This window comes from Denticeps clupeoides, chromosome 5 (genome assembly GCF_900700375.1).
Source record: "Denticeps clupeoides chromosome 5, fDenClu1.1, whole genome shotgun sequence".
Taxonomy (NCBI): domain Eukaryota; kingdom Metazoa; phylum Chordata; class Actinopteri; order Clupeiformes; family Denticipitidae; genus Denticeps; species Denticeps clupeoides.
Window position 1 is genome coordinate 19,516,087 of NC_041711.1, and position 112,588 is coordinate 19,628,674.

Here is a 112,588-nt window from a genome sequence, read left to right on the forward strand (position 1 = left end):
GATGCAACTCAGCATTCTTCCCCCTTCAAACACAAGTTATATTTTGAACTCATCTGACCACATGACATACTTCTAATCCTCCTCTGGATCATCCAGATAGTCTCTGGCAAACTTTAGACGTGCCTGTGAAAGACCTTTTGATCGCTGCATGATTTTAATCCATGATGACGTATTGTGTTACTATTAGTAACCTTTGTTACTGTGGTCCCAGCTCTCTTCAAGCCATTGACCAGTTCTGGGCTACTACCCCCCATTTGTGGTAGATCATTTGTACCCCATGAGGTGAGATCTTGCATGGAGCCCCAGGTCGAGGGAGATTGTCAGTGATTCCGTTTTCTAATAATTGATCTCTTCTCACCAATCAGCTTGCCTTTTGTAGATTTGTTCGTCCCAGTCTTGTGCAGGTGTACAATCTTGTCCCCGGTGTCCTTAGACAGCTCTGGTGGAGGCCATGGCCAGACCATGGTGGAGGTTGGAGTCAGACTGTTTGAAGATGTGGACAGGTGCTTTTTACACAGATAACCAGTTCAAATATGTGTGTCTGTGCACTCTTATGAATGCTCAATAAACACCTTTGTTTTCACTTGCAGTTTCTCTGTTCCACTTTGTCCCCACATGTTTTCCATGTTCATTTTCATTTATGTTATCACTATTCTTTCAGTGTTCTGTACTGTTCTTTTGTTATGTGAACTGGGTCTGTAAACAAATACTAATTTCTCCGCATGAGTAAAAATTGCATGGAACTTAGAATCTTTGTGTTTGTCTAGAATTTCCATGCAATGTCTAATTAACAATGACATAATGATGACACATGAAATGGAAATTACAGGCCTGATGTGGAGAATTGTTTTTTCAGCTCCGGATGGAAAGAATGAGTGGCTGTGACAGGACAGACGTTGGCGAGAGAGAAAGCAAATGAGAGTGAACACTTCTGTCTTTGTTCAAAGTTTCTCTCATGTTTAACACTGCGCAGCACACTTTATACATGTGAGGCCTGAAATAATATTCCTCCCCCGCAGTCCACTTTGTATATTCTTTTCAGAGGGAGTCTGAAAAAACGGAGTGCTGTTTTAGGCCGAAACAACCAGCCCCTTAAAATCTGATAAATAGAGATGTCAAAAGTTTAGATCAAGATTTATATAAAAAGCACCATGTTTATAACCCTCGGGTGCTGCTAGTGATTTTTCAAATTGCTCTTGCCCAAAATAATCATTCATTCTGTACTTTCTGTATCCTTCTGATTTTTGTCCCTCTTAAAAACTGTGATAGTGATGACCTGAGCATAAAAGCTTACCAGCGCCTGTGCTGGTTTCAGTGTAAGCACATGATCTGGCTCAGCAGGAAACACTGTGATACAAAGCAGTGCTCTTGGTCACATATCTCTAAATAGACAAGTGCAAGGAAGAGGAACTTTTGTAGGCTCCTGCTGAAACACACACAGCATGTTTCCTGGGGCCCTTTGTGTGTTTAGCTTGGCTGGAGATGCATTAGCGGTGGCATTTTGGGGTGGATGGCGTGGCTGCCGCTCTGTCGATCTGAATAATACATAGAGAAACGATTGGGTGATAACCTTTCCCTGCTGATGCTGTTGACAGAGTTTTAGCCTACATTCACCCCCAGATTCTACACATTGTTTTGTGAATGATTATTGACCACTCTCACCAAAAAGGTTACACCCAGAATCAGACTGAAAGTCCCTTTTTGAGGGCAAATTTGACTCTAATTAATCACAAACTAAGAACTTCATGAGTTTGTTCCAAAAATGCGCTGTGTTTATTAGATGATGATTTTGTCGTATGGAAGGCATGGCTCCATAGTGGCTCTCTCTGATGATTTGATTCATCTGGTTTCACTCAAGGTCACAGTACCTTGAGCAAGAAGCAACTGGAGCATTCCTGAGAACAGAACAACAGCCACAGGCATGCAGCTTACACCGAGACCTGGAATTCTGCTTTCAGTGCATGTGTGTGTCTGTGTGCAAGTGCGAATATACGCATGTGCACATGCACCCACCTCTTCACCATATAAGGGAAGAATATATATATATATATATATATATATATATATACACACACACACAAAAATTTATTTATTTATTTATTTATTTTTATTTATTTATTTATTTTTATTTATTTATTTATTTTAAAAGCCTGCAGGTTAGATCTGTCCGCATTTCTCATGGGTCATGAATATTGGAAATGGCATTTTGAAAAGGCAACAGTTGAGGCACGCCGTCTCTTCACCTTTCGTTTGAGATATTCTCAGGGTCACCAGTGCTGCGAGCTAAACACAATCTCATATTCAGCACAGGGCTGTGTTGGTTTTACACAGCATGCTGTCAGTCCGCATTTATGTGTTGTAGAAGAAAGGGTCAGAATGGAATCCTTTTCTCCTGACCTCTGTCCTGTCCTTTTTGCTGGCTTTCTCTTGCTCTTTCTCTCTGGTACTGTGATTAAGAGGCGCTCGGTGTATTTGCTGTTTCCTCAGAGATAATATGGAAAGCCATTCTTTATCTTTTATGAATTGAATGAATGGTATCAACCTCTAATGTAAAAGGACCCCGCCTAGAGTTAAAATTGGCAGACAGGGCTGAAAATGTCTGCTGAGAACACTCCACAGATGAGGTGAGAAACAGAAACCAAACGAGACGTACTATAATGAAATTAGAGGAATTATCATGAATGATCTGACATCTCTGGACAAGAAACATACACAATCTTGGGCCTTTGCCACAAAAGCAAATTGGTGTCCAGCTTCCAATGTTTGAGTGTAAAATTCACCAGCCGCTTCTCAGAAAAACATAAACCAGAATAAGCATGTGGGGAGATTACATAAAAAGAGGGTGGGAGAACTGCTGACTCTTCTCCAAGCCACTTTCAAAAAACCTTGCAATCATCAATCTTTGACCATAGAGGAAGGAATCCTTCCTTTTGAACTATTGTTGGGTCAAACACCGGGGTCTGGAACCACATAAAGTATGTTGTGGTTCAAAAATCAGAAACAGGATACCCAGTTCGTGAGCCATTTAGATTTCTAAAAACATACTGTGTGGAATCAAAATGGCAGAGCAGGGCTGCAAAAAAAATCTCAGTAATTGTAGTTTTGGTTCAAGTCGGTCATATACAGAATATCTCCTTTCAGCTGCACTGATGTTAAAAAACTCTTAAATAATGATATCATATGACTGATATCATATGATACCATAGTGTTTACCTCAACTAGACCCATTGGCGTAACAAAAATTATTTGATCTAAATAAAAGACAGTACCTAAGTGGAGTGCTGGTCTTCTGATACTTTGCTGGTGGAAAGAAGCTGGTTGTGTTTGGGTCAGTCCCAAAACCCGTGGAAATAAGCCGCTTCTGGACCACTGGCATAAGAAACAAACTATGAGACTATTAATTGATGCTTGTCTGGTATTCTGATGAATCATAATGGAACATTTGTAGGTGTTTGTCTGTGTGTGTGTTAGGGTTGCAAAATTCCCGGAATTTTCAAAGATGGAAACTTTCCATGGGAATTAACGGGAATTAATGGGAATAAACGGGAATTAACAGGAATTTATGGGAATAAACTGGGAATTTTCAAAATTGAAGGTTGGCTCTTCTTAGGGAACTTAAATATAGTTGAGCAAAGTATATTTTAGCATAATATTGAAAAAAACAAACAAATGCAATTCAAATACACTTGAATATCCATGCCATTCCTTAATCACATGTACAGAGCACATGCTTGCTGCATGGCTATTGAGACCACCTACTGGCACTGTGCATGCCTCCATCACATGTACACATGGACCACACTTTTGAGCCTGAAGGACAAAGAGCATTGAAGGCACACATTTGAGCCTGTGGACTTAACAAGTGAGGTAAGTTGGTGGGAAAGAATATCTAGCAGTCAGAAAATCCTCAAACCTATTGCAGCAGCAATAGCGAAGATAGAGGGGGATGGTGCCATCTTGTCAGATGTCCAGTGCCTTTTTGCAGAACTCAAAGAAGAAATCCAGACAATTCTGCCCACTTCCCTACTACTGAAAGCAGAGGAAACGGCTGTGGTCAAGTCATTGGAACAGTGGAGGGAGTTCTGCATGAAGCCAGTGCATGCAGCAGCATACATGCTGGACCCCAAATATGACAAGGGCATACTTTCTGGGGAAGAGATCAATGGTGCCTATGCGGTCATTACAGCCATGTCTGACCACCTGGGTCTCAATAAAGGCAAAGTTCTAGGCAGTTTGGCAAAGTATCGAACAAAGCAAGGCCTTTGGAAAGGGGATGGAATATGGCAGTCATGCCAGCACATATCTGCAGTCACCTGGTGGAAGGGACTATGTGAATCTGAGGCCCTTGCACCTGTAGCCTCCATCCTCCTCCAAATCCATCATCAGCCGCCTCTGAGCGCAACTGGTCACTGTTTGGGAACACCCACACAAAGGTTCGCAACAAGCTCACAAATGTGAGAGTGGAAAAGCTGGTCGGCATTCCGGCAAACCTACGGCTCTTTGAGCCTGACACAGAGCCATCCTCAACAAGGCTGGAAAGTGACACTGAAGAGGAAGACTCAGAGTTGGATGCTGAGGAAGTGGACATGTTGTTGGATGATGATGAGGTCCAGGAAGAGTCTATTGACTGAGCAAAAATGAGAAAAGAGGATTGCTTGAAGGAAGATTTGCATGTTTAATGGGACGTTTTGGAGGATAAGTGGCATTTTTCATTTAACCTTTTGAATGGGACTTTGTGGAGATTTTTGAACAGGGGGCATTTTTGAATGAACGGGGTTAGGGGATGGTAATATTGAACTCAACATTTATGTTTTTATTCATCCATGAAACAAGTTATTGAAACGTGTTCTATTCTACTGTACTTACAAATAAATCTGTTGAAATATCTGTTGAAAACATTTTGCATGGAGGTTTTCTTATGATTTCTGTTTATATTTATGCTTGGAAATAATATATTCCCAGTTAGTTCTCCTTAATTCCCATTAATTTCCAAAATTCCCAAGCTTAACTTACCATGGAAATTTTCCGGAAACTTTTCGGAAATTTACTGGAAATTTTCCGCCCCTTTGCAACCCTAGTGTGTGTGTGTGTGTGTGTGTGCACATGTAGTATATAATGCAACAGCCATGGGATAGGACAGTCATACACACATATGAAAACAAGGGGAAAAAAACGACAAACTTTCCCTTCTACCAGTTGCTCAGATCTGCCCCTCAGCAGTCAGGCAAAATCTGGTAGCCACCTGTTAAAAACTGAAGCCCGTGAGCCACAGGTGCTGCTGGTTAACTGAGGGTGGTTCCATCCCCAAACTCACGTTATGAGACGTCTGCACGTCTCATACAGCAGTTACAGCTCAAAGTGCTAGAAATCTGCCCACAGTCAAACCACAAAAGAAACCATTGCATTCTATGTCAATGTTACTAAAAACACCTGTCAGGTAAAGTGTGAACACACATTTTCAAGGGCAAATGACTAAATTAGAGCAAGCCCAACAGGGAAAAAAGACTGGAAAGGCCCGTTACCCTGTTGAATAATTACATGCATTCTGAACAGTGTGACCACATTATGCATGTCAGGGCAGGGACACTTGGAGCTACTACAGTTTTTTCAAACTACTTAAAACTGGCAGAGAGAATGAGTCCTTCTTTGGCGGCATTCCATTCTGCAGTGTACATAAACAGTACTCCCTACTCACTGGTCAGGAAACGTACTGATTAGTCAGAAGAAATGCTTGAAATGAGAACTTTGGACAATATACGTTCATGTACGTTAGGTCCTATTGCAAGCTTTTTACTTGGAAAAAAATGTCTCCAATTTGGTAACCCAGGTAGGACATCTCAACCTGAAGTTTCTCTGACTCCGTGGTATAGCGGTATGTTACTCGCTAGAGATCACAGTACTACTGTACAGAAAACCTGCTTTCTCTGAATCCTTCAACAATCGGCATGTGTAGGTCACAAATGATGATGTCCATTAAACAGCAGGTTGTGTTGGTCATTGATTAAATTATGGCCAAGGTGTCGCAATAATGTCATGAATAATGGACACAAAAACGCTAAAAACAAAACAACATTTATCAGATACGTTCATAATATATTTATTCACATATGTGTTTGCAGATCAGTAGTAAATGCCTATAGAATGACCATGAGTCACCACCGACGGGTGACCGTTGATATGAGACGTAGTCAGAGTTTTTCGCTTGGTGTTTGGCTGTTACCAATCACAATATTCTGCAATATCCCCTTATCTGAAGACATGCTTTAATGCACATTGCTTCCAAATACAAAAGTGCAATATAATGTCAGTACAGTCTCAGATCTGTCTCAGTGATGGGTTTTCCAAAGTTTTGCCTGTTTTTTCAATGTTTATTTCAATTCATAGTTTGAAGAAGGGGTTCATGTTGACAGAGAGCCTCAATTTAAGTCTTGTTGAAAATCAGAACGGAAAATGATTTTTTTTTCATTGATCACAATAATGAAGTCTGCTCAGGAGAGCTGGGTTATTAAAGTATCTGGAAAGGTCCTGTGGGTTTTAACGATCAGTCATCATTTCAGGAGGCTTGACTGCTTGGCTCTGTAATACCAATTAATTATCGCGGTGACCCTCGAGTTTTTTTTGTTTTTTATCTTGCGACCTACAAGTTGGGTGGGGGTGAGGCGGAATCTTGCTCTTCTTATTTTGGCCCCGCTTATGAAGACGGCAAACCTCTCTTTTGATGTCCGTGTCCGCAGCCCAAAGGAGATTCCATGCCTGCAGGGGAATTTCAAGGCTGTTTATGCCTTGGGCAGACGTATCTACAAAGACCCCGTGCCAGCCTGCCCTCCAGTTACAGCACCTGTGGGGAGAGAGAGAGACGTAGGCATCATTAGAGCCCTGCTCATTACCGTGCTTTCATCGATACTGAACTTTATTAAGGATAAGGGGAGAGCTGAGGGAGGTAAGGATGAGGGGAGACAGAAAGCAACTACATTATTTAAAGAGAGAAGGTAATTAAACAGTCGTGCCATATCAGCAGGACAGGGCACCGCAAGATGGCCATTAACACCTTCCCAAGTCTATCGCTTTCATTAAGGTGCCTGTCATCTTACCTGTCATGTAGTGTAATTTGCATCCCCTGGGTGTATGTAAATGACAAACTTGTAGAACGGAGTATCTTGGTAACAGCTTGGTAACGGTGGAACAATAAGAAAGTCTGTGAAGCTGGAACGTTATGAGGGGGTGATAACAACAGATGTGTGTATCTGTAGGAAAATCAATTTCAATTTTTTTTTAATTTCCGCACATACAACACAGCAAATCCATGCAGAATCAGTTCAATGTGATGATCAAAAACAACTTCTGAATAGGAGTGTCCACTAAATCCAATCGAAAGGCCGGAGTTGATATCATGTGCTACATTCTTACAGAAGAAGGCATTTCCTTTAATGGTGTGTTTTGCACACACATGTTGTGTTTGAATGGCTCTCTTCAGTGGTACAACCATGTCTCCTCGAAACTTAAGAAACTGGAGGGTGTTCCATTAAGGAATTTCTGAAAAACAGTTATTGTGGCATTTTTCGGAGGGTGGCATAAATCACGCTGCGTCCAAACCAGCAAACAAGGGTTTCTTCCCATGAATGCATGTGAACAACGTGCCAAGACCTGTTACGGGATCAGACAAAAAGAAAAAATGGTCTGGATGAGGAAAAAATGGTGGAAAATGGTGAGACCATAATTACAGTTGTTTGGCAAAAAAAGAGGAAACACTATTTCTATATCTCAGTAGTTTCTATGTCACTGTAATTATGGTAAAATAGTGAGGGATCAACCCAAGGGTGGAAAAGTGAAAAACATTTTCATGACCTTCAGATGAAGAACATTATAGCTGAACAGCCTAAATAGCTAAGCTTGTTTTGTTTATAAAGCAACGTTCAATCTCTAATTTTCAAAGGGATCATAAAGCATAAAATATTTTACATATACATAACATTTGAAGAAAAAGGGACGTGGTTTGTAAAACGTATGGACCTATAATGTGTACATTTTAAGTCCATTTGGTTGAAGACTGAGAGGAGATGGCTGAGGCAGATGGAGGGCTCAGCTGCACTCCTCTGCCATCGACACACACACACATGGGCCCAGCGAAGGCCTGAGGACACTGAACTCACAGCTTCTCCTGTAGTTTATTTACATTTCGTGTCCAGCACCACTGCGATAAAAGGCGTGTTTGTTGATCAAGGTTCCACCTTGTAATAAATCAGCCAGTGGAGGCCTGCATTCTTTCCTCACCGTACACGCGGAGCGCGTGCGCTAATGAGACAGGTCCTGACCCAGCCGACTCGCACTTGCGTAGCCGCAGTATTGATGGAGGCAGACAGTGGGCTGTGCAGAGACACACTGAGGCAAATGACAGGTTATTTTGGTCTCCGGCACTGAGCTGTGGGCCTGATGGGAAGGAAGCTGTGAGACACCCTGTGCAAATGTCATTCATTATGAAGTTTACTGATGCCGTCGATGACCAGAGATCGTTAGAGGTGTGGTGACACATACACACACACACACACACACACACACACACACACACACACACAAAACACCTTCAGTGCCAAGAGAATTTAAAAGCCAGGATTTAACCAGCAGCCTGCTGCAGAGACTGGGATCAGAATGCGTGTGATGGGCTGGTTAGTGCAGAGATGGGCTTTGTTCAGTAATCGTGATGATATCAGTGCCCAGAGACGGAGAGACCGAGAACAAAAGGAGGACTTCCAGTAATTGTCATGGAGAAAATTTGATTTCATCCCACGACCAGATAACTGTTGACATAGGAGATACCCTGCTAATTAATAGAAACAGAAATAAGTAAATGTTTTTACCTTGGTCACTCTTTTACCATCATGATTGGCTTTCTCCTTCCCAGTGAATGGGCTGTTATGGTCATGGCCATGGTTTCTGGAATCAAGGAATGAGGGATGGATGGGCGAGAGGGAGATGGACGCTTTATCAGATCCGGATATGAGCTGCTGTGCCAGACGGACGTGGAGGGGGTCTGGGCATTGTCTCCTTCATTCGACTGATGGGCAGCTTACATCAGCCACAAGAGACAGACCTTCAGACAAACCTGAAACTATCAGACGCAGAGACACAGGCAGCCAAGCAGACAGACAGGGATGCCAGGAGATAATCATATCAGGTGTGACAGTATTATAGAGAAATAGACAGATCGACAGATAGACCAGCAGGCACTAAGGCAACAAGACTGTTAGCCATATTGAAATCCATGTGTGTCATACACACTCACAAACAAAGACAGACAGACAATTGCGTTCAGATACATAGACAAAGCAGCACACAATAAACCAGATAATAACAGATGAACATACGGATAATGGCTGTCAGGCAGGAAAAAAAACATGTTGCCGGACATACAACCCACTCCTCTTCAGAACTTGAGAACACTTATCCTTGCACATGGACAGGTTTCATGCAAAATTTCTTATTTTGCATGCACATTTGGACATACGGTGTGCAAGATGAGGCAAAAAATCAGGACCTCTTGCTCATCTGGGCATTCAGGCACATGAAAGAGAGTTAAAAAAAATAGAAAACCAAAATGCTCTCCACCTCACACTCTCCATGACCTTTGAAGTGTCAGTTAACAGTAGGCAGTGGCAACAGTAGTCAGAAGTACAGTTTTACAGTGTTATTGCTACAAGAAACTGATAAATTAGATACAAATGCTCAAACAATTGATGTTCTGCCGGTAGTGGTGGCCTAGCGGTTAAGGAATCGGACCCGGAATCTGAAGGTTGCCCGTTTGAATCCCGAACCACCAAAGTACCACTGAGATGCCACTGAGCAAAGCACCGTCCCCACACACACCTCCCCGGGCAGCTGTCATGGCTGCCCACTGCTCACCAAGGCTGATGGTTGTGCTGTGTTTCACAATGACAATCACTTCACTTTCACCACTGGACAACACAGTAAGGTATCTGACAAGGATCAGAAACCGCCTCTGAACCACATGGTGACCTGTCATGTTACACCATCCTCTTGATTTCCTGTTTCCTGTTCCTGCCAATGTGATGAGATTTTAATGTACAATTTACATAATCTATTTCATTTTTCTGTTTATGAATGTGTGTGTTGCCTACGTTTCAGTAGAGAGAGATTGCTGCCACCATGCATGTGAAGCCCCAGTGTGTGTGTGTTGCTTTTTTCCTGGCCTTTGTGACTCATGTAGGGGGTCATTCTCACTCTAAAAAGCGAGCAGTGTCATCCACGGCAGGTGGCCAGGATGCCCCAACTCCATGGCTGCGTTTGGGCTTTTGTTCCCTGAAGCTGATTGATGCCAACGGCATTTACTCGACTCAAACAGAGCAGTGGGGACATTGCTGGACCTCCATGGAGTGGAAGTCGGATTTGGCAGCGAGCAATAACAGAATGACAGAATCAAAAAGCGAGCGAGACAGAATGAGGGAAGACAGAACAGCAACAGAGGCCATGGACATTCTGTCAGGAGCTTTTATAGCCAACTGGGGTGCATGGAGCACAGAGTGAGGAGCAACAGAGGAGCAGATCTGTTTTTTATTACATCCGTGTGGTTTGATAAGGGAGGATTTAAATGTCTTTCTGATTTATGAACTGTGTGCTACAATTTATTATACCTTAAACCAGCCACATGCAGATAATTATGCACATAGTGGTGATCACCACTGACAGATGGTACATTACACTGCATTCATTTTGTACTTTCTCATTTATCTAAAGATTATGTGACGCTCTCTGGAGTAAGGGTGATGTATCTCGCTTTTGGACACAATTGCAGTTGGTGGGTATTGAACCTGTTCTAGACTAGTGCCTAGGCGAGTGTACTACCAACCTACTACAATGCTAGACCCACCAGATGTGCAGCACAACCCCCACATCTGGATGATTTTTATTCACGCTACATTCATGAAATGAGTTAAGTGTCTCATTTTCTTTGTTAATCTAATTTTAGCACAGCGTGACTCTGTGATCTGTTTAAATGCAAACCAGCGTACTATGTGACTGTGACTCATACTCTAGGCAATTAAAGGAAGGGGCGCGGTCGTCGGAGGAGGGAGGCCTGTCCTTGTCCTTGGCTCCTTCACACTATATGAGAACGACACAAGTCCCCACTGTCCTGCTGGGTCAGGTGACCCTGTATCGAAGCAAATCTAGCAGAAGAACGGAACAGTGTGCTCCTTGCCTTCCCCCTCTTCTGGCCCGGGTTCTCCAGGCCATGGTGTCAGCTGCTTTTGGGCTGAATGCACTGTCATGTGACCCAGGCTGACCAAAAATGAATATAGTGCAAAATGACCTACAGACAAGACAGCTGCAGATTTACGACTGGAGTTTCAGGAAAGCTCTGAGGTTGCTGTTGACTACTGAACATGATGGCTGTAGATGGGGGTTACCATGTTTGTCTAATCCAACTTGCCTGATCACTGGTTTCTGTGAGCCCAAATCATCTTAATTATCTTGGTTGTAAACAAGAACGAAAATGTGCTGCCTTCTTTGTGTTTTATGGTTAGGATGTTAGGATACCATGGCACTCTCATCTTCTGAGCAGCCAGAGTGAGTAATGGGTAAATGCCATAAAATCTTGAGTATATTTCTCAAACAAACTTTAATCTGGAGGTTCATCCATTTCATACATCAAACACGGCTTCAAGGCTATGTTGACCATACACATTATTCACACTGTCCAATGAAAGAAGGGCAAATATTTAGATTTTTAGCACCCTGATTCCACACATATGTCATACCTCAGACCTTCTGCTATGCACCGGCACAACTTCGGCCTTATGATGATAATAAGTTACTGAGTGTTTAAACCATGCATGCCTACACACACACTCTGTGGTATGGAGTCCATCTGCTGTGTCTTCTTCAGAACAGAGGTCTGCCCCATCAGTGGTCTGTGTTCAGAACTCCGCTCCGTGATCGGAACAGACGTTTAGCTTCAGCACAGGCTGCCATGTCAGCCCCTGGTGCAGCCAAACATGTTCCATATCATGAATACTTTATCGAATTGAATTCCTCTGCCCTCTGTGGTTTTGTTGGTTTATTCAATTTAACCCAAAGATACTACATGCTTGGGCCCAGGGTTTCTGTATTCTGTATAAATAGATTTTTTTTCCTCTCTCTTAAGAATCTGTTTCTCTCATATGTTACAGGTGCATGTAATTTATAATGCACTGTAAATTCGAACTATAAATGTTTCGCCATAGCTATAATAATCCAGTGCTGAAAACGAACAGTGTGTCCCTCGTGGTGAATTCCAAGAAAAGTCAAGCCCATCTGCTGCATTCTGTGGGCTGAGTATCTTCATCCTGTCTGGCACAGTTCACTGTCAGCTCAGATCAGAGCAGTGTGCAGGGAATCCCAAATGCAGCTGCTTGTGTGGTGTGCGTTTGCGTCCCTTTGCGTACTGTATACGTCTGTGACGCAGGTAGAATCGTTTTCTGTGACCTTAGAATGTGGTGAACCCCCCAATTCTATACTTTTAACACTTTAAAGCACCGGACATCCTTCATAAGGAATGAGTGAGAGGAAAAGTTTGTTTTTCTGTAATGCTGGCTTCAGCATACCGAATGCAACTCACACAAAGAGATCCACTTACGCTTATCTCAACCTGACAACATAAAAAACGTGTCACTTTGGTTCAGTGTCAACATACACTACAGATTCTATATAGAACTAAACATTAAAAGTACAGGCACCATTGATTCATGTATGTATGATTTCTTGATGTTATTATTTTGTGTGCCCAAGAATGGCACGGAATGACTGTGAGTACATTATGCATTCTCATAAATTAATTTAGAATGAAATGCACCATATTTCTGGGGTTGCATGTGCCTCTGCCACACATGTATGTGTGAGATTAGGGATATTTGAGGACGGTCACAGGGCTGCTGACAGCTGCAGGGCTACTTCCTGTGGCCAGCATGCAGATATTTTTATGGGAGTGGACGGAGGGTGATTGCACTGTCTACTTTCACATCTGCTTCACCAAAGACGAAGGTTTTTCAGTTTTAATTCTCAGACAACCCAAAGGAGTGATGTCATTGATTCAGTGTGTAGAGGGTCAGGCCAGAGGATTTCCATCTTTGTGTGCGTTGCTATGAAGACTAAGATGCATGTTGCATTTAATGTGTTTACCAATATTTACATGTCAGGGGTTGTTTTTAATTAATCAAAATGTTTTGATGTTTCCACTTGACATATGAAGATATGGCAGAAGTCTGGTTGGGGCTGCGTCATGTTCTTCTTTCCCGCACTAAAGAATAAACATGCTTATTTTATTCAGTGGCAAGGAAAGGTGACAGCGCAGTGAAGCAATGCAAATGTCACCTAACCCATATTTACATAAACAGGGCCAGCGTGAGGTGGCAGGGCATCTGGGCGCAGCGCTGGACGTTGAACAAACAAGATCTGCAGGAAAAGTGCCGATGGGTAACATACTTAACTCACCATCCGGCTGCTACCTCATTTCACGCCAACCCAAGCTGCTCCGAATGCGGCATAACCTTCTATCCGGTGGACGAGGTCAACAACGCTGTGCCACATTTTTCTAATTCTGTCCGGCCGTCCACGTCCATTAAAACCCAGCCCCGGGTCAGTATGTGACACAACGTGCATCAGTCAAAAACGTGAAATCTGACAGGCTTTATTACAGTGGAAGGGGTAGAAAATCAGACAGCAAATACAGATTCAGTACAAATACATCAAGCCCAGGGCTGCCTGGGAACTCATAAGCACTGTTTGCACATATCGATGTGAAGAAAGTTGAAGCAGGCGAGAAGAGAAAAAAAAAGAATGTTATTTCCTGTGCCAAAGATGTTGCTGTGGTGATGGCTCCTTCTATATCTTGAAAAAACTTTGGCAGTAACTGGTAACCACTGTAAAATCTGGTTACTCATACCGGTCACCTACAGAACCAACAACCCAGGGTTCTCCTCCCAGGCGGGGTTCTTCTTAATTCCCTTTTCAGATAAACTAATCCTGCTGATATCAGAATCTACACAGGGATTCTACAGTGACATCTGAACGTGCCGTGTTCTTACACCAGGCAAATGGTTAATGACTGTGTGTGTGTGTGTGTGTGTGTGTGTGTGTGTCCTACGGGTCCAGGCCTGGTTAAAAGAGAAGTGGTTAAACTGATATCTTTTTAAAAGAAGGTCGCCTCTGACACATGGGAAGAAGGGAAGTTTGAGGTGGGACTGCAGGTACGGACATGTGTTCTGAACGTTCCTCACGAGCTTCATTAACCGACAACGTTGCGCAAATAGGAAGTCCATACTGGCGAAGGCGTTAACAATGCAGAAGTGCTGCAGTTCGACTAGAACGGTGGCTGGACCTCGGACCGGTCCCTGCAGAACACGTACTCGGTGTAACTGGTCCATATCTTGTCCTCGTTGGGGTCGTTGCTCGTGTAGGCGCACGTGCCCGTGGAGCTGCACGCCACCATCCGGAAGCCCACTTCCGCCAGCCTGTCGAACGCCTGTTCCAAGAAGTTGTATTTCAGGTAATACCGGGACGTGTATCTCTCGGGCGGTCTGTCCGGGTCCCGGCTCTCGTTCAGGGTCTCCCCAAAAACTTCTTTGGCCAGGGACGTCTTCCCGCACACGGTAATCCTCGCCACCCTGCGGAACTTGTGGTCGGTCTGGATGTCTCGGCCGATGGTGTAGGAGCCCCGGTACCCGATGGTGATGAACCCGCGGGAGTTCCCGCCGCCGCCGCCGCCGCCCGGGGACGCGGCGATGCTGGCGCCCGCGAGGCCGCCGACGAGCGCCGCCTCCCCGGGCTCCGTGCCGCACGCGTCCTCGCTGACGGAGCTCTCCTTGCGGATCCGGGTCCTCAGGCGGGCGGACAGGTCGTGCAGCTGGAAGTAGTCCGCCTCTTTCTGCAGACTCGCCGTCTCCCTGAAGTAATCGGGCAGGACCATCTTGGAGTCGCGCAAGTAATCCAGGATGTACCGGAACAGGACGCCGTCCCGGTCTATGAAGTAGCGCCCTTGGCTGTCCGTGCTGAGCTCCGCAGGTGTCTTCTGGCCGAACATCGTCCACAGCAGAGAGCCGGGCACCGACACCAGCGTGGCGTGTCGCGTGAAGTAGACCTTGCCGCCGACGTTGAGCTCCACGATCTCGGGGAAGTGGGAGCCGGACCGGTCCCCCGCTTTCCTCCCTGGCTGCTCCATGTCAACTCGGAGAGTAGCTACTGCCGCGAGCATCCAGAGAATTAGGAGGTCGCTTTTAAGAATTTTTTTTTTTTGCAATGTGGGCTGAACTACATTACGTAGGAGGAAGCGCCAAGTTGCAAGTTAACTCTTTGCCTTCAGTGGCCGAAGATCAGCAGGCGAGAGTTATTACAGTAAAATAAAAAGAAAGCCATTTGTGCTGTATATTCTATATCCGAGTAGATATACATCTCTTTGAAGGACTTCTTCACTACAAAATATAAGTATGTACTACATAATCACAACGCAACACCTTTGATACGGTGAGCGGCACCATTTCGTTACTTTTGTTGCGAACAGCGATGAGATTCGCGCCACCGCTGTTGCCAGATCTGAGCAAATTTCACTTCAGGGGACGTAGATGCCAGTCGCCAGGTTTGTGTCAAACGACTTTTGCTCCAGTACAACTGTAACTGTTGCGCGCTTAAATAAAACACCTTTATATAAAAGAAGAAGCGAGCTGGATTTCGCTTATAACCTCGCAGACATGGCAACCCTCGCCGCCGAGATACCATGGTTATGAGTGTCTCTTGGTGGCTGGAAGTTAACCGAGATTAACTGGGTTAGTTTTTCGTCGACTGTACGTATCCAGCCCTCGGTGCCTCATTGAAATTCAAACTCGGTTTAACTCTCAGCCATCCGTGAAACTCCCCAGTCTTTGGACGTTACTTTGAGAATAAAGCATACATTTCTCCTGTAATTTCTCGACATTGTTTTCTGTAATAATGTACAGAAAACATAGCAGATGTTTTCTGATTATAGGAATTGTGTATGCGTTACATGTACATCATTCATCTTCCTTATCCAGAGCGACTTACAATCAGTAGTTACAGGGACAGTCCCCCCTGGAGCCACCCTGTGGTTAAGTGTCTTGCGTAATGGTAGTAAGTTTGGGATTTGAACCTGGGTCTTCTGGTTCATAGGCGAGTGTGTTACCCACTATGCTACTACCACGTATGCCGAACACGAAATCCGACCAATAGCTCTAAAGGTTTTGGTTTGACACACAAAAACAAGGGTGACCTTTTCCGCTCAGGGACAACTGGCCGCCACTGACCATTATTGGCGACGGGTCTGCATCAACAAGCCGGCTCGTTTCCCGTGGCCGCTTTCCTCTTTCGTTTCCTCTTTTCACCCCGCGTCCTGTCACAGAAGGAGCGAGCACCGATACTCCCCACTTTCAAACAAACTATTCGACGGGCGGACGAAGGAGCGCTTTCATCCCAGGTCCACTTTTTATTCTGTAGAACCGAACTGCGTGACGGAAAGGAGACTTTGAAAAGAGATCTCGAAAAGCGGCGAACGAGAGAGAAACTAGCGAGACAGCGACATCTAGCGACCAATCGGCGTTATAAACTGAGTTCTAAAACGGCTTTAAGTAAATTAAAATAAGATGTGTTGTGGATGTTTTTTGTGTAGTTCAAGCGTGCACCACATGTATTTATTTAGTGAATTATTGAGGTGGCAGTGAAATACTAGTAACTCAAACAGTCACAGGTTCAAAGCCCACTTACTACCATTGTGTCCCCGAGCAAGGCCCTTATCCCTGAGTGTCTCTAGGGTGACTGTCCCTGTAACTAAAGATTGTAAGTTGCTCTGGATGAGAGGGCAATAGATTTATATGTAATGTAAATGTAAAACAAAATATGCATCAACAGAGGAACAAATACAAACACTCCCTACTTCCTAAACATCATCTAGTTTGTTATCAACGAGCCACATAACACACACACACACACACACACACAATGGCATTTGGCAGTGGGTGGGATACATTAGGCAGCTTTAATTGTCAAGTGTAAGAATCTGATTTAAATTTCAGGGATATCAATAAATCCGGGGCATAAAAATGTACAGCATTTTTATGGATGGCCAAGACTCCCTGATCCAGGCTGGTCTCATCCAAGAGTAGAGCTAAAATGTAGGTGAAATAGCTGAAAAATGTTGTCATGCTAGATCCTATAGAAAGATGTCTGAAAACAGAGTGGACTGGGCTGGGTAGCTGTAGACAAGGATCAGATCAGGGTGGCCTTGCAGACACAAGACCTGCAGTAGGCATGTGAGCAACAGAAGTGGTCCACAGGGCAATCATATGTGGATATCTGGAAAAGTGTGTGTCACTTTGCTGGTGGAGACATGGCAACAGGAAGCTGTTACTTTGAAATGTACCGCTTACCTAAATGTTGGCCCCTTCATGGAAGCAGAATTCCCTAATTGGCTGAGGCACCCTGCCATACTGCAAAAATTGTTCCAGAATGGCAGAGCAACAGAATAATGAGACCGAGGTGATTGGCCAATCCAATTGACCTTCTGTGGGATATGCTGCAATAAAGTCAGATCCAAGATCCAATTTACAGAGTTTCAGAATCTGGCCACTAAATACCACAGCAATTACCACACCACACCTTCAAAGGTGAAAGTGACTTTTTTTCTGTTATTGTTACAATGCACTCAACAAATTGTGTCTTCTGCATTTAACCCATCACCATTTTGTGAGCAGTGGGCAGCCCTGAAAGGCACCCGGGGAGCAGTTCCTGTTAGGTCACCACTGTTTAGTGGTCGATGGTCCATGGTTAGATGTGTTGGGTCTAATCAATTAGTCCTATTGGCTGGTCTGTAAATATAGTTTTCAATATAGAACGTTAATCATGTTCGGATGCTCCATTTTGCTGCCTTTGTTCCACCACGGGCAATTTCTTTTTTCCACCAGGGGGCGGTATTGCGTTTCATCTGAAAATCTTGTTCAGGTCGCTTTTAACAACGGCGTTTGATAGAGCATGTTAATAAGCGGTGCCATAAAATGAAAGGTTGTTTTACGTGGTTATGGTAAGAAAAAAAAACAATAAAACAGTAGTTTGACGAATTCATTTTCAACAACACAACATATGAAGAAGCTCCATCAGCAACAAGTGTTGGATTAATTCAATGAGCGCAATTGTCCCCAAGGGGCTGCGCTGGAGAAAAAAGCCATTTCTCTTTCCCACAAACCAGCGGACTCGGATTCATGAACAGTCATTAGGCCTCCAGTAGAAATGAGTCAGTCTTCATAATTACATTTTGGTCAGGGCTTTTTGTTACTGAGACACATTACAGTGGTTGGCAGAAATGAAAAATCGGTGAAGAGTTAAAAATCACGTCCTCTGCCTGCTGACAAGGCCCATGACACAATCTCTCAAAACCTCCTGTAATAAACTGAAATGTATTATTTTTAAAGAAGGAATTCATTTATACATTTCTTTGTATAGTAAGTAACAACTAGAAAAAAAAATTAAAAAAGAGAAACTGAAACATAGAAATGACACTAAACAAAAAATACTCCATTCAAGGCCAGAAGGGAATATCCAGAGGATCATTGACTCCTCAAATACCAGCTCCAAGATTTCCCAGGGGCCACGTTCAAGCTACACAGTCATGGGAAGAGGAGCACCACAGTGATGCACGGAAGACGCTGAGCAGATGGGAGTGCAACTCCGTTTTGTTAATTAGCCATTTCCCCACTTGCCTCCTGCCACGGACGGCAGCCTCGAAAGGATAGAAGCGTTGAGCTTCACCGCGTTTTGTCAGCCATCGAGTTTGACTGAGGAATTTCTCAAGGATCTTATTTTAATGAATCACTGAGACGATATGCCCAGTGGGCCAGGAAGCTCATTTGGTAAAATAGTATGGTTGTCTAGCTGTATTGATGTTGATCTCAAACTGGGTAACTGGAGGGGGGTACGTATTGCACCTCTTTTCCGTCCATTTAGGTGAGAGCCAACTGTAGAAATATGTGAAGCCAAGCTTATCTTACATCCATATCTCTTCACCCCTCTGTCTTTCATCTCAGCCTGGATTCTTGTAGCACCAATGTGAAGCAATATGACACTTTCTTTTTTATGAACTGATGTTATCAGTAACTAGTGGCATTTTTTGAGAAAACACAATGTGTCAGAAAATGTATACAAGGACATTTAATATATATACAATGCTTTACCTCATTCATTGTCGTATGGACTTTTAAATTATTCTTGCTTAGTAGAGACAACAAGCTAATCAGAAATCAAGTAGACCATTTACACCACTGTGATGTTTCCTAATCATGTAATTTTTATAAACAATACAAATAAATCAATACATTTCAATATAAATCTATCTATCTATCTATCTATCTATCTATCTATCTATCTATCTATCTATCTATCTATCTATCTATCTATCTATCTATCTATCTATCTATCTATCTATCTATCTATCTATCTATCTATCTATCTATCTATCTATCTATCTTTTTTTCATTGTTTACTGTTTTTCTCCACACAGTGTCCCTCCAGCACCCATTTGTCATGTTCTCGTATAGCATCACCAGTAAGCTATAAAACACTCTCAAAGAGGCTGTGTTGTTTTAATGCATGTGTGTGTGTGCTGACTGGTGTTCTCCCGCATCTATCAGGTTAAGCTGTCAGGTGGCACAGGTGACAGCGCCGAACCTGATTTACCATGTAGTCTCCATCACTTCTCTGTCTGTATATTAAATCAGGAGACAGATTTGACTGGAACAGTTATATATTATGCTTGTTTGCAGGCTATGGGCACCTGAGACGAATGTCCCTGTTAATCTCCTGAACATTAAGGAGACCAGACAGCAGAGCCAGAGAACACAGCTGCTGTATTTTTCTGCTTTATGCGTTAATATAACCAGAGTGATCTCCTATTCTGTTCTGAGCAGAAGATGTATTGATTAACGTTTTCTCATCTGACAAATCTAATTTATTTCTCATGGCTCACAGGAAAAGAACCAACACAAAGCATGCATTTTATGGAAAATAAAGAACATCAAGTAACAAAAAAGCTGTCAACTCTGTTGAATATCAAGCCCCACTGTCTTAAATGTCAGTGAATATCAAACGGAGCCAGTTCATTTATTCTTTGCACAAAACCTCCATTTTCATATTCACCTTTGACCTCAGAGAATCAAGGATTTCCCCTGATAACTGTCATTTTGAGATGTTGGCTAATTGTAACCAGGAGGCTCTCACTCAGAGAGGAATGCTGCATGTTAGCGAATCTTTAATAAGTGGTGACATTTTCAGCTCTTTATCTCCAGTTCTGTAAAGGTTTTCCCCCTATGTGCGATTTTGACACAGTAGCCCTCATTAAATCTCAGTAGTAAATGTAGAGGGTTTTTTTTTTACAATATGGGATTTATCATGACTGCTAATTACCAGCTTCTGAGATGATGATTATGGCCAATTATAGTGTGGACCTCTAGTCCTATGTTATTAATTTTCTCATGAATAGAATTAGGAATCACATATAGACGATGCACTTAACCGAGTCTGCATCTAAGAATGTAAAACCTTCTTTCACTTTATGCACTATGACTATGTAATTTTAGCCATTCTACCTGTACTTCTTGATGGGTGTTGTTTTCTTTTTTGCAGCTCTGTAGGCCCTTAGTTACACAACATTAACTCAGATCACACAGCCGCTGCAGTTGCGAGTCTCCTGGCATTTCTGTGAATAACTGGAGCTGTCGCAATGGCACCATTCCTTTAAAGCTCTGCAGGCCTGGTGAAAAATAACCAGAACATCCACCTGTCCAGCTGAAGTTTGAGGCAGTTTTACCAATGTGTGCAATTCGATGGCACCCGCTCTGAGGCTTGATACTGGCATTTCTACGGTACAGTGTTTAAAAAACGCACACAGCCCAGCCCCACGCAGATGCTGGCAATTCTATAAGTGACAATAAACATTTAGTGCAGTAAGTCCAGTGCTTAATATTACCTTGTTACACCAAGGGCTGTTGGCTGGCCACACTTGGACCAGAACCTCGTTTCCTTTCTTCCTTTCACTCAGGGAGGTTTTCCTTGCCACTGTCACTTTCTGTTCTAATTCAGTTCTGTTCTAATGTCTGGTGCTTTGTGCCAATGTGCAGAGCCAAAAGCACTTTAGAAATAAATATTGGTTGATAAAGATGGATTGTGGATGGTCACATGGTGTACCATGCCTCTTCTAAAAGATTATCGCAGTGCTTGTCACAGTGACACTGTAGGTCACATGACATGTATTCCAAAGTCTAATAGACTCAACCTGTTAAATAAGCAGCCGCTAGCATAGTGTCCCCTCACTGCTGCTTGAATGCTTTAAGTGACGCACACAGCTGATCATTTCCATATACGGCCTTTTCAGTACTTCCTCCAGATTGATTGCTGGTCGCCGTGCCCCATTTGACCCAAACCCTATAAATATTCTTCATGGGCAGCTAAAGTTAGACACCACTCCCATATGTGGATGATCTGATTGGTCAGCTTCTCCACCTTCTCTCAGGGTTACGCCTGCACCTTTGTGATTTTCTATCAGTGCTAATGGATCTGTTGGCTTGAGTTCAGCTCAGTAAAACCCACCCTTCTTTTAACAGGGTGGCCCTCCTTCCTTCCGAGTGAACGCTCCAGCATGTCAATGAGATAGAATGACCCTCACAATGTTACCTTAGGACGGCACCATGAGAGCTTCTCTACGCCATTAAATACAGCACATGTTAAGCTTTGGCATTAATGTCTCAGCTCTAATTTGAGCATCTTTTTGATGACAGAGCTGGCCAATGGAGGAAGTGTATCCTCCACTGGATACTGAACGGCCCCCTCCATGGGGCACCTAGTCCTCTGCCTCATGATTTCTCAGTGGTATTACGTACATTACAGCATAGCACCTCTTCCCAAGCAAGTTTGCAGTCACGTTTTGTAGCGTCATCCCTTTTCAATGCTCTCCCTCCCCTCCCTTTTCTTGCCCACCACAGACTGGGGATTTTGAGTGGCACTGAAATGTGTCTCTTGAAAAGAGACACATGGACCCTGCTTGTCCCCCTCAGGGCCTGTCTTTGTGTTTAGGATGGAGTGTTCCATAAAAAAGTGGTGGGGGTTGGAGGGCAGTTGTAATGTTGCTCATGCACGATTGTAAAACGATGGAAGGAATGGTACGGGGGATGATGGATGGATGTGTGATCCTTTAATAAAAAATATGCATTTCCATAGCACATGTTTCAAGCATTGCAAATAAAAAAAAACATTCCAAAGGCTGGAACAGGAAGTTAATTTTTAGTTATAACACCTTAAACAATATTTTATAATATTTTAGCATTATTAAATATTTTGAGAATTATTTAAGTAGTCTGTGGAACTTAAATGTGCACAGAAATGAGCATCTAGTCTAATAAAACATTTGTAAAAAGCATCCAAAATCACTTTGTCTTATGAAATCAGCAGTCTTTTTGTGAAGAACAATACAGCTAGATGCAATTAAAGTAGGCAATTAGGGATACTGTGCCTATGATTCTCACTGCCATAAAGCATACTTTTGCATTTGTCATAATGGACTAAGGTTCCACAGAATCTCTTTTGTTCTCCTAATGGTGCCGGTCATCTGCTGTCACAATGGCAGTGAGGGTTTTTCTGCGCCACACCAATCCAGGACTGCTTTCTGCCTCTAGAGACTCAATGCCATTCCTCTGCAGCGGCCCATGGGGACTGCCCAGCAGTTCCTAACACATAAAATTTATTAGGCTTCCCACTGGGATTAGATAAAGGCCCACTCATCTAATTTAAAGACAGCATGTTGCATTATTGAGAAAAATAGACGGGGCTGGTGAGCGAGGAAAACAGAAGGGGACCATGAGCGTTTAGAGAGACACAGAAATAGAAATAATGTGAGATGCTGAGATAGAAAAAGAAAACGGCAAGAAAGAGATCGTTAAATGCCCTTTTTTGTCTTGCTCCTGTGTTCTCATTCTCCAGCTTTCACTTCTCATTCCCTCCTGTTCTCTTCCCTCTGCCCCCTCCTCCCTTCCTCTCTCTGTCTCCCCCCTCCTTCCCTTCCCTCACATTTTTCAATTAGATGACTTGCAATTACATTATAGGGGACATCACTTAAGGAACACATAAATAGTCCTGAGTCGCCACTCTGGCGGAGGTTCAGTACAAGATGAGATAATACACATTTGCGTCAGCTGGACAAAAAAAAGCTCACAAAAGAATCATGAAATTAAAATAAATTTCAGTTCACAAAGCAAAAAAAATCCATGACAATTTCTTGGCAAAATCAGAGTCGAACATACATAACTAACTTGTTTTTCTGGTGCACCGCGATTCATGACAGGAGGTGGGCCATGTATGGATGTTTCTTGGGGGGATGGGACAGAATGTGTTTCTCCTGTCGTTCTTTGTGACTTACGTAACTGCAGCCTCTGTGAAATTCAGCACAGGACAGCCGCTGAATGCTGAAATGGCATATTAGACAATACACTGGTTTATAAAACATGTAAAACGTGTTACCATGTCTGTTTTTGTGGCACATGATGGCTTCAGGGGTATAGTTTAAGTTGGCTCCTTGAGTGGTCTGCTGTCTTAACCCAATCTTAATGATAAAGAACACACGTTAAGAATGTGTCCCAAAACTATCTCTGTTTAACACATGCCAAATCTATTTGCTAAATATTTGAGAGTGAGGTAGGGGTCGACCTTAATAAACAGACTGTTTCAACCTCACTCAGGCCTGTGCAGAGTAGTTGGGCGTCAGGGCGCTCAAGTGACAGCTCCAAGATGTGTTGATGTGATCCCACTGAGACTCCTTGACAACAGCCTGACCCCACTGTCAGAAAGAGACCTCTGGATCGGGCAAGAGAAAAGTGGGGAAAGCGGTGGCCTGAATTTTTTCAACAAGCGGTGGCTTGTTTTTAAGACAACTGTACGTTTTTCTCTGCTTTTTCACTGTGCTCAAAGCTGAGGTGGAAACCACAGGTTCTGGAGCAAAGCAGCATTGGTTGCAATCAGCTGGATAATTAGCACACTTCATAAGACAGCTGGTAGAACTAATGAACGAAATCCTCTGGCTCAGTGCTTCAGAGGAAAAAAGATATCTTTTTCACTATGTGGTTGTGGAGGCATGCCTTGGTACCTGGGCATCAACAGAGCCGCCCCTCATGGGTCGATAGGTGAGATGCTGGCAGCCACAGAGGTGGTTAGATTATGATCTCGGAGATCGCATTACGGTATGCTGTGCTGGTAAGATCTCAGGTCTACTTTCCAGCATGTGCAATTAGTTGACCTGGCGGAATGGTAGACAATCTGATTATGCCTGTCTCCTTTCGTAAAAGTGATGATTCCCCTATGAGACACTTCAAGTCACATCCTTGAGGGACTACACAAGCAGCAATGTCATGTTCATCCAAAGAACATTCTGTTCTGTTCACATGGGGTGGTAGTAGCCTAGTGGGTAACACATTCACCTATGAACCAGGAGACCTCCATTGTGTCCCTGAGCAAGACACTTAACCCTTAGTTGCTCCAGGGGGGGACTGTAACTATTGATTGTAAGTAGCTCTGGATACGGGCGTCTGATAAATGCTGTAAATGTAAATGTAATGTCCAAATTCTTCCAGCAGCCTGCTTTATTCAGACCAGTTTTTCTAAGAAAAAAAAGGTAAGAAAACAGACTCGTAATCGTGGGTTCGAATCCTGAGGTGCCACTGAGCAAAGTATTGTCCCCACACAGGCTCCCCGGGTGCCTATCATGGCTGCCCACTACTTAAATGCAGAGACTACATTTTACTGTGTGCACTGGGTGCACTTTCTCTGAATGCAATATATAATACGCACATTTTATTTCAAGGTGCCGGTTAAAGTTTGAGTTCATGGGGAGTGTTAAAAAATGTCATCCCAGCATTCTGGTATTAGTTGTCAGCAAATCGGCTGTATCTATGGTCCTGGAAAGACTATAACCAAAGTCTATGATATCCATTAATGTATCTTCTTTGAAGGTGTATTATAAGCAGAGAAATGCAGAAGGAAGGGAGGAGATGACACATTGTGCTAATGTGTTTAGGAAAACTTAAAGAAAGCTTATCTTCTTGTTGTCAAAGATACATACACCAACAGAAAGATATGGGTGGGTAGTTATATATATGCATTGAAACATATTAGAAGATGGCGCAGTAGTGATGGGGCAGTAGTGGCCTAGGGGACCCGTTATTGGAAGGTTGCCAGTTTGAATCCTGAACCACCAAGGTGCCACCACTCCCCGGACACCTGTCATGGCTGCCCGCTGCTCACCAAGGGTGATGGGTTAAATGCAGCGGACACATTTCATTGTGTCACTGTGTGCTGTGCTTGCTGTGCATCATAATGACAATCACTTCACTTTCACTTTCAAATTAGGGCCCATATGTGCTAAACAAGTGCTAGCACTAATTGTTTTTCTGGTTCCATTCTTGATACACTCATGACATAAATGGCTTGAATACTGAGTTTGACGTTTCAGCCATAATTATTAATCATCACAAGTGCACTTTGTTGTTCTTTGCTGAATGGGATCCATGCCATCTCCTGACTGCAGCGCTAATGGGATTACATTTTTTCATTTTCTTTCATTCTTGTTTTGGGTGGGGGAGAGCAAGGACACTTCAGAGGACAGATAGTGGGTGGAGATCATTGCGTCACCACCGGCCCATCCCTTCAGCAGTCTCTGTGAGCCACTCCCCTGGTGAACCGCTGCACCCACCCCTCCCTGGCCATTACTGCCAAGAAGGAAGAGCACTTAAAGTAATGTAAATACAGCTCGCTAAATATAGACCGGTTTCTCTTATTAATTCTGATATTGACTGGATGAAAAGAAAAGCCACCAGATGTCATAAATTTTGTCACATTTTCAGGCATGGACTCTCTCCTCTGCACTAGTCTTACTAGACAATGAAAGACTGCCCAGACTTAATACGTGAAGTATGAATAAAGCACAGACATTGTGTTTTAAATAATATAATTTAATTATGTTTACAGTACATTTCTAAGCTTATATTTAATGTATAAATAAATAAATATATATTTTTGGTGCTTTTTCACCAAGCTGAAAAACGTAATTTCTACCCGCAGATTTAGCATCATTTGCATTTGATCATATTTCTATAAATATAAATTGATACACCACACAGAAATTATTCAATATTGCACCAAATACAGTAAATGAATGGTAACACTGGCTTGTCGTGGAACCAGGGATGATGGCAACATTTACAGGTCTGCAAATAACAAAAATATGAGCACAGTTCCAGTTCACTTTTCATTACTTCAGACACGTTTCAACATTCATATTCAAGTTCAACATGGCGGCCTGACTCTTACTGCTAGATCGTTGCATAGCGTTGGGCCAACTCTTCATAGAATGTAGTTAAGGCGATTATAAGATCTGAAAATTAACACACTGGACACTGTATATTCTGGTTTACACACTAAAAACATGATTGGACATGTGCTGATATACAATACATCATTTACATTGTGGCTCAGGTGGTACTGGAAAATACACTGCACATGAAACAATTGCAGATGAAACAATTAAAACATCTATTACAAATGTGCTATTGATTAAAACCCCCCAAATATTAAATATGTTAATGATATTCAAGGGAAGCTGGCATTGCCATGATACAGATTTCTTGAGATATTAAAAGTCAATTTTGGAGAACCATTTGGATATCCTAATGATGAATCATTCATTAAGGCCTGATAGCAATTAGCCTTCTGTCTCTGGTCAGGGAGCTTTTCCTTGCCACATAGGGGCAAAAAAAAAAAAATCTCTTTCCAAATAAAGACTGAATGATTGACTGCATCACATTTGTAAAGGTGCTATGTTAGATCGTGCATTTTTAAATAAAAAAAAATTAAATAATAATGAATATGAATTGTAGCACAAATAACAATTCAAAGAGCATAATGAATGGAGGATGGATCACACACTTGTTCTAGTTTACATTATCCTCAGTTATTGCTCTAGCAAACTCTTGTTTCAAGTTCAGACTTGTTCAGCTCGAAAGACTCACTGGAAAGCTATTCCTTTGTCATCCAAATATTGTTCTCCTTGTCAACGACATGACTGTGACCAGCTCTGTGTTTTTTGTTCCTTCCAAATACACCTCTCCTGCTTCACTTCCCTCCATGTAGCAGTTATGCATATGGAAAATCCTCCAAAAATGAAGGGGTGTGATTCCTTTGTTGTCCCCTCAATATTTTGCTAGTTTTAATGGCAGAATAATTCACAAAAATGAGTCCGCTTAGTCTTGAGGGAACGTGGACTTTATTCAGCTTCGTGGATTGGGGATTCAGGGCTTGAGTCTTCCTCTTGTGTCAGAGTGTCTTTCCTTGTGAATGTGGCTGCGAGTGTCACACTGAGGCGAGGCTTGACCGGTGCCAGTTCTGAAAGCCCAATGTTGTTTTTGTTCACCAGGGTGGTCTTGTCCATGATCTCTGCACTGTGCCTTGCCACCACAGCATTTAGGAAATCATATTTAGCTGACAGAATCCCACTTTCAAACAGGTATTTGGCTAGATAGGAGAAGGCAACGTTTCCCAGAAAGGACGCCAGCATGGAAACTGTCTTGAAGGGGAACCTCTGGACCACTACTTGCTCCACCACATTAGTCAGATGGTGGACTTTCTCCTCCATGTACCAGCCGGGAAAAAAGAGGAATGGTGGTAGCTTCAGGTAGGGTTCTCCCCCACCGATGCGCAAGAATAGGCCAAAGATGTAGCCCGCCACAGAACCGTATGTGTTGGTGCCTCGTATGAAAAGGACACTGAGCAGTTGAGGAAATATGATGACATAAACCAGATCAGAGCTCAGGTACCACAGCCCATACACAGTGCCGGTCAAGAGGGCCATGGCTGTTGCCAGGGCCCCGAAGATAAAGATGGTAATGCGCATAACCCAGACAATCTCACGATCTGAAGCCTACATGGAAAGAAAATCACATTGATAATCCATGACACAAAATGCCTCATTCCAGAATGGGGCAAGAAAATGTCCCGTTTTGTGGCTCACCGATTGGCGGAAAGCAAGTTGGTAGATGTTCCTCGCGAACATAGAACTGGCAGATAGAATGGACGAGTCTGCTGATGACATCACCGCAGCTGACACCGCCCCCAGGCCAAAGAAGGAAACGTATGGTGGACAGAGGTGCTGAAGCACGATTGGCAGGATCATGTCCGACTCGTCTTTTTCCATGGGCGGGAGGGACCCATAGGTGGTCTTATTCCAGTCTAAAGTAGATTTAAAGAACAGGAAACAGTACATGAGAACACTGTTATTGTTTTTTTTTTTTATAGAACCTTTATAACACAACAGACTGCATTACATTTAGCAGCCATTTTTATTTAAAGCATCTTACAGATGAGATGGCATTTACTGTGAGACTTACAACCAATAGACCACGTCACTGGAAATGGTAAGCAAAAAAATTTACTTATTCACTGATGAGCCAATTACTTCACATTACACACTGGTTCCCAGTCAATAAAGTGACTGTGGCTTTGATGCTGCAAAGCTGAGGATTAAAGGGAGTCCATCCTGCTTCCTTCAGATGTAATATTTACAGAGTTCACATCATAATTTAATGTCTTAATTATTGATGAGGGGGCCCAGCTGTTGTTATTTGCCGATTTTTACAGGGATCAGAGGGGAACAAGGATCTCACCACAGGTTCTCAAAGATGACTGTAGGTTTTCAAAGGGGAATGACAAACTGAAAGCATAGACAAAGGTATGTTTCTTTTTCCGGTCCAAAATACGGTGATAAAATAATAATTAAGGCAATAATCATCTCCTGTCGTTCTGCTAACATGAAGCAATTATCTCCCGTAACTTCAGCTTGTCTAGGTTATGGAACAGTTATGATTCACCTGTGGAGGCTCCAATAGCTCCGATCAGAACCGAGGGCACAGCCATGACGAGGCAACCGAAGGCAGCTATAAAGGACAGGACTTGGGCATAAGTAGCTGAGGAGGCGGAGAGGACCCTCTGAAAATACACCTGCCAGGGGATTCCACCCAGCATCTATCAACAGAGAGAACCAGGCAGGTGTCTTTATTATTTTCACCTCTTCCAAGATCCTCAGATTGATTAACATCAAATGAAACTGCCTTCATACAGGCAATGTTTAATTTGCTGTTGCAGAGTAATATGATTTATTTATTTACCAGGAGGCAGAAGTTGTCCGCCCACAACCACATGTCTGAGCTTTCAACCTTCCCCATCCAGGGCGCCTGGTACACCTCTTTCAGCGCGGTGACTCCGATGTCAGTCACAGCCGGATTTGACAGTGCGAAAGGCACACTGATCCACTACAGAAGAACAGGCAAAGGGCTAAATCACGTTATTTCCCAGTGTGCACACCACGCGAAGACGTATTATTTATAATAATATTAACACCTTATTGTTTTTCTTCAAAACTCACCAGGCCAACAAAAATACAAAAGAGCTGGACGACATCGGTGTAGGCCACTGAATACAACCCTCCCACCAGGGTGTAGAAAATGGCGATGAGGGCGGAGATCACCACTGACATGTTCATGTTGATGTCCACAATCACACTCAGTGTGGCGCCTTTTAAAACATTTTTAAAATTAAGTCATAACCAAAGGAGGAAACATGGGTCATATTTCAAGGATGTCCCTCAGGTTCCATACCTAGAGCTGACAAAATAGCCGCCGACCAGAATATCTCGCCCATCAGAGCAGGGATGAAGAGCAGACCACCCATTCTTTTGCCATACAGTTGCTGGAAGGGGTCCAGCATGGTGACGTAACCTCGAGAACGCATTGGTTTGGCGAAGAACAGGCCACCTTGGGAGAAGGAGAGAACAGACATGAATCAGTTTGTTTCACCCAGAGTCGTGGTGCTCTGGGCTGCCAGGTGAAGTCATTTGAAACACAAACCAACGATGAGACTGAGCGCGTATCCGAAAGGAGCCTGTGCCCAGGCCAGCCCAAACCCGGGCAGGTACACATTTTCTGCCGTCCCGTTAATGTAGCCGCCCCCGACCCAAGTGGCTGCAAATGAAAATGAGAATTAGTTTATTAGAATAAAAAAAACCTCACACATATATATACATACATACATATACATACATATATATATATACATACATATATATACACATGCATATACATACATATATATACATATATATATATATGCATACATACACACACACACACACACACATATATATTATTGTTATTAAAGACAAATAAAAAACCTCGCCCTGTCATTTTCATATATTTTAAAAATACAAATAAAATAAATATTATTTATGTTGCATCGTACCCGTCATGGTAAATCCACCAACAAATAATCCGATATCTCTTCCTCCGACCATGATGGTCTCACTCCGGTCGGTTCCCTCCTCCACGCCCGAGTTCTTGTTCTTCCATGCCGCCCAGATCCCCACGAGCAGGATGAGCAGGTAGAAGATGACGATCGCCACCAGCCCCTCTACGTGGATGGCCATCCTCTTTTCACCGGGAGAAGCCGCGTTTCATGGAGGAGCGGGGAGCTCCGCGTTCCCTGCAAAACCGCGAACTTTAACCACTTTTATCGGTCCGGCACGCAAATATAACAGTAATATCGGGAATTACGTTCCGTTCTTAACTTTCTCTTAACTTTCCTGTTCGTGTCGCGCTCCGAGGGCTCGTCTGAGCTGCACTTTTTACATCAGTAAATCATTTTCTTGGGCTGCATCCAGCGCATCTAACAGATGAGATTCTGTTTCTTGTGGGACCCACGACGACGCAGTAGGAACTGTCTGTGGTGCTGAATGTCGTTTGTCGCGTCGTGTGCGTCCCCAAAGCTAAAAGTCGTCCGAATTGGCTTCTGTTCGGTCACTACACATCGTACTTGTTTGGTAAAGTAACTTTCTCCTTAACCGTGTAGTTCCCAATATAAAATATGTTTTTCCTTCTGCGGTTTGTTTCATTTATATTTTTATTTCAGTGGAATTAAGTAGAAAAAAAAAGTCTCCAGAACAAAAAAAAAAAAAACAAAAAAAAAAAAAAAAAACCAAACCGTTTCGATAGGTTCCCTTACCTCGCGTCTCGAGTCGCGTCTTGAAATATTCCGCACCGGTCCAGAACGACGGCAGCTTATAAGGGACGAGCTGTCGTCAGAGCCTCGGCGACCGCGGACGTCAGAGGGATGTGAGTGGGGCCGGTTGGTGAATGTGTGAATGGGCGCGAGAAACGTCCTGGGCCGACTTTAAAACGGCAGCGTCTGAAGTGGGCCCTTTAATGGCCACATGTCTGCCCTTCACCGATTTTGACATCCGGCCAATTACAGGAGCTGGGATCTGTCCTCTCTGTTGCACATGTTCAGTTCTCTGCGGTCGACAACGTCCTGAACATCTCTATATGCCATATGTCTTATTTTGAAAATGGCACATTCTGTCCCGTATACAGGCAATTTAAGTGAAATGTCTTGAGTCGTTGGGCTGGAATCATTTGCCTCAGACGTCATACTGCGTTCACACTCATACACCTGATAAATAACTTGAATCCATTCTTTGGCAGCATCAATTAATTACCCAACAAAGGAAGGTAAATGTCATTTATCTCTGCCAGATGAACAGGGCAGCAAACATGCTGCAGATGTTACAGTAACTGGGTAACATGTTAGGAGTAACTGGGTGGCTGCTTGGTTTAATGCAGTGGGTACTCAAATTTTTTATTTTATTCATGCTAATTAAGATTCTCTGACATAGCTAAAGTCATTTGTTTTTGACGTCATTGTCCTCCATCCCTACTGTGGGCCCCACCCTAAGGCCATTTAATAAATGAGCTAGTGCGAGAACCTCCTATCTCCAGAAGAATTGCAGGTTGGTGGTGCTGCCTAGTGGCGACATGTGAAACCAGTCACACAACTATCTAATGCAAGAATGTAGGTTTTTACAACAGGGTTTTACAACCCTGAATACTCAGAACAAAAGGTTACATGAAAGGTACATTATTGGTACATTAGTATCTTAAGTAAATTTCCTAAGTAAATTTCTTAAGACTGAATGGAACAAATAATAATAATAAAAAAAAAACACCAGAGGTTACTACCAACAAATAACTAATAAAGTAATAAAGTGAAGTGATACACAGCAGCACAGCACACGGTGCACACAGTGAAATTTGTCCTCTTCATTTAACCCATCACCCTTAGTGAGCAGTGGGCAGCCATGACAGGTGCCCGGGGAGCAGTGTGTGGGGACGGTGCTTTGCTCAGTTGCACCTCAGTGGCACCTTGCGGATCGCGATTCGAACCGGCAACCTTCTGATTATGGGGCCACTGCCCCATTAACTATTAATGTCAGTGTCTGTGGTCTATGATGATACTGGAATGTACAGTCAGGTCTATAAATAGTGGGACACAATTCTAATATTTTTGGCTTTATACATCATCACAATGCCTTTGAAATTATACAAAGAAATTGTTTCAACTTTAATGTGAGGGCATTTACATCCAAATCAGGTGAACAGTGTAGGAATTACAACAGCTATATGTTCCTCACACATTTTAAAGTACCAAAAGAAACAGTTCAAATTAACAAACATAAATTATACTTTCAATTTTTAATCCTTTGCATTCAATTCCAGCCCGAAGTCTGGAACACACACACTGTGTGGGTTACATACCGTATATATCATACAGTGTGCAATTCCTTACATTTAAAACATACAAATGCCACAACTTTTATAATATACCTCTCTTTTTATTTGGGTATATGCTTTTGTTAGAATTAAGTTAATTGCAATTGGTTCAGTTGTGCCCAAGATATTAATAATCAATATTAAAAAATAATTACATTTTAATAAAAAATTCATTCTTTTTTTTATGTCAGTTGCATGTGGACTACCATCATGTGAACTTGGATCAGTCTGGGGCTTCACTGACTCAGGAGTCAGGAATGAACTTGCAGCCATTACAGCTATAATCATGCTGAGTCAGAGCAATCAGTGGGCCTAATGGCCGCTGATGCATATATTTAAACCAAACAGGCACTAATGGATGCAGAAGTTCATACACACACACACACACACACACACACACACACACACACACACACACACACACACACACACACACACACACACACACACACACACACACAGACAAACACACACATATATACATACATTCTAAAATATTCAAAACATTTACTAAAATGACCAATATCTGGTACAAACATGGCTGATTTTAGAGTCCTGGAGTTCCGGGAATATAAAGGAATAACAGTTATGATATATCCAAGATTTTTGGATTTTCTGACATTTTACTGACTGTAGAACGCTAACCAGTGGTGCCCCCTGAACTGTAATACTACTGTCTACCTCAAGAGGTGACAGCGAGTCACGATTTATTCACCATTTCACCTAGATGTGCTAGATGTTTGTTAAGCATCTGCAGATCGGTTGGATCACCACGTGTTGATGTGATAGATTTAAGCAGGCAGAACACAATTTCTACACTAGAGGCTGTCAGCTATAGGTTCATGTGCATTTTGTCAAACCAATAATGTTGTTCAGTGTAGAAATTGGCCTTCCATCTGAATGACAAGTGGTGTACGTGCCCAGATGCACTATACCATATGCAGTTAATGTGCCTTATCACGCTTTTTAAATATTTACATAATCTGATATGAAGTGGCTGTGATAATTCCACTTTGATGAACAAGTGTGGGTTATCTGCAAAAAGTGGGCTAAATGACATATGATGGATAATGGTTCTGCTGAGATCACGGGTTTGTGGCGTATAAAAACTCAGGCTAGCTGCATGATCTCAGAACACTGTCCTCTTTCCGACTGACAATGGCCAACTCTGCGCTCCTGCTCTCCGTCTGCATGCTGTGCGCCTCCACCACTGCCTCCTGGCTTCCGCAGCCCAACCAGGGAGCAGTGCAGGAGTTGGCGGTCTCTGCTGCTGTCCGCTACAATCTGCACTCAGCAGACAACTACGCCTACAAGGTCACCGAGATTCTTCATGTACAGACCAAGGTGAGACAATGATATATCTGCCTCTGATAGTTATCATTTAAATAAGTTGTATAAATACTTTCAACTAGCAGTCTATTCTATTACATTACTATTATTACTATTATATTACTATTATATTACAGCCTGTAATTATATTACAGCCTGCATTAAATATGAATTAAATTGTTATCAAATCAGATTTTAGGTATCAGCATTAGAAATGAAAGAAATCTCTAGACTTGTAGGGATTGTGGGTAAGACACTCACCTGTGAACCAGAAGATCACTAGTTCAAGTATCAGGTTCGAATCCCTCTTACTACAATTGTGTCCCATAGCAAGACACCTGAGTGTCTCCAGGTGGACTGTCCCTGTAACTACTTATTGTGAGTCACTCTGGCTAAGGGTGTCTGATAAACGCCGTAAATGTAAATGTAGAGTTTCATTCACTAACTTCAGTTTTAGTGCCTATGCAATAGCACAGTTACAGGATCTGATTAATATCAGGATTGTTGGTCAGATGTTTGGTGAGTTACTTTGGTAACTTTTTTTTAGATTGATGGGGGTATTGTGTACTCTATGGATGTGATTTTGGGAAGGACACAATGTCTGAAAGGAAAAGACCCAAACCTGGAATCCTGCAAACTCTTCACTAACCCTCCTGATGCAAAGGTACGTCCTCTTCATTAAAGTCATAATTATAATATAGTTATCGATAAAGGAAATCACCTTGAATTGCTTTGTGTTTCAGAGTCTGAAATGCCTCTTTGTGGTCTTGAGTGACCCCCTCAATGATGACATGCATCTGCAAGACAGCAGCTGTCAGCCCACAAACCAGAAAGACAACTGAGAAAACCAAGACCTCATCTTCTGCCATTTGCTGTTACTATATATACATATATACACACACACACACACACACACACACACATAGTAGTATATATATATATTTATTTATGTTGAGTTGCTAATGAGGATTAGAAATTAAGACAACACATGCACTTCTAACTGCAGGCAGGGGCCAAACTCTCAGTGGGAAATCATGAGAAAGTGACTCGCAAAATAAAGGGCTAAGACTGGAGGGTGGCACAAAGAATGAAGTCACAAAGCATCAGCGAACATGCCATCCTTATCAGTTATGCATGACTAGGCCATGTCACGGTGGCGCCACAGGCTAGGACCGTGGGGTCCGCTGTGTTGACACCCGTACACTGTAAGGCCAGGGCTGCCACTCTCTTGAAAGACAAGTGGCACCTGAAGTTCAAGAGGTGTTTACTGTCAGGACCACATTTCCTTCTGCAAAAAGAAACAAGTGTTGTGCAAAAAATATAAATGTCTTAATTGCATATATTTACCATTATAGAAATAAATAAATGGCCAAACCATATTGTGTTTTACCCACTTCTTGAACATGATGTAAGGCAATTCAGACACTTTCTTCCTGGAAGTTTGTACTCATGTTTATCTTGACATGGTATTTTCCCCCATTTAAGACACTGCAGCTCTGTGTATGTGTGTAATCCCATCAACAGCAGATGGCCCTCTTATTAGGCTGAGCTCCTCCATAAAACACTGTGCTACATCAGCCTCTCACGCTGAGCAGTAAGGGTTCAGATTAAATTACACCCAACTAAACACTGCATTCCAGCCTCAGCCAACTTCAGGCAAAACCAATTCCAATCCTCCGATCGCCAGCAGAAGTGTTTACTGATTTTGGAGGGAGCAATACAGTACATCCCCAAATCTACCATAGACATCTGGAACTAGAATAATATATGTCTTTTTTTTTGCCTGAGCAAATGAGTCAGATGAGCAACAGTGCAAAGACCAAATAAAGCCCAACACTTAACTTAAATGTGTGGAATAGCCTACAAAATAATAAATAAGTCTACTCCTCTGAAAGTCAACCATAATGATGCACAATTTTAGTTTAATGCAATTTTAGTAAAGACTCTAAATGAAACATACACATGGTCATGTTACAATGTCTTTGTCTAAAGTACATTTAAGGAATTTGCAATATAATATTTAGTGATAGCAAATGAACAATTTTCACATTCACAATATAATAAATAAAATGTAAGAAATTCAGACCAATATAAATTTATAATAATTATAGTTAAAAGGATTTGTTCACGTGTCCATTGTTTGCCATACATAACCAAGCACATTTAGCCAAAATGGCTGTAAAGGAACATGGTAACAAAGAAACAAGAGTGCAAAAGAAAAGCATATTCATGATTAAACTATGACAAATAATAACTAAAACAAGGATAGGATATTTGATATGTGGTTTACAACTGTAGTACAAAAAAAAAGAAAACTATGAATTTTTGGGTGCAGTCACAAAATAGGGCTCTTTATTTCTACAGGCCATGGGTCATCTGGAGTCTTCTGAAACATCTGATGCCACAGGAAAGTAACAGCAGTTTCTGCAGTGAGTGAGAAGTGCCAACATCCTTTCATGGATTTTACTGTCTCACGTTCTCATCGTTTTGATCTGATCTGTTTATGGAAGACAAAATGTAACACTGTAGCAGGTAGAGATAGTAGTATCATAGTAGAGATACAAAGTTTCCTTTAAAGGATTATAAACAATGTAAAGTTTTGCCACACAATTTATAACAGTAGGGAAGAAAATTGTCTGAAGAAAGTAATCAATAAAGGCAATAGGAGTGTAGGGTAAAAACAAACACACCCATGAATGAGCAGGGCCAGAAAAACTATTAAAATACATGATTAAATAGATGTTTTTTCCAAAAATGTAACAATCACTACCATACCACATGGCATTAACACCTAAATTACTTACTGTGCAATTTGTTCTACGGATGAAGTCAGAGAGAAACAAATTTAAAGAAAATCAAGGGCTGTGTTAAGAGTATTCCTGACAAATTCGGGGCAACAATGACATTTAATATCATTACACTACATGGTTTGTTTTTTCCCCCCTAAATATATTACCCAGAAATAAGAAAAAAAAGACAAAAAAACAGTACCTTGCAGCCAGTCTACTCCCTCTTGAAGCCCTTCACCTTTGACAGCATCACTAGCACTAAAATACACAATAAAATTATTGAAAAAAAAAATCATTAGGAAGTTGCAGTTTGAAGATGAATTGTCAGGTATTGAAAGATAATTTTCTGAGATAGCAACACTTTGTATTGAAACAGTTAACATTTCAAAGAAAAATGCTGTTCCTTACATAGAATACACAGAATGTACTAATACATATTATTTCACTGTAAAAAGGTCTTGCTTTTAAAAAAAATCACACTTGCACCCCCAGGGCATAAGACATAATTCACCCAGTCAACAACAACAGGGTGATTTATAATGTAATAAAAAAAAACATCCCGATAAAGGAAATCTCCCTACCAGATGTGCCAGGGTTTGTCTTTGATGTTCTCCAGGCAGAGGAGCTGTGAGACTTTCACAGATGACAGGGCATCTTTCAGGTCCATCTTATTAGCAAAGAACAGAATGGGTATCCTTCTGTGCTTGACATCTGTGAGTAAAGGGGACAGATTTTGTATTTGTATACGAGATGGATAGTTTTGCCTCCATAATCATCATCAATTCAAAATTAGTATTTTAATGAAAGCACCTGGGTGGTTAAGCAGGGTGTCCAGTTCCTCTTTTGCCACCACCATTCTCAGTTTGTCACTGCTATCTATGACAAAAATTATGGCTTGACCTTCCCTTAAAAAAATAAGGGAAATTAGAAAGATTTGATAGTCAGTGGGCAAATGTGTTTTCCTGCAACAGATTCCTAGAACTTACTTGAAGTAATGCTCCCAAAGATTTCTGTATCTGCCTTGACCCGACATGTCGAAGACTGTGAAGCACAGACTGCAGGGAGTAAAATGTAAAGGCGTTACAAGTACATTCAAGCTAAATTCTGAACAAAGCTACAGTATGATTTCGGGAACCAGGATTATCACCTTGATGTTTTAAATTTCTCTATGCTGAAGCCAATGGTTGGGACAATATCTTGTGTCTGAGCCTAAACGGGAAAAAACAAACAAAAAAAAACAACAGTGAGTGAGATCCGGCAAGATTCCTCCTTTTCCATGCTCTGCCGTAGTGTTCAGTGTAGTGGCACTACGGTCAAAAATGTAGTCTGGATGTGATCAAACTCACATTAGACGGCTTCAGCTGATTGATAATAGTAGTTTTGCCGCTGTTGTCCAGCCCCAGACAGAGCACGTTCACCTCCTTCTTCTTCAGTCCCAGCCATCCAGCTAGTTTGTCGAAAAGGCCCATTTGCTCTCCTGCGTGGAGCTCCCCTGACCCCCAAAACACAGCAGGCTGTTACCCTAAGGGAGCAACCCTGTCCAAAACCTGGCACCCATGCAACGCGACATGCCATCTTCATATTTGAATGCATAGGGGTGAGTTTAGAGTCGCGGTCGACATGATATTAACCTCATGCATCTGATCCTGCCTTAATCTCACGGCTTGCCGGGTAGCAACTGTGCCTCAACAAGCACGACACGCCGCTCCAGCAAGCTAACCGTGACGGCGAAGATGTGACAAAAAACGACAGAAGACGTTCCCAGAAAGATGCACGTGGCCAGGCGAGCACCGACCTGGTCCTCAGCAGCATCGGCTACTCGAGGCGCCATTAGCCGAGCCTGCTGCAGCCAGCCGGGGCCAGGCGACAGGGAGCGACGTTAGCTAACTAATTAGCCGCTTCCCGCAGTTCGTGGCTCCAGAACACAAAAACTACAGGGCAGGTGAAGGTTGAGCCGTGATTAAATGACCTGTCTGTAAGCTGCTCTACATTAGCCGGCTGGTTAATCTGCTAAAATCGTGGCTAGGCTAACGATGCTAAGATGTTATAAACATATATAAATAAATAAATATATACCTGTAAACACTGGACTTCGCTGCAGGTTTCCCCCGTCTTGACGGCCGCTTTGATGACAGGCGATTCGAGATTTAAAATGCAAAGATGACCTTTTCAAAATACGCGTCGCGCTCCATATGACATTTTTAATATACGCGCGGATAAAGCGCCGCTGCGTGCAGCCGCTGGTTCGTCGCTTCTCGGCTCCGCCGCGACGGAAAAGTTTCCGCCGCGTTGCCCGGAGACGACGCGCTGAAGCGGGGCTCAGCTCAAGCGCTCCACCGCATGGACACATGCGGAATTACACCAGGCTTTAATCACAGGCAGTGTCTGGTATTCGAAAGTGTGAGGGTCAAAATACATTAAGTCATTAAAACTGATGAAATCATCCTAAAATGACAGGTTAGATACCATCTAGGTACAGCAGCCGGCAAGATTAACTAACAAGTGAACTATCATTTGGTATGCAGTATGCACGTCAGACTATCTCTACCTCATATTATTCGTAATACATGCAATGTATTTACTTTTTCTAGACAAAATATATCACTGTCAGAAATACACCACAACCTCTATAATTTATTATTTTTCTTAACAAACACCCAGTCTAAGTGACCTTTACAGACAGACCTCCTTTAAAATGATAGAAAAATAAAATGCAATAAACACATATTATATTAGTAATTAATAATATTAGAGTGTGTGCTGACCTGATTTCCCTACTACACTGTTGAAGGCTTTTATTTCTACACCCGTGACACTTGTTGAATGAGAAACAAGTGTCCTCAATGTTGGAAAAATCTGTTTAGAGACATCTGAGAGGTATGAATAAGATTACAGACTACTTTGTTTGCAAGGCTGACTGTACAGTTCTAAGGTATCTTGCATGTGGTGTATGGGTTGGCAAGTTTCTTGATTAAAGGAGACATCAGAACTGTCCAGTGTATTCAGTGGATCCAGTAAATCATATAACAGTCCTTAATGGTCCTTCATTCAAGCCTTTCTAAAGTTTCTGACATCATGGCTTTAAGTATCCCACCACTTCAGCATTCTGGAGATGTCTGACCAACATTGCCTGAGGTGTCTTGTGTGTGTTTTGTTTGTAACAGAGTATCACTCTATTTCAAAGACTGCATATATTGCTAAAGAAAATCTGTGTTTCACACATATTAATAGACTTGTGTGACAAATGAATATTAATATAAAATTGGATGACTTTCAAAAGGCTGTCTGCACATATCCCTTTTGTATTCTCTGTTCTATATATTAAATGGGTCTGGAATTATGTCAATAAATGAACAAGAAATAGGTCTGAAATACACATACGCAGTTCAATACATTGAGTTAGCAAAGGTGCTAGGTAGGGTTCATCGACTGAGTCCAGTCGCATCTCTAGTTCTGAAGCCGTCTTCTTGTCTGCCTATGTGGTACAGACAGTGCCACTGCATAAGTCAGTTTTTTTTAATAGTCACTTTGAGGCTACATCTCCATCTTCTCACAGAAATGTCCATTCATCTGGTGAGTTCAAGGAACAACAGGGAGAGAGATGGAGAGAAAGAAAGAAAGATCTGTGTTATTTGGCCTCAGACTGAAATACACACTGCCTATAGTGTGTGTACATCTGTGCGCAGGTGTTCATGACGCTCATACGTGGAAGCTGTTCTGCTGGACTTGAAGGAACTGCAGCTTTAGGCTCTGAATGCTGCTCACTATCCTCCTCTGGTGGCCGATCAGGGACACGCCAATCCTCCGAATATCACTGTTGGGGACACAGCAGGACGTGTGTTACTGATTAAAGTGAAGTTAAAGCCAATTCATTTTCTAATTTTCAGTGCCATTTTGTCACTCACTCTATGCTCATAGTGGAAACTGAGTCCAGGGTTGTATATCCTGCTGCTATGAAGTTGTTCTTATACTGACTCATTTTTATGGAGTCCAACCAATCCCCAACAGAAATGAAGAGGGGGTAGTCCGGCATGTCTTCAGGAGACTCTGGAAACCTGCAGTGGTGAACACAAAAATTGTACTTATGAACTTCATCTGGCAACATGTCAAAAAGCTCAGGTAGGTCTAAACTCTACCCATGAACATCGTCCACCAGTGTGAGCAGGCAGCTGGGGTTGCGGATGAGTTTGTCCATGAAGCTGACCACGTCTCCGAAGCGAGGCCGGCGCCCTCGATCCTTCTGCCAACACAGTAGCATTAACTGGTGCAGAGCCACAGGGCAGCCCACTGGTGCTGGCAGCCGGTAGCCCTCCTCAATGGACAGGATGACCTACAACCAATCAGTCAAGGGGTGCCCGGTTCAATAGCCAAAGAATGTTTGAAGAATATTAGACTGGAATCACTGCAAAAAAAAAAAAATCTTACATCCTGATTGGACATTTCCCAGTAGGGGCGTTCCCCATATGACATCACTTCCCACATGACTATGCCATAACTCCAGACATCACTGGCTGACGAGAACTTCCTGTATGTGATAGCCTCTGGGGCTGTCCAGCGAATAGGAATTTTACCCCCCTGTAGTAATAGTAATCATAACAATTACAACAAGAACAGCATAATACCAGGGACAAAGTACCCATGTGATGTACCTGAGTAAAAGATCATATAGAAATACTTCTAAACGTGCGGCTACTAGCCTTTATATGTACATAAAAAGTACCAACATTATTGTTATAGTTCAAATGTCCTATGATCATTTAATAACAGGACTCTTGTTAGATTAAATGTCACTCTTGGCACACCAGAATGTTTTTTTAATGAATCTGACAATAATGACCATTAGAACAATATGTTCAAAACTGATTTTGCCCCACAAAGTTGAGAAGTTGGACCCATTACAGTTTGAACACGTTATATTTGCATCAACAAGGAATTTCAGATTTTGAACAAATTCAAATAATCCCTACTGGAAATTTTAAAGTACAATAACCAATAACATTGACATTTATCTGAATGTATCATTTTACGTAAACAAAAAGCTAGATCATTGCTGAAATACTTAACAATTAGAGTTCTCGATATGATGTACAGCCCCTGCCATGGAAGGCTTGGTGCTTACAGTGGTGGTGTAGGCAGCGTCTGGGTCATCCTCCAGCACCCTGGACATCCCGAAGTCTGACACCTTACACACCAGGCCCTCGTCCACCAAGATGTTGCGGGCAGCCAGGTCCCGGTGGACGAAGCCGATGTCTGACAGGTACATCATGCCTGACGCAATGCCACGCAGCATGCCCACCAGCTGGATCATGGTGAAGTGCCCATCGTGCTTCTGCCAGCAGGACGTCGCCGAGGGGAATAGAGAGAACAGGCTGAGAGATGGCACACAGACGGCCCGCGATGGGGTCGGACCGCCGGGGCTGGTCAAGCTGTCTCAACACTGATGCCCAGGGACATGGGCTGCACTTACCCTCAGAAAGGAGTCCAAGGAGCCATTCTCCATGTACTCAACCACGATCATGACAGGTCTGCCTGTGGAGACAAAATGTTAGAAAAATGAAACCAGTCCTTCTTAGATAAGGCTCAAAAGTATTATCTACAACTCTGAATGATCATTGTTTTCTTTTTTTGTTCAACCCAAACACGTTTCTGGAATCTTCACAATCAACGTATGCTTCAGACATTCCTAATCTGCTATTGTTAATAGCAGACACTGAGACACACGCTGCAGCCCACTCCATTTGATCCTCCTAATTAGCCCAATGGCTGTCTGATTACCTAGATCCCTCAGAGGGGTGCTACTTAGAGCCTGCATCGGAACCGAAATGAAAGCACTGCAGACAAAAAGAAACGAATGAAAGTGCTAGCTGCGTACATTCCTCTCGGGCAGAAGGATGAGTCAGTCGGCTGCATTTTTTTTGGATTAAAAGCTTTTCTTTAAGACCCATGCCACAGTCTCCTGTGTCAGTTTGGCAGGGTAAGTTTGCCCAAAAAACTTTTCTACCCTTTTCACATTTCAAGTGTTGCCAGAGGAACAAAGCACCACGGAGAAAAGCTTCTCTAAAGATACTAAACATGTCACCAAAGATGATGAAGCAACAACGGAGAATCATTTAGTTATTTTCCTGCATGCATCGTGGCAGGGACAGACCCAGCTAAACCTGTGTCTGGGATACTTTATTCCAGTGCAATCTGGCATCCTTCTGAGAATTAAAAAAAAACAGGTATTTAAAAAGACAGCCATGGAACCTCAGATTATTATAACATACAATTGTTCATGATGATGAGATTAAAATAAACTGTGAAAGTGTAAACCTCACTTTTGGTGACCACACCCTCCAGTCTGATGATGTTGGGGTTGTCAAACTGTCCCATGATGCTTGCCTCACGTAAGAAGTCCCGCCTCTGTCGCTCAGTGTAGCCTCCCTTCAGGGTCTTTATAGCAACAGAGAGCTCCTTTTTGCCAGGGGTGCAGAGCCACCCACTGCATACCTCTCCAAATTCTCCTAAGTAGGCACACACACACACACACACAGATCACACACAAATGTATGAAAACTGATTATATATACACACACACACACACACACACACACACATACACACACACATACCAAGAACTACAGATTCTGAAAAACAACTAATGGAAAAGGCACAGCATTTTCCTTCTTTCCATCAATCTCCCTCTATCCTATGCACATGTCAATCCAAGTGATGGTCGTATTTACGTTTTTACATTTACAGCATTTATCAGATGCCCTTATCCAGAGAGACTTCTGTCTAGGGTGTAAACACACTCTCACACAAGGGCAATTCAACATTTATTAACTTCCAAAACACCAAGCAGAGCATGCCCAGGTCAGGAGCCAGGTTCCAACGTCCTTTAATCCAAAAATGTCACTAGATGGCAGTCATGTGCTTGTTTCATCGTCCTCCCTTATAATTAGTATAACTTTTCTTAAATGCATTTTGACAGAAATATCAGCAATGTTTTTTTTTTCTCACTCTGGTAAGGCTTTAATATCCTCCACCTGCTCAGATAAATTGAAATAAATCCTCTTACATGTGACAGATTTGAAACCTGTGAATATGTGAAAGTGAAGTGATTGTCAAGCACACAAAGCACCGTAAATGGTGCACACAATTAAATGTGTCCTCTGCTTTTAACCCAACAGCCTTGCTGAGCAGTGGGCAGCCATGACAGGTGCCAGGGAGCAGTGTGTGGGGATGGTACTTTGCTCAGTGGCATCTTGGGATTCGAACCGGCAACCTTCTGATTATGGGTACCCTTCCTTACCACCACTGCCACAAATGCACACTGGAAATATGAGTGAAAATAAAGAAGATGCTTTCCTCTAGTTTAACATTTTATTGCTGGAAAAAACAACTTACTTCTCATGGGGCAGGTTAATTGCAACAGTTAAGGAGTCTACGTGAAACAGCCCTCATATCTGTGATCAGAGCATAAAGCCAAAACAACACAGACACATGCCATGGGATTTGAGTTCAGACAGACAATCACAAGAAGCTGAAGGACATAAACTGAGAAAAATACCTGCACCAATAACTCTCTCGATACGGATGCGGGACGGGTCGATCTCCTTAGTGAATTCACGAACAGCCTGAGAGGGATCTTCATAGGTGTCTGGGTCCACATACGTCTTTATACCCGGGAATGGCACTGGGGTAATGGAATGGCCAGAGTGTAAGAAGAAATGTTCCACTAGGTGTCGTGCGACAACTACACGTGATTTGCTCTAACGACACAACCAGGTTTCGCTGTGTGGTACACCAGTGGTGTCCAGTTGTCAGAAAAATACCCCCAATGAAGTGTTAAGAGGTGTCCAGTGCTAAGTGTGCATGGCCACAGTCACTCTATGTCACATACAAGGCTATTTACAGTGAGGTGTTTCTAATAAAGTGGACAGTTTAGTGTAGTGTGTGTGTGTCTTTGTTACCATGGCCGTTTTGGAAATGTGCCCTTCTCTTCTCTTCTGACTTCATTTTGGCCTTGATCCACCACTGGCACCTGGACATGGAAGAGAACTACGATGAAGGTCCTGACTGTTACAGATAATCAGATGTTTGAATTTGTATGCAGTAACGAAGAGACAGAACGAACACAAGAAGAACACAGCAACAGTGCGACTGCCGTGCTCCGTTCTGATGTTGATATTCACTCTGGCGAGTGGCCTGCCTTAAGCTTCCCATTAAACTCACAGAGTGCTGCTGGGAGGGGACACGATGACTTCTGAGATGCCGGTCCACATTCTGCCTAATTAGGCAGAAAAGCAGCTCAGCCAGTTGGAAAATGGAAACGACTGCTCAGTGGCCGCAGGCTCCATTAGACGACACCAGATTGAACTGAGATGCGTTTAAACGTAATGAGAGGAGAAGAAGATGACGGTGATGGAAGGGCCAGAATGATAGGGTACGATCTGGCTCACGAGCTGCTCAGCTGTGGGTCGTGTCAAGTGCCAAGTCTCCAGCTTACCGTCCAGTGATCAGGAGGAAGAGGGTGAGAATCACCAAGAGAGAGAAGCCACCCACGGCCGCCAAAACAATAACCAGAACCTGACCTTGGTCAGATGCCTCCTCTGAGTCTGCAGAAAGATGTACATACAGGCACGAGAGATTATCTATTTTTTAATAAATCAGGTATTTATTTTCCCATCCATTGTGATCATTTGAAGCAAAGTCTAATTATGCAACACATGACAGTAAAGAGATGAGTCAGCATGAGTACAGGGGCCAAATCCCCCCTGGCTTCTTCATTAAGAGAGTGCTGACACCAGCGATGGGGCTGTGAAGATCCTGACGGAGACGTTTGCTTGTGTTGTGGAAACGTACTGGTCGAGTGGGTGGAAAAAGCGCTCTTGTGTTTTCTCAGCGCCGGCTTTGTTTTGCTACTCTTCATGGCTGAATCCAGCGCCAATTGCAGGCCAGACACTGACTCTGCAGCCTCCCAATTTGTCATGCACACATTTTTGCCTCAAATGAACAGGACACCATCACAACAGAATGCTGGAACATACAAATGACTGGAAGAAGCTGAAAACAGGATGTTTCTGGATGGGCATTCATTAACTGGGTGTACCCTCCTAAAATCTTTTAATCCAGAACATCTTCCAATTGTTCACTGTGGTCGTTTCGTACAATGCATGGTTGGCCATCCATATACCGTATTCACCACTGATCACTTCTACACAGGATTCAGCCTTTTTAAATGTGGTCCTTTGTTCGCTCTGCTTTGTACATGCTCTCACACCCAGTCACGTATTTTCTAACTGCTGACCTACAAACCCTTGAAATTTAGCTTCAATACAGAGAACAGTGTAACAATAGAGTTGACAAAAAAATTGTGGGATAAGAACGAGGAACACATCAATGGGGAAAACCAAGATTTTTTTGTTGTTGCATAAAACAAAGAGGAACATCATAGGAATGATGACCTTACGTACTCTCATCTCCCGTGGAGAACTCATACTTTGGGCTGTAGCTGCTGACTCCAGTCATGGTACGCGCTCGGACATGGAAGACATAGATGGTGGAAGGCTTGAGTCCTGAGACTATGGCAGTGGGAGACTTGGTGCGAGTGGAGGAATAACTGAGCTGTTCCTGCTCCTATGAGAGAGAGAGAATTCCTGCACTTCAACTTCCTTTAAAATCATTCCTTTAAAATTACACAGAGACGTGACAGGCAACAGCATCACAGATTTATTCATAAAAAGGATGCCCTAGATACATTGCTCAAAGTGTAATTCATTCTCAATGACAGCATATAAAGCCCTTCTGCAACACTGTGTATTTTCAAAGGATTCAAAAGAGACCCACTGAGGTAGGGCGGACAGGAATTTACATCAAAAACGTTAAATAGAGGCATCAACCTTCATCTGTCTCACATGGATGTCTTTAAACAAAGAATGTGCTGGTGGACTGACTCTCAAAGTGTGGTTTTGGTTTTTATAAAGATGAAAAAAAAATCATTTTAAAAATAAAAATGGAATCAGAATCTTTATCCACTGATCACAGAGATCACTGAAGTTGAATTTGAATTACATCCTCACTTGACTTGTGTTTGAATGTAGTATTCTCCGTGCAGAAAAGTGGATCGCTTTTGCAATGTTAAGTTAATATTGCAACTTGTTTTAGTCAAGTACAGTTGTTACTGTGGCTGACAGTCAATAATACTAAGGTAAAGGTTACTTTACTTTAATGCCAGTCATAATGGTGGCACTTGGATAGCCAAATATTTTCTTCCGAAGAATTTTGACAATTTTGGGAACCACTATTCTAGACACTTGGACACTATCACACCTTCTCATAGTACTTGATGTCATAGTCCAGGATGGGTGAAGGTGGCTGTTCGACCTCCTGCCAGGAGAGGGCGATGCTGTTTTGTGTGGCCCAGTCCTTCCTGACAGCCCCAACCAACAAAGGTCCTAGAAGAAGCAAAAATGAATGACATCATGAAATGATTAATATCTAATGATCACATTTATTACACCTTCTGACAGAATTACTGCATACAGGAGGCAGGAGGTATAGCTTATATATTATTTATCAGAAGATTAACACTGGAGGGTAATTGTTTTTTCAGAGCCAACTGCATTCTTGTCCAGTGACTATTCAATAACAAAGAAAGTAATAATATAGTAATAATCATTATAGGAATAACTTCCTCGCTCAGACAAACCGGACTGTTAAAGCTGCAGGAATTTAAAGGAATTTAAAGCAGGCAAAGAAAACAAACACACGCGTGTACAGACACAAGTTTAGATCTGAAATAAAGCCCCACCTCCCGGTCCCTTGTGATGCAGCAGCGGGTTAAATCAATGCCAGGGGCTGCGATGACCCTTGTTGTCCTCTTTAAACATTAAAATTAATTCAGTGTAACAAGAACAAGAACCAAGTGAGACGCCCAGATACGCTGATCCCCACTGTAGCCAACATTCCAATAAGGACAATGACATTTGCGGGGCAGTGGTGGCCTAGCGGTAAAGGAAGCGGTGCACTCAGTGAAATGTGTCTCTTCCTTTAACCATCACCCTTGGTGAGCGGTGTGCAGCCATGACAGGCTCCCTGGCCATCACGCTTTGCACGGCAACTGCTGAGCTAAATTAAATGTTTGATCAGCTGGAGAAAAGCTGGAGAAAGGGATCGAACCGGCTGCTTAGGCAAGGACAGGCACACAGTAGGTGACATATAGCTGAGACACAGATCGAGAGAAATAGAGCAAACAAAAGAGAGAGAATACGCTGTGCCAATAATTTTCAACAGCACAAACTTTGCTGCAGCAACCATGTGAAATAAAACAACAACTTCAGACAAAAGAAAACCATGAGCAAAACATCAGCCTATACATTTGCATTGGGCGAAATGGACACAAACACAAACACACACACACATAAACACAAACTAAACTAAAGGCGGCCTAATGGAAACTCATTACGCTGGTTTGGCTTGCATGGGAATTATAATTAGCCAAGCCTCTTTCCCTAAAGAACTCTGGCATCGGCTCTTTAAGAAAATCTATTCAGTCTTTATGGATTTACGCGGAGCCTAAACGATGAGCTCGGCCCATAATGAGCAGTGACAGCGCACTGAGCAAAGCAATCACAAAAACCAAGATAAAGGATAATTGGATGTTCTGTCTTTTCGGCGCACAATTTTAACACACCACCAAGACCAACACAGAGCACAAAGTCAGTGGGCAAAGGTGTCAGCATACAAGAAAACACAAACACACACACACACTCACCCACACGCACACACACAACCAGCCCATTGCTGAGCACACACAACACTCACTCATGACTCCATATTATGGGCCAATTTAGCTTCAGCAATCACCGTGTGTCCGTTTCTTTGGCTATGTGAGGAAACCGGAGGACCTGTAGAACCCTGCATCATTAGTGTTTTCTTTGATTAAATCCTATACGCTGATCCCATCGTCCTACCACTTAATTCTTTCCCTATAGTTGGTATAATTTAAAAGCAAAGCAAGTGGTATGAATGAAGAGACATCCCCTGATGTGCTTAATGCCAACTAAAATGCATTTGGTTTGGCAGCGGTCACATCGGGTCGCTTGCTTGGCAGTTGTGTTGTAAGAGTACACTGTTGTTGGATTGTTTCGGTTCTTTCACAATGGTGGCGAAATAAATGGCAGTAGGTTTTACAGCGAAATGTCATAATTGCTCTTGTGACCTCTGTGGTGTGTACAGTTATGTTGCATTAACGTTACATGAATGTGTGCTTGTGAGTTGAATTGCTGTATTGAAAAGCTTTGATTCCTCTCACCAACTCATGCAATGTCACGCATTTCCCACACATACTAGCAGTCTAAAAATGACAAATCATAGATGAAAATAAGATTTTTAGTAAATAAAGTTTTATTAGTAAATAAAGTTAATATTAAAAAAAAAAACTGTTAAGTTATAAGATGAAAGTATTACTCTTTGGTGTCATACATGGTGTCCCATTTTACATGAGAAGTTCACAGTCAGACTGTATGGAGCACAGAGTACACGGGTGAGGCTGAAAAAAGAACGAGACATGGCCACACAAAGTCAGAACAAAAAGCAACTGGTAAAGTCACTTAGCAGGCTATTCGTAGGAGTATGAAGACCCAATATGGGAGAGGAGAGGAAACTAAGCACAGGTTTGAGGGATAAACACTAGACATCAAACTAAAAGGACATCATCACCCATCGGTCCACCAGCCTCTAGTGGCCGGTAGGGCAGAGATGTGAAAGGACAAACGGAGTTACAAGAGAGATTCTCTGGACAATGTAGAGAAAAGAAAAAGAGAGGCAAACCATAAGAATATTGCATCTGTTCTGTTAAAATGGTTAATACATTTCTGCTGAACCTGCATGCAAATGCCTTTCTGACACACTGCAGTCTCTTCCACAAACCATGCACTTGGATGAGCTATTCCTAAATTAACAAAAAACTGCAGAATTAATGAAGTTAGGTGTCCCCGACGGAGTGGACTGGGTCACACTCAGGCTGTGAGTGAAAAATGGCCTGAGCCTCCAATATGTGGGGTATGTTTAAGGTTCAGGGTAATTTCTATGTGAAGATGGTTTGGATGTTTAAAATGTCCCAAGGCACAACGCAAAAGCATGCTCAGTTGCTTCTCAGTGTATTCAGGGCACTTGTTTTCTGTGGGTGAAGCAAAAGTAGGGTAATTTCCACAGCACAGACATGGACAGGAGACAACCGCAAAGCCCACAAAGACACATCCGCCCTACCTCCCAGAATCCTCAGTGTGAGCTTGGTTGAAGTCAGGGGCTCTAAACAGTTACACAGTTGGCCTCAAAAGGCTGGGATTACTCAGTTGCAACCGATATTCCTTAGAAATAATATTGTCAGCATGACAGGTGAAGATTTTCAATGGAATTTGTGTGGAATGTGAAAATCTCAGGCTTGGGTGAAAAAAACAGGATTCAGTTCAAAAATCAGTTGCTCAGACAAAAAATCTCCCTTGCTGGAGTGGAACCCCAGTGATGTTTTTTTTTAACCTGAACCTTCCACCTCAGTATAAAAACATGGAACAGTGGTGAACCTTCCCAGGAGTGGCCGGGAGTGGTCACGTCCCTAGATCACAACAACGACTCATCCAACAAGCCTCAAAAGACCCCACAATAACAAAGAACTTCAAGCCTCACTTTCCTCATTTATGTTTAGTGTTCATGGTTCCACCATAAGAAAGAGACTGGGCAAAAGTTTGTCTTTTTTGAAGGTGTGTGTCCCAATACATCTAGTGTAAAAGTAGTACTGCTTTTCAGAAAAAAACTTGATACCAACAGTAAAATATGGTGGTGGTAGTGTGATGGTCTAGGGCTGTTTTGTTGCTTCAGAACCTGGAAGACTCGAACCATGAATGGAACCATGAATTCTGTCAAAAAATCCTGAAAATGTCCAGCCATCTGTTTGTGACCTTAAGCAAAAACAACCTTTAACGAACGTCTGCAACAGAACAATGATCTAAAACACCCCAAAAATGCCACCTCTGATTGGCTGAAGAAAAACTGAATGAAGACTTTTTTTTGTCAGTAATCATGCTCAAAACCCCCCCTGAACTATCTGAACTACAAAAATTCTGCAAAGATGAGTGGGATGATTCTTGGAGTGTTAAACGAGAAAACATCCCATAATCATCCTACAGACATTAGGCCAAACCCTCTAACCTAACCAAATGGAATAGTGTTATGAGGCTCATGCTTATTTTATTGGTCCTTTTGAGAATACAACTTTACATTATATTTATCTGGTGCTCTTGTACTCCAGTTACAGGAGCAGTCCCTCTGGAGCCACTCGGGGTTAAGTGTCTTCTTTAGAAACACAGTGGTAGTAAGCAGGGTTGCAACTTGCATATGCAGTTGCTGTGGAGAGGTAAATACATCACTTGCATCCAACAGTAGTTCCTTCATATATTAGCTTTATAAAAAAATCCTTACAATAAATAGTGAAAATTGAGAATTGGCGAGCTTATGTTAAGTTGCTGTGGCAGCAAACATATTCTGGGAGATATGGGAGAAGCAATATCAACTTGACTGGGTCCCCAGGGCCTGCTTCCTTTCAGTAACATGATTCCAAGCACAGTATTTAATAGAGCATCAAAAAGAACCTCCAATTTATTTTCAGACTTGAGGGAACCGACTTCTGATAGAAATGGGGTTTGTCTCAATCAAGTGCTCCATCTGAATGACAGTGGACTAATGTAGTCACTGGAGCCTTAATTAATATAACACAAAACTACTATAGTGTCTTAAATAGTTTTATCACTAGACACAAAGCAAAGGTTTCACTGAGCCACAGTGCAGTGCATTATTTTCTTACTCTGTGCTAAGCATGGGGCTTGTTTGCCAGTTGTTTGCCAGTGAGGTCTACTGCACACTAATGAACATTTCATGATCATGATATTACAATTATAGTAACCGTCCTTATTAGCCATGTCCAGATCTGACCTCTTCTTCTTTTGTATAGAGGAAAAAAACACACTTACTCGATGCACTATTAAAAATAGCTCTTAAAGGTGACCCCTTATTAACGTTAGTGGTATTTTACACTGAATTTTACTGTCTATATATTAGCCTGCCACTGCTAATTGCACAGTCTGAGCAAATGTCATCTATATATAGTTTTTTTTACCTGAACTGGGGAACATGGGCAGTTGTTACTGGGCAGTATTGCTCTCACCACACTAGTGCTAAAACGCTTTGTTAGGTGGCTGTATGTGGCAGTCCTCCTTTAACCACTGGCATAAATAATGGGCCCAGGGGTGGACACAGCAGTGCTTCACAAAGGAGAAAACAATCCTGAAGTTGACTTGACTTCCGTTGCCGCAGCAAGAAAAAGGAAGCAGGGTAAATCATTCTCAGGACTAATTGTGTGGCTTTAAATAACAGATTTGTCATTAAGTGAAAAAATAGACACCATATGCCGCCTCCTCTCTACTCAAACCAGATCTGCCGGATCTTAATTACAGCATCTATATGGGCCATTATGCGCCAACGCTCAACCTCCTGGGAGCTATTGGTGCGATCTATAATTTTTTTTTTCTCAAGCCATCTTCCTGCCAGGACATAAAAAGGAGAAAAACATCAGAACTTGCTGTAGTCTCCCTTTCTCAGCTGCACCTGCAGTGTTAACATGATGCTGTAGTTTGATTTAACAAATTGCAGACAGTCTGGGGTCGGACTGAGCTGAGAATGTTTACAGGAGCAATATAACAAAAGCACACTGAGCTCACGAAACCTGGGGGAAGAGGGAATACAAAGAGAATAAAGACCAGCACCTGCTCTATATATCACACCCCAGTGCAGATGACTTCAGCTGTAGGTAAAATGATTCAGTCCAACAGCAAAAAAAAAAACTTCTATTACATTTCATAACTGTTGTTGTCAGTGCACAAGTGCAAGACAACTTTCCTGTATTTATTACAAACAGCTCAAAACACACTCCAAGCCAGTTTTCCCTGACTTCCTGTTTCTTTCGTGTGCTTAATTTCCTTGATTGTGGTCTCCTTTAATATGCTGTTAAAGTTCCTGTATATTTCTAGTATGTGCGCGCGTTGTCTTTGTCACCCAGTTCTGTTTCCTATTTCGACCATTAAATCCCTGTGTGTTCCAGAGTTTGTGTCCTATCTGTCCTGCTCTTCCGTGACATGGCCAGATAAGGGCGAGACACAAAGTAACGGGGATGTGATATTACATAGTTCAAGAGGCAGGATGAGGAGGAGTAAGCGGGCATTTGTGAAAATGACATCATTAATACTTCCCCATACTGGCCCAAAACTTGAACTAAAAAAATTAATTTGTGCTCATTGTTCCATCCAATCACGGAACAAGTACAATTTTCTTAAGCCATGTATAGTCGGTGGAGTTACTTTTTTAGGGGAGAGGTGGGAAATTCTCTGGGCGGACAAAGTATGAGAAAGGGAAGGTAACCTTTCCCCTTATGACAACATAAGGGGAAACAATCCAGTTCCGTCTCTTTGAATGGAGAAGCAGATTGGCCATAACATGCTTTATACCTATCACTATTTCTAGGCACTGCAGGACCATAGACAGACTCATATAATTGATAAATAATCTCACAAAGTGAAAATTTCATAATAGGAGACCTTAAAGACGCCTTAAAATCTAATCTCCAAATTATGATTATGAAATCATAGAAACGTTATTGATAATCAATTCCAAAATGAAAGGGAGCAAGATGAAGGGGAAGGTGGATTCACAGGTGAAGTTAGAGGTTAATTTATGTAACCTGCAGCCCTTTTTAACTGGGGGTGTAACTGATCCAGGAAGCTGGTGCTGGTTCCCAAAAAGCTACTATTCATCTTGGGAGTCTGAGGACCTGTCTGCCTCCTGACAGCGAAGACTGTCACCCCATCTTCCTTCTTGCTCCTGGGGCAGAGAGGTGTCAGACTGGTCGCCATTTCTCCATCTGCGAGTGTCAGGGACATAATGCACTAAAGGATTTCTAGAGCTAACTCAAAACACGTCACACACACTCACACCAGTCACAGTAACAGAAACACAGAGAAACACACACTTGCATGCAGACCTGGTTCTGCCATCTCCAATACAATGACGACCACACCCCCAGCCTCCACAGAGAGAGGGAACATGAGAATGATGGGGGTAGTTCTTCATGTTATAAATGATATTATAAGCTTTCTACCTTTCAGTAAGTGTCTTTATTACATCACTGTTATCATGGCCTTCCAAACAAGTTTGTTGAACGGGTCTTTCAGGTTTGGCACTTACGCCTTCTCTTTTTGGATCGTTTCGCAGGTTTCAAATATAAACAAGGTTTTTATGAGAGAGGTTTTATTCATTTCCCACTTTCTCTGTTCTGGCTATAGATGTGACAGTGGCAATAGAACTGATCTGAGGTTTTTTTTGTCTGGATACAAATAGATGCCATGTAATATAGAAGGATGAAAAAGAGGAGGTGTGCGAGGGAGAGATACATACAGGTAATCTCTATTGCACAGGTGGGCACACCATTGCATTTCATCACACAAGCAACACAAAAGGGTTTTTGCAGGCAGAGAACAGCATTTGGCAAAAGACTGAAAAACAATTGACCTACCCACCCAAAATGACAGAATTTTACAACCATCCAAATCAAAACAACATGATTGACACATGAATCATGCATGAAGGAAGATAATTTGCAGACCAATCTGCAACCTGTTTGTTAAATATGCTAGATATTTGTGTGTGCTGGTTTATTTTGGTTTCGACTAGATGGAAATGACAGAAATGCATATGACAGGGGGGCTGTGCAGGTTTGGAACTTTATTTTCTAAGAAGTGGATATGCAACCTGAATATTTTATCACCCAGTTCGACTGTGTCTGTGTGTATATTCCTGTAGAACAGAGACATGAAGACGTATTAAGCATACACATGCATGTGTGTTTCAGTGTGATCCTAATGTGTGTCCATGCACTTGTATGTAATTTAGAGTGTGTATTTATGTCTTATGTGTTAGCGAGTGAGAGACAGAATGTGTGTGTGAGTGTGTGTGTCTGTTTTGCACACTCGTGGGCGTACTGTATTTTCTACCTGCCAGCCAGTATGTTCAATAATGAGAACGAGTCTGACATTATGCAATAGCTGGGCTGACAGCTCGGTTTTGACAAGTCTATCCAAATCGCTGATATAATAAATAAATAATAAACGGGGCCTGGGAATGGTGCAGCAAGCTGCTTCTTATCCTCAGGAGAGAATATTTACATTTGAAAAATTTTCCGTCTCATTGCCAGCGGTTCCTGCGGGCGCTCGAGGTGTTTTGCCGTCGCATCAGCTAGTGCATCCCTCCCTCTTTCTTTACCTCCAGCCTGCCTGCTGGCTCTAAACACTGTTCACCTCCACACGCCATGATTAAACAGGGATGTCTCATTAATGTTATATGAGGAGAGGAAAATCAGTGTTGGGTTGTGGCGTACCCAGTTCATGTGCAGGTGTGTGTGTGTGTGTGTGCATGCGGGTATTCACTGCTGTATTCTGCTGTGTTTACAGGACCACAGTGTGTTTGGCTTCAGGTCTGACTGGACAGCCTGAGGAGCTGTGTGATCTACAGCAGTTCGGACTGCAGACTGCCTCCGGGACAATGCTTCATTCCTCATTAGGTGGGAAAATATTTCTCTCTGTGTGTGTATTCTTACTGTTCTGAACATCTCACTGTTTAATTTGTTTTTTAGTATTTTGTTTTGGTGAATATCTCCTGTACATTTATGAAGAATATATACAGTATATGCAGTTTTGCCCATATGTAAACAATGTGTATTGATGTGCAGGGCACAGATGATTCTGCTCTCTCCTAACAGCCTGATCCCCTGCAGAGATCTGCAGGGACTCAGCCTGATGCTGGACTGCAGCCCTTGGAATCAGATTCCCATTAACATTTCATCTGAAGCTAAGCAGCCACCAGAGAGGACCTGGCTGCAGCTCACTACCATCCAGGAGCTGATGTCTCCATTTTCCTCATCATCTTCTGCCATTTTATTCCTCTGCAGCACAGATCCTTTTCAGTGGCCTCAAACAAGTGTGCACTTACAAGATTTCACATCATATTCACAGCATACAAGTACAGGCCAAAGGTTTGGACACACCTTCTCATCCAATGTGTTTTCTTTATTTTCATGACCATTTACATTGGTAGATTCTTACTGAAGGCATCAAAACTATGAAGTGGACACTTTGCCTCCACCAGTCACCAGACCTGAACCCAATCGAGATGGTTTGGGGTGAGCTGGACCGCAGAGTGAAGGTAAAGGGGACAACAAGTGATAAACACCTCTGGGAACTCCTTCAAGACTGTTGGAAAACCATTTCAGGTGACAACCTCTTGAAGCTCATCGAGTAGAATGCCAAGAGCAGTAATCAGAGCAAAGGGTGGCTATTTTGAAGAAACTAGAATATAAAACAAGTTTTCAGTTATTTCACTTTTTTTTGTCAAGTACATTACTCTACATTCATCGTTTTGATGCCTTCAGTGAATATCTACCAATGTAAACGGTCATGAAAATAAAGAAAACACAGTGAATGGGAAGGTGAGTCCAAACTTAGTAATTAGTAATTAATCAATTGCTTGTAACATATACCAGCATCAGTATGGAGCAGTACCCTCAATGCAATTTAGTCCACAATAACAGCACTGTCATACATTTGCTAACTCTTTGTCAAAAACATTTGTCACAAACATTTTTCCCATACCTAAATAGTAAATCATCTGAAATCATTAGCCAATCAGAAGAAATGTGACTTCTTACTGAAGATGGCTATTAAGAACCACATGTAAATGTCTAACCAGCAGCCACCCCATTTGACCCCAAGTGGTTTGAAAGAAGAGACTCTCCGAAACGCGACTTTCTGAAAGAATTTGCCCGCAGTGGCATTCAGCTGAGTTCAGCAGATGGCAGGAATGAAATGAAAACAACAGTTGCACCAGTGACTGACAGGGAAAACAGAGTGGCTCTTTCCACTTCATATGATTCAGACATCTAAAGTGAAATAATAGTGCTGAAAATGCTTAGAGACCAAGGCATCCCCCATTGTGGGAATTCAAATACAAAGAACCTTGGCACAACTTTAGCTGTACTTACAAATTAAAATGTCAAACAAACCTTTACTCAGAGCTAAAATCTGAACCCCTACATGTAGTGGCAGACTCAAAGCATAAAAACATAAAAATATTTCCTTAAGAGAGCACCTTCACCTCTGGCTCACCAAAGAAAGGTGGAAGATGGATTAATGAAAACAGGAGAGATTAGAGAATATATTTACATAAATATTTACCAACATTTATACAACATTATGTGCTTTATTCTGCATGTTAGGTTTTTATGAAATCGTTTATGAATTTTTAGCCACAGACTTATTCCATTATAGAATGACAGTTACCCTGAATCTGCAAACTACAGTGACCTTGTGTGCTTTCTGCCATCCCAGTGTCATGACATACAGACACCAGTATCTGACGTGTACTTACCGGCCTGCTCAGTGCTGACAGTGATGTTGGCCAGGGGCCGAGAAATCCCACCCATCCCAGAGACGCCATTTAGTGCCTCGATCAGAAAGGTGTAGTTCGTGTGGGCCACAAAGTCCTGGATGGCCACAGAAGTGCCGGTAAGGCCCAGTGGGTGTGGGATGAAGCGCACGTCCCTGTCACATGGCTCGCAGTCTTGTCCCGCCCCTGTGCACCGCTGGCACAGAACATTATAGGCCACGTCCTTCCGACCGCCAGCGTCACTGGGTGGCAGCCACTCCAGGAAGAGCGTGGTCTCATTGATGTTGAACATTACATTACGTGGTGGTGAGGGTGGCCCTGAGGGGAGATCAGACTCAAAAATTGCCTCCTGCATAATACTGAATGTAAACTATATTTGAGGAATGATTATGTGATAATTAGTGAATACATAAACAATGGGTTAATATGTACAGTACTGCGTTATGCATTAATATAAACCAGTGAAAATAAAACAGTACTGTATCTAAGCTGCAGGTAATTTTGTCAAGCAGTGATCAAGTATTGATTTCCACTGTGTAATCTATGATAACAACGTGTTGTCACAACCAGCAACCTACAATGATAGATCATAAACCTTCTGTTGCCTGCTATATGTGGTCCCCTTTAGGTCTCTGAGAAAAGCAACTGGTTAATTTTCCACCGTGACGCCTGCTTTTTTCTGTGCATGTCTCCTGCACAGGGAGATATGAATGTAACTCCTTCTAGAACCTTGGTGAGCATCATGCCATTCTACAGTCACTGAGAGAAATAGAGCAATGCCATGTTTTATCTCCTGGTTTCCAGACTCCCCCAGTAATGATAATGAGGATGCGTCCTGAACATGATTATTATAGTTAATGATAATCACATGCACACACATACATAATGCTGGAATAATTATCCTTCCCATTTCTTTTTAAAGCATAAGCACATTGACTACTTCACTCTGAGTATTTCTAGGAAACTACTGCATGAAAAGAAAAATGGAAAACAGTGGTGTGCAAAAGACATTGAGAGGAAAATAGATTAGAATAAAACTAGAGGAAGAAGACAAGACGAGAGTCAGGCAAAGAGAGAGAGAAAATGACTAACTTGTGCATGCCATGGTAGGGGGGTCTTTCCCTGCTCTGTAGTATCCAATGTCACAGGGACAGAGGGGAGAGCCCCCACTATGACTGTAGCTGTGTGGGGGACACTTGGAGCACTTGATGTTCCCAGCGAAGGCCTTGTAGAAGCCTGGTCTGCAAGCTGCAAATAGAGAACATAAATTAAGAAACTGTATCCACATTATACCATAAAATTGTATAAATAAAATTAGAGTTCTGATTATTACATCACAGTTAACCCCATAATATCCCATTGGTGGATGGGTGGTGGACTGTCAGGGATCTGTCAGGGCAGGGAATAACTCAATTCATGAACAGGGGTTTTTAATAACAATTTAAGAGGGTGCAAAGCCATCTACACAGAACAGGGTTAAATACAACGACCTGATGCAGACCACACACAATAAGGATACATTTATAGACATGACATGTTTAAATTATGGCATTAGGAACCCACACAAGGAATATCAAACTCCGTCCAGAAACGAGCACCAAGTAAAGTCTGACTATGACATGGACCAATTATATGTACGTATTCCATTTCTTCCAGTTACTGTACTGTACTATGTTCTGCTAAATGTTTTGAAAAATAAGAATTGGGGTGTGGCTCTTTTCCCAAAATACCATTTGAAGACTGATGATCTCAAAAGCAGCACTATTCTGCAGCATTTACCTTCTGAACCAGGGCAGTTGTGCTACAGAACAGTCCAGCTCTCAATATCAAAGCAAATGGGAGTTGACAGTGAGGCTGTTGGGTGAATGTCTGCATGAAGGGTGTTTTTAAAACTTGTTTGTCAGAGGTTGAACAAAGATGGAGATAAATGCTCCTCTTGATGCCTATTCTGTTTACACAACCATCGTCCAGTACCATATGGAGATGATGTGAGCTACAAATCATCAAATCATCCAACTGGCATACTTCAGCACATACAGTAATTGCTAAATGTGATTCTGTACATAGGTAGTCACTGTGTCTTTCTTGTACAAAGTCCTGTATGTATGAATCTGGAGGTGAACTTAGTGTTTCTATCAGTGTACATTTGTCTGAAACCGTGGAGGAAGGTGGAGGTAAGTCATGGAGGTAAGTTGCGTGTAAATGTGTGATTGAGCTATTAGATGGGATTGATTCTTGTTGTGGAGGCTTATTCTGCTGCATCGTGGCACTGGAGTACCTCGGACAGCACATTAACCATATGCACCACTGATCAAACACTGCAGGACCATGGATAGAGCTGGAGGCCTTATAGCAGCCCCTTAATCAGAAGCCAGCAGGGATCTGGCCCTCAATTCGCTCAGCTCAGCACAGCTTAGTCTTGGTCAAGGGCTCTGTATGTTCAGGCTTTGGCTGCTGCCCCTGCTTGCTTGATTTTCTCCAATTGCCACATCCACAAAGGAAACAGCCCTTTTTGCGTAAAACAAATTTCTTACATTTTTTTTCCCCTTATCATCACAATTTTGTGGCATTTATGCTCTGCTAGCCAGTGCCAGCCGGAGCCCTGTGGGCCTCATTCGCTTAGACCAGTGACTGCAGACATTGTGTCAAACGTGGTGTGTTATTGGAGTCACCAGAAGGAAGAGGGGAGAGACTCTGAATAAGTCGTGTGAGAAGACAGCCTGGGTTGGACTGGTACCTAGAATTTATCAAGTTTAACTCTTTAACAAGCCAGAAATCAGTGTGCCTGTCTGGACCCACAGACGGGCTTTGCATTAAAATGCTGGCAGGTTAAGGTGAGACATAGAAGCATATGTAATTAAATTGCATAGCAATCTAAGTACACTTGGAAAAATTGTGCTTTCTAGTAATCACTGCCATTTCTGTTGAGTAGTGGTTAATGAGAGGTTAGATTGCAATAACATTCACATGCAGAGCTGCACATACAAGTGGCACAGACACAGAGTCAAGACATCTGCAGAGAATAATGATGACACATGATCATATTAACCAGTTCACATGAGGGCCTTGTATAACACACACACACACACACACACACACACACCATGGTTCAAATTTACTTCTTAGTTGGTTGATTCTGTCCACGTTGAGTTCAAGTACAGTTCAGGCCAAAAGTTTGGACTCACCTTCTCATTCAATGTGTTTTCTTTATTTTCATGACCTTTTAAGTTGGTAGATTCTCACTGAAGGCATCAAAACTATGAATGAACACGTGTGGAGTTATGTACTTAACAAAAAAATGTGAAATTACTTTTATAATATAAAACACGTTTTATATTATAGTTTCTTCAAAATTAATTCAATGATTACTGCTTTGCACACTCTTGGCATTCGTCACCTGAAATGGTTTTCACCTGAAATGGTTTTCCAACAGTCTTGAAGGAGTTCCCAGAGGTGTTTAGCACTTGTTGGCCACTTTACCTTCACTCTGCGGTCCAGCTCACCCCAAACCATCTCGATTGGGTTCAGGTCTGGGGAGGTCAGGTCTCCACTTTTTGTTAAGTACATAACTCCACATGTGTTCATTCATAGTTTTGATGCCTTCAGTGAGAATCTACCAATGTAAATGGTCATGAAAATAAAGAAAACACATTGAATGAGAAGGTGTCCAAACTTTTGGCCTGTACTGGATGTAGATACGTTTTAAGTCAACACACATGTTTAAGCAACAAGCAGAGTGAAGAGGTCTGGAATTGTATTTCTTTTAAATGATCTGAAAATGTACAGTTGTTTACTGCAACAGTTTCATAACTCGTCTTTTTCAATGTCTTTTTTTTTTTTTTTTGACTGAAAAGTGGTGCTCTCATGCACATAGTCCCAAAAGGCAATTAGTGACAACACTGAATGGTAGTTAATGGACCCTGTAATGGCTCTATTAGTATGACTGTATATTTTAGCCCAAGACAGAGGAGTAGTGGTTATCAGTTGACATTTACGTCTGATCTCAAGATAAAGAGAGTGATTTGCTAAATCGATAAACTGAGTAATATTGCGTTAAAATACAGTGCATTACAAAAAGAGCATGACTGAATGCCTAGTTAGCATTCAGTCATCTGAACCCGAATAAGTTAAATCAGCCTGAAACTGTTTCACCCTTTCATCAAAATGATGACCACTATTTAAAAAGATGAAACAAAAGACTGAAAAGGTTTAGTATATTTGTAGTTATGGGTGTCTCATTTTTCACCCCATTTCACTGCAAGTTGTGAGAACAGACCCCCTCAAGGCAAGAGAAGAGCTCCAGAAGAACTATGAGTAGAAAAAATCAACATAAGAAGAGAAGCACTGTTTGTCTGTCATTAATGTATGTGTATGTATCTGGAGGTGAACTTGAATGAGTGTATGTGTGTCTGAAACTGTGGAGGAAGGTAGAGGTAAGTCAGGGAGGTAAGTTGTGTGTCAGTGTGTGTGGAGATGAGCTGTATATAGGGGGTTGTGTGTATATTTATGAGCAAGTGAGAGAGTGAGACAGTTTTATGGCAGCCTAAGGTGAACAAACGAAGACAGAGTCAGAAGAAAAGCAAGGATAGGGTATATATATATATACACACACACACACACACACATATATATATATATATACACACACACACACACACCTTGCTTTTCTTCTGACTCTGTCTTCGTCTGTTCACCTATAGGCTGCCATAAAACTGTCTCACTCTCTCACTTGCTCATAAATATACACACACAAATATACACACACAAATATATATATATGTGTGTGTGTGTGTGTGTGTGTGTGTTTGTGTGTCTGTGTGTGAGGCATAGAGAGAAAGAGAGAGAATGAGGGGAACATATACAGGGGAAGAGAAAATGCACAAGCATGTGGGGTAAAAATATTCTTCTCTATCTCAGGTAAACAATTTTATCATTAGTGCAGTGGACTGTTGGTCGAAAAAGTAATTATGATCCAGCATGCAGTAGAAAAAAAACATATTCATTTAATAATGGACCGACTCCATAATGGACCGACTCCAGGCAAGTGACCAGAGTGTCCTAATGCTCTTTTGGCCTCTTCGATCCTTCCTCCCGCCTGTCTCCTTCTCTCCGTCTGTTGACAGCCTATCTGGATATGGAAATAAGCAGTGCAGATTGCCTAGTGCTGCCTGTCATTCCCAGGCATGGAAATAGACCCGTGATAGCACAATTACTTAATACACTAGCACCTGCATATGTAACAGCTTCCCAGTGTGAATAATAAAAAAAAAAAACAAGGTAAGGTGTTTTGGTTAAAAAAATACAATAAATAAGATGAATAATATCCTTCCATAATTGAAAGAGGTTTCAGCTTTTGGAAAACCCATTTGTCATTCGCCTCTCATTTTCTTTTTAATTTCACCTCCCAGACTTTATGCATCCTGCTGGCCAGTTCGGTGAATACTAATAGCAAGGGCCGGGACAGAAAGGGGAATAGGAAAAAAATGTTGGAATAGTGTGGGCCCGTGAGAGAGAAGGCCATGGTACAAAAATGGGTGGGGCAGTAGACCCCCTGTACACCACATTGTAAATGAGCCCAACACGGTTTGTTATAAGCATCACCTGTCTGGTGGATCCCATCTGGTACCAGATACATGACAGTGTAATGGTGATTTTGATTTCCATGTGATTTGTGTTAGTGTCCTACTGGACTTAAGAACATATTTGTTCTTTGTTTTAGTGATGCCAAAAAGTTCCAGTCACATTTCCTTTCACAGAGATGGGTGAGTCCTCTCCTGCACCTCGCACAGACTCTCAGTGAGGTTAAAGTCATGACTCTGTGATCGCCAGTCCATGTGTGAAAATGATATCTCATGCTCCCATAAACCATTTTTTCTCAATTTGAACCTTAAAATGCTGTTGCTTTCAGGAAAGAAAGAATCCATTGTCAGAATAGGCATGGTCATTCAGTACATTCAGACTTTTTGTTGCCGAACCCAGACCTGAGCAGCTGAAGCAACCACAGATCATAACACTGTATAGACTGTACACGATGGCTACATGAACCTTCCCTGATTGACCCATCACTCTGAAACCACGTCCTTTCCCCCATTGCTCCAGAGTCCAATTTTTGTACTTTCCAGCAAAGTATTTTTTTGTTTTAACACTAATAAGTGGATTTCTCATGGCCATGCTGCTGTTTAGTCTGAATCCTCTCATGTTCTCATTGCATAGTGTGAGTGAAAATGAGATGGGGAGACAAAGAAGGCAGTTCAAGCAATAAAATATTTTAGATTGCCAGTGAGATGTAAGAACACAAACTGCTGCTTTGCTCTTGCTTTGTTCCAGGAATCATGTACATGGTGTGTAACTCTCTATTTCTATAATAAGGATGCAACAACAAGCTAGAATATTACACTGCTCATTTTGACACAAAACAGCGAAGCATAACATGTTGATTTCACACTCTGGGTTCTACTGGGCCTCACACACAAGCTCTTTGTTACACTAGATATAGGCTCTGTGCAATACCTTGTTATAAATCTTTTTTTGTCGCTGGAATGCATCCTGCTGGAATGTGCACACAAGTCTGAAATAACCAAACATGTATCAATAATTAATTGTAGCAGTTGCTACAGTTTGACTTGTCCTTTATAAGCTGCTCCTCTCCTGTAACTCTCTCTGGGCCCAATTTTAAAAGCAAGGGGGTGATCATAAGTACCAATACTCAGGTCTTCTCACTGCAACTCGATACGATATAATACAACACCACCCACAACAAAGCCACTGTTCATTAAGAAATAATTCATATAGACATTTCCACCACTGGCTTATTCGTGTCTTCCTTTTTTAAAAAAGTAGAACAGGCATAAAGGCTCATTGTGTTAACTGTGCATTCGTTTCTCTGTGAAACTTTGAGCACTTAATGAACAGGCTGCACTGTGCTGGCTGGCATTATAGAGAGGGAAGAGAGGATTAATTAAGAGTTAATGCTGAGCAGGGAGATCGGCACACCCTCACTCAGATCTCACCATCTAGTGGATTGATGATGAGAGCCATGATGCTGCACTGCTATATTCCAGTCAGCCAAATTGGGAATTAATGGGCAGTACCAGACCCTCAGTGAGTGAGTGAGATGTAATGAGAGAAGTTAGAAGCAGTGAATGATGCTTGCATCTGCAACATGGGATAGGACAGCTTGGGATGTCAGTTAAGATATATTGCAACTGACTGCAATGATACCAGTAGAGCAATTCATTTAGAAACCTTGGGCACAGTGCTTGAAGAGTTTTGATCAGTTGTCTCTAGTTTTGTTTAGAATTACTTTAATCTTCTGAACTGTATCATACATCAAACTGAGAGTTACACTAACTGACACCACTTTGCAACTCTCTGATGCCTACAAAACAGTGTATCCCCACAAAGGTCTGCATCAATAACAACCTTAATAAGGATTTAATGAGGCTAACAGTCTTTTGGCCCGATGGATTTCAGTTTAGCTGGATTTAATTATTATTAGTAATATAATCTAATCACATCCACTTATGAATGGAAATTAGTTGTTAATTATGAATGATGGCAATTTTGCCTGCGGCTGGACTCGAACTGTGTCGAGTTCAGAGAAGCAGAGTGAACGTTGAGATATACCACATGATAATGTCACTTTCAGACTTGTCCATGAAAAACAGACATGGCTAATCAACAGGAGTGTAAAGCCCAGACTGTGTGGATATTGCAGGCCTCTAGGTAAAAGATCGGTTGAATGTTGAGGTTGTAAAAAACAGGTCGGACACCAAATAATTCATAGACAAAAATTCTGGTTTCATGGTTCAGTTTTGTATTGCCATTGTTGAGGTACTGATTGCTCTGATTGTGTCCATCGGTAGTGTTGTACACATGTACGCCTATCGTCTCATGTCCTTGTCGGTTTCAACTATGAGAGACAGAATGTAAAAACAATCAAGGAAATCACATTGATTTTTAAACAATTAATTGTTATGATGGTGCGGAAAATAACTATTTCCTCAATAGCAAAATGTCTCCTCAATGCTTTGTATGGTAACCTAGGTTGGCAATAACAGAGGTCAAACTCTGCAATGTTTTGGGGCTGTTGCTGGACAGATTTTCTGTTAGATTGAGGTCTGGAGACTGGCTAGGCCATTCAAGAACATTGTAATGCTTTTTATGTATCCACTCCTTCATTGCTCAGATCCAGCCACGTTTCATCTTCAATGCTCTCACGATACATGTCCCCATTAATTCTTTCCTTAATTCAAATCAGTCGTCCTGTACTTTACATAAAAGCAGCCCCAAATCATCATGTTTCCACCCCCATGCTTCCCATTGGGTATTGTATTCTTGGGATGCAACTTAGCATTCTTCCCCCTCAAAACCTGAGTTCTATTTCTGTCTCATCTGACCACATGACACTCTCCCAATCCTGCTCTGGATCATCCAGATGGTCTCTGGCAAACTTTAGATAGGCCTGGACATGTGCTGTCTTAAGCAGGGGGACCTTTCGAGCTTTTTTTCCATGATGACGTAATCCATGATGACTGGGGACCAGTTCCCCCTTGAGTTTCCTCACCTTTCTCAAGATCATGAACCCACAAGGTAAGATCTTACATGGAGCCCTATGTCAAGGGAGCCCTAGGTCAGTGATAAAATTTTTAAATATTTGCTCTAACAGTTGATCTCTTCTCACCAAGCTGCTTTCCTTTTGTAGATTGTCACATCCCAGTCTTGTGCAGATGTACAATCTTATGGCCTTTGTATAGGTTGGAGTCAGATGTTTTTTATTGATGACAAAAAAAAGGAGCCATTAATACAGGTAACAAGTGAAGGATATAAGAGCCGCTTTGTGAGTGCCAGAATTCTTGATTGTTTGTAGGTGCTTAATACTCATTTTGTGCACCGTATACCAATAAATTCTTTAAAATCATGCAATGTGATTTCCTGGATTTTTTTACATTCTGTCTCTCACAGTTGAAGTATACCTATGATGAAAATTACAGACCTGTTCAGGGTCAGAAAGGGAAAGAGTCACAGAAGCAGGAAATTTGAAGGTAAGGGTTTTTATTACAAATACAAAATAAACAGGCATAAGGGCCAACCCAATGACACAAGGTAAGGATTGTCCACATTAATGTGGCAGCCCTTCCTGTTGCTGCCTGCTCCTGATCACTAACGCTTAATTGGCGTTATCTTGTAGTGATCAGCACCCGTTAAAAGAATGCATGCACCCCCCGATGTTGTAAGTCCTCTTTAATTTTTTTAATGAAAAATGCACAGGTGGCTGACAAAGTGCCCCACTGTAGTTCATGCATGTGTGTCATGCCACTGGGTGTGAAGGAGGCGCAAATGCTCAACATCTAAAAATAAATGTGAATTTAATTAAAAAAAAAACAGAAAAGCAGCACAACAACACCAATGCAGGACAATGGAGTGAGGGAGAAAGCCAACATATAAAGGGTTCTAACTCCTTGGACCCTTGAGTGTGTGTGATGTGAAGCATCTGGCTAGTCCAGGACTGCACTGGCATCACAGACAGCATCCAAAAAAGAACATAAGTTCAGTGATGAAGACGCCTTGGAAGATTTGGGTATCCAATCTGATCTAGGGATCTAAAAGAGATATGAAAACAATAGGGTTGTTCGGTTAAAAACCAAAACACCAAAGTTCACAGATTAAGGGAAAATGCCCAGGTGACATGGACAAGCAGACCTGTGAAGTAATAGGGAATATATTCTTTTGACACAATTTGACACATATTCAAGGATAAAGAAAATTTAACTAAAGCAATTAGCACAATATAAAACTGATGATGATGGTTTGATGAGGGTCACCAGTTTGTCCCTTAACAGAGACCTTGTCCTCCCAATTTTTCTTTTGGCTATGAATGGACTAGACGTGATGGGATTAACTGCCTAACTAAACTGTCCAAATTTTTACATCATCTTAAAAAATACAACCCCCCCAGTTGCTGGATTATTTACACTGTAAACCCCAACCTGACTCTCAAGTCTCTAGGCTATGAATGTGTGTGCCAGTGAGTAAATCTCTCCTTGCCAGTCAAATCTTTGTATATGGGCTTCATTTTGCCTTTAAGAATGAAAAGAGGAAAGATAAGAGATGATGAGTGAGAGGGAGCCAGGGTGTGAGGTAGATGAAAGATGTTTGATTCAGGTCCAGATAAGTCACATAGCCAGATGGATTGGTGGAGGCTACCACAGTATAGGAGGGAAGGCAGATGAATAAATAACAAGGATATATTTACCTTGGAACACCAGAGGACCGAGTGAGACTCAAAGATTCACAGATTTTAAACCTTTTCCAAATGCTTTAGAATTTAATCTTTCTTCCCTCTGTTCCTGGTAGATGAGTGTCTTACCCACTAGGCTACTACCACCCTTTTTGTCTTAAAAGCAGTTGAAGTATACAGTATGGCCACTAAGAACCCTTATTTGGATTTGCCCTAGAAATAATAAAGGCAACTTTTTTGTGTAAATCTTTATTACAATGTTATAAAAAAAAACTCTGGGGGATCCATATGAAAGGAAGGCTTTGGAGTGAAGTTTACTTGTAATGTAAAAGATAAAAGTAAAGATAAGATGCAATCCCAGAAACAAAAAGTATGGGCCAAAGACTCATACTATATGCCCTACGGATGGATGAAGGACTAAGGGCTGCATTCCAGGTCCACTCTCAGCATGGACTGACAAAGCTATTCCTCTCAAGCATTGGCAATCTCTCTTTCCCACCTTCCTGTTCCTACCTTTCCTTTTCTCATTCTAAGGCAAATCCAAGGCCATCCTTTTAGTCACCAAGGGGGAATAACTCTCCGCCCGCCGTCACAAAGATGGAAATAAAAGTTCCATCAGAGTAAATATTACCCTGGAGACCACCAGATATACAACAGGCTGAAAAAAAGGAAAACAGGATATCTATCACGCTGTCCTCAGCAAAGTAAGAAGAGAGTGGGCGTTTTATTAATGCAGTCATAGCAACCAGGTTTCATAGGCATTCATTTTATTGTGACACTGAGTGAGCAGTGATGCCTTCCTGAGTGGATCCAGTCCAAACATCATGAATGAAGATGTTACACTGAATACTGTTGTTAAAAAACACGACCCAGACTGACGCTCTCCTTGAAGGACATCCTTTCTCAACAAGACAGTCAAAAAGCTCAATGACAGTCAGGATTCATGGGATAGCAGAGGAAAGGATTGGATTCAAACCCCACAGATTGTGATAAATGAGATCGCTGCCAAATAATTAGATAATTTCCAGTTTAAATGTATATGAGAAGGTTAAAACCGCTGGAGAATGCGGAAGAGAGAACAAGTGAGAGAAGCTGTGAGAGGATCGCCTCTAGGCGTAATCATATCAAATGATGAAATGCCTCTTAAAAAAATTGAGACGAGCCCAGTTTCATTTGGAAGTAATTAAGTGAATATGAATCTGTGGATTCAAATGCATACAGATTCTCTCATTAATAATCAGCATTTGACGTAAGGGCTTTACCTTCTGAATCAGCAGTGCGTGTGTGTGTGTGCGTGCGACTTTCATTTGAGCAGGGTCTTCAAGCCCAGAGCTATGCAGCAGAAATGAGAAGAAAATAATATAGTATTCCCTCTGCTCACTATGCAGAGGTTTGTTCAGAGGGCCATGTCTCCCTGCTGCTCATGAAACCATTTCAATTATAAATGGGATCTTCAGGCGACATAAGTGATGCCTTGACTTGTTATGAAGCAGAGGTGTGAATTGCACATCCTCGCATGAAGAGATGAGAAAGGGGAAAGTACTGGCTCATTCAGAAAGAACTGGTTTGAAATGGAAGGAAGTCCATTTACTGATAACCTGCAAGAGCAGCTGGCCAGGCATGAGATGGATAAGCAACTGTCATTTCCATCTTTTGTGGATGCTTCAGCTGAGTTTACCGGTAAGATCAGCTGAGTGCCGCTGACATATGGATCTTGGTTAACATAAAAGTGAAGAGATTGTCATGGTGAATGTAAGTGTGAATGAAATGTGTCCTCTGTTTTTAACCCATCAACCTTGGTGAAGCAGTGGGCTGCCATGACAGGCACCTGGAGAGCAGAGTGTGGGCACCTCTGTAGCACCTTGGTGGTTTGGGATTTGAACCGGCAACCCTTCTATTACAAAATTAAATTTCCCACAAAATATACTTCCATCACCTTTCAAACAACTGCAACACTGCAATTGCCATTGGATGCAAAGGGAAGATAAAGTGCACAGTTACAAAACAGATTAATATACCAAAAGTCTTATTTAAAACACCCACTGGAGCAATTCTGATTTTAGCTTCTTGCATGCACCTTGAGAATAAGGCTATTACAAGGATTCATTTTAATTCCCATCTGTTTTTCCTCACATCCACACAGCCTCACCAAAGCCATTCGGGTCTAATGCTCGTTCTTTACATTATCAGAAGCAATTCTCTATTCTCTTTCCATTTATTTTAGTGTACTGCATTTTTTACATTCTAACATTCCATGCAGGGAATATTCAGACTTATACATAAGTATGTACTTTTGATCTGTGAGTTGATTAATACATTTTAATTTAGAAGTATATTTGCATTCATTTATTGGATTTAATTAATACTGAGTCAACCAAGACATTACCATACTTGTTCTTAAAAACACCACTCACTGATGCATTGCTAAATTATGCCAAATGGATTAGTAGGCTACAATCAGAGAGCACATTTTTGTGTGAAATGTGTGAAAATCAACACCTGACTGCTTTGTGAGTAAATCTGAATACCTGACATTTAACATCCACACCATGCATGTTGTTTTAAGATACTAGATTATCTTAAGTATGTATTTGTTTAAACAACTATAAAAATGGTACACAGTTGGTCTCCCATCAGTTGGTCTTCCACCATCCCCCCTGATTTGTTTTTACAACTCGACTTCTGTATATAGGGCAAAAATGACAGAAGTCTATACAACATTTCTTAAAATGTCTGTAAGTGTGAATGGTTCAATGATCAGAAGATTAAGAACGGACAGAATCAGATAGAAGTACAATTTCTTTCTTACAATAATGCAACACACGGAAAAACGAATTATCCCTGGATGTAGGACAAAAATCCTTCAAAGGCTGGAGGCTCCATTCAAGTGTGAGAGCTGTGCCTCAGGATGGATTCGGGCAGCCACAACCCTGGACAAGGAGGTTATGGAAAGTGAGAAGTGTATTTCCTTAGCCCTATATTGTCACCTGCAGGTTGGAACAATCTTTTTGAAATGATAATAATGTGTTTTGTTTCTTGTAATGCCCTCAAAAACAAGCACATATGCCCTTGTTTTGTCTAATTTTTAAAAGAGCTTGAGCTGACATGGTTGTACATCAGCCCTTGAGTTGACATCATCCAGTGACAGCTCACGCTCTAGCAGAAACTTGTGTTCACTTTCAACTAAAACTACATGGAAGTTGTACACGCCCATGAAGAGAAGTAAACACATGTGCAAAACAGCAGTGTTCCATCATCTCTTTATACATTATTGCAGGCCTGTTGTGACAAATTTCACACTTCACTCACTGAGCAGAAGTGTCTCGAAAGGGAGCTAGTTTGACTAGATCTCGATGTCACCCACAGCAACAGGCACTCTCTATTTAAAGTTGAGAAAATGAAAAGTTGCTGCTGTCCCTTAAATCCACAGGTGGTTTTGCAAGGGGATGTAGTCTGGACAAACAAATGAAAGAAATCCAAAGTGGAATGAAATGTCAAAAGACCTTTATTTAATTGGCCTAAGAATTTACAAAACAAAAAAAATGTAACATTTGAACTAACATATGTAGATGAGAATTGGGCTCCTTTATACCTATTCTCCACAAACATTTTTCATATTTTGGGAAAACTAATTTCCCTCCTACTCTTCTGTTTGCCTCCAGTTTCTGTTCTCATAATAAACAAATTTAGTGTCTGCTATAGACAACTCTGGACATCATTCTCTACCTCACTAGATAACAGATGAACACATAAAATATCACCACTTTTATTTATTGACTGGTGAACTAGAGAATTGGACAGTGTCTTAAATGCCTCAAAGGCATACCCATAACACTGACATACTTGGATATCTATAAAACAAACCTTACATTTTTTGCATGTTTGCATTAGGGTGAGTTTTTTTTGTGAGGAGCATTCAGATGATCACACAAGCATACAGGTGCTCCACTCATGGCACATAGCAGAGGTGTTTAAAGAAATGCAACCGAAACACAACCATCTCTCGGCCACCCAAGAAAAGCTATCCAATCAGGTTACTTAAATGCACATTAAAAAACGTTTTATGGATGTCAGGCAAAAAAAAAAAAAAAACGTGACTGTAAACTGATGTACAGTAAAGGCCAAAAGTTTGGACACCTTCTCATTCAATGTGTTTTCTTTATTTTCATTACCATTTACATTGGTAGATTCTCACTGAAGGCATCAAAACTATGAATGAACACATGTGGAGTTATGTACTTAACAATAAAAGGCGAAATAACTGAAATTCTAGTTTCTTCAAAATAGCCACCCTTTACTCTGATTACTGCTTTGCACACTCTTGGCATTCTCTCAATGAGCTTCAAGAGGTCCCAGAGGTGTTTAGCACTTTTTGGCCCCTTTTCCTTCACTCTGCGGTCCAGCTCACCCCAAACCATCTCGATTGGGTTCCGGTCCGGTGACTGTGGAGGCCAGGTCTCCACTTTTTGTTAAGTACATAACTCCACATGTGTTCATTCATAGTTTTGATGCCTTCAGTGAGAATCTACCAATGTAAATGGTCATGAATGAGAAGGTGTGTCCACCTTTGGCCTGTACTGTATGTTGTAAACACATATGTTGCTGCCAAAGATGCCTGGAGTTTTAAATTCTTGGTTCTAAAATCTGTGGTGAAGGTGGCCAGTGAACAGTGAGGGAGGATGGTTCTCCTCTCCCACTGTGTCATTTTTCCATGGCTAAAGCTCTAACCAGCATGCTGGAGCACGCAAGCAATTTTATTTTGCCTCTGCCTCAGCTGTTTTCACGCTGCAGTGGCCCCGAAAGCTCCTTCAAGTAAAACTATCCCCAAATATCAATTACTGGTTATGTGAGCGGGGCAAAGAGAGGTGGTGGGAGCCGCATTAACATCTCCTCCTGTACAGTAATAATCATGCAGATTTATTGAGTTAAATTCATGGGTGTCTGCGTCGCTGAAATGAATTGAGCACCAGTGTTAATGGAAAATGTGATTGCCAGCAAATAGAGAGGCAGACATTTGATCCTCCTGCACGTTCCTCCTCCTGTGTTTTAAGGGGTCTGCACGCAGCTGGAATGGCCTGTCTCACCTCTGGAGAGCTCCTCTCTCTTTCCTTCACTTTGCTGTTATTCTTTTTACAACATGTATGTGAGCAACCATTAGTCACAGTACCATTCTACATCAGACATGAGGCAGCAGACGTCCGTGACCGGGCAGAGCGGCACGTATTCACACTAATTCCCAAACAGGGTGGTAGTAGCCTAGTGGGTAACACACTCGCCTATGAACCAGAAGACCTGGGTTCGAATCCCACTTACTACCATTGTGTCCCTGAGCAAGACACTTAACCTCTCTGGAGGCAATGGGAGGAAAATAGCATACAGTCAGCGTTCGTCTTTGTGCGCACATTCCCCACATCTTCCCTCGCTCCCAGGCAGGTGGAGGAGTCACACAGCATCTCTCTCAGGACAAGCAGTTCTTCACTTTTATTGGCGCCTCTCCCTGCTCCTCATAAGCACAGGGCAGCCAGGCAGAACGCGAAAGCCACTTCAGCTGCGGCCGGGATCAATACACTAACAGATCAGATCTCTGTCGAGTGCCAATGCGTTTGATAGCCCGAGCTGGCTCCTCACACGATGGGCGTTACAGCTTACCTTTCAAGATGTGGCAAGTAATCAAAGGGTCAGAATCACAGACAGTGGGAGAGTTAAGACAGCCTCTGGCCACCTCAGGGGACAAATTAAACAGGAAATTACACCTTGAATGGTTTGCTCTTCTTTTCCAACAGACTCCAACTTAGTGGTGCATTTGTGCGATTGTAATTTAATTGTATTTAATTGTTGTTTTTAAGACTGTCATACCAATATGGCAACAGACAATGGCAATAGCCATTTTACTTCTGCATGAAATAAAACAGCCAAGAAATAAGTACATTCAAATAAACTCTACCAATTCAAAGAAGAGTGGACAAATAACCTGCCAGAATCATGCCAGATGCTTCAGCATATATTTGAGACTGCATGTATAATTCAGGCTTAAAAAAGATTAAGGATTCATATTGCACAATCATTCCAGCAGGGAAAATGCACAATTTGAAGAAATCACTGAACTCCCAAAATGAACATGACATTCATGTCCACAATGAGTCTTTGTATGTAAACATCTGACCACAACTTTTTAGAGCTTTTGAAACAGACACACATAAGATGACAAACCAGCACACAGAAGATGACAAAATTTCTCTTTTTTATACAAAATTGTATGTGTTGTAATTCCATTAATCAAATACTCACTCTTGGGTATGTGAAATGCGTACAGTATTTTATGATACATGAGCAAATGTCAGTTCTGAACCATGAAATTTTTCTCCAAATTATTTATCGTGACACACACACAAACTCTAACCGCTGAGCACCACCGTCATGATATTTGGACGTCAACAGCCCCCTGAATGAGCCTCTAGTACATACACAAATGAATGTGATAAGGAAAAGTGGCACGGCCAGATGATAAGAAATAAAGTAAAGTGTGAGGTGCCGAGTACCAGGACCCAGGGGAATGTTTTATGGTGTCATGTTAGCTTGCTGTTTGAAACATCCAGCTCTTTCCCAGATTGTGATGGATAAAGCACCATCAGTAGTATCCCCCCCCATCCTACCCTTTTTTTACAGCCATGCAGAATAACAAGAGAGTCTGTACTGCGCATTATTAATATGACATCTTAACTGGGTCATGATATAACCACTTTGTTATAAGCTCTCGCTTGGGGCAAAACTGAGGAAGAAAAAACAATAAAAAGACCAAATTGAGACATTGGTGCCATTTGACAGGATTCTGTTGCAATTTTTTTTATTATGGAGAGGCAGACAGTCTGGCTGCTTTTTGTTTGTGCTGCCAGAGATGGCATAGGCAGCGCTGTTTGTGCGTCTGCGGTACGTTTGGGAGTTTCACTCATTTTTTCTCCCCGCTCCCTCTCTCCTCTCTCAGACGGCTTTGATCAGGCCTGCCTTTGAAGCAACTCTCAAAAAATGAGAAAGAGGAGGAAGCAGAAGTCACAGCAAGTTCATGCCTCAACTTAGCGCGACGACACAACTGTGTGCAAACTGCAATATCTGCATAGACAGAATACATTTGCATAATCTAGGAGGGAGAAAAACACAAGAGACTGCTCTGGGCAGGATTTAAAGATTATGCAATGGTTTCCCTATTTGTGGCCTGGGAAACCAAATGTTTCCTGGTGTCAATGGGCCTGTTTGCTGCATATTGGACACAAAAGTCTTCATTGACTGAAGTTTGTATTTGGTCATTTGTGTCATTTTTCAAGTCGCACATATTAAATGCAAAATGTAAATGCTAATGCATATGTATGTAGAAAACTAAATTTGCATTTGAATCAGCCCTTAAACTTCTTCACTGCCCATCTCAATCTTCATGTACGGAATTGCCCCCGGCTAGGAGGACTTTTGCACCCATGTCATAGGTCAGACCCCAGACATGAAATAAACCAAATACATTAATGTGTTAATTTAGATTATTTATTTTAATACCTTTAATATATTTATATCATAGCAAATGTTAATTTTGACATCCCTAATACATATATTTATGAAAAGTCAAAAGAACAACACTGAGACAACAGACATCCAGTTGATGCTCGCTCATTAGTCATATGCATCGATCGTCTTCTGCTGGATGTTTGCTACACATTCATCTGATCTGCCATAGCAAGATTGATTGGCATACAAACCAAAAACAACTTGTTCATCCATTCAAAGTTTACTTTTTTTCTTTTGCCCTACAATTTTCTAGCCAGTTATTGCAAACCTTTCTACAGAAATAAAAGTATATTAGATCTTTTCAGCGGAGAACCATCAAGCATTACCTGGAGAATAACATAATTCATTCCGTTATCAGTGGGTCCTGAGTGCAAATCATGCTTGCATTATGTCATCCTTCAGACACACCACTTATGCATCATCTGGATTCTTATTAATGCCCTGATGGGAGTCAATGATGATTTTAATATCGAGAAATTCTCTGGCCCTGCTCTGCTCTCTAGGGCTCTGACAGCCTGGGCAAATAGATTTCTGCTCTGCCTTTGCTAAAGGAAACAGGTGTCCCATAAAAAGGAGATTATTTTATTAAAGATGGCTTTGTGGCTCTCAGGTGAGCGGGTCGGAGAGATCTCTGCCCGGTCGCAATTTCCATCAGAGCCCAAACTGAAGGTAGTTACAGAGACACAACTCCTATAGGTCAGAGGTGATTGTCCCAGTGAAAAATGATTTTTGGAGCATGTATGTGTGAGTGATGGAGAGGAAAACAGAGTTAAAAGAAAGGATCAGCGGCAACATATTGTAATGAGAACTACCATTCTGAACGGATTTTGTTCTCAAATAGTGTTTGTTTCTTTGAAATGCGTTTCTTTGCTGAGCTAAATCTAACTGTAATGGTACATTTAGGCAAAGCCACAAACTTCAGATATCAGTATCATGAAAACTTAATTCACTTCATGCATATTGTATTAAAATACACAAATTTTACTTTACATCAGTTACTTTACTTGGCAGATGCTTTTATCCAAAGCGACTTACAAACCAAACAAAAATCGAATTACATTGAAAACTTTGCATAATTTCATCAGGCAGAAAACAGTGTTGATGGCAAATGATTTGGCCAAACAGAAACATGGTCTTCATCTTGTTTTCCTATACGGTCCGGGTGACAAGGGCCACAACATTAAATATATGGAATAGCACACCCCAAAACCACCAGCTGCCTCCACCATTTACTACTTTTACACTTTCTTATTTTTACGATGTTTGTAAAAATAGGTTCTAGCCTTTGTACAGAACTAAGAGGGCTACTTTGATGGTCTTGTGCACTTTAGATTGGTGGTGGATTGCTTCTGGTGGTGAATTGTTCATTTTCTTGCCATATGCTCACTCATACATGAACAGATCAATTTCCTTGGCTGAAACACTGCAGGTGTAACGCTGCCATGATGATAGCATTTGCCACACATCTTGCACTCGTGGCTTTCATTTACAGTCCCCCTGGATACTCTCAATGGTAGTAAGTGGGGTTTGGTGGTCTTCTCTCTCATAGGCGTGTGTGTTACCAACTAGACTACTCAGAGGTGAGATGATTAGCCCGTCTGGACCCAAAATAATTAAGGACATGCAATCCATTTTCAGAATGCCTAAAAAGATGCCCCATCTTTAACAGTAGTATGAGTACCTATAGTGCCTCTTGTGGTGGTTCCGAATTTGTTGTACATATTTGACATAGTCAGTGCTGTTGTTTCATCACATTATTCTGATAATTTCTTTCTTGTTTTTGAAATTCTTAAAACTTAAAAATTCTTATATCTGGATTGTATTGGCACTCCTGAATATTTATTATAAGGCCTTATCATTTAGGAACAGTAAAATATTGCAGTGACTTTTCATGTATCTAAACAGCTCACCTCCTAAACACTGAATATTTCAAATAAACATAACCAAGCCTGTTAGAAACTCGACCTGGAACGGAGAACAGCTTTAGTTCCTGTTCCTGATCCAGCATCGTCTTTAATCATCCTCAGTGACCCTCGCTCCCTGGCTGCATAGCTTTAAACTCTGACAGTGGGCTGATGAATGGGCAAACCATAGAGAGCCTATGGGCAGCCATTTATCAGTCCTCCAGTCCTGCAACCCATGATTAATATTAAAACACATTAAGGGACACAGGGGGTTAAGCAGCTGACTTTAGTTTAGGTCTGGATAATACAACAGTGGTCATGAGTTCAAGCTGCCTCTAGTACCTCTAGTACTTTGGCAAGGAGGAAACAAACTTGTCTTTAGTAGCTTTTGTCAGTGAAATTTGCTGAGGTTGCAGGACACAACATTGTAGTCTGTTGATAATCGCAAGTTAAAAGAATCAGAATAGACATACGGTCATCTTCAGCAAAGCAGCAAACTAACAATGCCAAGATGTGACAGTGGGAAATGTTGGGTACATTTTTGAGAGCTACAGTACACTGCAGCCAAAGCACTTGAAGCTTGTAAGGTTAGTGGATAATGACACATTTCATATCCTTTCTCTCTCTCTGTCCAGCCTTTTCTCCCTCTGTCTACATTGTTCTCCCTCTCACGCAGATACATGCTAATGGGTGTGCATTTCATTCCACATGCATCACTCCATTTTACAGAAAACAATAAGAGGATGCTGCCGCTTGGGTAATTATTTTTAACATACCTGTTTCCAGGGTATTTCCAGACAGTATTTCATTTTAGGCAAAGTCCCCTCTTCAATTTTTCATCAGTGGCCCTCTGCAGATACTAAATCCTTATTGACTGCAATTCAACTTGAGATACAGCAGAATATGTACAGCCAAACCCTTACCGATTGACCCTTACCGATTCAATACATATGAGTGATTATAATTTGGACAGTATGCCCAACAACTAATTTACATTTTTACCCATGTATTTTCACAAAAAACTGAGCACTGAATCTTGAATATGGTGACTAAGGTAATCCACTCATAAAAGACTATTTATAGGGCTTAACAAATTGCATTTTCTAAAATGTGATCCACGGCATGCATCAGTATTGGAATTTTATTCCAATGTGGTTAACAATATTTGAAATATGGCACTTTATGAATAATGAAGTTACATCATTTAGCAGCAACAGCGCTGTTCAAGGCTTCACACCACAAATCTGAAAATATTAAGAAACTAGAAATAGAGAATATTTAGGCACTGAACCTTATTCAACTACAGCCCGAGTCACTGCCAAAAAAGAAAGTAACAGAAAGTGCAGGGATGAACTAGTAATTTTTTAAATAAAATATATTTTTTTACATTTTTATTTTCTTCACACAGAGGCTGTCTGCCAGATCTGGGTTGATAATGACGGCTTTTGTAGGCTTTCTTCTGGCATTTCCAAAAGCTAGCACCCCTTTAGCCACATTTCAAAAGGACATCTGCATGCAAGCAATAATGTGCGGCGAGAGATGAGCAGCAAAAAAAAAAAAAAAGGAAAAAATTGGGGAAAATCGAAAGAACCTCAGCAGCTTTTAGGAGGAAAAACCTAAACAGCGCTTCCCTCCTCTTTACTCCGATAGCCATTCTCTTATAATCACCGCAAGTTAGCTGCTGCACTGCTGGCAAACAGTCTGGGTGCAGCACAAGATCTACACAACCCAAAAACCAATTCATACCCTGCAGCAGGGCCGAAGGTTATTTGCTAAGGCCCAATTTTCCCCCTCCTGTTAACACATGACGACAGCTTCATTTAGCCAACATTTCAATTAGATGGGCCCAAGCAGCTATCTGAAGGATGAAGAGGAACAATCGTAACCAGATTAGCTAATGAATGGCTGCAATTAGGAAGTTAGGGCTGCATGAAATCCGTGGAAATGGGGACAGATACAGTACTAAGCTTTTTAAACGGGGACATTTCTGAACACTCACGCTTACGTGACACACACCAGTGTGCTTTACTCATGAATAAAGAAGACCACTGCAAAGACATAGGTGGAATGGGCAGTGAAATTTGTTTCTCCATTTGACAGAGTTACGGCACAACATGTCAGAAAATCAAATACAAACCAGAGAGGATGAAGTGATTACAGGAAAAAAAACTGCATTCTTAGCAAGGATGAAAGGGAGAAGCAGATATGCTGGCATTTTGTTTTCTGAACATCTTGGTGAGGTTGGGCAAATCTGGAATAATGCAATACAGAAAAAAAAATAATATTTGCATTGTCTGACAATTTCAGACAGAGCTGACATGAGATTATAGTACGAATGGAACAAGCTGCCTATGGAACAAGGAAAACAGAGGGGTTTATGAGTCTAGACATATAGACGGATTAATCAGCAGGATGCTTCATAGGAAGCTGCTCATTTTGATTAATTTGTAAATTTTTTTAATCATCTGACACAAAACACACGTTATTATGCGGCATAGGAAGTTAACTAGCAGAAGCAGATTTTTTTTCTTTACTGACCTAAGAAGGCCTTCATTAAAAAACTAATGCATAATCAGACTTCCATTTTCTGACTTCCAAAAGGAAAACAACGATACTCTATCCCTGTGTGTGGGTGACTCCCACTCCTCTCGTCAAAGGTGCTGCGGGGGGCTTGTTGACAGCGACACAAACAGAACCTGATGGGACATTTGAATGTGTCTGTCAGCAGGAGGGCAGCCCAGAGCCCAAAGTGTGGGATTGTGGGAAGTGGTTGAGAGTGTCTCTCTCTCGCACTCTCCACCCATTGCAGCATGCTGTGTGATGCTCTCTCAGACTGAACTGTGGAGCTGCTTAAGGATTCACTTTGCAACCACATCAGAAGCAGCGGGACAGGGCTAGTGCTGGGCTTGACGTGGGGCTCCTGACAGGTCTGTGTGACTGCAGCCCTAAATATGAGGTGTATCCTCCCTTGCTGATAATGCCTCATGGGAAATAGGGTGGGCGAGTAGACACTGGATATAGGGAGAATTGTTTTTGTATCTGTGGGGAGTCAGGCTTCTATGAGTCCCTCAGAACTCTACACTGCATTTATATGTAAGTGGCTAGAGGTGAATAGGTAAACAGACAGACAGAAAGTCTTCGAGTCCAGAGTCATGGGGACATTGGAGACCATCTCAGTATTATTTAGGAATAATGTCTGGACCAGGCACGACTTCAGTTGTCCTCCATGCAACGTTCACAGAGAAAGCACCCATTGCCACTTTGTACGTTTTAATATTTGCTTGCAAAGCAGTTCCATGTGCCAAACAGGAAGTTTCCATTCTTTTCTTCACCTCACAGTCGAGCTGAGCTGATTATATACAGTACAGACCAAATGTTTGGACAAACCTTCTCAATCAATGTGTTTTCTTTATTTTCATGACCATTTACATTGGTGCTACATTTGACACCATACATGGGGAGTGCTGAAATCAAGTACCAGTCATCTGCATCTTGGAGAGAACTGACTAATCACACAGTATTTATTGTTTGCCAGAAATAATTGCTGAAACCAATAAAATAGTATAAAATGGGAGGAGCAACTAGGCACCAATGACAGGTCTCACACACTCTATTTTCCATTTTTAGAGGATTTAATCCCACTCCTGCCAACATGACACATACCAAGGTAAAGCACACAAGGGCATCTTATCCCTTTCTCCTCAATTTTTCCTCAATCCTTAAAACTTGTCCACATGGCATATCAGAAGACATGCTGTAAACAACTCATCAATCAAGCCCAGCATGCAGATTGTTAGAGCTTTAATTCAAGCATTTCGAGAAGCAAACTAGTGACTGTGACATAAGCAAACTCTCCCAACGCGCTACATGTAACATAATGGCTGGAAAACGTGGTCTTTGGTGTTTACATGCAGGGAAAAGGTGGCCCTGGAGGATTGGTATTAAAAACTTGTTCCAGCAAACCGCGACACACAGATCTTTTGATCTTCTGTTGGTGTACCTGAAAAAAACCCAACAAATTTCCCCTCCAGGGTCCTTTTCTCAGCAATCCACAGCAAACGCAAAGGAGAGATTAAGGCAGGGAACAGAAGGGCATGATGGGACTGCACTCACCCAGGCAGAGGCCATCTGTTTCCTCGTAGCCAACGCTGCAGACGCACCGTCCCAGTGGAACCAGCCAATCACCGTCTGCCCCACAGTAGAGCTTGGGCGTGTCCCTTTCCTCTGCATGCTCGACACATGCCCCCCGCACCTCCACCAACGACGATGAATCCACGCGCGGCACAGTATCTGGAAAGGCTGCCAGGTTTCGGAGAGTAGACGGGCATTTTTTGTAGTAGACACGCACCGACACTAGAGCAATGCAGGCACCAACATCCTGGAAGGCCAGGTAGAAGCCCTTGCGTGCGATTGGCCCAACCTCCCGCACCTCTGTGTTAAGCCTCAGGACACGATCTCCCAGGTCTGTTTGTGTAAAGCTTTCGTCAGCAGCGATGGTGTCGATTTTAGCGTAGTCGGCGGCATGGAAGCGAGCTGTTGGGCTTTGTGGTTCATCTGTCTCCAGGTACAGGAGGTTGAAGGTCTCTTTGCAGGTGCCCAGCACCCAGGGGATGCTGTTACAGTCACGCAGAGTGAAGCGCAGCTCCACGTAGATCTTCTGAGCAGCCTGGCGGGGCATCCAGTTGGAGCGCAGCCAGTTGTTCTGGTTGGGCTCCATCACATGACACACCTGGAAGGTATGGATGGGTCTGTTCTGCTCATCCATCTCAGTGATGGCATCCCACTAACAAATAGAGAAGAAGAAATTGTAACCATCTCCTGAGATTCTGGGACAACCACATAAAACACAACTCAAAAGTTAAAGTGATTGTTTTGTCATTATAATATACAGCAGAGCACAGCACATGGTGCACACAATGAAAAATGTCCTCTGCATTTCACTCTCCACACTCAAAAACAAAATTACCATTTTGTGTTTATAAAGGGAACCTAGAACATTCAAACCTTCTGAAACCACCAATACAGAAATCCATTATATTAGCCAACCTGTAGTGCACACAAATTGTTATACTAGTAAAACAATTGGGTTATGGTCAGTTCGAAGCGTTCTCTGCATCTCCATGTGGATGCAAGCTCTTTAGCAACCTGTTTTAGAGAAAAGCGTTTTCGTGTGCATGGGGTCTTATTAATGAGCTAGACTCAGGATTAAAAAATTCTGGATTTTTTACATAGACCTGGGGGCAAACAATTCCACAAAACAGTTCTGTTCTGAGATGGCAATTTGTGCACCCAACATGGTAAGTACTCCCTTTGGCAAGCATCACAGTTTGTAAATGGTTTTTGTGACCATATAAGAGACTTTCAGTTCTGAAAGAGTCTTTCAGACAATTTCTTGTGTGTAAAAAGCTTTTATTTTACTTCTCTTTTGAAGTCTATCCAGAGATTGTTGTTTTTACAATCTCTTTTTTGTTTTGCTGGTATATAATCAAATCAATTCTTACCTCTACCAATAAAATTATCCATCTACACTTTCCCTCCTGTATATTTGCACAGAGTAAGTTAAATTGCACAACATTGTGAAGAAAGATCTATTTTTCATAAATGAACATTGTAATAGCCAATATCCAAAAAAGACAGAAAAAGAACAAGAGCAGCTTATGGTGTTCAATATTAATACAGGACAAAGTCTGTGTCCTCATAGTGTGTTTTTGTAGGGTTTTGTAGGGTTTTGATCACCCAAAAAAGCTTTGAAAGTTCAAGAGCCAACACTCATGTGAATGGGTGCCACCTGGGTGAGCCCAGTGGCACCTAGGCATGACACTATTTGCACACACCAGGCTCATATGGTGCCGTAACATGAAGGAGAGATTACATGTCTATTAAAGTATAATGTACAAAAAAAAATGTAAAGGTACAGTATAAACATAAAATAAAACAACTAATAATACAATTTTGTTATCTTGTAAACCAAACTGGAGAGAGGGTACGCCAGCATTTGCTCAAGGGGACTTAGCCACTCCCTGCAAAAATGCACCCCTTAACCAGAAAACTGGAAGGACTCTTTCACATGAAGTGAGAAACAGGAAATTGAATACTGGAACCTTAGTAAACTAAGTTTCGGGCTGCCTAAACTATAATTACTAATATGTAAAACAAAAAACAATACATACAAATTGAACAAAAAGCATAAAAGAAATGTGACATGTTTCACTTTATGCCTTTTTGTGATCAATCCTGATCTGCTCACAGAACTATTCAAAGTAGCTGACATTTAGGTGCAAATATTTACATGTCGCTATGGCAATCATAATTTATTCCATGCCAAAAATAAACAAACTTTCCATTTAATGAAAAATCATGCAGTTGAAATAAAATAAATATTTAGAGGATAAATTATGTCCTGACATTGAGATGTTGCTTATTTTTTGGTGTATTTTGCTTGAATTATCTTATTTCAGTTGAACACTGGTTTGGCAAATCGTGCATCTGATTTGAAACCTCTTTCGGCGGAAAAACACAGGAATCTTTCCTTTCATCCTTGGGCCCAGAGATGCTAAGATGCTATTACCAACATTTTCTGAACTCTTACATCACCTCGCACATCACCTCTGTGCTCTAATCCGCTTCACTTATGTTGGGTAAATGTAGAACAGCGCTCACAAGGGGGAAACAATCATTCCTTATCCTTTAAGCTGACATGTTTCACACTGCAAGCACATTTTGCTTTGGATCTCTTTTTTTGCAGCCTAATAGGTTTAAAAAGCCACCACCAACAGTCACTTGCTGGGGAGCACAATAGAGGAAGATTTTTTTCTTTCTTTGACTATTAATTACCATGGCTATTTCTTTATTAGTATGAGAGCCTCCCTCACTTCCTTTATTGCATTGATAAGCCTGCAAATTTAATAAACTCTCGCATAATAACTCATTTTAGGCCTGAGTATAGAACGGAGAAAGGTCTGGTCATTATTTGCATTACTGGAGCATAACAACAGTTATATTTGAATGGAGGCTATAATCTTTTGCCCCGCCCAACAGGGACCACACTGGCTTTTAACAACTTCCGGTTTTGAAGAAGTGATTTCTGGCATAATTGATTGACTTGTTCTTTGGAAGGTTATCCCGTTAAATCCTCCACCACACTACAATGGATTTTAAGATTTAGAGAGTGTCTATATTCATTGGTTAAAAGATGCCATCACATGGCCCCTGGAGATTGCATGTGTTCTCCACATGTGATTGAGAAATAAAATGCAGGATTTTCCACTCATGGCAACTCTTCAGCTCGTATCTTCTCAGGCTACTCACACTGCAGCACAATCATCTGATGTCTCAGATGTAGAGGTTCTACCCCTCAGAAACAATGATAAATCAATATATTTCTCTCTCCTATACCATCCTGTTAAACTGTCCAGTTAAACTTAATCCTCATCTTTGTCGCAATCAATCACCATGTCTGCAGTCTACCTGTCTTTGATCCTGGCAGTTTAAAGCTCCACTGAGGAAAAGGGATATCGTTCTATAATCTTGTGTTATCCTCCTATCTGATCACATGATCACTCTTGGTGACATTTGCCCCAAGCAGCAAAAAAAAAAAAAAGGCTGAGAATCTGTGACAAGAAGCAGTGTTTTTTTTTTTTCCTCTCATCAGATACAGGGTCCATCCGATCTATCACACACTGCTCCGTATCTCAGCTAGAAGGATTAGCTTTCCGGGAACAACTTAAACAGAGACACACACTGACAAAAGTGCCTGAGATGGATGAGCATCAAATCGCACACAGCACATCGCCCTGAGCCGTCAGGGGTCCATGGGCTGCGGTGTGGCTAATACCAGGGTGGGGGGAGGGGTGTGAAGGGGTAATACAAATTGAGAAAACCCGCATGAGTGTCAGCTCCTCTCCACATATGGATGGAAGCATAAAGAGAGAGGGGCATCACTCTACACAGTGCATTAGGATGCAAAAGACCTCAGCTAAAAGGGTGTGGGGACATAATAAAGGGTGGTAGTAGCCTAACACACTCGCCTATAAATCAGAAGACCCAGGATCAAATCCCACTTACTACCATTGTGTCCCTGAGCAAGACACTTAAACCTAAGTTGCTCCAAGTTGTTCAATCTGCCTAATAAATATCAGATATATATTTTTGATGCTGCTTATGACCATGTCAATGGGTAGGAGAACTTTGCTTCTCTCTTTTTCGAAGTGTGCACATTAAATTTAACAATGCAGTTCAAAGGAAACTAGTGTTAATTACAAATGCATCACGGGATGATGGATATGTAATTAGGGTTGAGTGTGTGGAGTTAATTAACAATTAATTATTTAACACACATTAACCTTGGTTTATATATGTGCTATAAAAGTACTTGGATGTCACATGACAAAGCACATAACTCATGTTCACAAACACTTGAATATAGTGCCTGAAGTGACAGAACAAAGATAGTGAAGGTGGTGCAGAGTGTGAACGGGGGAGTATGTTTGCAGCTTCTGCGCTAAACCCTTTATAATTCAAAGCAGATTGAGCGGTACAAAAGGAGCAATTAGCGTCTTACGATAGCTGTTAAATTCAACACACAGAGTCAACAACTGTACCACAAGCCTTTTATAACAGCCAGAAACAAATGCACAGACGTTTTCCTTTCATAATGCTCGATTTCTCTCAGGTCGTACCATCCGCATGGCAGACATTTTTGGAAGCAAAGACTTTAATGCATCACACACACCATATTTAGTGTCCCAAATCTCAGAGGGAAAAATATTACAAGATTAGTTCCCAAAATGTGGCTTTGCAACACAATTTGTAAGCCCAGACAAGATGCAACAAGGACTTTGAATCACAGTTTGATCATAAAGTTCCAATTATAAAGGGGCATGAAAAATATGCCATTTGCTTCTGCGCTGTGGTGAGCATTCATCTCAATTCCCTGCGGATATCTTTTCAAACATCTTCCTTTCTGTCTTATTACAATTTCATTATCATAGCCAATTTCACATTCCAGATGGAGATAGTATCTACAATCCACTAAGTCTTGATTTAGCTCAGTCAAATAAAGTACAGCAAAGTCAAACACCACCTTTTACAAAAAAAATTATGTAAATGGAGACAGTAAGCAAAAGTGTTTTGCAAAGTCAAGGGAAAGTCCTTAATTTCTTAAGAATGACTGTGGCCCTCACATGGACATCTGAAAAATGCATTATTTTGGCCTTTGTGGTGTCTGGTGAGCACGGATTGAACCTTTTTTCTGCTCATTGGAGCAAATGAAAGCATCCACAGGGGCATCTAGTACCAGCATTCAGAACAAACATGTAGAAAACGTTGCTATTGCATTTTCACAGCATTTTGACTTTGTTTGGTTAACAATCTGGAGGATTGCATATGTCCCATGATACCATATGTGAACTAAATGGCTTGGGTCAGGTCGGTTGAGGTCAGGTCAGGTCGGGTCAGGTGGGGTTTGGTTGGGTCAAACTTGCGTGGAAAATGAGCAGTCAGCAAACATGAACTTTTAGTCAATATGAGTGGCTGCTTGTAAATATGTTTCAATGATTGATAAAAGGTTTTTGCATGTTGTTTCATTGAATAAAGCTTTTCTTAAAGATTTGTTCATTTGATTTGCAATTCTCAGCCACTGTTGTCAGGTGGTGCATTTTAATTGTTACGAGAGTGATACGAAAATGGATGCTGAGGAGGTGAAACGGAAGTTAGGCTTGTACTTTAAACCTGGTCATTTCCCTGCACGTGTCCTTTGCCTCTTAGTCTAGTGCTTGTTGTGCACACAAAGAAAGCTGAGCTTTTAAAAATCTGTACTTGTCAAGTTGGTGTCAGGTTGTGCCTAACTTTTCAGGGGCAAATTACAGCTCTAAATACACTACAAGTTTAGCATTAATGCCTTCTGTATGCCATCTGTGAAATCCCAATCTATCCATCAGACAAAACTGGAGTATGGAGTTAATGGGTTAATAAAAAAGTATAAAGGCTAAAGTTCATTAATCACTGTCAGAAGAATGGTATCTCCTGTGCGCTACTTGATAAAAATGACAAAAATACACATCCAAGATAACATTCACAAAGATCTGAGGCAGCTCAAGCACAGATAAGGTGGTGTGTTTCAATGTTTCCCCTTGAGATTTCTTCTTCTTTAAAAGTAGGTCACTGTCTCAAGAAGCACAAGGGAAGGGGTGATTATTTTAGGAGAAATATTAAAAACCAGCCCCACACCATTTAACAAACTAAGTTAAAGAGGAGTTGCTGGGTAAAAGCTAATGTGTCTGGAAATGGCGGAGATAAATTAATAAATATATAACTGCGATGGGGGCTGATTGTCCATGCAAATGAGCCTGCGCACCTCTTTGTCATCTTGGCATAGTCACTGAATGGATGGTGATGCATCACACGCCGGAAATGTTTCTATGTTCAGCTCAGAGAGAGCAAGAGTTCAAATGAGAAGTTTGCTCACAGCTAGCAAGCACCTGAAATAGGCCGCTGCATTATAATATGGTATGTGCAAGATAGGGTGCCCTCAACCACGGCTACAAACTGCAGAGACCTGAAAAAGCTGCAGTTGGAGCGAAGGCAGCAAAAAAGGGTTGCTGAAATAGAAGCCTATTATGGTTTCTAATGGCCTGCCACTAGACAATATTTTCGTGGCTAATGTAAGAGTGCCCAGCCCTGCGATACTTGAACAATTACAAAAACCCAGATAAGATAGTTAAACTGAAGCGATTGTTTTAAAATAGGTATGTGGCCTTTAAAGGTATCAGAGGACTGTGTGAGAAGGGATTAGGTCTAAGGAAACATCACAAGACAAAATAAATAAAACATAAAAATGTGACCTGAAAGCCATTAACAAGAGTGAATACAGAATAGCATGTGTAATATGTATTTGCCAGTTAAAGTTTCATTACAATAAAAAAAAAAAACCTAATCAATTATAGCAGCATCAATTATAGTAAACCTGATTAAATGACGCCCTGAAAGCAAATACACTGATCAGCACCAACATTAAAATTATACAGGGCAGCACACGAACATACCAAGAGATGAAAGATGCATATTTAATGTGAAACTATGTAAAAACAAGAGCATTTACAGCTTAGGCACAACATTAAAATTGCCTCCATAATATTTTGTAGGTCACTCTTGTGTTACCAAAACACTCCACTGCAGCCCCTAATTCAGCTGAAGTACAAAGCTCTGTGTGTTCTGGCACCCTTCTATCATGATCAGTATTAAGAATATGTACAATCAGCCCAGCAACCACTTGCCCATCCATGCCCTAGTTTACTGGTTAAAATGGACCCACTTTTGCTTGGTTTTGTAAAAAACCATTAACACCTTTATGGTCTGGAGATCGTCTGACCCAGCCGTCTAGCCCTTGTCAAAGTTGTTCAGATTTCCCGGCTTTCAACACATCCACTTCAGAACTGCCTTCCTTGAAAGGTGCCATTATAATGAGAAAATCAATGCAATTCAGTTCACCTGTTGTGTCTGACCAGTTCATATCCACCAGTAGAAGAACACTTAGAGCTCCAAAGTCAGCTGCCAAGATGAGCTCATTAACAGCCTTTAAGGAGTGTATTCTCAGTACTGTGGAATAAAATGAAACTAGATCATGAAGGTTGTTTGACTCTAAATTAATCAGAACAGTTCTTTCTTGTCCTTTGAGGGTAACATGTTCATTGATACTAGTTTAATCAGAACTAGGGAAACCAAAGCAGTGCTTAGATGTACATTTACAATACCTGATTCAATGAGATGGTGGCACAAAATGATCAGTGTGGGAGACTAACTGGCAAGATGAAGAATAGAATCTTTTGATGAACACTTCAACACATGAATCACTGATTCATATACAGGGTTAATGGAGTATTTGAAGAAAAGTGGCCTTACACAGAAGTTAAGGAATATTTCGGTAACAATTTATAAAAAAGGATAAATTTCACTAAAGCAACAGAGATGAAAATATGAGAAGGTGTGTTACATTGCAGAAAAAGGGGGTTTTAGGACTCTAGTTAACAGAATGAAAGAAAACCACCAAACCGTCAGTTTGATCAGTGATGAATGAATCTGTCAGATTTGTAGTGGAGATGGTCTATGTTGTTGATGTGGACACAGATGCCAGGTTCCCGAGTGATACAGACAGACGCCACTTAAGAACAGGGGTCAGAGATCATTGTGAGTTCTGAATGAGTTGTGGTCTGATGTAGCGTGACAGGTGAGCGATGTGAAATTTTATGTAGATACCCTACGTCACAGAGTCTTGATTGAGCAGACAGTTTAGTTAACACAGCTGTGTTTTGTGCAACCAAACAGCCCTGAGTGTGGTTGGACACTCATTCCAGAATGCCTGTGTTTCCAGGCTTTTTGACTGTGTTCATGTTTTAATTTGTTCTAATATGCAATAAACATACAGTGGGGCAAAAAAGTATTTAGTGAGCCAATAATTGTGCAAGTTCTACCACTTAAAAAGATGAGAGAAGCCATCATAGGTATAAAAGATCCAGAAAATCACATCCTCTGATTTTTAAAGAATTTATTTGCAAATTATGGTGGAAAATTAGTATTTGGTCATAAACAAAAGTTCATCTCAATACTTTGTTATATACCCTTTGTTGGCAATGGCGTTTTCAAACATTTTCTGTAAGTCTTCACAAGGTTTTCACACACTGTTGCTGGTTTTTAGGCCCATTCTTCCATGCAGATTCTCAATTTGTCTCTCATAGTTGAGGTATACCTATGATGAAAATTACAGGCCTCTCTCATCTTTTTAAGTGGGAGAACTTGCACAATTGGTGGCTGATATTTTTTTTGTACATTAACACTCCATTTTAACATCTGTTTAACAATTTCCTATGCCACTCTCATGCCAAGAATAAAGAAAGACAAAATCCAGCAGACCCAGAATATGTGGCAAAACAAGTTGAAAACTCAAATGAATAGCTAGGTATGCTTATCACAATAGGTTAGTCATTTTGACTTAAATGAGCAATATGTAAGAACTTACACAATTCTTCTGATGGCTGATTACCTTGGTGGGCCATTAACAATGCCGCTGACAGGAGCTGTGTTAAAATTTCGTGGCATCATGGTATTAAAAGCAAGCTCGGGTTTCACAGTACAATGATATGAAAGCCGAGTTGAAATAATCCAGCAACCACGAACACGAGAACTGTACTGAAATATTTGGAATGCTATTCAGTTCATTTGCTAAATTTAACCACATTAGTCATATGACACCTCTGGGCTAGCACTTTTAGGCGCCTGAAACATTGTGAGAGGAAATGTGCACATTGCTTTCTCTTTTATTAAGTCATGAACGTAAGAGCCTGCACCGCTGTTACAGAAACATTTAAAGTGTCTTGTCTGGTGTAGCAACTTATCCATACTGCATCACAGCAAAAACTTATATAGGAGCTCCAGAGGATATTATATTATACCATGCAGCATAGGATCTGGGTCAATGTTGAGAGATAAAGTCTGGGCAGAGTACTACTGTGCAGTGGTTTACGTTGAATTGGCAAGTTGACTTTGGAGTTAACTAGATGTTTAACAGAAGTTTAATAGAAGTTTAACAGAGAAACACGTGTGGCATGTTTGAAAGTAGAACATGACCCAACCACGGGGTATTGCAGTGATTTTACACTTTAGAGAATCTCATCAGTGATGGCTTGATTTCTGCTCAGAAAGCCTCTTTGTCCATCAAAGTAATTAACGATCTGTGTCTCTCCCCCCAGCTCTACGGTTGGCTTTTGAAAGACTGACCTTCCCCACACCGCATCTCTCACTGGCCCCTCAACATGCTTCAAAGCCAAAAAGCTCAACGGCAAGCCCTGATTGATTAGTTATTATGTTTCACTCTGGACCATTTCAGACAACATCGAGCCCTGCACTGAACCTCACTGTGGATGCATTTGCTTTAATCACAATCGAAGGGTACTGCTGATGGTGAATCTACTCACGATTCGACATCAAAGCCAGAGCACACATCATCTCAGTCGGCATAACCTTCACTCACATCCCAAATAAAGCATCTGGAGCCAACTACAGCCCACCTTCAGGGGACGTTTCTGTGAGTGAACAGTGAGCGGCGGAAACTACATGACACGCTCGGCGATTGGGGTGTGATGTTCACGTTTCAACCACCCCTTCTGAGGCCAAATGAGGACTATCATCTCAGGACGTATGTGCGTGTTATAGTAAACAAAGGCACCCTCCTCACCTGCTGCAAAGACAAATACCCTTTAAAACAACCAGCCAGGGTATGAGAACAGAGTAAAGCTTTCAATTAACATGACATGACTAACAGATCAGCATTGAGCCATTGGGGGGAATTACTTTTTGCCAAGAATGACCTGATGATGACATTTGGTCAGGATTTAAATATTTTTATTAAATAATTGTAATCTTGGATTGTAAAATCATATCAGTGTCTGTCTGAATCAATGGAGGTGTATGAGTTCAGAAACTGGAAGAATTCTCATGACTGGACAATTCACTACTGTATGTCTTTCATAAAAAAATTATTCAGCATGTATACAATATTAAAGGCATGCTTTGACATAATATGATATAACAAGTCCATCTATAACTAAGATTGGCTCTAAAAAGGTACACAATCTTTAGATGAAAGGATCTAGCAGAAAAAATATATCTACTTTTCCAACCTTTATAGGAGAAAAAAATGGTAATTAGTATGAATGAATTACTTGAGCTATGAATGAGATAATGTTTCTGCAGATTTTGGCATAATTGGTGGCAGCTTAAATTTATGTAAATAGTTTGGGGCTGTCAGCAGCATCAGGAAACCGTACAGCCCCAGTGAAATAGAGTGCTTTCCAGACCCTCAATTTAATGGTGAAACTAAATCTTAACCAGATCAGAACCAGATCTGAAATTCTATGGAAATGCAATTTTTAATATTGTTTGTGATATGAGCTCACTCTCCCTCTCTATCAGACTGAATGTCACAAAACTGAGGACTCACCCCATTTACTGGAAAGGTCTTCCATCCCAGTTCCCCCAGGACAGCTGTGGTATCCAGCAAAACCACTACAAAAACAGCAAGGGAGGCACGATTAGTAAACAGTTTTCTATGAGAATACCTCGCTCATGAAGAGCTCATAACACGCTGAAGGAAACTGAATATAAATATACGTAAACAAATCGCTTACAGTTGTGCAGACAAACACAAAAAGAAACCCTTCAGCAGAGGTACTGATGAAATATGTGAAGTTCTTCTGCCTCTTTTTTTCTGGTTTGATCTCTTTAGAAATAGCTCTCATGACTCTCTGGTTTAAATGCCCTGGCCTTTCGCATTTGTTTAGAAAGCTTAAAGGAAAAGACTGAATAACTACAATAACCTAACCAACTTTGAACACATTTTGACCGACTTCATGCCATCTTGTGGACCTGATCTTAATTTGTCAAAACATTTGATCTCAGTTTGTGACTTGTGGCTATTGACAGTTCTACTATGTTGTAATGCATAGACATTGTTAATTAACTTTTTTAGCCAGAAACCTTCTTTGGATTTAAAACATTGTGTGTACTATAAACTGACCCTTCACAGCAAATTATATTATCACTTGGCTGATGTGCTAATTGTGTGAAAGCATCTCTATGAGCCTTCTCATCTCTGCTCTGACTTCCCGTCAGTGGGCTTCGGAGCCCAGCTCTGTTAAAGTCAACATCGCAGCTGGGTGTGAAGAGAGTCATTAACACGGACCCTGTGAGCCCCCCCCCCAAGCCATTTGGATATGATGAATGTGCAATTTCCTTTGTCTCTACACACGGACTTAATTACAATCTCTATCGATAAAGCGTGTCATACCAAAGCTGTCGGCCAATACATCAGAGGCTGCGCTCCTTGGAGAGCGCGTCATTCACTGACAAGCATCACTGGGCGCTGGCCGAGAACCAGAAGAGAGTGTGAGGGTGCAGCACAGAAAGTTTATCATGATACTGTCCACGTGCATTACGCATCTCTTGTAATTGGGTTAGTTAGTGACTCATAAGCCACATAGACTCTCTGTAAAGGTGTACAGTTACACCAATGCTGACCAATGCTGCCGATCAGATAAAATGCGTGTTTCACGGTGAAGTGGTACTGATGTAGTAGTGACATCACTGTCACTGCTGGTTTAGAGTTGATCCCAAAGAATCCAGCCAGCAATGGAAACGGACCACTCATCCTAAGATGGAAGAGATCACACATGACTCCAGCTCAGAGGTTTTACAGAGCAATAAATAAAGTGCCTGTTGAAAGTATGAAATATTAGAACTACCGACCACATTTCCTCTTTGGTTTTGGTGTTGTCGTTTACAACACACCAGAAGTGTTGCTCAATTTATCAAAGAATGGGATGTTATGAACATCTATTTTCACTCACTGATGATCCATAAATGCTGAATTGAGATCTGGGTCAGGGCTTTGAGAGCCCATCCCAGGACATAGGGATTTATCCAGGGAAGGGCACCAGCCCACTGCGGGGTCTACAATCCCAGATTCAAATTCACAACCTTGGAAGTGTGAGGCCATGACACTAGCTGCTGCACCACTGTGTGGCCTGTTAAGAAAAACGAAGCAAACAATCTGCATCTTAGCTTATTCAAATAAAGCCGCAAAGTTGTCGTGAGAAGTGCTATTCTTTCCAGCTTCGAGAGGCTGGCTCACAAAACGCTTCTGGTGAAAAGGGTGGAAAGGATGTTCCTTTTTAACTCTATTTGACCATTATTAGATTGAACTCTACAAGTTAGTAGAAGTGAGAAGAGTTGATATGATTGTGCTCACGATGCGGGTTAAGGGCAGGTGGTAGTATCCAGGGGATACCTGAGTTTCCCCTCTTCCAGACAGGACCAATACTACTGAGCACTGTAATCGAATCTGCAGGCCGGGGGATCGTTATGTCGGAGGGAAGTGATGGGTCTGAGTGACTCCTACACTCAGAACAGACACCCAAACACAACGATAGGAGCAAGCAGCCTGAATTAGAGAAGCACTCTGGGTACTTGGTCTAAATCGCATTACATCTGTCTGGCCACCCTCCTTTGTCTGGGGAGCACAATTATCCAGAAATTACCGCACTCAATTCTTTTCCCGTCAGCAGACACCCCCACCCAACAACTCGAGCACAGACATTCTTGCAAAAGTCCACCACATACTTCAGATAAAACTCTACTTGTAAACTATAAAACCACTGGAACCATATACAAGCCTCAGCTTCAAATATTCAAGAAAACAAGACTCTCGTGTCCTCCTCAAGACAGAGCAGGAGTAGCTGTCTGCCCCAGCCACCCCAGTCTTTATAACCCACACTGACAAGATCCACAAGCTTCATTTCAGACTAAATCAGGCGCTGGATGTTTGTATCTCTTTCCCCTCTGAGCCGGAGTCGGGGAAGTAAGCCATCAGCGGCGAGACATAAGAAGTGGCAGCAATCAGGAGTTTCTAAAGTAGGCCAAACAGATTCGCTGGGAAAATGAAAAGCGCTCAATCTAGACACCAAGAACGTCTGGAAACTCAGACCGATGCCGATGTGTCTCGGGCATTTGTTTGAAGTTCCAGCCTGATAAGTTGGCAAGTTTACCCCTGACACTTGACACAAGTTAAGGTGAACAGGGGGGCTTTTGTCAGACAGGTATTTGATGTATTATTTTATCCAGCGCTCTCTTTATCTGTGACCTTTTACTAAAGACCACTTGTTGCAGGGTGGTAGTAGCCTAGTGGGTAACACACTCACCTGTGAACCAGAAGACCAGGGTTCAAATCCCACTTACTACCACTGTGTCCCAGAGCAAGACACTTAACCCTAAGTTGCTACAGGGGGGGACTGTCCCTGTAACATCTGATTGTAAGTTGCTCCAGATAAGGGCGTCTGATAAATCCTGTAAATGTAAATGTTACCACCCGACCTGGTCAAGTGAGACTGGTTCATGCCACATCGGTGTGTCCTAAATTTGCACAAATTACTTATTAACTGCTTCATTTCACTGTTGACTGGCATCAGCACCACTGCATTAGCTGTCATTGCTGGACTCCTCTATACACCGAGCCCAACAACAGATCAAAGAGAGGAAAAGAGGGCCCTGCCATCACACCTAACAAAATAGCTGCTGAAAACTGGGGTTTAAATCAAGATCATAGCATCACGGATGCTGCTATGTCTCTTTAACACATCTGGTGTTTGCAGGAGCACGGTTCATTATTAAAAAATAACAGCGCTTCAGTAATGATCAGACTGGTTTAAAGAGACACATATCTAAGTTGTAAAGTTTTTGTGGAATTAATTCATAAAGCTCATTTTCATGGTTGAAGTTTATTTGCACATTCAGTAGTGAGGCATACTGGATATCAGGCTGTCTCCCACTAGACAGGACGTAACAGCGTATGTTGCATTCAGATTTTAAATGCACAGAGACAGACCACACACTGTGTCTGCCTCTTACTTTTTGGAAACATCTCCCTCAGTCTCTGTCACCATGTCACTGTTTCTATGATCAACGACTACCTGCCTACATTTACAACAGAATTTACACAGAAAGCATCAGTACAAGGCTTTAAAAATGTTGACTCCAACAAGCAAACAAAACATCTCACAAAGTCTGGCAGCGTTAGGAAAATTATGATCCAAAATATAAAAGCTAACACAGAGCAGAGTGTTGGAATAATCAAACAGTAAATCAATCTGTTTACAAGCTGTCATAACAAATTGCACGATTCTCCCGTTGACAAATCGATGAGTGAAAAATAACAAAACAGCAGTTTGGGGTGTATTAGAAATTTTATTAACGATGGGTTTGTATTTAAAATTTTTACAGTATAGAAATTAGCCCATCAGCCAATGCAAATATACATTATTTGCCATTCACATTTTATTACAAATGTCATTTCTACATGTCAGTCACAGGTTGCTGTGACAACAGAAAACGGGCAGTATAGATCATGCAATATGCAGCCAGGGAAATGCAATCTTGGCAATGCCGCTCCACGGGACTTCCTTCCTTTTGATGGGAAGTAGTTGCTTCTTGGAAAAGTGCATTCTGGGATATAAATAGATTGCATGACTTGTGTGCTAAGACTGGTGCAAGCCACTGTCACAACACAACGTAATCTGTGGATTTATTTATTTCATGGTAATTCAAACATACACATTGCCATGGTTCATTATAAGCAGCCTTGAACTGCATCACACATTTAGCATCAAGACGATTGTTACGTCCTTTAGGCCATAGAATAGTTTTGGGGTGCTCTGTGTAGTGCGTGTTCTCTTTTAGGCTGTCTGCTGGAAGGAGATGGGGAGTATGGTTCCGCCCACCAATTCCCTCGTCAACTGGCAGCCAATCAACGCACAGGACCAAGAACTACTTAAGGACCATTCCAGCCACCATTCAAGGCTCGTTGTTGTGTAGCTGGAGGAGGAGGAGGAAGCGAGAGGAAAGTTTTGGAGGTGGTGTTCTGGATTGTGTTAAGAGTTGCAGATAAGCCTTTGTTGTGTGTTAGTGATTAGTTTGGTTAGGTGTGGCTTTGATGAGTATTTGTATAGTCTCTCCTTTCATGGTGTGTTGTCCTCCTGTGGATTGTTGTGTTGTTGTATATAGCACTTTGAGTTTGGTAGGTTGTTCACTACTCACTGTAAATAAAAGCACAATATTTCACTTGGGTCTGGTATCTGTGTATTCCCACCGCACACATTCCCCTCGTTTGTTGTCATGTTTCCCAACCCCTAGACGGGGACATGACAATGATGGTCTTGCAGAAGGGATCTTAAATCCAAGAAGAACCGCACACTTTTTTTCTCAACCCAGCAGCAAGATGATGACGGTTATGACATTTCAATCAGAGTCTGAGAAATCAGAAACAAGGCTCCTGAGATAAAGTGATAATGTGAAAACCACATGCATTAAATAGATTTAGTGAAATCGTGAGCATGCACACTGTGTGTGCTGAGCCTGTGTGTGTATAAGTGGCAGCTGAAAATATTCCTCAGAAAGTTGTAATTAAAATGACAATTAAATTAAAGTGCTAAAATGCTAACTTTCAAGTAAGTATATTCACTTGAAAGAAACTTAAATGAAAATTTAACAATAATGTATATTTGCAAATAACATGGATAATTGAACTTAAGTGACACAGTAATTCAAGATCAATTCTACACATGAACATTTATAAAGAGTTTAGTTGCTTTAGTAAATCCTTCTATTCCCAGTTTCTCTGAAGATGAGAGCCGGGCTCATGGTGTGAAAGCCTGGGGGCACAGTACCTTTGTGTCTATAAAATCAATAGTACCTTTCCAGCAGAAATGATAGCCATCAGAAAGAGCAGACCCAGCCATAACAGAGTTCAACAGCAGGGGCTCTCTGCTCCTTATAAAAAAAAAAAAAACTGTGAACAGAGAGATTTCCTGATGATAGAAAAAACAAAGAGACCACCAGAGCACAAAACACCAGCGCACTCGGGTTAAAACAGAGCCCTGGTTAAAGGCTGCTTTAGAAGCCATCACTATGGGTCCCACTTGCAGCTCACCTTGGTGCTCAGCTCCTGTTGCCCCGTTAAGATACCGAAACGTCTCAGCACTCGGGAGTTTGTTCCAGTGTGCCTGCACTTCCACATTTGCCCAAATGAGAAATGAATAAAGCATGGACAAAAGTTTCCCTTTAGGCTTTTTTCAACAGCAATAACATCTTTTTAACTAATTCTTTATTCAGTCATCTGCAGAGTCATCTGAAATAAGATCTCATTTGTTATCCTCCTGCTCTCAATTTAATCACTTGAATCTTCCTTTACCCACAAAACCAAACATGCTTGTTGGTTAAAATGTTGTCATCAGAAACGTTGTAATGCAAAAGCCTAGCTGGGCTGCTGTGAAACATTAAGGAGTGAAGTCAGGTGAAGTGATTGTGATACACTGCAGCAAAGCACTCGGTGCACACAACGAAATGTGTCCTCTACTTTTAACCATCAGCCTTGGTGAGCAGTGGGCAGCCATGACAGGCGCCCGGGGAGCAGTGTGTGGGGACGGTGCATTGCTCAGTGGCACCTCTTTGGCAGATCGGGATTCGAACCATCAACCTTCTGGTTACAGGGCCTCTTCCTTAACCACTAGGCCTACACTGCCCCCTACAGAACTTCTTCAATCATTTGCACAAACGTCTACAGAAGTTAGTGCAAATAACATGACGCAGACACAGAAGCACATGCCATGAAGTGAAGGCTGGTCGCCTCTGCAAAGATTTCAGCACCACAACTGATGACAAGCAGTTGAAGTGCTGAAGGCTAATGGCCAGTCCAAAAAAATAATCAGAATGGGGGCATCATTCTGCACAGAGCTGCTCTCACAAACCCCCTCCATTCTGACCTGACTGATTGGAGACCGGAGTTGCCATGATGTCAATAACACAGTTCTCCTTAACACCACAGTCATCACAGTCACCTCTGAAGGGTGATAGTAGGAGACCCCACACATCACAGCAGGTGCTTACATTTTTGCTCAGTGCCAGTGTGGTCATTTTCGGGGAAGTCTGCAGTGAGATTCTGATAAAAGCTCAGTAGGGGGGTGGGGGTGGACTCTCAAAATCAGCTCTTTATTAATTTGTATATGGCAGCCTGGCAAAAGCAATGCAGTTCACGTCATACCTGGAAGGATCACACACATGCAGACAGGTTCTGCTGAAAGAGATGCTCTCCAGACAATGTAACGTAATGACCTTCAAAAAAAACCGGAAAAGGGACCAATTTATTGGTAATTGAAAAGGCAGCTCATTCAATAAATATAACCCCACTCTCACACACACACTCACACACCGACGCGCACACGCAAGGTAGGGGCGCACGTTGAGCACTGCGTAATGAAGCCGAAAGTTTATGTATGGGGTCTCACCTTGGTTGGGGTGACCCGGGTCCGACAGAATCAACCTGGGCAGCACCAACAGGAGGCACAGATTCAGACGGACGGTCATGTCGGAATCAGCCCGCCGGGGAGCCGCGGTGGACAGGGCTGGGGTCTATCCAGGGACGTCCCGACGAGTCCCGATAAATCCGGCGCTCAGCCTCCTCTCCCTCCGCGCACTGGGGACGCGGGCGGACAGCGCGTCACCGTCCACTCCATTCCAACCACAACTCACAAACTTCTCCGCAACATCGTTACCGCGCAGCTCCACCGGCGGCGTTCTGTCGGCAACTTTCCGCGCTGGGACGGCTCCTGCCTCCGATCTCCGGCGGGGGGGGGGTCTGTGAGGAGCTCCGACCTTTCACCGAGCGGGGAGGAGACACCAGGTTCCGCCGCGGCTGAGATGCGGTGTCTGGGGTCTGGTGGCTCAGTGCGCCTGCTATGCACGAAAATAGCACGACACCAACAGCCCCCACCCCCCCCCGCACACACACTCTTAAACACACACGCATGCCCGAGCTCATTTAAAGGGCGTGTGACGACATCGGGCGCCCGGGGGCTCCGTGCGCCCTGCGTCGCTCATTGATTGAAGGCAGAGAGAAGAGACGTAGAAGAAGAGAGAGAGAGAAAAGAATCTTTCCTGCAAGATCCCTTTCATCCAACGTACTCCTGAATCGAGTTATGCTCTCTAAGCAATAGTAATGCGTCTGCTGAAGCCATTAGTGACCGCAGGATATAGGGCCCGGTAAGCGGAGACAGTTTCTGTAAGGAAATCCCGTTCATTTTACTTTGCAGTGAGTCTGGACGTGTTTCTGAAAGTTGCTCTTCAAAACTGCACGCACTGCAACTCAAAGTGAGGTCATGACCTGAAGGAAATGTAGACTAATGTACATTATAATTTGACTTTACTACTTGTATTCTTGCTTCGAACTAGCTATTTATATAGTAAATAATCCAGGTGTGCTGGGGTGAAGGACACTTGTGGCTTCAGCACTGGTGGGAGGTCACAGTCGCACTAAAAGCCACCAGTCCGCCTGCCTGCCAGCGAGGCCCTGGTATGACAGAGGGTGGCATGCAAGCAATTAGACCTCAGCAATGTCACAGCGTTCACAGTGCTGCTGCCCATTTTCTGCTGGTCACATAGTGTCTCTCAGGGTTTTTTTTGTTTGTTAGGAAGGGTTTGGGCAAGATGCATGTTTGTAATTACACAGAATTGACAACATTGATAGAACTGAGTGAATAAACTCCAAATGCTCACAATCCTCCATTTTGCTGATGGGCTACAGAAATATATTGGTCCCATTGATACACAAAGGGTTTTAAATGATGAACATCAGCTCAGGAAACCATGGAACAGCATGTCCTGATGTCCCAAAAGTTCTATTTTAATCCACATTGTGCACTTACAGTGTGTAACCCTTCAAAATGCAGCCAAACTGGCTTGGCTGTCCTTAAATATTCTATAACTACACTGAAATTCAGTAGTAACTATACGTAATATAAAGATATGGGATGGAACAGAGTAGTTTAAGATGCTAAAGGTATGTGATTAACGTGACACTGTTCAAAAAGAAAATGTCTTGAATACTAATGGTGATGAGAATGGTGATGATGTTGATGAAGATGAATGGACAAAGATTCAGAGGGAATCCTTTCTGTATTGCAATACATAGCATATGAGAAAATAGCTTCCCCTCAGATAAAACACGGCTGAATACATGTTTTAGGGGGGAAAAATAACACATTAATAGTTTTCCCCACTCATGCAATCTCCAGACAGTGAGAAGACTCTCGCCTATGAAGGACGTTGTCACCCTTTAAGGCCAATAATGTGTTTGTACACAGTGCCCTCCTAAAACCTGACAGCCTTTTCTTAGAGACAAAAGATGATAGCCAAGCCTCTGCTTCCAAATGGCACTTCTTCCATAAAGAAGAGCCTGGTAATGCACTCCATCGCATCTATACTAAACAAATCAGCTGCAAAGAAAGGCTGCAAAAACACTGACATATTTTTAGCTATGAAAAATCTGGGATCAGCACCATGGACAATTCCCCTCCTTGTGAGCACAGTACATTTAATAACACTGAATGGCTCAACTATAAGAATAGAAAGGTTCTTCACAAATTTTGGTTCTTAGGAGTTTAGTCACAGTTTGTAAGAAAAGCCCGACCTCCTTGTTGAGTTCCTTGGCCTAGGAAAAGCCTCATGTTTGAAGTCCTGCAGCTGGGGCTCAGTCCTTGATCCTACAGACCTCCAACATAATTATGTCCAACCAGCCTACATCTCTAAGTCTCTCTGCTCCCGTAATGAACCAGCATGAAATCGTTAAAAAGTAATTGTGCACTCGTCCAGGAGATAAGCTGCTGTGGAATGACAAAGGGATCCTGACACAAAGAAGATTTCACACAGCAATCTACTATGTGTAACGGTGTGTGAACTTTTATCTCTGGACCTTCAAGCGCAGGGTAGAGCACTGGAGTTTGCTGCTCATTTTGGGAGAAGAAACAGACAGTAGTGGCAGAGCAGCTGGATTTGGCACTTGTCACACATCAAAAATGTCACAGTAGCCTGCCCTATTAAAGGACTATTAAATATTATTATCAAAAATTTCAAACAGCATAGTGATCAAACACATTAACTGTTGGCAAATGAACAGTGAATTTTGTTCATTACCTAGAAGCTCATTTAATTTCAACCCTGTGGACAGTGTTTCCGTAGCAGGCTGTCAATATCAGTAAGTGATATTTCTATATTTACTAATAAATAATGTGTTTTAGAGGTCTGTTTAAAGGTTATTGGGGCTTTTATTGGGGCTTTACCCCAATTGGGTTGCATTCTTTACATTGATCAGGGTGTGCAGTTGGAAAGGTCTTTGGAGGAAAAGATACTGACACCTGAATGATGCAGAACATCCTGGGAAATACAAGGCTTTGCATATTGATTGAATGATTGGGGCAGTGGGTGGGTTGAGGTACTGCAGGGCTGACATGTGACGTTAAAAATCAAGGAAGTAAACATCAATGAGTTGACCCTAGGTTCACCCTTTACCATAATGCTTGCTTGCTATCTATCTATCTATCTATCTATCTATCTATCTATCTATCTATCTATCTATCTATCTATCTATCTATCTTACCAACAATCTTTTTCCTTTTAAATAATTTCCAATGAAGATGCGAAAATAAATATGTGATTTTCTTAAAGCACGAACATATTTAAATGGCTCTGATGTCGAGGCCACTTGAGAACACATTTTGTAACACAGTGTTTTCCATTTGTAGTTTTCAGGCTATTGTCAAACACAGGCGTGTTAAGCCAGGTTTGGCAGGAACTTCCTGGCAGCTAGAAATGTGCTGCTAATGGGCACCGCGCCTGGCAAGGCAGTCATGGCAGCTGGACACACAGCTGCAGATGGGAATAGCTGCAACATCGCAAACATCAGGAATGTCTGGCACATGGCTCTGCGCTTCCCAGGGTGCATTTGTGAATAGTAAACAATAGGGTTCTCATTTAAGCTGGTGTCTGTGTTTACCTGGTAAACACTGAACTCGTCCTTTTTTCCCTAACTCTATCATTGCCTACATTGCTGAAAAATAATAACAGATTTATGCCAATCAAGATGAATTACCAATGAATAACAATGATTAACAAATATTAGAAAAATATTGTAGGAAATTACTAATTTGATTCATTTAGTTTTTTTGTATTGGGAAATCTTTGCACACTTAAAAATGATGCATGATTTCTGTGAAAGAAATGAACGAGTAATTTCCTTTCATTTCTTGCGGACCTTTGAGAAATAACTTTAAAAATGGATTGATTCAATAGCAGTAAGTTTGGGAAGACAGATACAGATGTTCAGAATGAGTGGACAGGGCTCAGCCGACTGGCTGAGATTAGTCGATTCCCACTGTGGCCTGCCTTTTTTGGTGCTGAGGGTAATTGACACCATTGGTCAGTAATTGGCCCAAAGGGTCAGCCAAAGTTAACTCAAAGTGCACCTCATTCCACCAGGTGATGTGAGCAGAATAAGAATTTTACAACTCTACAAGTCTCTACGATGACCACAAACAGCCTCAGGTTAGCAAAAATGCTTCTATCACCACAGCCATGCCTATTTAACATCTGTTCAGCTGTTTGCCATTGTATTGCTGACTGTACGAAATGCAACATTCTCCAGGATGTGACACATGGATTCCATGCATGATGTTTAATGAGTTGTGAGGCTGATTCATAATTTAAAATGTGTTACAAGCAATGGTGTGATGGTGTGTTCAGAATTTTTTTTTAGGTCTAATTGGAAAACATCATTACATCTTATTTAACATAATGGAAATGAGTTGGAAGCCACAGGGGAGACCCTGTCTGTTAATGTGGTGACGGCAGACTGGGGGGAGTCTTGTTTGTCAGAGGAAAATGGCATAATTATAGTTAATTTTTATATGGTCTTGCACAGCGGTGACCCTTCAGCATTTCATTTCAGTACGGCCTTGAAAGATTGCCCTTGCTGCTCAGCCGTCTGGACAGCAGACACCGGCCAGATGCACACAGAGACTGGATGACTCAGTGTTTTCATGTTGCCGGCTGAGTTTCCTCTGAAGTCGATGCAGAAGGTCCACACATATGGGTCACAATGCTCACAGGGACACAGGGGATCCTGGACGCTCTCCAGCGCCCCCAGGAATGAGTGAGCACAGCTAAGCCCTGGTCTTTTGCTGCATCCCCAGCATCTTGAGACCCCTCTCTCCATGGGACTGGGGTTGGCTGGTACAAGATCTTGGAAAGAAAATGTGTGTGTGTGTGTGTGTGTGCGTGTGTGTGTGTGTGTTGTCTATAGAGGATGGACCAAGCTGTGATAGTTCACAATATGATTTGAGTTTCATGACTTCCAGACAAGCAGCTTAAAGCTACACCACCAGCTGTCACTTCTTTTATTTATTTCTTTCTTTCTACATGTCATGTCAATAACAATTTCAGATGAGCTGTAATGCATATTATTCAAACCAACATAAATAGTACCTCTGTCCATTCAGAAAACGTTACTGAAAAAACATAAGAATATGTTTATATTTTTGTCTGATTCTCCTGTGGATTGAATCTGTCGATCTGGGACACAACTGCCCTAGCAGGGTTCACATTTAGGACTTCATACTTCACACCAAAGTACACTAAAACCCTAGGCTACAGACTGTGTTGCATTTATCTGAAATTACTTTTAAATATTCACTTCAAAAGTTATCAAGCGTGTGAGTGGGATGAATATTATCGCCTAAGACGCAGTGCACAAATACAGCATGTCAATGCAGTGGTGGGTTGAAAAGGAGAGTTCTGAGGAACAATTACACAACCATTACTTATCACCCCTTCCCTGACAGAAATAATCTTCAAAGCATGCATTTAATATTGATTGGGTCTTTACCATTTAGTGTCCACATCAACAGGCAATGGGGTAGTGATGAAGACTAATGGCCAATGAAAAGAAAAGGGATAGGGTGGCAGATCTGGCCTGAATAACATTTATTTATTCCTCTTCTTTTTTTTTTAAACTCAGTGTTCCAAAAAAGTCCCTCCTCAGCAAAAGCCATCGCCTAGTCAGAATGACGTTTTAAGAGGCAAAGCATGAGTCTTAAAGAAAACCAGGAATTTTCACATTGTTTCCCTACAGGCAGACTCGCTCAGCTTTGGTTCCCATTTGTGTCAAAATGTGTGGCCAGCATAAAATAAAATATATCCAGGCCACCATAAGATCAGCGGACTGAATAACTACAATTGGCGCAAGTTTGAACATGTGTTGAATTATGCCGCAATAAACCGAGTTACAAGACCCCTGTCACATGAATACAGAATATATTCTGATATTGATATCAGAAATAAACGTCGCCTGTTCCATTACAAATGGATTATCCGTTCTTGGGCTCACAAGCAAGCATAAAATGGTTTATTAAATCTGTCAGTGTAACAGACTTTTATGTTCTTTATAGCACAAGCAGTATTTCCAAGTCAGTAGTCAGCCACATAACAATCGCACTGCTCCTCCTAATTGTGGTTTTCATGTGACATAGGTATGAATTATTTATTATGGCAAATAACTGTAATTCGGTCATTTGCTTTACAATCGATGGCAGAGTATCTAAGGAACCACAGCGGTGATGCTCTTCTTTCTTGCGTTTGACTCTAACATGTTCATGGCGCCACACTGAACAGTCTGAAAGCCCTTCATGGACACGCTGTGCTTGTGTATTTATTTATTTGTTTTGCTCAGAAACACCATGTCTATGTTAAAAGTCAGTCTCAGTCTTTATTGCCTGGTGGGTCTTATAGAAAAACAAGCTTAGTGGTCGAGGGTTCCCATGGCATTGAAATGGCAAAGCAGACTGGTGGGATCAGCCCAGGGAATTACTATTGATTTCAGCAAAGGGCCTACTGGACAGGAACCAGAATCATAATTGTGCATTTAGTCTGTATATTTTCTGCAATATGTTGAATGGGGAAGAGATTGAGGTTAGAGTACATGTTATTCAAGATACGCACACACACACACTCACATCCTTCAGTCAAAAGACCATTCGAACAAAAACAACGAGTTGCAAAAAGCAATTACCCCCCACATTATGTGGGCAGAAAGGTTCATTACCAGAGCTGGTGTTCAGTACCTGACGAGACTCGGTGCCAGGCACAGATGACTAACAGATGTTCCATGAAAATGGACCGAGATGGACACGAGTAAAGTGACCATGCACATAGAGGTCACAGAAGCACCAACACTTCATGCGAAAGATAATATTGTGCATGGTGCAGTACATAAACAACCTGTCTTCTGGCCTCAAAGTTAACTGTATCTCCAAGGTCTGGAAAACTCACTTCCGTTATGGACCATATGAGTGCGAAGCTCTCTCAGCCCTCTGGAGACTGCAGGCAGACGGCCACAACAGGCAGGAAAAGTGAGCCAACAGGCTCCTTTAACCATGGAGAACAGGGAAATGTAGGGGTCCTCTGGGTATCCTGCGCCTAGTTTCATGTACTGCACCAAAGCACCTCCCACTGTGAGAACCATCCCTACAGGTGCCCATTGAGATTATAAAAATAGCCCCGGTTTCTCTACTGTTCAGGCTTCAGCCAGTCCTCTAGCAGGAGAGCAGTGGCAACAGTCAACGACTAGATGTCAGGTGGTGCTCAGCCCCTTTTGGTCAAATGATTAGTATTTACACTGGACATAATTCATTATTCATACGGTGTGTTAAAAAGATACAGAGAATACATGGTTTCCTCAGTTAACAACACAAACAAGGAAATTGAATTAACCACTGGTATTTGTGTATTAATTTGCTGTGAATACATGATGCAAGTTTTGTACTTCATATATACGATGGAGGACAGTAACAAAGTTTCAATGTCAAACATTGTACATTTCACTCAACTACCTTTTTTATTGCAGTCGTTCCTTTTTTACATTTACACTAAAGTGACACTTCACTTTATTTCCAGGGCAACTGTCTAAGTCACTACTGATTGTAAGTTGTTCTGGATAAGGGCGTGTCATAAAAGTAAATATATGGGAATTTTAATAGTTATCAGTGGCAGAGTAATTAATGGCATTCCACTAAAAATTTATGTCAAAAATGTACCTAAAATGAATTGATTTAATAAGTAAATTAAAAGTAGACATTAGAGTTGTCACTGTACTTTTACTTTTGATACTTAAGTATATTTGAAGTAAAAGGGACTTTTACTTTTACTGGAGTAAAATTTTACCCTGGGTAACTTTTAAGTACATAGCTTGTGAACTTCATCCACTGCATATACGGTGGGTACAGAAAGTATTCAGACCCCTTAAATTTTTCACTCTTTGTTAAATTACAGCCATTTGCTAAAAAAAAACACTGAAACGTTGACATTTTTGCACATTTATTAACAAAGAAAAACGGACATATGGCATGGTCCTATGTATTCATTCCCTTTGCTGTGACACTCATATATTTAACTCAGGTGCTATAAAGAGTTCAAAATTACCGAGGGTAAAATTTTACTACATATACACACACACACACACACACAAGTGTAATATGGTAATATGTGCAATATGGTAACATTGAGAATAGTTTTGGTTGGGTTCTAAACAGGGAGATACCTCATTCTTTGCTGCTTGGTAACTGACTTTCCATCTGTAAGAAATCCACACTGGATTTGGAACTCTCTCATGGGTAAGAATATCATGGTTATGATAAAAGGAATTGTAGTGCCTGATGAAGATGTCTATTTTTTACCCTCTCAAGCATGACTCTCCTCCCTCTACTTCTTAAACCCTTTATTCTGATTCAGAATTTTCTGCAGTTTTTCTCACTTTCCCCTCTCTCTATCCCTCCATTGCCCTCTTTCTTGAAGGTGTTGAATATTTAATGTGATGGAGGCACTGTTGGTCTGAGGCAACCCCCAACAGTTCAGCATTACATGCAAATATTGACTTCAACAGCCACACAAGGGAGTGAGCATGCAAGTGTGTACTTTGCTGTGTGTCCATGCACACATGTACAAATGTTTCATTTGTACTGTATATGTGCATGTGTACTGTATTTTCATAGATATAAGTGGATCAGATGAATAAGCACGGTCACACGGTCGCCACAATGCCTCAGCACTGTTCAAATCAGGGGCAGCAGACAGGTGACCAACAGATCATAAGGTGATCAAACCTAAACTGGAAAAAATGGATGAGATATGAGAGGAAGAACAGGAGATGGGAGGACTGCAACAGTGAGAGAGACAGAGAGAGTGCTCTGTTTAGCCTAGCGAGGGCGGAGCGCGATCACAGGGCTGAAGGAACATCAAAACACAGTTAATAGCTGGGAATTGTGAGGGAGGGAGGAGAGACAGACCTTAGAGAGAGGAGGGCACTGTGGAGAAGAGGATGTGAGGGAAGATAAAGGACTAAAAGAGGCAAGAAAGAGACTGCGGATACGGAAGCTTTAGGAAGCTTTGTGGGACTTATCGAACTGCTGTGTGGATGTACTGAATAGTTCCTAATTCACCCAAGAGACCCTTAATAAATATGATTTTACTTGAGACCCATGCCCCTGTCACAAATATAATGTTGTGTGGAAAATGCTTTAAACTAAGAAGGATTTTCTAAAATGAAATTCCTAAATGCAGTAAATTCACAGAAGAGGAAACTAAATCAAATCAATATTTGGCATGTCCTCCCTTAAAAACAATGTACATTTTTCTAGTTATGGTTGCACACAGTTTTGGAAGGAACTCTGCTGGTGGGTTGTTTCAAACATCTTGTACAACAAACCACAGATCTCCTCTGCCTGTAGATTTCCTCAAATTCTTTCTGACTCTTCATGCAGACTCAAGACTGGGGGACATACTATCACATTTTTTTATTATTCTTTAAGGCCGTTGTGCTGCTGCAGAATAAATTAAGAACCAATCATACACCTACCTGAAGGTTTTAAGCCTCCTAGAGCTATTTCAGTAAATTAATGTGTTTTAACTTGTATGTATATAACTGATTAAACTGAATATAATCCTACAAAATCCCCACCTGTAGAAATAATTCTGGCTTGAAGCAAAGGGGTGGTATTACCAAATAATGACTTGATTAAAAAAATCCTTTTGTTTAGCTCACTTTGTATTTTGTACAACATATTTACACTTTTCAGAATTATGAAGATCAATTAAACAAATTCTTATAGTCAAAATACATTTAAAGGAATTAATTTAAAGTGAAGTGATTGTCATTGTGATACACAGCAGCACAGCACACGGTGAACACTATTCACTAGTGAAATCTATTTTGACCATTTAAATATAAACCATGTAAACTAGAAATGTCATTGTTTTGATGATAACAATTAGTCTTGCATTCCAATTCACTAATGCAGGTGTGTCACTTTAAAGCAATTGCAATAAAAACGGCCTTCGCACTTGCACAGCATCTAGTGCATCAACAAATATGGGTTTGACTACATCTCTTATTTTGTTAAGTAATATTTTAATTCATTGTTTTGTCCATTTTGTGGAAATGTGTACTTATTAATAATCACTACACTACGGAATTTTTTATTAAATGTGTCTATCTGGTAATATTTGACAGCCACCCATGTCTTTTTGTGTAACTCATTCAGTTACCATCAAAGATTCAATTTATGTTTCGGAAAATCATTTTCAGCAGAGCTCCTTGTCATCATCATCGTCATCATACAGAAAATTCTTAATAAAATGCCCCTTCTCTGGCAATGTTCAAAGGGTGTAATTTTTGTGATTCTTTCTGTTGATCAAACAGAAAATCTGTCTGACCTCTGAGGTAGTGACAGCTAAATCACATGGCCTGGGTGCTCTGTGAGTCTCTGCTGACACTGTAAATACAGCAGACCATTTCACCATTCAATTCGAACCTCCAAGCCCCTTCTATGCTGTGTCTTTGTCAGAGCAGACAATTCCCAAGGTGCACTCCGGAGAGGCCATTCCCATTGATTTGTGCTGCCCCAATAGTGTCTCCATGCCCACAGCAAGTGGTCAGCTTGCCAAATTTCTTTGTTGACCTGACAAAGCATTTTTTATTGTGGATTTTGTTCTCCACAGGCCTGACCATTTGAATGAGCCTTTTTGGCTGATTTCTCTTCCAAATACATTCCAAAATCCAAGCAGGGCCAGAAATACATGACAAATGACCAGCATAAGTACACTTTTATCATTAAACATAATTCTAAAATACACACACACGCACACACACACACACACACTCACAGGAGAATACAAACTGCTGCTGATTATCAGTCCTGCGTCAGTATGTGTCAGCATGAATCATTTGAAAGTGTTTGATTCCTAACTAAATCAAAGCCAACCTCCCTGATTGCTCAGAGCAGTGGGCTAAATGGATCCTGTCAGACAATTACTGCTTATTTACATCTGTTTGGAGATTGTGCCATGCTAAGCAGTTGTTCTCGTGCACTGAGGCAAGCTCTATAAAGTTTTGTTCTCCAGCTGCTGAGTTTAACCCTCATCAGGTTAAAGGTTTCAGTTCAACAAAGTGCTGGTCGGGTGCTTTATCACCAATTTTATTTATTTAAATATATTACAAATAAAAAAACTGAACATACCAGAAGATTTTTTTTTGTTAAGTACATAACTCATTCATAGTTTTGATGCCTTCAGTGAAAATAAAGAAAACACATTGAATGAGAAGGTGTGTCCAAACCTTTGGCCTGTACTGTAAGTATTCACAGCCTTTTCCTTGAAATTCAAAAAAATTTAGCTCAGGAGGATCCTGTTTCCCCTGATCATCCTTGAGATGTTTCTGCATCTTAACTGGAGTCCACCTGTGGAAAAACAGCTGTTTGGACATGATTTGGAAAGGCACACAGATTCTATAAAAGGTCCCCCAGTTGACAATTCATGTCAGAGCACAAACCAAGCATGAAGTCAAAGGAATTATCTGTAGACCCCTGAGACAGTATTGTCTCAAGGCACAAATCTGGGAAAGGTTACAAAAAACTTTCCTCTGCTTTGAAGGTCCCAATGAGCACAGTGGCCTCCATCATCCATAAGTGGAAGAAGTTAAAAACCACCAGGACTCTTCCTAGAGTTGGCCAGCCACCTAAACAGAGCAATCAGGTGACCAAGAACCCAATGGTCACTCTGTCAGAGCTCCAGATGTCCTCTGTTGACAGAGTAGAACCTTCTAGAAGGTCCTCTGCAGCAATCCACCAATCAGGTCTGTATGGTAGAGTGGCAGACGGAAGTCACTCCTCAGTAAAAAAACATGGCAGCCTGCCTGGAGTCACCTGAAAGACTCTCAGGTCATGAGAAACAAAAGTCTCTGGTCTGATGAGACAAATATCAAACTCCAGGTGGCACATTTGGAGGAAACCAGGCACCATTTGGCTCCCAAAAAGAATTTCACAGACTGAATCAGATTGTCATTTGATGTTTGTGCTTTGTCCAGAAAGAACCCCTGATACAAGAATACTGTGGTCATCCACCCCCAGCATATGGCATGGCTTTCCCGCCATGCCATATGCTGGCCCTGGTGATTATTCTTGTTTGTTTGGGGAAAGCCACAGCTTTAAATTGGGGGTCTTCATTAAATCATAAACAGTCATGGACCTGAAACCTCACATCTTACCGAAGACTTAACTGGAGACAAGCTGGAGACCCTGTTCAAACCTCAATTCACACAGCTGGACCTTCTTCAGGAAAGTGAGCCCTCTCATTTTGGTTTTATGCTCTCTATCAGATGACAATCCAGCTGGTATGAACAGTAATTCCTCTGGCTATTCCACAGAAAAATGTTGGATTCTCTGAATGCAGCACCCTTCCATGTTATTTGACAGAAAAAAAACATTAACATTAGTGCTGCTGAAATATTTACAGCCCCCTTCCCACTGAGCCAGATTAAAAGAGTGGCCTGTTCACTTCAGGACATAAAATCACATATTATACATGAATAAAGGTGGTCAAAATGAACCCAAATTCACTCACTTAACTTAAAATACTGGCAGCAATGAAAATTGCAAATATAATATCCAGTCAGTGGCGATAACAGTTTTGTAGCATTTTCATGAAATGGCTTAAACCTGTTTTCATATTCATTATTCGTCATTTTATGCATTTGAAAAGTACACAAAATAAACAGCAGATTGTCATAGTGACTCGAGCGAGCAGTAACCCTCGACAGACACCCTCACACACAGCTCTGGGCTTTATGTGTCAACTCCAGCAATTTGTCTCATTTCTGTCGAACATGAGAGCACAGTGTGTGGGTGGGCTTTTGAAGGTGCTTGGGATTTCAGTGCATATTGTGTTCGGGGAAAAAAAACACTAAATATACCTTCCTTCTCTTCCTTCCCTCTCTACTCCTACACGGTCACAAAAAAAAAAAAAAAACACGTAGCGGCAGCAAGAAAATGACTTTGGAAAGTTTTGCAGCTAGAGTTGGACTAGAGAAGGCTTCTTTATATTTAATCCCAGTTTTTTCTTCATACTTCATACACTGATGCCCTGTGTCTCGCATGAAACGAATGGTCAGCCCTGGTCTATGTTCTCTGTCAGTTAGCTTTTACCAAACTATCCCCCTCGGGGAGACAGCGAGAGACAGAGAACAACCAGCAGGGCTGCAGCATTTAATCAGCATCACAGGGAAGTCGATGAGATTCAATCACCGCGGCCCCACTGGGTGTAGTAAAGCGCTGCTCTGGTGTGGGTCAGACAGCCCCTTCTGACACAACGGTGTCTGTGCCCTGATCCCAGGGCCTCCTGCAGAGCCTGAATTCTTCAGCCCTCAAGCCAGGAAAAGCACATCAATAAAAGTATTTCCCACACACTCACCCTCCCACTAGCTTTATTGATCCAGTAGTTGGGGATGTCTACAGCCCCCTATTCACTGCACGCCTTGGTACGGTATGATATGCTTTCTAAAGTGTGATTACAGGTACAAGAAGTTTTTTCCCCAATACACAGAATACTGTACCGTGCTGTGGTGAACCAAACATGCTGAGCAGAAACCAAAAGGCAAAGATAAAATGCCTGAAGATGAGTGACTGGTCGGATGTCACAGACAGTATGACAGGACAGGACATGTAGTTCCCCTTTTTAAAAACTTGTTTAATTTATAAG

The 112,588-nt window shown here is 41.8% G+C and overlaps 4 protein-coding genes across 9 annotated transcripts; all 4 read right to left on the reverse strand.

Annotated features, from left to right (window-relative positions):
- Positions 1–13,661: 13,661 nt before the first annotated feature.
- On the reverse strand, positions 13,662–15,771 carry kctd12.2 (potassium channel tetramerisation domain containing 12.2). Its single transcript, XM_028981999.1, has one exon. The coding sequence runs from the start codon at positions 15,239–15,241 to the stop codon at positions 14,351–14,353; it is 891 nt and encodes a 296-aa protein (XP_028837832.1). The 5' UTR covers positions 15,242–15,771; the 3' UTR covers positions 13,662–14,350.
- A 10,249-nt stretch (positions 15,772–26,020) lies between these two features.
- Positions 26,021–31,344, reverse strand: slc5a7a (solute carrier family 5 member 7a). The gene is made up of 9 exons (XM_028980134.1): positions 31,132–31,344; positions 30,373–30,612; positions 29,982–30,095; positions 29,733–29,888; positions 29,501–29,649; positions 29,244–29,387; positions 28,947–29,100; positions 28,091–28,308; positions 26,021–28,000 (listed from the first exon to the last, which is right to left on the reverse strand). The coding sequence occupies exons 2-9, from the start codon at positions 30,554–30,556 to the stop codon at positions 27,347–27,349; spliced, it is 1,773 nt and encodes a 590-aa protein (XP_028835967.1). The 5' UTR covers positions 30,557–30,612; positions 31,132–31,344; the 3' UTR covers positions 26,021–27,346.
- Positions 31,345–35,966: 4,622 nt separating this feature from the next.
- On the reverse strand, positions 35,967–39,171 carry arl6 (ARF like GTPase 6). Of its 5 annotated transcripts, XM_028980387.1 has the most exons (9): positions 38,930–39,171; positions 38,200–38,345; positions 38,001–38,062; positions 37,840–37,908; positions 37,664–37,758; positions 37,435–37,564; positions 37,056–37,111; positions 36,869–36,881; positions 35,967–36,561 (listed from the first exon to the last, which is right to left on the reverse strand). In XM_028980387.1, exons 2-9 carry the CDS (start codon positions 38,320–38,322, stop codon positions 36,528–36,530), a joined length of 582 nt encoding a protein of 193 aa, XP_028836220.1. In that variant the 5' UTR covers positions 38,323–38,345; positions 38,930–39,171; the 3' UTR covers positions 35,967–36,527. The 5 variants fall into 5 exon arrangements, 4 of the variants coding, with proteins under 4 accessions (XP_028836220.1, XP_028836221.1, XP_028836217.1 ...); XR_003749793.1 differs by having other exon boundaries at positions 36,869–37,111; XM_028980388.1 differs by lacking the exon at positions 36,869–36,881.
- A 107-nt stretch (positions 39,172–39,278) lies between these two features.
- Positions 39,279–99,435, reverse strand: epha6 (eph receptor A6). 2 transcript variants are annotated; one of them, XM_028979083.1, is made up of 18 exons: positions 98,962–99,435; positions 92,070–92,134; positions 81,191–81,860; positions 58,475–58,630; positions 57,365–57,700; positions 47,168–47,292; positions 46,312–46,474; positions 45,345–45,453; positions 44,809–44,879; positions 44,406–44,531; positions 43,171–43,356; positions 42,321–42,382; positions 41,973–42,182; positions 41,279–41,428; positions 40,990–41,183; positions 40,759–40,908; positions 40,559–40,667; positions 39,279–40,423 (listed from the first exon to the last, which is right to left on the reverse strand). In XM_028979083.1, the coding sequence occupies exons 1-18, from the start codon at positions 99,038–99,040 to the stop codon at positions 40,388–40,390; spliced, it is 2,997 nt and encodes a 998-aa protein (XP_028834916.1). In that variant the 5' UTR covers positions 99,041–99,435; the 3' UTR covers positions 39,279–40,387. The 2 variants fall into 2 exon arrangements, 1 of the variants encoding a protein (XP_028834916.1); XR_003749714.1 differs by lacking the exons at positions 39,279–40,423; positions 40,559–40,667; positions 40,759–40,908; ... (3 more) ...; positions 42,321–42,382; positions 43,171–43,356 and having other exon boundaries at positions 44,479–44,531; positions 45,071–45,453.
- Between the last annotated feature and the right edge of the window lie 13,153 nt (positions 99,436–112,588).

Bases quoted from the DNA above. Each gene is read 5' to 3' on its own strand.
- kctd12.2 (XM_028981999.1), bottom strand. From the start codon at position 15,241: ATGCTCGCGGCAGTAGCTACTCTCCGAGTTGACATGGAGCAGCCAGGG.
- slc5a7a (XM_028980134.1), bottom strand. From the start codon at position 30,556: ATGGCCATCCACGTAGAGGGGCTGGTGGCGATCGTCATCTTCTACCTG. The intron at 29,650-29,732 runs GTATGGAACCTG...ATGTTTTAAAAG, and splicing joins GGCTATTTTGTCAGCTCTAG to GCGCCACACTGAGTGTGATT. The intron at 29,101-29,243 runs GTAAATAAATAA...CTCTGTTGATAG, and splicing joins CGGACAACTTCTGCCTCCTG to ATGCTGGGTGGAATCCCCTG.
- arl6 (XM_028980384.1), bottom strand. From the start codon at position 38,322: ATGGGCCTTTTCGACAAACTAGCTGGATGGCTGGGACTGAAGAAGAAG. The intron at 37,909-38,000 runs GTGATAATCCTG...TACTCCCTGCAG, and splicing joins GAGAAATTTAAAACATCAAG to TCTGTGCTTCACAGTCTTCG. The intron at 37,565-37,663 runs GTGCTTTCATTA...CTTTACTCACAG, and splicing joins CACCCTGCTTAACCACCCAG to ATGTCAAGCACAGAAGGATA.
- epha6 (XM_028979083.1), bottom strand. From the start codon at position 99,040: ATGACCGTCCGTCTGAATCTGTGCCTCCTGTTGGTGCTGCCCAGGTTG. The intron at 81,861-92,069 runs GTGAGTCCTCAG...TCTATTTGTTAG, and splicing joins AGACCTTTCCAGTAAATGGG to TGGGATGCCATCACTGAGAT. The intron at 41,184-41,278 runs GTAAGATTTTTT...GATTGGTTGTAG, and splicing joins GGGAAATGTCCAATCAGGAT to GTCATCCTGTCCATTGAGGA.